This window comes from Staurois parvus, unplaced genomic scaffold (genome assembly GCF_062004578.1).
Source record: "Staurois parvus isolate SC_StPar_1 unplaced genomic scaffold, SC_StPar_1.0 ptg001014l, whole genome shotgun sequence".
Lineage (NCBI taxonomy): Eukaryota > Metazoa > Chordata > Amphibia > Anura > Ranidae > Staurois > Staurois parvus.
In genome coordinates, this window is record NW_028318810.1 from 1,778,342 (window position 1) to 1,913,019 (window position 134,678).

The 134,678-nt window shown below is 44.5% G+C and overlaps 1 protein-coding gene across 1 annotated transcript; it reads right to left on the minus strand.

The window, feature by feature from the left end:
* Positions 1-23,574: 23,574 nt before the first annotated feature.
* On the minus strand, positions 23,575-119,255 carry LOC149441197 (intercellular adhesion molecule 5-like). The gene is made up of 8 exons (XM_089657638.1): positions 119,111-119,255; positions 97,328-97,576; positions 85,791-86,105; positions 52,509-52,781; positions 48,218-48,490; positions 43,096-43,338; positions 32,884-33,150; positions 23,575-31,587 (listed from the first exon to the last, which is right to left on the minus strand). Exons 1-8 carry the CDS (start codon positions 119,166-119,168, stop codon positions 31,424-31,426), a joined length of 1,842 nt encoding a protein of 613 aa, XP_089513764.1. The 5' UTR covers positions 119,169-119,255; the 3' UTR covers positions 23,575-31,423.
* Between the last annotated feature and the right edge of the window lie 15,423 nt (positions 119,256-134,678).

Sequence of the window (134,678 nt, forward strand, 5' to 3'; positions counted from 1 at the left end):
TGACAATACTTAAATACGAACGATGGCGCATGCGCGATACGTCATGCGCCATCTTTCCTATGCTGGATGTCCGCGCGACGGGTGCCATTTTATTGTAGCCCAACCCGATAGCGCATGCGCAAACGCCCTGTCATCGGGTACACGGAGACAAACAGCAGAAACAAATGCTATGAGCACCAGGGATGATTCAATCCATAGTTTAACAATGTAGATCACCTGTGTGGAATCAAACCAAGGTAATATAACTGTGGGCAAAAACAAATATGGATCTTAATTAGCAGATCCAAAATCATGTTATATAGCCCATATTTATCATGACAACAATAATGTAAATATATAAATACCTTATATGAATAAATAATATATTCACATAAAAATAAAATTAAATTTAAAAAATTATAATTCATATAAAAACCTGGTGGTTATGCATACACAGATCAAGTAATATATAAATAAATATTGGCAAATATGTAAAATCTGCCAGACATAAATACACATACATATAAGCACATCATAAGTACCCATATGCATGAAAATTATATCTAAATACTATAAAACCAGTGATAAATACAAATAAATAAATCAACAATATATATAATCAATACAGATATAAAATATTACATACACCTATAGATCATTAGTGCATGCAGAATGTTAAAATAATAAAGTATTTAATATTAGAATCACCTAAATAACAAGAATATATCGTCACAATGACAAGAGGATAAAACCATATAAAGTTAAATAAAATACACACTAGGATCAATGGCAAAAAATTCATATATATATATAGAAAGATATCTGGATAGTCCTAATTAGCTGTTATCAATAAAACTATTGATATCCAGTTCTATATTAAGTCCCTTGGGGCGCATACAGTCCATCTGGAATATCCATTTCGTTTCCATTTGCGAGACTGCTCTTTTTTTATTTATGCCTCTCCAATGGGCTTGTACTATGTCAATACCTACAAACTGCAATGAAGATGGGTCCCTGTTGTGATGGGTCCTGTAGTGTAATGATAAAGAATGGTCTTTAAAGCCCTTCTTAATGTTGTTAACATGTTCACGAAGTCTATCTCTAAGTCTTCTGATGGTGCGCCCAATGTACTGTTTTTTGCACGGACATTGCAAAAGATACACGACATTTTTGCTATAACATGATTGGTATCCCAATCAAGGTTATAGGGATAATCAATTTAAAAAACCATTTAAAAAAACATTTCAACAACAGGATAATAGACCCTCTAACAATAATTATAATAGAGGATATGGCAATTATAACTCCTCGAGAAGGAATTATGGAGCCCCCTATAGACATGACGAGTTCATGACACCTACACCTAGAACACCTCAGCAGCCATTTAGGCAGCCATTATACGCCCCACCATATAGAAATGATACTTATTATCCTCCAACAACTGACCATCCCACATATCAAAATGAGAATTGGAATCCCACCCCGGTTCATTTTTTAGACCAGGGAACCTCACGCAAAAGAAACGTTCGAGCAGGGGAAAAAGGGGAGGCAAAAGGGTCAACAAACCCAAAAAAGAGGAAATTATAAAGGGCAAGGGGATTTTCAACCTTAGTGGGAAAGTACTAATTTCCCAAGAGTTGGACCTACTAGATAGAGGATTAAAATTTGCACCAAATAACAAATTGGATAAATTCCATACATATATTGACATACATAGATTTGTAAGATCAATATCTTTGAAAAAATATTTTCATTCGAATCCTATCGTCAGAAATATTACTAGCATAAATACTCATTCTAACTTAAGGAATGCATCCCTATTTAACCCTCCCCCACAAACTCATAGCTATATCAATGCCTTTAAAGAAACGGTACTTAAGGATTTAGCTGCTGTGAAGGTAAAGAACTATAAAGATCATCATGGGACTTCCAAAGCTATTAACTCCCTCCTTGACCAGAAAGACCCAGTTATAAGGCCTGCGGATAAAGGAGGAGGAGTTGTATTAATGAATAAAGAGAGCTATAATAAGGAAGTATGTAATATTCTTGGGGATGTAGATACATATTGCCGTCTACCAAAGAATCCTTTGATTACATATAAAAAATCTCTCAAAAATATTATTGTTAAAGGCTATTCGGATAATGTCATAAACAAGAGAGAGAAGGAGTTTTTATGTCCATCAGCTCCTAGGGTACCAGTCATGTACATTCTCCCTAAAATACATAAAAATTTAGAGAACCCTCCCGGTAGACCTATCATAAGCGGTATTGGATCTCTATGTTCTCGAGTAGGACAATACATAGATTATTTCCTACAACCGCTAGTACGGAAAACGCCATCTTATCTGAGAGACACTAAACAAGTGTTACAAGATATTCAAGGTCTCCGTGTTGATGATGATACATTTCTAGTTACAGCTGACGTGGCTTCTTTGTACACGAGCATTGACCACACAGAGGGTATGCAAGCAGTAGATTTTTATCTTAATGAATCTACTCTGTCTTTTTTACATAAAAAGTTCATCCTTACCCTTTTGGATTTCGCTATGACTAGAAACTATTTTTGGTATGACAGCAATTTCTATCTACAAACTAGGGGCGTGGCTATGGGAGCGAAATTCGCTCCAAGCCTGGCAAACTTGTTCATGGCTAGATGGGAGGAGGACATTATATATGCCAGAGATTGGCCAGAATTATACTTCTATAGGCGATATATTGATGATATACTGCTTATTTGGAAAGGGGATGAACAAACATTAGTTATTTTTTTCGGTACCCTTAATAACAACACCTTAAATATTAAATTAACTTTTGACTATAGTAAGACTAGTGTGAATTTCTTGGATTTGACATTAATAAACCAAGAAGGCACCATAATAACCTCTTCCTTTTTCAAAGGAACAGATCGTAACGGTTACATTCCAACTAGCAGTTGTCATCACCCGCTATGGCTTTCAAACATACCGAAAGGGCAATTCTTAAGGCTGAGAAGAAATTGTACCTCTGTTGATACCTTTTTGTCACAAGCATCTATACTAAAAAATAGATTCTTGGAAAAAGGATGCGACGAGATATGTCTTACCCGCACTATACATGAGATAGGAAATATGGATAGAGATTCTTTGCTTGCTAACAATACCTCACAAAAGTCACAAAAAATATGTCCGTTTGTTACTACTTTTTCTAGACAATACAAGACTATTTCTAGAATCATTAATCAGAATTGGAAAATTCTGAAGGCGGATCCAGTGTTAACCAAAATCCTCCCTGATAGACCTGAGATCACCTATAGAAGAGCACAATCTCTGAGAAATCTAAAAGCCCCGAATATTATCGACCCTCCTAGGAATACTTCCTTTTTGAATAACACTACTGGTTTTTTCCCATGCAACAGGTGTATTATATGCACCTGTAATGGCAAAAGGAAAAAGAGGGTCAATAATTTTATATCGACTAGTACTGGCAGGACATTTAAAATTAATAACTTTATATCATGTTATAGCAAAAATGTCGTGTATCTTTTGCAATGTCCGTGCAAAAAACAGTACATTGGGCGCACCATCAGAAGACTTAGAGATAGACTTCGTGAACATGTTAACAACATTAAGAAGGGCTTTAAAGACCATTCTTTATCATTACACTACAGGACCCATCACAACAGGGACCCATCTTCATGGCAGTTTGTAGGTATTGACATAGTACAAGCCCATTGGAGAGGCATAAATAAAAAAAGAGCAGTCTCGCAAATGGAAACGAAATGGATATTCCAGATGGACTGTATGCGCCCCAAGAGACTTATGACGTATGCGCCATCGTTCGTATTTAAGTATTGTCATTTGCGTCCACCACTGTAAGCTGCACCCCCATGAGTACGAGCCTTCGCTCGAAACGCGTCAGAGAAAGCTACAGCAGGTTGGACGCCTCACCGCCGGCGCCACGAGGGGCCCCGGCGGCCATCTTTGATTTGCATCTGGGTCAGTACAAGTTTTTTGTATATTGGATTTCCTGCTATCTTGTGCCTATATATAATAAAGATACCTAAGGATATCACACTATGTGGCCCTTTCTATTTATTTGAGTTCTGGTGGGAACCAGCCAGATCCACGGAATAGCTGCATCTATCCGGGTACCAGGCAATGAAGGATATGCTGACCAGATCTGACCAGACCAGGATGATGACACAGGAGGTCCAGTGATATTATACACAAATGCGCATAAAGATTGCGTATCTGGTGAGTGCGCAATCTTTACATTTTTTATCACCTGACGGTTCCTAATATTGGACGTCTGAGGATCATCCTGGATCTTAAGAGCACTCCTCCATTGGACTGTTTCACTTCCCTCACTTCATAGCCACCATTCAGTGGCTTTATTAACACACAGTCACTGTTTATCATTATTGTTTATCATCTGTGTTTGATTTATTACTATTTGCTAGGTTATATAGCGCTGCACCCCCCCTTTTTACATTACTTACTTTGTAACTGCAGGTCCTGTGGAGGAATTAATCTTGAAAGTTCAAAACAGAAACACTGAAGTCAGGTTAGAGTCCATTTCCAGTCCAAGTTAAAGTTCTAATGTAAACACCTGCACTGTTTTTAGAACAGACGGCTGTAAGTCTAACAAATTTCTTTTGTCAAAATGCAGGTGGAGATGAACGTCCGTAGAAACTGAACAGAGTTCAACTCTTGTGCTTATGTTTTAAAATGTGAGAAAGAATTGCTCCACACTGTCTCATCTACTGTACAGAGGTGAGTGAGGGTTCAAACGAAAGCTCATTTGCTGCTTTTTTTTAATTTAAAAGCTCAACTGTATTTATTAAAAAGTTTCCTAAAAAAACACTCAGGCTGTAATACTCACCTTCAATCAAGTGTTTAACCCTACAGTACCGCTTCTTTGTCCTCACTCTCACAGACTGAAAGATGGCTAAATGATGCGCACACAGCGACTTTTTTTGTCTGCAAGCTCGAAGACTGTGATCTTCATTTTTTAGTTTAGGATAGAGTAGGAAATGATCTGAATCCCCGATGGGGTTTGTACTGCTATCTGGTATGCCAATAGAGAGGTTTCCCCTCCTCCTGTCCCTGTGACAATGGTTTTACCAGACTGGAAGTGAGTAATAAATCTTCAACAGCAACAGAGATTGAATATTTCTTTAATTTCTTTTTTTTTTAGAAGAGTTGGGAAAGCTTAGAACAATTGTCAGGTTTGTTTTGCTGTCTGTGTCACTGTTACAGATATGCATAGGATACAGTAGTGATGTGGTGGTAGGTGGATAAAACCACTAAGAGCTGAAGAGGACCAGGGATCTGAAGAGTTGAATTCTGCTGTCAGGGTATACTTGGCAAACAGCAACTGACAATGAACACATTGGTAAGGAGTATGTAATGTACAAAGAATGTAATGTGCATACTTACATTAGATGTCAATAGGAAAGTGCTTACTTACGTCGGTAATCAACTAAAGAGTACCTTGTTATGTTGGTGGTCAGTGATGAAGTATCTCCTCATATTGTCAGTGGCACAGCATCTCAATTCTTTTGGATCATCCCACTGATTTGCTATAATCCTGGGGTTCCTTCCATGCACCCCAGGATGATCCCACAATTCCAGCTATAAGTCCATATATTAGCAGGACTACTTGAACCTACCACTCAATTCCTGTTGTATATACGGTGGAGTTCAGGAAAACCGCAGTGGGCTGATAGGTGGATGCAATCATCAAAAAACCATAAGTAACATATCTTTATCTTGCTAACTGCTGACTTAGTATATATGTCTCTTCTGGTTTCACTGTTGGATCTTCATAGGATTGTTTGCTGCAAATGATTTAAAGACTGCTTACCCTCTTGCAGTTATTGAACTGTAAATCATGTGTGCTAATGAGCAATAACAATATCTCCTGAGTCCCTCCCGTATAATCTTCAGATGCTCCGGATCTTGGAGGATTGTTATGAGATTTGAACATACGGTAATCTGGGGGTTTATACTGTAGGTCCAAACCATATCCTGGCATCAGGTGTTGGAACACTTATCCTAGCACCAGATCTAGGTTATCACTGTTGGACATGGTGATCTCCTGCAAAAACAACATGAGCAGGTTTATATTATTAGACATAAATTAAATGTATTTTTAGTATCACCTAGTGTAAGAGCCTATATTTAATTTAGTATCAGCCTCTTGTAAAACTCAGATTAGGAAAAGTAGGGCCAGAACAGGTCTGATGATATAGCCAATGCATTTCAGGATCTCACAACTCCTCTCTCATCAGGGCTTCCAGTTATATAATGGAGAACAAAAAGTATAAAAGGTTGCCAGTCTGTGTTCTTTCCAGGGGTGGACTGACCATTTGGAAACTCGGGCACTGCTCGGGGAGTAGGGGGCCCCATGAGATGCCCCTGGTACCTTTTTCATAGACTTTTTTGAGTTTGGGCAAGGACACAGGGGCCCCATGATCCCCTATTGCCCGGGGGCCCCATGAGTTGTCAGTCCGCCCCTGGTTCTCTCTAATCTTCATTTTATATTCTTGATGTCTAATATACAGTTGCAAGAAAAAGTATGTGAACCCCTTGGGATTACGTGGAGTTTTGCATGAATTGGGCATAGAATGTGCTCTGAACGTCATCTAAGTCACAACAATAGAAGAACACAGTCTGCTGAACATAATACTACACAAACATTAGATGTTGTCATGGTTTAATTGCACATAACATGTAAACATTCACAGTGCAGGGAGGAAAAAGTATGTGACGCCCTAGCTTAATGACTTCTCCCAGAGCTAATTGGAGCCAGGAGTGAGCCAACCTTGACTCCAATCAGTGTGATGATATTGGATGTGTTGCTGACAGCTGTCCTGCCCTTAAAAAACACACACCTGTTTTGGGTTTACTGGTTTCAAGAAGCACTGTCTGATGTGAACCATGCCTCGCAGAAAAGAGCTCTCAGAAGACCTACGATCAAGAATTGTTGACTTGCATGAAGCTGGAAAGGGTTGCAAAAGTATCTCCAAAAGCCTTGATGTTCATGTGTCCACGGTAAGACAGACTGTCTACAAATGGAGAAAGTTTAGCACTGTTGCTACTCTCCCTAGGTGTGGTCGTCCTGTAAAAATGACTGCAAGAGCACAGCGCAGAATGCTGCATGAGGTAAAGAAGAATCCCAGAGTGTCAGCTAAAGACCTACAGAAATCTCTGGCACATGCTAACATTTTTGTTGACACATCTACAATAAGGAAAACATTAAACAAGAATGGAGTACATGGGAGGACACCACGGAGGAAGCCATTGCTGTCCAAAAAGAATATTGCAGCACGTTTGAAGTTTGCAAAAGAGCACCTGGATGTTCCACAGCACTACTGGCAAAATATACTGTGGACAGATGAAACCAAGATTGAGTTGTTTGGGAAGAACACAACACTATGTGTGGAGAAAAAAGGCACAGCACACCAACATCAAAACCTCATCCCCACTGTAAAACATGGCGGAGGGAGCATCATGGTTTGGGGCTGCTTTGCTGCCTCAGGGTCTGGACGGATTGTTGTTATTGATGGGAAAATGAATTCCAGAGTTTATCAAGACATTTTGCAGGAAAACATATGGCCATCTGTCCGCCAACTGAAGCCCCGCAAAGGATGGGTGATGCAACAGGACAATGACCCAAAGTATACAAGTAATTCAACAAAACAATGGCTGCAACAGCACAGAATACGCCTTCTGGAGTGGCCCAGTCAGAGTCCTGACCTCAACCCGATTGAAATGCTGTGGCATGACCTTAAGAGAGCGATTCACACCAGACATCCCAAGAATATTGCTACACTGAAACAGTTTTGTGAAGAGGTGTGGTCCAAAATTACTCCAGATCATTGTGCAGGTCTGATCTGCAACTACAGGAAACGTTTGGTTGAGGTAATTGCTGCCAAAGGAGGGTCAACCAGTTATTAAGTCCAAAGGTTCACATACTTTTTCCTCCCTGCACTGTGAATGTTTACATGTTATGTGCAATTAAACCATGGCAACATCTAATGTTTGTGTAGTATTATGTTCAGCAGACTGTGTTCTTCTATTGTTGTGACTTAGATGACGTTCAGAGCACATTTTATGCCCAATTCATGCAAAACTCCACGTAATCCCAAGGGGTTCACATACTTTTTCTTGCAACTGTACTCAAATAAATAGCTGCCAGCAAACAACCCTTGGTGGAGGGGGAGTTGTGAGACCCTGGAATGCATTGGCTTTATCCTCAGACCTGTAAATAAAAAAAACAGTTTAACTTGATATACACCTGTGGTACCCTCATGCTTTTATATACCATTTTAGGTTGATGTTTCTGTCTTTAATATATATTCCTAATTAAATTTGTGTCCCTCGTTTCTGGTCCTGGTGTCACAGGGACAGGCAGTTAGAGCAAAACTCTGCAATGTGGTCACAGAAAGCAAATGAAAAAAGGTTGTGTATTCTTCCCCAGTCTGTAAAAATATTTTGATCGCAGTTGAGCTTGAATAACTCCTGAAATGTATCCCCTTTGATTAATGAAGTTCAGGCTCGGTATGTCATCGAGATGATTTAGGCCCAGAGCGAAAGTAAGAGAATGTTGCTTTTATCACAACCTTCTTTGCATGAATTGGGCAGTAAAAATGAAAAGTCAGAAGTTTTGTCTATATTTCTTTCTATGTGGGAGACCTGGGAAGTGAAGAAGAGTGTGTATTATATAATAAACACATCCCAATCAATTCATGTACAAAGATCACACTGACTTCAGGAAGCCATGCTGGATGAACTTTGTTAAGTCTATAAAACGCCCAAGATCCCTTGGGACACTAGCAGGTGACATCATCCGTGTTTCCCAAATTAACCATTGAGATCCTCCAAAAGCATTCCCAGTCTACTTAAATATAAAACCAAGATATTATGGGTAGCTCTGGCAGTCCTTGTGCCACATTAGACCAGTTCTGTACTCTAGTCCTGGAAAATGAAAACTAAAAAGTCCTAAAGAGTTTATCGGATTGCAGTAATTATCTAGAAAGAAGGAGAAAAGGTGAGAGTTGGAGATGGGGACAGATAGGAAAATAAATCCACTAGACTAGACTTATGGTCAGTGATTATATATAGAGATGAGTGAATCGAACCAGGCGAACCGGAATTCGAGTCGAATTTCAGGAAATATTCGATTCGCGGCGAAACCGAAATTTTGCCTACTTCGGGTGCGCGAATCGAACATTTCCCGATCAGCCGGCAAAAGTGTCCCTGCAGTGAGCTCCGCTATTTCTGACAGTTCTCTGACAGAAGGAACACATGTTTAGCGGTTGAAACATTGTATCTATTAGTTTACATTTAGGATACAGATGTTTCAACCACTGTACATGTGAAGAAGCTGTCAGAGAACTGTCAGAAATAGAGGAACTCTGCACATACACTTTTTGCCGGCTTGGAATTATTCTTCTTTTCATCCTACTTCTTCTTCTTCTTCTTCTTCTTCTTCTTCATCCTCATCCTCATCCTCTTCTTCTGAGGATGAGGATGAGGATGAAGAAGAAGAAGAAGCAGTAGGATGAAAATAAGAATAATTCCAAGCCGGCAAAAAGTGTATGTGCAGAGTTCCTCTATTCTGCAGATACACTTAGAGGAGCTCTGCACATACACTTTTTGCCTGTTTGGAATTAATCTTATTTTCATCCTACTTCTTCTTCTTCTTCTTTATCCTCATCCTCAGAAGAAGAAGAAGAGGATGAAGAAGAAGAAGAAGAAGAAGAAGAAGAAGTAGGATGAAAATAAGAATAATTGCAAGCCGGCAAAAAGTGTATGTGCAGAGTTCCTCTATTCTGCAGATACACTTAGAGGAGCTCTGCAGATACACTTAGAGGAGCTCTGCACATACACTTTTTGCCGGCTTGGAATTAATCTTATTTTCATCCTACTTCTTCTTCTTCTTCTTCTTCTTCATCCTCATCCTCATCCTCAGAAGAAGAAGAGGATGAGGATGAGGATGAAGAAGAAGAAGAAGAAGAAGAAGTAGGATGAAAATAAGAATAATTCCAAGCCGGCAAAAAGTGTATGTGCAGAGCTCCTCTAAGTGTATCTGCAGAGCTCCTCTAAGTGTATCTGCAGAATAGAGGAACTCTGCACATACACTTTTTGCCGGAAACCGCTGTATGGAGGGAATGTCCCAGAACTGTCATAAATAGTCTATTTCTGACAGTTCTGGGACATTCACTCCATACAGCTGTTTCAACCGCTGTATGGAGGGAATGTCATAGAACTGTCAGAAATAGACTATTAATGACAGTTCTGGGACTGTCCTTCCATACAGCGGTTGAAACATTGTATCTATTTGTTTCCATAAATGGATCCATTTATGGAAACAAATAGATACAATGTTTCAACCGCTGTATGGAAGGACAGTCCCAGAACTGTCATTAATAGTCTATTTCTGACAGTTCTATGACATTCCCTCCATACAGCGGTTGAAACAGCTGTATGGAGTGAATGTCCCAGAACTGTCAGAAATAGACTATTTATGACAGTTCTGGGACATTCACTCCATACAGCGGTTGAAACATTGTATCTATTTTTTTCCATAAATGACATTCTGCAGATACACTTAGAGGAGCGCTGCAGATACACTTTTTGCCGGCTTGGAATTATTCTTATTTTCATCCTACTTCTTCTTTTTCTTCTTATGAGGATGAGGATGAAGAAGAAGAAGTAGGATGAAAATAAGATTAATTCCAAGCCGGCAAAAAGTGTATCTGCAGCGCTCCTCTAAGTGTATTTGCAGAATGTCATTTATGGAAAAAAATAGATACAATGTTTCAACCGCTGTATGGAAGGACAGTCCCAGAACTGTCATAAATAGTCTATTTCTGACAGTTCTGGGACATTCACTCCATACAGCTGTTTCAACCGCTGTATGGAGTGAATGTCCCAGAACTGTCAGAAATAGACTATTTCTGACAGTTCTGGGACAATCACTCCATACAGCTGTTTCAACCGCTGTATGGAGGGAATGTCATGGAACTGTCAGAAATAGACTATTAATGACAGTTCTGGGACTGTCCTTCCATACAGCGGTTGAAACATTGTATCTATTTTTTTCCATAAATGACATTCTGCAAATACACTTAGAGGAGCGCTGCAGATACACTTTTTGCCGGCTTGGAATTAATCTTATTTTCATCCTACTTCTTCTTCTTCATCCTCATCCTCATCCTCATAAGAAGAAAAAGAAGAAGTAGGATGAAAATAAGAATAATTCCAAGCCGGCAAAAAGTGTATCTGCAGCGCTCCTCTAAGTGTATCTGCAGAATGTCATTTATGGGAAAAAATAGATACAATGTTTCAACCGCTGTATGGAGTGAATGTCCCAGAACTGTCATAAATAGTCTATTTCTGACAGTTCTGGGACATTCACTCCATACAGCTGTTTCAACCGCTGTATGGAGGGAATGTCATGGAACTGTCAGAAATAGACTATTAATGACAGTTCTGGGACTCTGACAGTTACATGACATTCCCTCCATACAGCGGTTGAAACAGCTGTATGGAGTGAATGTCCCAGAACTGTCAGAAATAGACTATTTCTGACAGTTCTGGGACAATCACTCCATACAGCTGTTTCAACCGCTGTATGGAGGGAATGTCATGGAACTGTCAGAAATAGACTATTAATGACAGTTCTGGGACTGTCCTTCCATACAGCGGTTGAAACATTGTATGTATTTGTTTCCATAAATGGATCCATTTATGGAAACAAATACATACAATGTTTCAACCGCTGTATGGAAGGACAGTCCCAGAACTGTCATAAATAGTCTATTTCTGACAGTTCTGGGACATTCACTCCATACAGCTGTTTCAACCGCTGTATGGAGGGAATGTCATAGAACTGTCAGAAATAGACTATTAATGACAGTTCTGGGACTGTCCTTCCATACAGCGGTTGAAACATTGTATGTATTTGTTTCCATAAATGGATCCATTTATGGAAACAAATACATACAATGTTTCAACCGCTGCATGGAAGGACAGTCCCAGAACTGTCATTAATAGTCTATTTCTGACAGTTCCATGACATTCCCTCCATACAGCGGTTGAAACAGCTGTATGGAGTGAATGTCCCAGAACTGTCAGAAATAGACAGAAACTGTCACAGAACTGTCCTTCTTCTCATCCTTCTCCTTCTTCTCATCCTTCTTCTCATCCTTCTTCTCATCCTTCTCCTTCTTCTCATCCTTCTCCTTCTTCTCATCCTTCTCCTTCTCCTTCTTCTCATCCTTCTCCTTCTCCTTCTTCTCATCCTTCTCCTTCTTCTCATCCTTCTCCTTCTCCTTCCTCTCATCCTTCTCCTTCTCCTTCTTCTCATCCTTCTCCTTCTCCTTCTCCTTCTCCTTCTTCTCATCCTTCTTCTCATCCTTCTCCTTCTTCTCATCCTTCTCCTTCTCCTTCTTCTCATCCTTCTCCTTCTCCTTCTTCTCATCCTTCTCCTTCTCCATCTTCTCATCCTTCTCCTTTTCCTTCTTCTCATCCTTCTCCTTCTGCTTCTCCTTCTCCTTCTCCGTCTTCTCATCCTTCTCCTTCTCATCCTTCTCCTTCTTCTCATCCTTCTCCTTCTTCTCATCCTTCTTCTCATCCTTCTCCTTCTTCTCATCCTTCTCCTTCTTCTCATCCTTCTCCTTCTCCTTCTTCTCATCCTTCTCCTTCTTCTCATCCTTCTTCTCATCCTTCTCCTTCTTCTCATCCTTCTCCTTCTCCTTCTTCTCATCCTTCTCCTTCTCCTTCTTCTCATCCTTCTCCTTCTTCTCATCCTTCTCCTTCTTCTCATCCTTCTCCTTCTCCTTCTTCTCATCCTTCTCCTTCTTCTCATCCTTCTTCTCATCCTTCTCCTTCTTCTCATCCTTCTCCTTCTTCTCATCCTTCTTCTCATCCTTCTCCTTCTTCTCATCCTTCTCCTTCTTCTCATCCTTCTCCTTCTCCTTCTTCTCATCCTTCTCCTTCTCATCCTTCTCTTTCTTCTCATCCTTCTCCTTCTTCTCATCCTTCTCCTTCTCCTTCTTCTCATCCTTCTCCTTCTCCTTCTTCTCATCCTTCTCCTTCTCCTTCTTCTCATCCTTCTCCTTCTCCTTCTTCTCATCCTTCTCCTTCTCCTTCTTCTCATCCTTCTCCTTCTTCTCATCCTTCTCCTTCTCCTTCTCTTTCCTCATCTCCAAGGGCATTTAAATTAAAGGTACAGTGTTCTGCACTAATTTAAAGGCTCTCTGAAGCCTAGAAACCCTTTTTATAAGTCATCTTCGTAGCGAAGAAATTCGCATCGAATCGAATTTCACACTGGAATTCGCCGAATCAGCCGAATCGAATTTTTGAAAAATTCGCTCATCTCTAATTATATATGTAACAATATGTAACAATAAGCAAGGATCTTTTGTGCCATGAACTTGTTCAATTAAAATGATTGATTTTTGATTGTAACAATTATATAAAATTGTTTCTGAAAGCATGTGATTTTTTTTTCATTGAACTGATTGTTATATCCAATAATCCTAATGTTATATTATTGACAAAATTACTGTACAAGATTTTTCAAGATCTGGAACTGACATCACCAACATTTACCTTTAAAATACAGTCAAGTGGGATAACTTCAGCCATTTATTTTGCTCTCTGAGCCAGCAAAGGGAAGAGTCATTCATCAAGCTTATGGTGGTCTATAAACTTGAGAATTCACAATAACCGAATTCACATGTTTTTGGCTACTGAGAAGGTATGAGGGATGAATTCAGTAAACATCCCCCAAACTAGATAATCTCAGTAAAAAAAAAGTGGTGATTAGCTGTCAAAATCTACACCTCAAGATGGCCAAAGTTGGGGAGGGCCTAGTAGTCTGAGCCCTTGTAGTGCTAACCCAATGGCACTTGATAAGCAAGTTCCTGCACCAGGGTGCCTACTGTAAATCATAAACACAAAATGTTGGGCTCGCTCCGCTTCCTTTACAGCTGGGGACTCATCACTAACTTGAAACCTTGCATAGGACCACATGGCTCAACCAGATCACATCCTCAGCTTTCGTTGGTGGTCAAACCGGTTCACCTGTATAATTACAGACACTTGAAGGGATGCTTTGCTTCCCAGACCAGTCTCTCTCACATATGTCTTTGAACAGCAACGGTTTCATCCATTTCTGTCTTACGCCCAGGGGGCCACAGAAAAAGATGCCGGACACCGGCCTTGATGTGTATAAGGTCCACAGTGGTGTGAGAACCCTCCACACCACGTAGGGTATCACACTTAGTATCATTATTCAGGAGGTATATACGGACAACAGTTTGCTCAGTGCTTTACAACATGAGGGCAGAGAAAACAGTTACAATATAATTCAATACAGGAGGACTCAGAGGGCCCTGCTCGTCAGAGCTTACAATCTAAAAGGGAGGGTCAAGTGACACAAAAGATAATAATTATGAGGGATGAGCTGATGGAGAAAGTAGAAATACAATTGTTAGCTGGAAGCAGAATAGGCTTCTCAGTGGAGAAGGGTTTTCAGAGATTGCCAATTATTATTATTATTATAATTATTATTATTATACAGGATTTATATAGCGCCAACAGTTTGCTCATTTTATAATTTAATGGGAGACAATACAGCAACAATACAGTTCAATACAAGAGGGTTAGGAGGGCCCTGCTCCTTGGAGCTTACAATCTAAGAGGGAGGGGCTAGTGGTACAAAAGGTAGTAACTGTGGGGGATGGACTGGTAGGAAGAGTAGAAGATTCCAGTATTAGCTGAGGGAAGGATAGGCTTCCCTGAAGAGATAGGTTTTCAGAGATCGCCTAAAAGTGAGCAGAGTAGGCGATAGTCCGATAAATTGTGGTAGAGAGTTCCAGAGGATGGGGGAAGCTCTGGAGAAGTCCTGGAGACAAGCATGGGAGGAGGAGACAAGGGAGCTAGAGAGCAGGAGGTAGTGCGAGGAGGGTAGAGTACGGTTTGGGTGATATTTGGAGACAAGATTGGTGATGTAATTTGGGGCAGAGTTATAAATGGCTTTATACGTTATTATTAATGTTTTGAATTTTATTTGTTGGGCAATGGGAAGCCAGTGGAGGGATTGGCAGAGAGGGGTGGCAGATATGGAACAGTTGGTAAGGTGGATGAGTCTGGCAGCAGCATTCATGATAGACTGAAGAGGGGATAGCCTGCGATGAGGTCGGCCAATGAGGAGGGAGTTACAATAGTCAAGGCGAGATATAAGAAGGGAGTGAATATGTTGCTTAGTGGTTTCTGAGGTTAGGAACGGGCGTATCTTGGAGATGTTGCAGAAGTGAAGTCTACAAGATTTGGACAGTGATTGGATTTGGGGCTGAAAGGACAGATGGGAGTCTAGGATTACACCTAGTACCCTGGCATGAGGGGAGGGACTGATGGTTGTATTATTTGTCTTGATGGAGAAGTCAGGGGAGGGGGCACGGGCTGGAGGGAATACTAAGAGTTCAGTTTTGGAAAGATTGAGTTTGAGGGAGTGGAGTGACATCCATGCTGATATGTCACTTCATAGGGTAGTAATGCGAGAGGAGACTGAAGAGGTGAGGTGAGGGGTAGAAAGATAGATTTGTGTGTCATCAGCATAGAGATGGTGCCTAAAAGTGAACAGAGTAGGAGATTGTCGGACAGATTGCAGTAAGGAGTTCCATGAGATGAGTGACACTCGGGATGAGTCCTTGAGGCGAGGAGGTGACAAGGGAGCTAGAGGAGGTCTTCGGAGGACCAAAAGATTGGTCATTTGAGACAAGGTTAGTGATGTAGCTGGGGCCAAGTTGTGCATGGTTTTATACGTTATTGTTACTATTTTGGTTTTAATTTGTTGGGTGAGCAGAAGCCAGTGGGGGTATTGACAGAAAGGGGCAGCAGACACTGAGCAGTTGGTAAGGTGGATGAGTCTGGCAGCAGTATTTATGATGGACTGAAGGGGGATAGCCAACGTAAAGGTATAAGAAAGAGTTAAGGAGTTGAAGTAGTCAAGGTAAGAGATGACCATGGAGTGGACTAGGAGCTTTGTGATGTCATTGGTTAAGAAACGGGCATATTTTAGAGATGTTGCGTAGGTTGAGGCGGCAAGCTTTGGACAGTGATTGGATGTGGGGCCAAAAGGAAAGCTCAGAGTCCAGGAATACACCTATCACACTGGCGTGTGGGGACGGGGCGACAGTTGTTCCGTTGATCTTGACAGGGAAGTCAGGCGAACAGGCACGTTGGGGAGGAAACTCATCCCACGTCACCCAATAATGGAATGTACAGCCAGGAAACTTGTTTTTATGGAAGCTTTACTAAAAGGCAATTGACGTTCACTTCACATTTTCCTGCAGTGAGGTGAGCAGCCATCAGTGGTCTGAGTCTGGGTCCTTGCCATAGGCTACTCTCACAGCACTCTCCTCTCCCATACTACATCAGGCCAAAAGCAGATGCCTGCATTAGTGTGGGGTTTTTCTTGGCTGTCCCCTATCCATCAGTACATTTTTAGGGATGCTACTACTTTTGTCTAAATGCATAAAAATTGGCTTTGCATATTCCTCAATGGCAGTTTGTTTTCTTTCTTTGTGAAATGATGTGTGAATAGTACTGTGGAATGGCTGTATCCTTTGTGTGAAATCGTTGGTGCTGAACGGTGTTCCCCTACTCTATCTAAAAGGCTATGTTTAGGTGTGCAGTAGACTTTGCCGACCCTCTGAAAAGTGATCTGCAGTGAATTGCTTTACAGAGGAATTTGATGGGCAACAAAGAAGAGATATGCCACCTGCTATCTGCCTGCATTGCACACTGTTGTAGGGCAGGTGCAGCACAGCCTTATTCACTTAAAGTGTTACTAAACCCCCAACAGTACAATCAGTCTGTAGATGCAGTAAAGCATGTTTGTTATACTCACTGTGGAATCTAAGGGGTTAATCCTCTGCATTGTGTAAAAAGGCCACTTGATCCTGTCTTCTCTGCCCCTCCTCTTGTTCAAATGTCCATGTCTTATCTCCTGAAAAGACAGACTGAACCCGTAGTCACATGCACATGCTCAGCTTAGTGGGTATTGCTAGAGAGGTTTTCTTTTTCTTGGGTGAGTACATGTGATCAGCACAGGGCTAATCAGCACTGTCCAGACAGAGGGTCAGGGGTTCTGCATCTTCCTAGAGCAGAAAGAAAACTCCTACAAGTTTTAACCTGTGCTCTGCTGGACACTGATAGAAGTCACAAGACTGCTGTAACTGCTGATGAGAAAAGGTATTTAGCAGTATATACTTGCTAAAATAATTTCATTTCCATATTGTGTGTACTGTGGGAGACCAGATATAGTGAATGCAGGGTCCGGGGAGACCAGATATAGAGGATGCAGGATCCGAGGAGACCGGATATACTGAATGCAGGATCCAGGGAGACCAGATATAGTGAATGCAGGGATGGGGGAGACCAGATATAGTGAATGCAGGGTCCGGGGAGACCAGATATAGAGGATGCAGGATCCAGGGAGACCAGATATAGTGAATGCAGAATCCGGGGAGACCAGATATAGCGAATGCAGGGTCCGGGGAGACCAGATATAGTAAATGCAGGGTCCAGGGAGAGCGGATATAGTGAATGAAGGGTCCAGGGAGACCAGATATAGTGAATGCAGGGTCCTGGGAGACCAGATATCGTGAATGCAGGGTCCGGGGAGACCGGATATAGTGAATGCAGAATCCGGGGAGACCAGATATAGCGAATGCAGGGTCCGGGGAGACCAGATATAGTAAATGCAGGGTCCAGGGAGAGCGGATATAGTGAATGAAGGGTCCAGGGAGACCAGATATAGTGAATGCAGGGTCCTGGGAGACCAGATATCGTGAATTCAGGGTCCGGGGAGACCAGATATAGTGAATGCAGGGTCCTGGGAGACCAGATATAGTGAATGCAGGGTCTGGGAAGACCAGATATAGTGAATGCAGGGTCCGGGGAGACCAGATATAGTGAATGCAGGGTCCGGGGTTTAGTAACACTTTAAAGGCTAAGTTTACGTTTAATAACATATTACATCCCTATCCAGGGTGTTTAACATGTAATAAGTTAATAAATGAGCATCCTCTTCTTACCGCCCCCAAAACCCTTCCCACTATCACAATTTGAATAAAAGTTGTTGAGCTCATAGTCCAGCTTTAAAATATAGAAGCCAAAGGGTCAGCATGAGAGCCAGGCAACTAGCATTTTAAAAAAAAATTAAAAAATAGTTTATCAAGAGCAGCTTCTGTGTTTTTCTCATGACAGATTTCTTATCATTGAAACTTCCACTATCTGGGGAGCTGCCTATCTGGTACAAGTTTGCAGGAGTTTCTGACTCCCTCAAGAGTTGGTTCTGGCCAGCTCAGTATATTGCTTTAAAAAAGTCCTGGATTGTTTCTTGGATACACAGAATATAACTGGATACTAACATTTATAGGTAAAGTTGATCCAGGGAATATCCGATTGTCTCTTGGGGGATCAGGAAGGACTTTTTCCCCTCCAGGAGCAAATTGGATTATGCTTTGCTGTTTTTCTTTTGCCTTCCTCTGGATCAACTGTGGGTATAGGATTATATTTTTTTTTTTATTGTTGAGCTAGATGGACTTTTGTCTTTTTTCAGCCTGACTAACAATGTAACCATGTTGACACCTGCTTGTACCATATCAGTCCCCCACTTCAGAGTCAACGCTAAAGTGCTGGCAAGTGTGCATGTTTATACTTCACTGAACTGAGTGAACGTAACAGGAGTGATAGTTTTGCTTCACACCCGTAGCATGTAAACACCTCTTCAATGCCTTTGCAGCTTAAGGGGGGAGGTTGGGGGATGCTAAAAACAAGGTTCAGCTGCATGTTTTTAACGACCCCCAACTGCAAGTCCAAATAAGTCCTAAGGGCCCTTTCACACTGATCAGTTTTGATGCACTTTTAGTATTTAAAAAGTGGAGCAAAAATGCATGAAAAATGCTTGTCTTTAAATCCTATGGAACACTGCACCCCAGTGCACGGCAGGTGCGGTACGTTTTCAAAAAGTCCCGCATGCTGCATGTTTGGTGCATTTTCAACAGCGCACCAAAAACACACTCCCGACTGAAATGAATGGAAATTGCATTAAAAATGCAACAAAACTCACCTGGCTGCAAGTCTTCCCAGATAATCAAAGCAATGGCTCCATCTGCTGGTAAATATGAATACTACATCCTGAAATTTTAATATTAATATAAGTGCAAAAAAATAATTGCTGGGTAAATGACTGTCCGCTGAGTATTTATAGGGCACATGTGCATTAAAAAAAAAAAAAGAACATTCTTAAGAAAAAACTTAATTCTTTGATAGCAAAACTGGTTATATAAAAACATATTATTTATTTACAGACATGTATTTTAGCTAACTTAAAGACAATAAAACAGTTGTTGAACGGGCATAAAACAAAAGACAAAAGTTGTATTTAAACCCTCCCATAGTTTTAGGGGTTTTTTTCTCCCCAGGATTTTTACAGTACCAATCAATACATATGCCAATTATAGTAAAATCCTCCTATGGTTACATAAGACAGTTAGGGGTTGATTTACTAAAACTGGAGAGTGATAAACCTGGTGCAGCTGTGCATGGCAGCCAATCAGCTTCTAACTTCAGCTTGTTCAGTTGAGCTTTGACAATAAAACCTGGAAACCAATTAGTTTCTATGCAGAGCTTCACCAGATTTTGCACTCGCCAGTTTTAGTAAAGCTAGGTTCACACATATGCAGTTAGCATTTGATCCATTTCTGCATTGCGTTTTGCTTTGCGTTTTGCACTTGTGCTTTTGATGCATTTTGGTTTTTTTTTCTTCTAATTTTTCTTGTTGCTAGGCAGATTTAAAACACAAAAGGGATAAAAAAAGCATCAAAAATGGGACAAAAAATGCATCAAAAACACACTAGATGCTTTTCTGCAGCATTTCCATTGAATCCTATAGAACCAAAAATGCAGTTTCAATGCATTCAAAAAAGTCCCTGACCCTTTCCAAAGAGCTCACAGGGTAAAAACGCAGAGATGTGAACATGTCCCATAGGAAATCATGTGAAATGTACCGTGTTTCTGCAAAATGCTGCAGAAACCGCTTAGATGGAACCTGGGGTAAATAATGTGTGATGGACAGCAGAAATATTCTTTTATTTTTGTGTTGTTTTGATAACAGGGCCAACAGTCAGCTTATCTGCTTTGTTTAGAATTTGCAGTTTCTGTGCCCCACAGGGGGTGGGAGTTATCCCAGTAGGGAGCGCAGACAGCATGGTTCCTGTGGCTGTGCAAAGCTAGACATATCAGCTCCGGGAGCTTGGGGCTTGGTCAATTGAAAGGGCCATATACCGTGTCCCTATGGGGGGAGAAGGCCTCTTAGTTTGGGAGAGCTTGAGTGAGGATGGACAGAGCTGCTCCTGCCTGAGCCCTAACTAGGAGATGCATTGAACTGTGGTTTGCTTTGTGCACTGCTGGGACTTGTGGTCCTATATTGTCTGTGTAGTCTTGAAGCTGCAGCCAAGACACACAGCCCTTTGAAGACCCGTAAGGAGTTGGTGCCTATCTGCCTAGACTTCCTCTGCAGAGGCCACTGCTGGCTGGTAAGTCCCTGGATCGCTACTCTGTGAACTGCCCTCTGCTGAGTGCCTGGACCTCCTGCCGGCCAGAGCTACCTTCTGCTGTATGCCCTGATTACCCTGCCTGCCAGAGCTTCCTTCTGCTGTGTGCCCTGAATGTTCCCTGCTCGTGTGACAGAGTGCTGTGAGAGGTCTGAGTTGCGGCCAGACCCTACAGCCAAGACTCTGCCTGCTGCTGAGTGCCCCTGCAAGCCTGCCCTCTGCTGAACTGCCCTTCTGCTGTGTGCCCGGATTACCCGTTGCCCGCCTGAACTGCCCTTCTGCTGTGTGCTGGACTTACCCATTGCCCGCCTGAACTGCCCCTCTGCTGTACCCGGATTAACTTTGCCTGCCAGCCTGCCCCTCTGCTGTACCCTGATCACAATTTGACCCCCTATGACAATTCCACCAGGCTGCTACTTAGCGTCTAACTCAAATATAAACAACTAGCTTCCCTAGGAGGGTGCTACATATAGAAACATATACACCCATGAACAATTAACCACTCCCCTAATTAGCAGACTGAAGGGAAAAAAGTGCTGTTTATAAAAGAGTTAGAAGAGGGAGGAAAAAAAAGGTGTTTTAAAAACTGATACCAAACTTATCAAATAAGGAAAGAAAAAAAAAACAAAAAAAACCACTTGCATCTACAAGCAGTCCCCAAGCAGTCAAAAGCACAACTCCTGGTTTATAACTTTCCACTTTAGTTCAAAATTCCACTTTTTTTTACAAATCCCACATGCAAGCCACCATCAAGTGTGAGCATAAGGGTTACGCAGCCTCATAGGACATTATAGTGAATACAGGGTCTTGGGTTTAGTAACAATTAAAAAAACAATACACATTGAATGCACTATGTAAAAGAACTACTGTTCTGTGTCAAATGCTGATTTATGGATTGTCATACCTCCTTAGACCCAAACTGTCTGGAGAGTATGGTTACTTGCTGACTTGGCACCATCCACAGGCAGCTTAACTTTTCAATTAAACTCAGAAGTTGAATCTGGTGCAATTTTACTTCTCCTAGCTGCAAAAGACAATCATTTTCCTAAGCCCTGTCTCTCTCAGAGGGAGAAACCGAGATCACATTAGTAAAAAAAAGTTGCAGTTGCCCAAAACTGCCACTACATGTAAACATTCTACAGAAAACTGATAACCTGCAATTGGGTGACAGTAAGGCTAAGTTTAGACCTGCATCTAAACAGTTTGAAAAGCAATTTGAATTTGGATCACTTTTCAGAAGGTTTTTACAGGGGGTGAGGAGGTGAAGCGACTCCTCAGCACCTGTTTTAACCCTGTAAATTCTGTACCAACACACTATGGTGTTTGCAGCACATCCCTATTTACATGAATGGGTCATGTTTGGTGGGCTTACTCTTTGCCAAATGTGGGTCACATGATAGGAGCTAAAGTTTTGCTTCGTACCCATGGCCTTTAAACACCCCTATCTGCTGCCTTTGCAGCTTAAGGGGGAGTGGTTGGGGGTACCAAAAATGTGGCTCAACTGGGAAACGCCCTCCCCCAAACTGCAATTCTAAACAAGCGATAAAGCTGAAGTGTGGAAGTAAACATGCCATCAGTGTGATGTAGTTCCCCATGTATGTCATTATCAGCACTTGCTGTATAGTTTAATCTAGGGGTCTCCAAACTTTCCAAACAAAGGGTCAGTTTATTGTCCTTCAGACTTTGTGGGGGCCAGATGGTGGCCAGTGGGAGTAGAAAATGCCCTGGCATCAATGGCAGCAAACAAAACCCTATCATTGGTATTAGTGGGAGGAATAGTGCCCCATCATTGGTATTATTGGGAGGAATAGTGCCCCATCATTGGTATCAGTGGGAAGAATAGTGCCCCATCATTGGTATCAGTGGGAGGAATAGTGCCCCATCATTGGTATCAGTGGGGGGAATAGTGCCCCATCATTGGTATCAGTGGGAGGAATAGTGCCCCATCATTGGTATCAGTGGGAGGAATAGTGCCCCATCATTGGTATTAGTGGGAGGAATAGTGCCCCATCATTGGTATTAGTGGGAGGAATAGTTCCCCATCATTGGAGTCAGTGGGAGGAATAGTGCCCCATCATTGGTATTAGTGGGAGGAATAGTGCCCAATCATTGGTTTCAGTGGAAGGAATAGTGCCCCATCATTGGTGTCAGTTGGAGGAATAGTGCCCAATCATTGGTGTCAGTAGAAGGAATAGTGCCCAATCATTGGTGTCAGTGGAAGGAATAGTGCCCAGACATTGGTATCAGTGGGAGGAATAGTGCCCAATCATTGGTATCAGTGGGAGGAATAGTGCCCAATCATTGGTGTCAGTGGAAGGAATAGTGCCCAGACATTGGTGTCAGTGGAAGGAATAGTGCCCAATCATTGGTATCATTGGGAGGAATAGTGCCCAATCATTGGTGTCAGTGGGAGGAATAGTGCCCCATCATTGGTATTAGTGGGAGGAATAGTGCCCAATCATTCGTGTCAGTGGGAGGAATAGTGCCCAATCATTGTTGTCAGTGGGAGGAACAGTGCCCAATCATTGGTGTCAGTGGGAGGAATAGTGCCACATCATTGGTGTCAGTGGGAGGAATAGTGCCCAATCATTGGTGTCAATGGGAAGTATAGTGAAATATAGTGCCCCATTGATGAGGTCAGTTATAGGAATAGTGCCCAACTGTTGATATTAGTGACAAGAATTATGGCCACATATTAGTGTCAATAGGAGGAAGTGTGTCCCAAGGGCTGGATAAAGGCAAGGAAAGAGCCACATCTGGCCCCGGAGCCACAGGTTGGAGACCACTGATTTATTCCTTCCATAGTACAAGCAATGTCTGGAAAGTCTTCCCATCTAACCTAAGCAATGGCTCCATCCTCTGGCAAATATGAATACTACATCCTGAAACTTTAATAGAAGTGCAAAAAAAAACCGTCTGGGAAAATGGCTGTCTGTTGGGTTTTTAAAGGGCAAATGTGCATTAATAAGAAACACTTTTAAGAAAAAAAAAATCTTTAATAGCAAAATCTGTTACATAAAACATATTACCAATTACAGTCATGCATTTCTGCTATATTAAAGGCTATAAAACAGTTGCTGAACAGACATAAATCAGAAAACAAAAGTTGTACCACAATCCTCCCATGGTTATACGTTTTTCTTTTTCTCCCAGGGATCGTACCAAGTAATACTCATGCCAGTTATCATAAAAGTCTCCCATGGTTAGGACAGTGCGATTTGATCATAGGTTCCTGTAAAGTGTCCAATAACATTGATATTTCTTATCAGCTTGGTAATCAGCTTTTGCTCTGACACCCCAAGACACACAAAAGCAGATGTTCAGTCAATCTGGAAAAAATTTAGTGGTCTATTTATGAAAAACATTGCTACACAAATACCTCGTGCATCCGCACAGCTGTCATGAATAATCGCTTTATTGTCTCTATTTGATTTAGTCTTGGCTCACACTACTGCGACCTGAAAGGGCGACTTTGCCAGGAGACTTGAGTACTACTTTGAAGCAACTCTGAAGTAACTTTCAGGGAATTCTGGGTAATCTTCCTGTAATGTTGGATCCAAATCACATCAATATAGAGGAGGATCCGACTTGGAGGCGACTTCCATTAAAGTCTATGGGCACAAGTTGGATAGAAGTCACCTTGAAGTAGGACAGGAACCTTCTCTAAAGTCGGAGTGACTTCAGTAGTGCTAATTAAGACGGCTCTCATTGACTAACATGGGATTTCACATGTCATGCGACTTGGGGGTCTCACAAGTCGGATCCCAAGTCGTGGCAGTGTGAACCGAGCCTTATTTCTATTATTGTCAGCTCCATCTAGTGACCATATTGGAGCTCTTCCAGGAAAATACAGTATCATATTATGATCATCAGATGGACTATCATAGGAAATAAACATATTAGACACAATATGGTGATTATTCATGATGCCCATGCAAATGATTTTGGCATAATGATCTAATGATTGACTTCTCTCAAACTGGACTGTTGGAAAAGTTTTGCTTGATCAGCATCAGCAGCCAACCGGCTCCAGCACCGATCCAGCGCATTCTAACAGCAAGGGAGTCCCTGCTGTCAGAATACAATAACACAGCAGGGAGGACTCCTCCATCCACCTTGTCTTAGTGCATGGAAGAATCTGTTTGATCCACCATGATCCATGTATGGCCAGTGTTAGGCTTTAAAAACAAAGGTCACAAAGAACATGCAAAAGTCCAGATCATACACAATGTGCTAATAGCATCTGATGTCACTATTGGTTGCTCCACCCTAAATGTTTTTGGCCACTAGGTTTTCATCAGGGGCTAACAATGTGATGTTCAATATATTATTTAAGAATATAATCAGCCCATGGACAGATGCCTGACCTCCAGTGACATCATCATCCTAAAAAAACAAAAACGCAAACATATCTAACCCTAGCTTAATATCATCAACCATAATAAATAACTATTCCTACACATGATTATAACAAATTCATATATTAAAAAAATACAAAGTAATAATAAAACAAATAACAGATACAATGGATTTTTAGCAACAAAAGAGTTCATGTCTACATAAATATTCTGACCACCAGGAACTAACTGTCAGGGCTTTGTCCACAGCAGAGGTACGCGGAGACCTGGCATTCTTGCCAGTATCTTGCATGGCCGCAGAAATGCACACAGGCGAACATCTATGTGCACTGGCACACGGATACAAGCCAGAACACGCATGCGCACAGTTATGCACGCATTAGCCCTGTTTGGTGCCAGACGGCCTTGATAAGGAAGCCCATCACTCTGTCAAATTGTTGGTTGGTCTCTGGCTCCCCAGTACCTTTGTGCTGTGTTCCCTTGCTATTGTGATCTGTTGTTACTGACTCGGCTTGTTCCTGGACCTGTCTTCCCTGCCTGTCTCCTGATCTGACCTTGGCTTGGCTTGGCTCACCTCCTCTCCTGTGTATGACCCCGGCTTGGCTAACAGATATTCTTACTTGCTCTCCTGTGTATGACCCTGGCTTGGCTAGAGGATATTCTCACTTGCTCTCCTGTGTATGACCCCGGCTTGGCTAATGAATATTCTCACTTGCTCTCCTGTGTATGATCCTGGCTTGGCTAGAGGATATTCTCACTTGCTCTCCTGTGTATGACCCCGGCTTGGCTAGCGGATCTTTTCACTTGCTCTCCTGTGTATGACCCAGGCTTGGCTAGTGGATATTCTCAATTGTTCTTCTGTGTATGACCCCGGCTTGGCTAGCGGATATTCTCACTTGCTTTCCTGTGTATGACTATGGCTTGGCTAGAGGATATTCTCAATTGCTCTTCTGTGTATGACCCTGGCTTGGCTAACGGATATTCTCACTTGCTCTCCAGTGTATGACCCAGGCTTGGCTAATGGCTATTCTCACTTGCTCTCCAGTGTATGACCCCGGCTTGGGTAAAGGATATTCTCACTTGCTCTCCTGTGTATGACCCCGGCTTGGGTAACGGATATTCTCACTTGCTCTCCTGTGTATGACCCCGGCTTGGTTAGAGGATATTCTCACTTGCTATCCTGTGTATGACCTGGGCTTGGCTAGAGGATATTCTCACTTGCTCTCCTGTGTATGACCCTGGCTTGGCTAGAGGATATTCTCACTTGCTCTCCTGTGTATGACCCCGGCTTGGCTAGAGGATATTCTCAATTGCTCTGCTGTGTATGACCTGGGCTTGGCTAGCGGATATTCTCACTTGCTATCCTGTGTATGACCCCGGCTTGGCTAACGGATATTCTCACTTGCTCTCCAGTGTATGACCCCGGCTTGGGTAACGGATGTTCTCACTTGCTCTCCTGTGTATGACCCTGGCTTGGGTAACGGATATTCTCACTTGCTATCCTGTGTATGACCCCGGCTTGGGTAACGGATGTTCTCACTTGCTCTCCTGTGTATGACCCTGGCTTGGGTAACGGATATTCTCACTTGCTATCCTGTGTATGACCCCGGCTTGGGTAACGGATGTTCTCACTTGCTCTCCTGTGTATGACCCTGGCTTGGGTAACGGATATTCTCACTTGCTATCCTGTGTATGACCCCGGCTTGGCTAGCGGATATTCTCACTTGCTCTCCTGTGTATGACCCCGGCTTGGCTAGAGGATATTCTCACTTGCTATCCTGTGTATGACCCCGGCTTGGCTAGCGGATATTCTCACTTGCTCTCCTGTGTATGACCCCGGCTTGGCTAGAGGATATTCTCACTTGCTCTCCTGTGTATGACCCTGGCTTGGCTAGCGGATATTCTCACTTGCTCTCCTGTGTATGACCCCGGCTTGGCTAGAGGATATTCTCACTTGCTCTCCTGTGTATGACCCCGGCTTGGCTAAAGGATATTCTCACTTGCTCTCCTGTGTATGACCCCGGCTTGGCTAGAGGATATTCTCACTTGCTCTCCTGTGTATAACCCCGGCTTGGCTAACGGATATTCTCACTTGCTCTCCTGTGTATGACCCCGGCTTGGCTAGCGGATATTTTCACTTGCTCTCCTGTGTATGACCCCGGCTTGGCTAGAGGATTTTCTCACTTGCTCTCCTGTGTATGACCCCGGCTTGGCTAACGGATATTCTCACTTGCTCTCCTGTGTATGACCCCGGCTTAGGTAACGGATGTTCTCACTTGCTCTCCTGTGTATGACCCCGGCTTGGCTAGAGGATATTCTCAATTGCTCTCCTGTGTATGAACCCGGCTTAGCTAATGGATATTCTCACTTGCTCTCCTGTGTATGACCCCGGCTTGGCTAACAGATATTCTCACTTGCTCTTGTGTATGACCCAGGCTTGGCTAGCGGATATTCTCACTTGCTCTCCTGTGTATGACCCCGGCTTGGGTAACGGATATTCTCACCTCCTCTCCAGTGTATGACCCCGGCTTAGCTAATGGATATTCTAACTTGCTTTTCTGTGTATGACCCCGGCTATCCATCTGACTATGTCTGCTCTAATCCCCACCTAGTATCTGACCCTGGCACCGAACCTACTACTCTGCTGTCCTCTGCTCCTCTGAAGGCCTGCTATCACTCACGGGCACAACCCGTCTGCAGACACTATTCCAGTGAATCAGCTGTGCTCCTGGGTGTACCTCTGACAAGCATCCTTGGTCAGATCATCTCTAAAAGCACTCCTGCAAGCTACCCATGTTACTTTGGGCCTGACTCCTTCTGTCCCATCTCCAGAGGAGTCTGGAACATAGCCGCAAGGGAATCCCTCTCTCCAGTGGCCTCCAGCACCAGGAACGTGATACTAACATTTCCAAATGATCTTTGCAGTGTCTCTAATTTAGTCTTATCTCATCCTCACCTGTTCCATCCCAGTTCATCAATCCCTATATTCCTCAGATCACTAGATATTTTTTATTTTTTGTTCAAACATTTTATTGTTTTACAGGGGATGAAAAACATAGGCATAGGACAATCAGTAATCATATGTACAGAACAAATAGTGAGTGAGAGCATGTATGATGTCCATATAAAGGTGGGGAGTAAAGCACAGAAACATAAAATGCAACATCTTAGATGGTTGAAGGAAAGCAAAACAGTATGTTGACATATAGGGGTTTATTTACTAAAGCTGGAGAGTGCAAAATCAGGCTCACTTCTGCATAGAAACCAATCAGCTTCTAACCTCAGCTTGTTCAATTAAGCTTTGACAATAAAACCTGGAAGCTGATTGGCTTCTATGCAGAAGTGAGCCTGATTTTGCACGCTCCAGCTTTAGTAAATGAACCACATAAGGTCAAATATAGTCAAAGCATACTGTAGATATGGGGGTGCTCTCCCAGAGATCATGTTAAGGTTTCAAGAAAAAAGAAGGGAAAAGCAAGTGTGGAAGGGTTGGGGGGGAGTAGAGTAGGGGGCAGTAGGAAAAGGAAGGGTTGGGGAGGGAGTAGAGGACTGAGAAAAGGATGTGTGGCTCCTAGGGCGGCGTAGGATGGTTCGAGACATATTATAATGAAGAACGGCTTAATGAAGGGTCAGGGCAATGAGGTTGGATATATCATGGAAGGACGAGGGAATCATCAAAATTTGGTGGGAGGAAACATTCCACCCATGGGTTCCAGATTGTCACAAACTTGGGGATAGTATCCAAGATGGTGGCTTCCACTTTGGCATGGATCATAGCCTGTGTAACCTTATTCTTAACAGCCGTTGTGCATAGGGATGGGGATTTCCATGATTTGGCTATGACCTGCTTGGCAGCCGTGGTGACACTATATTTTTTTTATTGTGTAATTTGGAAAAATGTAATAGGAGGTGAGTAATTTTTTAACCCTTTCCTAATATTCCAAATTCTTTAATCCTAACTTTCAGTGCCCACGTGGTTCTACCAACAGATTACAAGGGCACTGCAGGAAGTACACCATTTATGCAATTATGCAATAGAGATAAGGGATGGAACTATGCTTGATGCTATTTAGGGCCAAAAATAATAGTCCTGTCATAAATCCTATTTGTCTTACTGAATTCATAATTGAAAACAAATGTAAAAATCTAAAGTGAAAATGGGATCCTTTCGTCAAAACTGTGGTATTTAAGAGGCAGGAAAGCAAATAAATCTCTCCACTGGAGTTGCTGAGATGATTGTGTAGACCTACACACTAAAGATGAACAGTTGCTAATAGATAGTAGACACCATCTCCATAAAATCACTTTTGTATGAGAAACCAATTCAAACATATATGTCATAAAAAGTATTCTAGAAGGCTGACATAAGTCTGCAAAGATATCCTAATGACCGCTACCCTCCATCACCGCACAAACACCATAAATTATATTGTTACATCATCTTTAAGATTAATGTAGTTGCTTGGTGATGAGATTGCGCTCGATGCATTTCGTAGATACTTCTTCAGTAGTTGGAATATATGTATTTTTTTTAGAAAATATTAATAGACCATAATGTCTGCCATACTAAAATCATGTCCATTGTTTTCTTGACATCTGGGGACAATCTGCAGGATAAATGAAGGGACCACAAGGATACAGCACCGTATAAGGCTATTGGTTGATGGTATACCATAGGTAGCCAAAATTCTACCCAATCCTAGTGGATATTGTTTATCCCCATACAAAAAGATAGAGAGAAAGCGGTATATCATTTGTCCAGAAATCTATATAATCCTCCTGGGGGAGGAATATTGTCCAAGGTGATTCTAATACCAGCCACTGCTCCACAGCTGCAATTGCTGGCAAATCTTACTCTGTAGATCAGAAGCAGGTGCAGCTGCTGTTGTGTAAGTTGTGGATTTGGAAGTGTCTGAACATTGTTCAGAAGGTTCAGCAAGAAATCCAATTTAACAATAATATTGGTACATTGTATTTACTATATATTCAATTAAAGGGATGGCCTTTGATCTGCATAGAATTTCAGTTAATGCAGCCTTACAAGTAAATAAAAGATTTTAGCAGTCCTCCAAGTGGGGTGCATTTAGGCATGCGTTTTTTGCGACTATTTGAAAATAATCAAAATATGTACAAAATGAATTGTTTCAGCTCTCTGGATTTGTTAACATTTATTATATGTCCTAACAGGAAAAAGATGTCAGCATACAACTGAAAAATATAGGATACAGGATCCTTTAAACACAAGGTCCACACTCAGATTTTGGGAGCCCTCAAAAATGGGCTTATTCGAAATCTGACTTTGTAGATTAGAATGGGGACAGCAATGGTTACATTAAATCAGCACCATTAAAAGAATATCTACAAAAAGAACTGTTGATGCCTTCCACAATTTTTGAAGTCCATATGATGTCATAATAGGAAGAAGATGGTAGCTTACATTTGAAAGACACAGGATACAGGGCCCTCTAATCACAAGCTCCACACCCAGATCTTGGGAGCCTTCAAAGAGGGACAGCTTGTTCAAAATCTGACTCTGTACATTAGAATGGGTGCAGTAATGGGGTACATCAAACAGATGCTATTAAAAAACTGAACAAAAAGAATTGTTGAATAAATATAGAATTTTAAGGTCCATGATGTTCTAATGGGAAGAAAATGGTGGCATGCAAAAAGTTAGCAGTGGGTTGCGTTAAATCGGCACTATTAAAGAAAACTGTACAAAAAGAATTGTTGATGCCTTCCACAATTTCATATGATGTCCTAATAGGAAGAAGATGGTAGCTTTACATTAGAATGGGTTACATCAAACAGATACTATTAAAAAAAACTGTACATGTCCTAATAGGAAGAAGATGGTAGCTTATAATTGAAAGATACAGGATATAGGGACCTCTAAACACAAGCTTCACACCCAGATTTTAGGAGCCTTCAAAGAGGGACAGCTTGTTCAAAATCTGACTCTGTACATTAGAATGGGTGCAGCAATGGGTTACATCAAACAGATACTATTTAAAAACTGTACAAAACGAATTGTTGAAGCCATCCAGAATTTTTAGGGTCCATGATGTTCTAATGGGAAGAAAATGGCAGCATACAACTGAAAGGCATACGATACAGGACCCTCTAAACACAAGCTCCACACCCACATTTTGGGAGCCTTCAAAGAGGGACGTGTTCAAAATCTGATTCTGTACATTAGAATGGGTGCAGCAAAGGGTTACACCAAAGAGACACTATTAAAAATGTGTACAAAAAATTGTTGCAGCCAGAGTGTTCATAGATGGAAGTGCCATGAGTTTTTGACAAGGCCTTCTTCTTACATGACATTGAGTTTTTGACAAGACCCTCTTCTTACATGACACTTATTCCGGGTGGTATGTATAAGGGTCTGTGTTGGGCATCAGGGTTCAGTCTGGCTACGCATTCAGAAAGTCAAAGTAAATAAAGGACCCAAACACCTAGGCTGTTATATTTCTTTCATAAGAACATCCCTACCATTAGAATTTTGTTCCACAGAATAAGCCCCTGTTCTGTCTTTTTGATGTAGATAGTAGCAGATGACTCCTATTATGAAAACTACCAAAATCAGTACTCCAACACACACAAGAGCGGTCAAAAGTGTAGTGTTATCTGTAAAACAGGAAAAAAGAACAAATCAGTTTAATATTTCTTTACACAAAAGTATAACATGCACCTGAATTTCAGATGTAAAACATATTATATTTTACATTTTGAATTACTGAGTATATTGTTTTATATATTGCCATTTTTGAGCTAAATATTAAAGCTGAGGTCCAGGCAAAGAGCTAAGTACATGCATGAAATACATATTTACTAGATAATACATTTGCCAGGCCTGCTTGTGACACTCACATCTTTCCTAGTTAGTAGTGATGAGTCGAACATAATTGGTTTAGCAAACATTACTAGGTACCAAATCTGAACCCTACTGAAGTCAATGTAAGCTGAAAAAAAATTAAAATTTCTATGCCAATAGGCAATAGAATGTCAAACAATGACCTAGGGCAGTGGTTCTCAACCTGTGGGTCGCGACCCCTTTGGGGGTCGAACGACCCTTTCACAGGGGTCCCCTAAGACCATCAAAAAACACATATTTCCGATGTGTAAAGAGCAGCTACTGTGTTGAAAGCAGCTGCTGTGTTGAAAGCAGCTACTGTGTTGAAAGCAGCAGTATTGGAGGTAAAACGACACTCATGAATTATAATTACTGGGTAAATAATTTTATGGTTGGGGGTCACCACAACATGAGGAACTGTATTAAAGGGTCACGGCATTAGGAAGGTTGAGAACCACTGACCTAGGGGGTTGGGCACTGGCCTGGGGAACATGTACCAAAAAAAAGAAAAAATTGTGTTTGATGGTGAGTGGGGATTTTAGTAATGATCGAAGTGAAACACTAAAAATGCAAAACTCTGTTAAAAAACAACCTGGGGGATGCCCTGACCCTGCTGTGAAGTGGCACGCCTGTTCGATGAATACAATCTACTACAGCAACATTGACATTTACAAATAAAAAGATTATTTAATCCCCTCAATACCGGGCCAATTCTGACATTTCTCTCTACATTTTTTTTGCTAGAAAATTACATAGATCCCCTAAACATTATATATTTTTAAGCAGCAGCCCTAGGGAATAAAATGGTTGCGATTTTTTTATGTCACACGGAATCTGCACAGCGGTTTTTTAAAGGGAAATATTTTGGGGAAAAAATACACTTTATTGTATTTTAATGGACCCCCACCTACAGAAGTCTGACCAGACTAGGTTCATAGAGAAGCACTGGATCAGTAGCAATGTTTGCCAAGTATACAATGCAGTATGTTATTTTGCCATGAGGTGGCGCTGCTTGTAAACTCTGTAGGCTATACTTGATATACCTATTAATCCTTACCAGTGTCACTTACCACTTGTAACTTTGAAATCCTGTGGTGCAGATGAATGGCCATGTTTGTTCTTGACGTGGCAGGTGTACATTCCGTTATGGTAAGATGATGCTTCTCTAATGTTGATGGATCTATTGTCTTTGGAGAAGTCCACTTGGGCATGAGGTGGGATTTCCCAGCTGTATGTAGGAGGGGGCAGAGCATCTGAATGACAAGTTAAATTGACAGAACCTCCCGTACTAATTGCTGCTGTTGTTGAAATGCGTACTGTTGGTATTCCTGGTGGGTCTGAAACACAAAAGATGGTTCAAAAATATTTTAAACCACATTTCAAAATAAAATTTACGAAGATTTCTAGGAATACTTGGCATTTAAAGTGTACCTGTGCTCAAACTATGGACATAAACATATTTACATATATTCTTACATAACAAACATTAAAAGAACTTTAAAGCAAGTCCTCACTAATCTCTGTAGCTGTAGGCACTGTGAAGATATTCATCTCCAAATTTCACAATAGAGGTGCAAAGATTACAGCTCCTCTCTACCTATTTTCTCTGCCAGCAGAATTTAGGTAACCTGCTAACCTTCTAATGTAAAGACACAGCAGATCCTGCAAGTTGTTAGAGACTGAGTGAAACAAAACTTTACAATCTCTGCTGTGACCTTTGAGATCTAATTATTCTACAATACATGCAGCTACAAGAGTTAATGAGGGCTTGTTTTAAGACCCCATTCACACTTGAATGATTTGAAGTGCATTTTCTGAAGTGTTTCAATGCTCAATATCAAGTTACCATTGTATTCAGTGGTGCCTGTTTACACCTGTGCATCGTGTCATTAAAAACTCAAAGCTCACAAAAGTACATGAGCTCTTCTGGGGCAGAGTCACTTGTTTTTGGTCCCTGTAGACAGTGTCTGAAAATGTGTGTAATTTATTGCCCTCCTCCTCTTGGTAACTAGCTTTCCATTGGTTAAACAAGAAAGATCAAGTCTGAAAATGCCTAAAAATAAAATGTGTGTACAAGTGTACTTCAAAATGCTCAAGTGCAAATGGGGACTGAGGACCAGTTCTCACCAGATGCAATGCACTGCGTTTATTTTTTTCTGCATCAAAAACACATGGACAGTAGATTATATGGGATTCAATGGTTCACACCAGTGCAGTCAGTTCCAGTGCAGAAAAACAAAAAGTAGAACATGCTGCATATTTTCTGCATTGAATTGTACTGGAACACAGCTAAACAAATGAAAACACAGTGGACCGCACATAAACGCACAAAAAACGCACCAGAATGCACTTGTCCTTATGTAAGATGAACAAAAAAAAAGGGGGAAAAAACACACAAGAATGCATCAAAAATGCACTGGAATGCATCAAACATATGCATGCAGAAACGCATTCAGAACGCATTTGGACTGTGTTTCTATGGTGGCCCTAAAACTCTTTTATGGCGATTTCACACTGACTTGAATGGAAAATGGATGCACGTTTCCATGCACTTTAGTCGCGCTTTAACGCACGTTGACTTGCGTTGATCTGCGTTTTAGCGCACTTGTAAAATGCAAGTCAATGCATGGACACATAACATGGACACATAACATGGACACATAACATGGACACATAGCATGGACACATAACATGGACACACAACATGAACACACAGCATGGACACACAACATGGACACATAACATGGACACATAACATGGACACATAGCATGGACACATAGCATGGACACATAGCATGGACACATAACATGAACACATAGCATGGACACATAACATGGACACATAACATGGACACATAACATGGACACATAACATGGACACATAGCATGGACACATAACATGGACACACAGCATGGACACATAACATGGACACATAGCATGGACACATAGCATGGACACATAACATGAACACATAACATGGACACATAACATGGACACATAACACACAAGCAAGTAATTGGCATTGTTTCTTCTGATATAGGACCCATTCTGGTGGTTGCAATTGAAGATTCTGTTGTTACCTGTGTCTTCTGCTAACCAGTTGCCAACCAGCCACAGTACTTTTAGTGCAGCAGGGCGGCAACGCTGCGCAAAATCATGTATATATATACGTGATTTCGCATTTCCGGGTTGGGGGTGTGTGCAACCACCCTACCTGATCGTGGCTGCGGGTGTCAATCACCGGGTCCCGACCAGTGTTATCCACCAGAGCCCAGTGTTACCGGCAAACACAGATGAAGAGGAGGGCTGCATTGTTTACAATGCAACTCTCCTCCCTGTAAGTTTGGGCACACTGATTGGGATGGCTGAGCTCAGCCTTCCGGATCAGTGTGCTTACAGTTAAGCACAACCCCCCTTCCCCTAGTAAAACACTTCCATCACACAGTTAACCCTTTGATTGCCTCCACATGTTAACTACTTCCTCCCTAGTGCCATTAGTAGTGTCAGTGCTTTTTTTTTTGCACTGATCACTATATAGGTGTCACTAGGGATGTCAGTGACTCCAAGTCAGTTCCCCCCACCCATGGTCAGAATGCCTGCCGCAGTCCCGCCATAAATTGCTGATCGCCACCATTATTAGTCTAAAAAAAAATTCCAGTATATATACCGCCATTTGTAAACACTATAACTTAAACCAATTAATTTACCCGTATTGGGATTTTTTTTAGCAAAGACATGTTGCAGAATACATTTTGGGCTAAATTTATGACAAAATTTGATTTAAAATTTTTTTTACTGGACATGTTTTAGAGCAAAAAGTTCAAAATATTGTTTTTTTCTCAAAATTGTCAGTCCTTTTTTTATAGCGTAAAAAATAAAAAATGCACAGGCAATCAAATATCATAGAAAGAAAGCTCAATTCATGGGAAAAAAGGACGTAAATTTCATCTGGGTGCAGCGTTGCATGACCACGCAATTGTCAGTTAAAGTAACGCAGTGACGTAACACAAACCGCTTCTGTAATCGCTTCCTGACCGCCCTAAAGCAGAAATACTGCTACAGTGCGGCACAGTTGTGCTAAATCATATACAGTCATGGCCGAAATTGTTGGCACCCTTGATATTTCTCCAGGAAATCATGTATTTCTCACGAAACGTATTGCATTAACACATGTTTTGCTATACACATGTTTATTCCCTTTGTGTGTATTGGGACAAAACAAAAAAAGGGAGGAAAGAAAGCAAATTCGACATAATGTCACACAAACCTCCAAAAATGGGCTGGACAAAAGTATTGGCACCCTTTCACAACTGCGGATAAATAAGAATGTTACAAGCATGTGATGCTCCTGTAAACTCACCTGGGGCAAGTAACAGGTGTGGGCAATATAGAAATCACACCTGAAAGCAGATAAAAAGGAGAGACGTTCACTTAACCTTTGCATTGTGTGTCTGTCTGTGCCACACTAAGCATGGACAACAGAAAGAGGAGACGAGAACTGTCTGAGGACCTGAGAACCAAAATTGTGGCAAAATATCAACAATCTCAAGGTTACAAGTCCATCTCCAGAGAACTAGATTTGCCTTTGTCCACAGTGCGCAACATTATCAAGAAGTTTGCAACCCATGGCACTGTAGCTAATCTCCCTGGTCGTGGACGGATGAGGAAAATTGATGAAAGATTGCAACGCAGAATAGTCCGGATGGTGGATAAGCAGCCCCAAACATGTTCCAAAGACATTCAAGCTGTCCTGCAGGCTCAGGGAGCATCAGTGTCAGCGCGAACTATCCGTCGACATTTAAATGAAATGAAACGCTATGGCAGGAGACCCAGGAGGACCCCACTGCTGACACAGAGACATAAAAAAGCAAGACTACAGTTTGCCAAAATGTACTTGAGTAAGCCAAAAGCCTTCTGGGAAAACGTCTTGTGGACAGATGAGACCAAGATAGAGCTTTTCGGTAAAGCACATCATTCTACTGTTTACCGAAAACGGAATGAGGCCTACAAAGAACAAAACACAGTACCTACGGTAAAATATGGTGGAGGTTCAATGATGTTTTGGGGTTGTTTTGCTGCCTCTGGCACTGGGTGCCTTGACTGTGTGCAAGGCATCATGAAATCTGAGGATTACCAAAGGATTTTGGGTCGCACTGTAGGGCCCAGTGTCAGAAAGCTGGGTTTGCGTCCAAGATCCTGGGTCTTCCAGCAGGACAATGACCCCAAACATACGTCAAAAAGCACTCAGAAATGGATGGCAAAGAAGCGCTGGAGAGTTCTGAAGTGGCCAGCAATGAGCCCAGATCTAAATCCCATTGAACACCTGTGGAGAGATCTTAAAATTGCTGTTGGGAAAAGGTGTCCTTCCAATAAGAGAGACCTGGAGCTGTTTGCAAAGGAAGAGTGGTCCAAAATTCCGGGTGAGAGGTGTCAGAAGCTTATTGATGGTTATAGGAAGCGACTGATTTCAGTTATGTTTTCCAAAGGGTGTGCAACCAAATATTAAGTTAAGGGTGCCAATACTTTTGTCCAGCCCATTTTTGGGGTTTTGTGTGACATTATGTCATATTTGCTTTTCTGCCTCTGTTTTATATTTGTTCCAATACATACAAAGGGAATAAACATGTGTATAGCAAAACATGTGTTAATGCAATACCTTTTTTGTGTGAAATACTTGATTTTCAGGAAAAATATCAAGGGTGCCAACAATTTCGGCCATGACTGTATATATTTATATATATATATATACGTGATTCGCGCTCTCATGGTTTTCACGCCCCTCCCAGATAGCGTCAGATTGCCCGTCAGTACACCAGTCATCACATTTAACCCCAGCAAGCGCAGTGTTAGTAGGTCACTGTCACTTGATACATTGCACACAAAACTGCAGTGTTCACAGAATCAGCACCTGTACTTCCCCCATTCACTGCCCAACCCGGAATTCAGGTGGAAACAGTAAATTTAACTACTCCCCTTGATTTTTTGGAGCATTAATTGTGGATCAAAGCAATTTATATGCACAATTTATCGCCGCCAACCCAAATTGAAACTTTGCCAGACCATTCGCATGGAAACCCATTACGGTTTCCAAATGTACAACATGGGCATTACTAAAAAATTAATTGCAGTTGTATTGTCTACAGACCCGATTCATCATCATCATATGAGAGTATAATGTGTTTTATGCATTTAAATGACAATACACTCTGTCATCCTCGGGGTGACCCTGAATTTGATCGGCTCCACAAAATTCAGCCCCTCGCAAATCACCTTAACCAAAAATTTGCAGATGTCTATACTTCCCAGCAAAACATCTACGCTGATGAGTCCCTCATTAATTTTTCTGGCCGCCTTGCATTCAAACAATTTCTCCCCAGCAAGAGTGCCAGATATGGGGTCAAGAATTAGAAGACCAGTGAGTGGACAACAGGCTATACTTATAAGTTTCGGATTTACGAGGGAAAAGTCACGTGGAGCCCCCCGGATGCCCAGACTACATGGGGAGCAGTGGCAAGATACTTTGGAACTTGGTGTCATCCTTTTTCCATATGGGGTACCACTTATACGTGGACAATTTTTATTCAAGCGTGACACTATTTAGACATTTGTACAATTTTGGAACCGGTGCATGTGGCACCGTGTGGCCTAATGTGTGGCCACCATTAGAAGTGGGTGGATGCAGGGCGGTATATTCTAATGGTGGGCATACCACACACTTTTTCTGGCAGAGATTTCTTCTCTTTTTTTCATTCAGTCCACTGGCTGCATACAAAAAAAAAAAGAACATAGTATATATACCCAACAAGGACCAGCGACGTACTGGTACATCACTGGACTTTGAATGGTTATACCAGGATGACGCCTACAGCTGCAGGCATCATCCTGGTATTGTTTTTTTTAGCCAGCGATCGACTTTCATATAAAAGCAATCCTAGTGGCTAATTAGCTGCGGGATTGCTTTTACAAGCAGCGGGAGATGATGTCCCCCTCCCCCACTGCCTTCCACGGCCCTCTCGGGCAGTCTGGTGCCATTGGGGGAACCTGAGAATGCAGCCGGTGTTTCTGCCAGCTGACCATAGAGCTGATTGGAGACCGGAATGGTGCCAATCATCTCTATAGTCTAAGAATTCGGAAGCTACGAGCATTTCATCACTTCAGTTTCGTAGGATATAAACAGCGCCATTTGTAACCTGGGAAAGCATCTGATCGCACCGATCTTGGTGAGATTAGATAATGTAAGGGCAGAGGAAAGATGTAGAGTCTGATAGACCCCATATTTCTCAAAACAGAATATATGACAATGCCAATTGAAGTTATAGGGGATATTTGCATTCCCTGTGATAGCATTAAAAGTGATTAAAAAAAACATAAAAGGGGTCGTGTAAAAATAATTTAAAAAATCAAAATAACTTAAAAAAAAAAGCACCCTTGTCTCCCCTCATGCACACGCACCTGTATGCTCGAAAGCTGACCCTGTGCCGGTATGTAAACAGCAGTTGCACCATGCATGTGAGGTATTGCCGCGAACATCAGATCAAGGGCAGTAATTCTAGCTCTAGACCTCTGTAAATATAAAATCGTAGCTTCTAAAGACTTTTAAAGCATTGCCTATGGATATTAAAAATGTATGCAGTTTGTCGCCATTGCACAGGGCATTCGCAGTCATGTTTGGTATCCCTTTACTCAGCATACCATCATCTTTTATATGTTACCAAATAATTGGCCAATATATTGTGTTTTTGTTCATTAACAGTAAAAAAATTGTATTTTTTGCAAAAATCTCTGTTTGAAAAATTGCTGCGCGAGTACTATGTGGCATAAAAAATTGTAGCATCCACCATTTTATTCACTAGGGTGTCTGATGTAAAAAGATATATAATGTTTGGGGGTTCAAAGTAATTTCCTAGCAAAAGTACTGATTTTTTTTCATGTGAACAAAAAGTGTTAGAAAAGGCTTGATCTTCAGGTGGTTAGAAGAGTGAGTGATGTGTGGCATAAACCTCTAATGCCCTAAAAAATGCCCCCCATCCCCCAAAATTACCCCTTTTTGGAAAGTAGACACCCCAAACTATTTGCTTAGAGACATGTTGAGTGAATAGAAGTATTTATTTTTTTACCACAAGTTTTTGGAAAATGACAATAAATTTTATTTTTTTTTACACAAAATTGTCTCTTAAATTATTTATTGCTCACACATGCCATGGGTATATGTGGAATTACTCCCCAAAATACATTCTGATACTTCTCCTGAGTATGGGGGTACCACATGTGAGAGACATTTTGGCAGTCTAACCAAAATCCAATAAGCGTCTTCAGACTTTTAACGAGCTTTATTTCCTCATTACACTTCCTGACTACCTACAGTTTCGGAGGCCCTGAAATGCCAAGATAGCACCAAACCCCCCAAATGACCCCTTTTTGGAAAGTAGACACCCCAAGGAATTTGATAAGAAGCATGGTGAGTATTTTTCAGATCTTGTTTGTTGCCACAAGTTTTTGGAAAATGAAGAAAGAAAACAAAAACATATTTTTTCTTTTCTTTTTTATGTTTCAAAACCTTGTGAGAAAAAAATTAGATCTGCAAAATACTTCCCATGCCTCTTTTTAAATTCCTTGGAGTTTGGTGCTATTCTGGCAAACTGTGATAGGTAGTGAGGAAGTGAAACAAGGAAGTTACGCTCCTTCAAGTTTTCAAAGTGGTCATTGGATTTCAGGTTCCTGTATGTGGCTATACTCCCAAAAAGTCTCACAGATGTGGTACCCCCCTACTCAGTAGAAGTAGCAGAATGTATTTTGAGGTGTAATTCCACATATACCCATGGCTTCTGTGAGGAATATATCATTTAAGTGACAACTTTGTGTAAACAAAAAAAATTTTTTTTGTAATTTTTCAAAAACTTGTGGAAAAAAAATAAATCTTCCATGGACTCAATATGCCTCTCAGCAGATAGCTTATGGTGTTTGTACCATCCTGGAATTTTATCACCTCATGAAATGTGATGTTATAACTTTCACACAAAGCAATCAATATACACATATACATTTTGGCCTAAATTTATGACAAAATTTAAGTTTTTTGGATATTTTTTATGACAGAAATGAGAAAATATTTTTCTTTTTCAAAATTTCCGGTCTTTTTTTGTTTATAGCACAAAAATAAAGAGCGCACAGGTGATCAAATACCACCAAAAGAAAGCTATATTTGCGTGAAAAAAGGGACAGAAATTTCATTTATGTACTTTATTGCATAACCGCACAATTGTCAGTTAAACTAGTGCAGCTCTGTATAGCAAAAAATGGCGTAAATTGCAGTATCTATGCCATAGTTTGTAGATGCTATAACGTTCACACAAAGCAATCAATAAATACTTATTGGGATTTTTTTAACCAAAAACATGTAGCTGAATACATTTTGGCATACATTTATGACAAAATTTGAGTTTACTATATATTTTTTATAGCCGAAAAATATAGTTTTTTATCAAAATTTTTGGTCTTTTTTCATTTATAGCGCAAAAAATAAAAAGTGCACAGGTGATCAAATACCACCAAAAGAAAGCTCTAATTTTGTGAAAAAAAGGACATAAATTTAATTTATGTATAGCATTGCATGACCGCGCAATTGTCCGTTAAACTAGTGCAGCGCTGTGTTGCAAAAAATGGTGTAAATTGCAGTATGTATACCATAGTTTGTAGACACTAACTTTCACATGAAGCAATCAATATACACTTATGTAATATTGATGTAGCGCTGTATATCTACTAAGTAGATGTAAAAAATATTTTAGAACATGAATCAATATATATCAATATACTTAGAGTTATATTGGTGTTTAGATCAATCGGATCTATCAAGTGACATTTACAAGTGATTAATAGTGCAAACAAGGTTCAACATTGAACCTACGTCCAAGTGATCATTCAAAAATAAGTGAAACACAGTGATTCCCTATGAAGGGATATAGACTACCACATGTGGGTGATCAATATAAACCTATAACAATAGTGATGCTTGCCAACGTCCATAATGAGCCAGTATATTCATAAGTGGCAAAAAAACACACAATAAATAACTTTTCCAAGCATGCTCCTGTGTTGGTGCAAGTGGTGAGTGATAATCCTAACTGGCAGGCATGCCTGCTCACCTTCCCCCTGCGACCCACAGGGGCCAAAACGCTTTTTGGATCACCCAGAATCCTGCATGCACTCTCCAGATAAGATATGTTCCACAAGCCCCAATGGTCTTTCCTTCAGTTTCAGCTAGTCCTCCATGCACAGGTAGCAATGTATATGCCCTATATATATATACATGATGTTGGGATCATACAATGAAAAAACAAAGATCCTCCATAGTGCAACACTGTATATTTAATTAATGTAGGTAAAAAAACTCCAAGTTCTAACTCACATTTCAGCAGATATTGACATGCTTTACACACCACCTTACATAGGTGTACTGAATGCACACTGGTGTACCAAGATGGCGAAAAATAAAAATCGCACAGGTGATCAAATGCCACCAAAAGAAAGCTCTAATTGTGTGAAAAAAAGAATTTAAATTTCATTTATGTACAGCATTGCATGACCACGCAATTGTCAGTTAAACTAGTGCAGCGCTGTGTTGCAAAAAATGGCATAAATTCCATTATCTATACCATAGTTTGTAGACGCTATAACTTTCACACAAAGCAATCAATATACACTTATTGGGATTTTTTTCACCAAAAACATGTAGCAGAATACATTTTGTACTAAAGTTATGACGAAATTTGAGTTTTTTGGATATTTTTTATGACAGAAATGAGAAAATAATATTTTTTTCTAAATTTCTGGTCTTTTTTTGTTTATAGCACAAAAAATAAAAAGCGCACAGGTGATCAAATACCACCAAAAGAAAGCTCTATTTGTGTGAAAAAAAAGACAAATTTTGTTTGGGTACAGCATTGCATGATTGTGCAATTACCAGTTGCAGCGCTGAATAGCAAAAAAAGGCCTGGTCAGGAAGGGTGGTAAATCCTCAGGAGGGGCCGAGGGCAAGTGGTTAACAAATGAATTTCCCAATAATGTGCATTATCATACAGCCCATGAAGATTTGGCAGCCATTGCTAGCCTCGGGTGTCTTGGAGACTTCAATTGCTATCAGCAAAAAAAAAAATCAGTCAGTTGACTGCCAGTTTGATACTTTTGATTATATCATTATCTTCATAAGGCAACCTCAGGTATGGCCACAGCAACTTAAAGAATACAATCTTTCATTCATTGTTTGATAGTATATACATACATTGCACTGTAACTTTCACAGATTTTTTCATGGTTCCTATAAGATTTGATGCTTGGCATGTATAGGCTGCAGACATATTTCTTTTTGCATGGAAGGATGTCGAAGATTGAAGAGACATGTTGTTGAAGCTGCACTCTTCTTTAGGAGTTGGGTTCCCTTCAGACCTACAACCAAACATCCTTTCCTCTCCCTCTACCCATACAATCGAGTCCGGACAGGAACTGTCACTGAACTCTGGTGGATCTGTGACAAGGAAAAACAAAGAAGAGCCAGTATGGTTTAACACTCATATACTCTAGCAAGACACATGTTGGATTATGTAGAACTTACACTACATGGACACCTGACCATCACATCTATTGTGGTAAACATTCCATTCACCCCCTTATCAGGAAAGGATTTTGAGGTGCATCTGTAAAGAAACATATGCCCATTCAGCCAAAAGACTGTGAGAATAAGTACTGATTTCAGACAAGAAGACCTGTGTTCCAATACAACCTATAGATGGTTAAAACAGTTGAGGGTGGGGCTTCATGCAGGACATTCATATTCTTTTAAACTAAACCCATCAAACCATGTCGTTATGGAGCTGGACTTATACACAGGGGCACAGTCATGCTGGAACAGAAAACGTCCTTCCCCCAAATTATTGCCACAAGGTCGGAAGTGTACAACTGTTGAAAATGAGCTGTAGTGGTAATAGTACTATTTACTGGGAACACCCAAACCCAATGCTTTTGACCATGAAGTTAGTGTGATGGTCAGGTGTCCACACACACTTTTGCCCATGAAATTGATGTGATGGTCAGGTGTCCACACACTTTTGCCCATGAAATTGGTGTGATGGTCAGGTGTCCACAAACTTTTGCCCATGAAATTGGTGTGATGGTCAGGTGTCCACAAACTTTTGCCCATGAAATTGGTGTGATGGTCAGGTGTCCACAAACTTTTGGCTATGAAATTGGTGTGATGTTTAATCTATTAAAGTCCAGTTTATGTTGCATAAGTACATACAATATCATACTTTCATTCTATACAGAGCTATGTTTGACTGATTTATATTTTAGAAATGTTTGTGTGTGTGTGTATATATATATATACAGTATATATAGAGAGAGAGAGATGTCATTTTTTAATAACAGTTTTTCTGTTTCCCTGTATCTGCCACATATAATTTTTAGGTTCATAAGTTAAATGGATGGCAGTGAGAGGTCTGTAGCAGGATGCAAGGGGCTAAGCACTGGCAAGGACTGTCTGTAGGACTGGAGCAGACCCAGTGAGGTCTATTTACTAGCCAGGAGGCTTAAAACTGTGATACTGGACTTTTGTTGTTGGACTGTGTATCTTACCCCTGTGGGGGAATCCTTTTGTTTGTGGCATGCTGACCAGTAAACATGGGCAGAAAGTCCTTTAACCTTATGTGGTTTGGGATTGTCTCTCTGTGACATCTCCACTTGACATTGAACCCCAATATACAGTCAGGTCCATAAATATTGGGACATCGACACAATTCTAACATTTTTGGCTCTATACACCACCACAATGGATTTGAAATGAAACCAACAAGATGTGCTTTAACTGCAGACTATCAGCTTTAATTTGAGGGTATTTACATCCAAATCAGGTGAACGGTGTAGGAATTACAACAGTTTGCATATGTGCCTCCTACTTGTTAAGGGACCAAAAGTAATGGGACATTTGGCTTCTCAGCTGTCCCATGGCCAGGTGTGTGTTATTCCCTCATTAACCGCCCTACCCCCCACCACACCGAACATCCCGCACACTATACACTCCCCAACACTCCGATCCTTCAGCCTTACTACCACTGAGGAGGTCACTAAGGTCTTCTCAGAAGCCCGCCTCAACACCTTGACCTGTCCCCACACAACTTCTCTGGTCACCCCCCTCCTCCATCCTACGCTCCCTCACCCACATCTTCAATCTCTCCCTCTCTACTGGCGCATTCCCCTCCCCCCTAAAGTATGCGCACATCACTCCCATACTCAAAAAACCCTCCATGGACCCCACCGACCTGAACAACCTTAGACCCATCTCCCTGCTGCCATTTACTTCCAAGCTCCTTGAGCGCTTAGTCTACAATCGCCTAAGCGCCCACCTCACTGACAGCAACCTCCTTGATCCACTACAGTCTGGCTTCCGTCCCCTACAGTCCACCGAAATCGCCCTACTCAAAATCACTAATGACCTGCTAACCGCCAAAGCTAATGGCCACTACTCAGTTCTCTTACTTCTCGACCTCTCCGCGGCCTTCGACACAGTCGACCACCCCCTCCTCCTTAACAAACTACACTCCCTAAGCATCAGAGACTCCGCTCTCTGCTGGCTCTCCTCCTATCTTTCCCAACGCTCCTTCAGCATTACCTATAATACTACCACCTCCCCCTCTCTGTTGGGGTCCCCCAAGGCTCGGTCCTCGGCCCCCTTCTCTTCTCCATCTACACCTCCTCCCTCGGCAAACTGATACACTCCCACGGCTTCAACTATCACCTCTATGCTGATGACACAAAAATTTACCTCTCCACCCCTCACCCCTTCAGTCTCCGCTCGTATCACCCACCTACTGAACGACATATAAGACTGTATGTCGCTCCATCTCCTTAAATTAAACCTTTCCAAAACCGAGTTCCTGATTTTCCCCCCAGCCCGTGCCCCCCCCCCACCCTCTCCATCATGACCGACAATGCCACCCCACAAGCCAAAGTCCTAGGTGTCACTCTAGACTCAAACCTGTCCTTCCAACCCCATGTCCAATCATTGGCAAACTCATGCAGGCTCCACCTCCACAACATCTCCAAAATACGTTCGTTCCTAACCCCAGACACTACTAAACAACTCGTTCACTCCCTTATTATCTCACGTCTGGACTACTGCAACTCCCTTCTCACCGGCCTACCTCATCGCAGACTATCCCTGCTTCAGTCTATCCTGAACTCTGCGGCCAGACTCATCCACCTTACCAACCGCTCCACTTCTGCCACCCCCCTCTGTCATTCCCTCCACTGGCTCCCGATTGCCCAACACATTAAATTCAAACTACTAACACTGACATACAAAGCCATTCATAATGCTGCCCCAAACTACCTCACCGACCTGATACCCAAATACCACCCTACCCGTAATCTTCGCTCCTCACAAGACCTCCTACTTTCTAGCTCCCTGGTCTCCACCGCCCACGCCCGACTTTAGGACTTCTCCAGGACTTCCCGCATCATCTGGAACTCACTACCCTAATCCATCAGACTGTCACCTACCCTCCTCACCTTTAGGCGCACCCTGAAAACCCATCTCTTCAGGGAAACCTACCCTGCCCTCACCTAACAGCCTATCTCCTCCACTCCTCCTACCACTCCATCCCCCACAGCCACTTCCTCCTGTACCACTATCCCCTCCCTCCTAGATTGTAAGCTTGTAAGAGCAGGGCCCTTGATTCCCTCGTGTTTTGTTTTGTTACTGTATTGTCCCATGTTCTGTCCCCCACTATAATGTACAGCGCTGAGCAAACCTTTTAGCGCTATATAAATACTGTATAATAATAATAATAATTACAATGAGCAGATATAAGGTCCAGAGTTCATTTAAAGTGTGCTATTTGCATTTGGAATCTGTTGCTGTCAACTCTCAAGATGAGATCCAAACAGCTGTCACTATCAGTGAAGCAAGCCATCATTAGGCTGAAAAAACAAAACAAACCCATCAGAGAGATAGCAAAAACATTAGGCGTGGTCAAAACAACTGTTTGGAACATTCTTAAAAAGAAGGATGCACCGGTGAGCTCAGCAACACCAAAAGACCTGGAAGACCACGGAAAACAACTGTGGTGGATGACCGAAGAATTCTTTCCCTGGTGAAGAACTGACTGCTGACAAAAGCAGCAGGATGAATTCTGAAGTGTTTCGGGAATATTATCTGCTCATATTCAGCCAAATGCTTCACAACTCATTGGACGCCGCTTCACAGTGCAGATGGACAATGACCCAAAGCATACTGCAAAAGCAACCAAAGAATTTTTTAAGGGAAAGAAGTGGAATGTTATGCAATGGCCAAGTCAATCACCTGACCTGAATCCGATTGAGCATGCATTTCACTTGCTGAAGACAAAACTGAAGGGAAAATGCCCCAAGAACAAGCAGGAACTGAAGACAGTTGCAGTAGAGGCCTGGCAGAGCATCACCAGGGATGAAACCCAGTGTCTGGTGATGTCTATGCGTTCCAGACTTCAGGCTGTAATTGACTGCAAAGGATTTGCAACCAAGTATTAAAAAGTGAAAGTTTGATTTATGATTATTATTCTGTCCCATTACTTTTGGCCCCTTAACAAGTGGGAGGCACATATGCAAACTGTTGTAATTCCTACACCGTTCACCTGATTTGGATGTAAATACCCTCAAATTAAAGCTGACAGTCTGCAGTTAAAGCACATCTTGTTGGTTTCATTTCAAATCCATTGTGGTGGTGCATAGAGCCAAAAATGTTAGAATTGTGTCGATGTCCCAATATTTATGGACCTGACTGTATATATATATATATATCAGGGGCGGACTGACCATTTGGAAACTCGGGCACTGCCCGAGGGCCCGGGGTCAGTAGGGGGCTCCATGAGATTCCCCTGATACCTTTTTCATAGGCTTTTTTGAGTTTGGGCAAGGACACAGGGGCCCCATGATCCCCTATTGCCCGGGGGCCCCATGAGTTGTCAGTCCGCCCCTGAAATATATATATATATATATATATATATATACCCCTTTTTATCTTTTTTTATAAGTGATTACATAATCTCTGCTCTCAGCTGCATATGGGGCTTAAAGAGATTGGGGTGGAGAAATAGCAGTGTACTGATCTTCCAGGTGAATGGCTGTGCAGGAGGGGTCAGCACAAGTCTAGCCATTGGAGGATAGGCAGGCTGTTCTCTCAGCCCATCCAGAAAACTGACCACACTTGGATGGATGTGCTCTCATGCCTAGCATGGTCCGTATAGGGACTGGCAGGATCACCAGGCATTTCACACAAAGAAAGCATTACAAAAGGAAGGTATACAAATATAACAGACACATATCACAAATATGAAATGTTAGGGTAACTGTTTATGTCACAAGACACTTACAGTGCACAGTGAGGGTCTCTTCTTTTGTACGTAGCACCTTATTATTGTCCCGAATGAATATTTCACAGGTAACAGTAAGACTTGGTTTTCTTTTTGTTATGGTGATGTTTTCAGCCAGGTCCGGGAGTTCCTCCTTCTTCATTTCTGCTCCATCCACGCTTATGGACAGACCGAAGTTATCTCCATTACCCCGAACTAAACCACAGTCAGCGGTCACCGTGTCACCCAGCTTTACAACCTTTCTGGACACTGTGAGGTTCATCTCAGGAGGGTCTGTTTTATATAAAAAAAAATCATAATAAAGTCATTGAAGGTGCTGGTGAGGGCAGGACTGGGAACATGGGAGCTAAGATATTCATTTTGAAGAATTTAACATTTCAAGTCTTGTTTTTTTAATATCTTTGCAAATCCCACACATGATTACATACCATTACACAAAACCATATTGACATTTTGTTTTCTAAAAATCTAAAGGGAATATGAAATATTTTAACTGATATATGTAAAAAAAAGATCAGCTTGATGTAGATAATATTGTCAATGCATCATAATCTATTAAAGGTAAAATAAGGTCATTTATCAAGTTTTTATTAGTGTGTTCCTTGAAGGCTCCATTCACACTTGTGCAACTTGTCATGTGACTTTGGACCCATAAAGTTGCATGACAAGTTGCAGCCAGTTGTTTTCAGTGGTACCTGTTTGTATTCATGTGACTTTAATGCGACTGATGCAACTTGAGTGCTAGAGAGTGTAAAGTTGCATCAAAGTCGCACTCCAAAGTTGCACTGAAGCCACAGAAGTGTGAACGGAGCCTAAGGGTCCAGTGTTGCTTGGGCATGCGATATTTTTGGTGGCACACCAAAATGCACAACAACATGCTGCTGCACATTGCAATGCAATGGACCTCCATCCTAAGGTGTATTGGGATTCTGTTTAAAATGAATTAATGACATCATACCGCGCCATGAAAAAAATAAACCCTAGTAGGAGAAAATAATGGGGCTTTTAAGGTACCATACCATTATGGGTATAAAGATGCATAATGATAAACAATATTGGATAAAATAGAGCATATTTTATTATAACATTAAAATACAGATGCTAATGTAGGCACATACATAACGAGTCAAAAAAATATAAAGAAATAATAGTAGGCAAAGACTCTGGCTCAGGACGTGAAAACGTCGCGGGCAAGAGTCCTAAATCCCTATTGATGCCATCAAAAAAATTGACCATCAGCATCATCATCATTGTCCCAATAGGGGTGTGGTACCTGTAAAACCTTCACACAAAGACAAGTGTTTCAGAAGAGAGGAGTTTCTGCACATATTTTCTGAGAAAAAAAGCCCTGGGTAAAGCAGTGCTGCAGGTTGCAGAGCATGCTCTGTAGACACCACATAATGGTCACATGACCATCCTCATCCCTCATACCATAATAACAAAGCACATGTCTGCCTGTCCTCGGCTGAACCACGCACATAAGAGTGGCTACAGCAAGGCTCTATGGGACCCAGCAAGGCAGGTTTGCCACATTCATTTTGACTTTAAAGAAGCAACATAGCAGAAGCTCCCTGCTTTGAGGCTGTTTATGTCGGATTGAAACTGATAATGGAGGCGATAAACAGTTGCCCTGCCCTGACGTACTTTTTTATTGATCTATTGGTATTCATAAGCAACAGACTTTTTACAACAAAACAGGTAAGAGGACCCAGGAAAACGTGTGAAAAAAGCCAAGAGCTCCACCTGCTGACCAAAAAAAAGAATACATCATATTGTTGTGTAATATTTTTTAGTAACCTATACAATACATAAAACATGTTTGTGTTTTTAGTTTCAACACCTCACAAAATGACACCATGATTTGTGTAATTGGGGGGGGAGTAGACTAGACAGGTAGATTGCACTGCACTTTACTCTCTTTCTCCTTCTGTACCTGTACAGTTCTATAGGCACACATGAGGGGCTGGAAGGTAGGGTACCATGGTGGAGGTGGAGAATGATTGTAGATGACCTTTATCATAATGTAAAAAACGACCTTTGCAGTGCCCCCCTTGCACTGTAAGGGTTAAGTGATTGTTTTGTCTATTGTGATTGGACTAATCATTAATACTTACCTTTATCCTTTGTTGCCGCAGTAGCTTTTCTGCTTCTCCTGGTGTTGGCAGGCCTACACATACAATGTAGGACCGCTGGTCCTGTATTGTATACAATGACGCTCAAAAGCCTGTGACCAGAGGAGCTGCAAAGTGAAGCAGCTACGGGGGAGTGGTCTCACACATAGAGGAAAAGTCTACAAATCACCATAATAAGTCAAGCTTATTCCTCTAAACTAAACGAGGATTTAAAGTGGCATTAAACCCAAAAGCAAACATTTAGGATATTGCAGCTTACCAATTTTTTGATGTGGTGGCTGCATTAGTTTGTTTTTTAGACTTCCTTTCCATATTTTCACCTAGTGATCTGGCCATTAATTCTGTTGTGTTTCAACAGAACAAGCTGTCCTGTAGATGTAGCAGTTACAATGGTTGAGACAAGCCATTTACTACTGACAGGGGTGCCTACAATGGTCATCTTTCATTTATGTAAAATCTTTATCCCCAAAAAAAAACAGTTACTGTAACTGTTAAAAATGTGTGAACTGGCTTTAATTTGTTAGTGCATCTAACATTCTCTTCCTCCCAGACTGGCAATGCTGTTGTCCAAATGTACCCCCTGTGCTCCTTCATCCAGAGTGGAGGCACTCTAGTTCAGGAAGTGCCTGATCACCAGGTGAAAACAAAGAGAAAAAACCCTAAAAAAAGAAAACTAACGCTGCCACCACATATAAACATACAGTGCAGTGGTTACCCTTGGAACTGTTTCCTCATTGGTAAGCTGCAATATACTGTATTACATTACATCCTTAAAAAAAGGTATGCTTCCCTGCTCTGTGTAATGGTATTGCACAAGGTGGGCATTTACCTCCTTTTTGGATGCCCTCTGCTGGTGCTGTCCATCCTTCTTCCTCTGAGGGCCCCCTCAGCAAGCTGCTTACTATGGGGGTCCTGATCTGAGTTGAGTGCATCCATAGACACACACAGCGCTGGTAATCCCCGCCCCCACTCTCTACTCACAGGAGTTTGACTGATAGCAGAGCCTATAGCTCTTGGTGCTCTCAGTTTCAGCTGTGAGACCAGGAATAGAAGAGAGCTGGGCTGCAGCTGGGACAGCGCTGGACAGGAGACAGAAGCCAGGTAAGTGTTTAGAGACAGGGGGGAGAGAAAAGGTAGTGTGGCATTTTTTCACCTTAGTGCATACAATGCATTATGGCAAAAAACCATTTTGACTTTACATCCACTTTAATACCGCTTTATTGCTTGCAGTACTGTGGGGTGCAGTGTGGTGAGGGAGGGTCATTTCTTCCACTGCCCACAATCGGGCTTTAAAGAGTAACTCCACTTTTGCTGAAAAGAAAACACTCCCCTCTAGGTGATCTATGTACATTGCAGGGATCTTAACAAACTTTGTTGCAGATTCCTACCTGCTGGTATTCTGAAATAGCTGTTTGTTTGTCTGTGTCCATGTGAAGAGTGAATCTGCATGGGAATGATTTCATCATTATCAATCAGCTGCTGTGCCTGCAGGGCTCCAATGAGGAAAGTGGCAGGGTCTGCATCCCTTTAGATGTGATTTCCCTTTGAAAGTATCTCACCAAAAATTACATTTTTGCTGCAGGGGATGCTCATAATTGAATTTGTATCTTAGTGCAGACCAGGGGTGGACTGACCATTTGGAAACTCGGGCTCTGCCCGAGGGCCCGGGGTCAGTAGGGGGTCCCATGAGATGCCCTTGGTACCTTCTTCATAGGCTTTTTTGAGTTGGGCAAGGACACGGGGGCCCCATGATCCCCTATTGCCCGGGGGCCCCATGAGTTGTCAGTCCGCCCCTGGTGCAGACTTCTGGGAAATTCAGTAAGCCAATCACACAAGCAGGAAATGACATATTCAGCGGATGTTCGGTACACCATCTGTGTACAGAACACCTCCAGGTAGCCACATTGCATTGCATTTTACAGAAAATGACAGAAGGAAAAGTAAAGGTCATTTTTAATAACATTCAATTACAAAATGCAGTACGGTATTTTTTTTTTTTTTGCTCATTTTTCTCCCATGAAAGTGGAGTTACCTTTTAAGTAACTAAAAAAAAAAACGAAAAAGAGTGCTTTTTTTCTTTTTAAACAAAAATGGAAAAGGATGACACTGTGTATACTATAAAGATGGGGTGTGTACTATAGTGAGGAACGTGTACTTACCATAGATATATATTCTCATATTGCTGTGCTTGGACACAGTGAACACCTTAGATACACAGAGCAAAGTATGCTGAGCTGCAGGTAGGTCATTGGTATTCAGATCAAATGAAGCAAACACATTCCCAGTGGCACTGGTGTTGGGAAAACCATCAATGGACAACATTGTAATGAAATTTCCTGGAGGGAACGCTTTGTGGACGTCACAGCTGATATCAGTCACCGTCCCTTTTTCCACCCAATCGTCGGCTGTAATGTGGGGATCCTCAGGCAGAGCTGTCATCAGAAGTAACAGAGAAATAAACGACTGATTCTTGTAACATAAATGGGCTTATTCAATAATGTAATGGAAGCAAGGCTTTTTTCTCAGAGAAATAGTGCAAGAACTCCCCCCTTCTGAGTCACTTCTCCACCCCCTACCCACCTCCGAGCACCATTCCTTGGTTCCACCCCTACCCACCTTCGAGAATTGTCCCTTGGTTCCACCCCTACCCACCTCCGAGCACTGTCCCTTGTCTCCACCCCCTACCCATCTTTGAACACCGTCCCTTGGTTCCACCCCCTACCCAACTCCGAGCACCATCCCTTGTCTCCACCCCTACCCACCTTCGAGGACTGTCCCTTGGTTCCACCCCTACCCACCTTTGAACACCGTCCCTTGGTTCCACCCCCTACCCAACTCCGAGCACCGTCCCTTGGTTCCACCTCCTACCCACCTCCAAGCACCGTCCCTTGTCTCCACCCCCCTACCCATCATTGAGCAACGTGCCTTGGTTCCACCCCCTACCCACATCCGAGAACCGTCCCTTGTCTCCACCCCCCTACCCACCTCCGAGCACTGTTCCTTGGTTCCTCCCCCTACCCACCTCCCAATACCGCCTCTTTTAAAGAATACAGAGCCAAGTATCATTTTGTGGTGAAAAGTAATTTGTATAGAATTGGTTAATCATAACACAAAATGCAGTAAAATAGATCCCCTGCAGGCAGCAGCAATAGACCCTCCCTAGCATATTCCCCCAACAACAATAGTTTCCACCCCCCAGCAACAATAGACCCCCCAGGAGCAACATCAGATTTCCCAACAGCCAGCATCAACCGACTCCACCAGCCAGCAACAGTAGACCCCTAGCTCAACAGTAGATCCCTTCCAGCAACAATTGACCCCCAGCAACAATAGATATCCCCAGCAACAACAGACAGCTACACAAAATAGATGTCTTCCAGCAACAACAGACCCCAGCAGCCAGCACCAATAAACCACCTCCCCTCAACAGGAAATCCTTTCCAGAAACAATTGACCTCCTCAGCAACATAAGCCTCCCCAGCAATAATAGACTTCTGCAGCAACAATAGACGATCATACAAAAAATAGATCCCCTCCAGCAACAATAGACCCACAGCAGCCAGCAACAATAGACCTCCTCCCCTCAACAGTAAATCAACAGTTATATTACTCTAGTCACAGTGTTTTATTAAAAAAAAATCCTATAAAAATGTGATACAATTTTGAAAAAAGCTACATAAATACTGTGTATATATGTATATGTGTGTGTGTATATATACTGTGTGTATATATATATATATATATATATATATATATATACATTTTTGCATGGTCACCAGTCACCATCACACCAGTTATATGATGAGGCTGTACTGCATGGTGACAATATATGAAAAAAATTGGGAATTTTTTTTTTTTATTTCTTCATTTTCCAAAAAATTATGGACAAAATTAAAACTTCAAAAAACTCGCCATGCCTCTTACTAAATACTGCAGACTGTCTACTTTCCAAAAAGGGGTAATTTGGGGGATATCTGTACTGTCCTGACACTTTTGGACCTTAAGAAGTGAGATCAGTGCCGTCAATACATCAGGATTGATCGATTTTCAGATATTTACCTTAGTTTGTGGACTCTATAACTTGCCTACAGACTAAATAATTTACACTAATTTGGGTTAATTTCACCAAAGAAATATAGCAGAATACATCTCGGCCTACATTTATGAGAAAGAATAATTTATTTGCTAAATTTTATAACAGAAACGTAGAAAAACTTATTTATTCAAAATTTTGGGTTTTTTTTTGTTTGTTTAGCAAAAAATAAAAAACCCAGTGGCGATTAAATACCAACAAAAGAAAGCTCTATTTGTGTGAAAAAAAAATCAAAATTTAGTTTGGGTACAGTGTTGCATTACCGTGTAATTGTCATTCAAACTGTGAGAATGCCGAAAGCTGAAAATTGGCCTGGGCAGGAAGGGGGTAAAAGTGCCCGGTATGGAAGCGGTTAAGCTTGGAACAAGTGGAGAAATATAACATAAAAAAAGTCCTGTTATAAATTATAAACTGTAGATCAAAGTTTGGTGGATCTGTGATTAAACAAACTCAAGCTGCCTTTAGGTAGTATGAATGGGGCACCCCATTGGAGGTACAGACAGATATGTTCAGAGCCTCTAATGACTTTTCATACGCTATTTCTGTACTATGCGCCATAACAGAGGAGATTATCCTTTGTATGGATGGCATGCTTATTGCTTATTTCGGGTTCGGTTTAGTACGATTAAAATCTGGAAGGAGCCGGGTGGAAAATTACATAGTTACATTGTGTAGTTGGTATGGTTGAATATAGACATTGGTCCATTCAGTTCAACCTGAGTGTGTGTGTGTGTGTGTGTTTGTCTACTGTTTTCCATATCCCTATACATTGTGTTTGCTAAGAATGGCCCTTTTTTTGAAAATTTGCACCACATTTGCTTTTCGACAACCTGCTGGTACATTCCACTCAGTATGCTTACCTTAAAAATTAAGAACAATGGTCTGGCTATAACATGGCTAAATTCTTTGAGGACTCTTGGGTGTAATGCAGGCCATAGATGGGTCGAAAATCGGCCGATTTTTCGTCCGAAAATAAAATCGGCCGATTTTCGGATTGTTAGTGGGCTAATTGTTCGGCCGTTTTTCAGTATTTTGGCAGATTTTTTTTATCGGTAAAGTTGGAAAAAAATCGTCTGATTTTGCCGATCGGCCGATTTTCGCGGCAATTATGGGCAAATCGGCCAATCTTTTTACCGATAAAAAAATCTGCGCGTGAGCAGTGACCTGCAAGAGGAAGACAAAAAGAAGAAGAAAAAGAAGAAGAGAATGAAGAAGAAGCAGAAGAGGAAGAGGAAGAAGAAGAGGATGAAGAAGAAGAAGAGGAAGAAGAGGAAGAAGAAGTAGAAGAGGATGAAGAAGAAGAAGAGGATGAAGAAGAAGAAGAAGAGGATGAAGAAGAAGAAGAAGAAGAGGATGAAGAAGAGGATGAAGAAGAAGAGGAAGATGAAGAAGAGGAAGAAGAGGATGAAGAAGATGAAGAAGAGGATGAAGAAGAGGATGAAGAAGAAGAAGAGGAAGAAGAAGAAGAGGAAGAAGAAGAAGAGGATGAAGAAGAAGAAGAGGATGAAGAAGAAGAAGAGGATGAAGAAGAAGAGGATGAAGAAGATGAAGAAGAAGAAGAGGATGAAGAAGATGAGGAAGAAGAAGAAGTGGATGAATTCCAGTCCTGCAAAAAGTTTCCCTGCAGAGAGCTCCGCTATTTCTTTGACAGTTCCTTGACATTTACAGCGGTTGCAACAATGTATCTATTTGTTTCCGAATAAAAACATCTGTATCCTAAATGGATACAAATAGATACATTGTTGCAACCGCTATAAATGTCAAAGAACTGTCAAAGAAATAGCGGAGCTCTCTGCAGGGACACTTTTTGCCGGCTGTAGACGGGATGAAAATCGGCCGATTTTTTTTACCGTTAGTGGTAACATCGGCCACTTGAATGACCGATTTTCGTTTTTTTAAAGAAAAATCGGCCGGTTTTCTCCCCATCTATGGCCTGCATAAGCGGTTCTGATATTTTATTCAGATTAAGTTTTTCAACACATTTTAATACAGGTCTCTCTCAGCCACAGAAGTACATTCAATATAATGTTATTAACCTTACTGTCTTGTTTATTATACCCGTCCTTTTTCTCCATATAAACTGAGGAGAAGAATGTATTTAATATAGTTGACTTTTCCTTGCCACTAGTGACCAACTTCCCCTGATCATCTTTTATGGGGCCAATAAGTTCCAAATTCTTTTTACTATTAATACAGTTGAAAAAAACGTTTGGGTTTTTTCTTTAACTCCTTCAAAGTGTGTCTCTTGTAATCTATTTTAGCTGCCCTAATCACACTCTTACATTTTTTTATTGTATTCATTGTTGTTTTGGAATGCAGATGATGACCCTTCAGCCTTATATTTTTTGAAAGACAGTTTTTATTTAATTTATATGCCTTTTTGCATTAACATTTAGCAACCCAGGTTTAATTTTAGTTCTTTTATATTTGTTGCCCATTGGAATACACAGACAAATGCCATTGTTTATTATGTATTTAAAGCACTCCCACTTATCTCCAGTGTGCTTTGTTTCCAGAATTTGGTTCCATTTAGTATCATGTAGTATGGAGCGCAGCTTAGTAGAGTTGGCTCTTTTGAGGGGTTGATTTACTAAAACTGGGCAGTGCAAAATCTGGTGCAGCTCTGCTTAGAAACTAATCAGCTTACCGCCCCTTTTAGAGAATACAGAGCCAAGTATCATTTTGTGGTGAAAAGTAATTTGTATAGAATTGGTTAATGATAACAGAAAATGCAGTGAAATAGATCCCCTGCACCCAGCAGCAATAGACCCTCCCTAGCATATTCCCCTAACAACAATAGATTACACCCCCCAGCAACAATAGACCCCCCAGCAGCAACATCAGCTCTGCGTAGAAACTAATCAGCTTACATTTTTTTTTGTCAAAACTTAATTGAAGCTGAAGTTGATTCTGATTCTCTACCATGCATAGCTGCAACAGATTTATCACTCTAGAGTTTTAGTAAATCAACCCCTTAGTGTTCTTATTCTTCCCCCATGTCTCCCTTTTCTATAATTTACGGCAAACATAATTACTCTGCGATCACTGTTTTCTAAGCTATCCCTTGCTTCCACATCTTCAATCATCTCTGTGGCATTTTTAATTAGTAGGTCTAGCAGAACATTATTTCTAGTTGGGGCTTTCACCATTTGATTCATGAAATTGATCTGAATCACGTTCAAGAATTCATGAGCCTAAGTTGAGTGTGCATTTCAATCAATATCAGGATAACTGAAGCCCCACATGATTAAAACATTGCCCTGTTTTCCTGCCACCCACCATCTCTAATTGTGAAAGTAGATGTATCTCCTCCTCATCCGTAAGGTTAGGGGCCTATAGCATAACTCCACAATTACGTAACCATTTGGTTCATCCCTCTGAAGCTCCAGCCACAAGGACTTCACCTCATCACTAGCCCTGTTATCAACATCATTCTTCCTGATCATTATCAAATCACTCTTAAAATACAGGCACACCCCTCCCCCTTTCTGCCTACCCTGTTATTCCTATACAGAGCGTACCCCTGGACAGTTGCAAACAAATCATTTGAGCTGCAAAAACAGGTTTCTTGACAAAGTCAAAATCCTCCTCATGTATCAGGATTTCTAGTTCTTCCATTTTATTAACCAGACTTCTAGCATTTGTGTACATGCCTTTTAATTTTGTTCCAGTGCACATTATTTTATCCTTGCTTGCTCTTAGGTTACAGTAAGATTCATTGAGCCTATGAGTAATGGTCCTGGACAATAATTGTTCTATTATCTGGATTGAGGCCCTCTTACCCTGACGTTGCCCATATCCACACACTCTGACCCCTGTTCTCTGCATACCATACCTTTCATTGCTCCCCCCCACATCCTAGTTTAGAAGTTCCTCCAACTTCATGGCCATCTTCTTCCCAACAGAGCATCACCCTTCCCCATTTAGGTGCAGTCCATCACTGCTAAAGAGCTAGTAAAGTCAACCCACATCTCCATGAACCCAAAGCCCCTTTTCTTACACCAGTTCCTCAGCCTCTTGTTTACCTCTCTAAGCTCCTGCTGCCTTTCTGGTATGGCTCCAGTTACAGGTAGTATTTTTGAGAATACTAACTTGGAGGTCCTTTCCTTTAACATAGCAGCTAAGTCCTGAAATTATTTTTGAAGACACTCCTTCAGTCCCACCCTACAATCTGTCCATTCGATTGACTGAGCTCCCAATAAACAAAATTCTGTTCGGCAATCACAGTGTTTTTGACAGATTGCCCTATCTGTTCTTCTCTTAACTGAGTCCCCTACCACCATTATCTCTCTATCCTTGTCTGTAACCCCCATCCTTACTGGAGTGTGGGAAGGTGCAGCATGGTATGGCAAGCAATACACACACAGAGTCCAAGCTAGGATGAAGCAATATATTGTATAAAAGATCAGCACAGTACAAACAAGCCCAGCAGGAAGGCACGCCCATACTGTAACAGCAGTAAAATAGGGATCTGAAGACTTGAAGATGCCAAAACCATCTGAGGCGTAGCCAGTAAACACCCAAAAGGAAGGCTTCCTGGGAGGAGATAGCGTAGTCCCTACACTTTCCCTACTCCTCTAGTACCTCTACCTTCCACTAAGCACTGCCCCTGATAGACGGGGAATCTATCCCTACACTAACCACTTGCACAATGCACACCAATTTAGGGAGCCAGGGCTCTGCCCTCACCCAAGATGACCTCCAAAGTCACATGGGGCAGCAGCATCCAATTGGATAGCTGCCACCTACAGTGGAGACTACAGACTGCACTTGCCTACAGGAGCAGTAATTCCCCTGGCAACTTGGGGAGGCAGTCTGCTCCAGCACTGCCACTCCTGAGCTGATACCAACAACATCAAGCAACCAAGCATATTATTGGGATTTGTCCACTCAGGACGAGCCTCCCTAACATTCTTCCCTCTATCCCACCTTTTAACTGTAACCCAGCTACCTATCTCTGGCGCTTCCAACTCCATATCACCACCCTCCTCTATACTGCCCACAGCCAGCACCTGAGTGGTAGGGTCCGCACTCTTATCCAAGTTGCATATTCTTTGCAGTGTTGCCAGCTGATTGTTAAGATCCTGAATATGGGTTTCCAAACAAACAATTTGAACACACCTCGAAAGTATAAACGAAGCAAGCTGTGCACCACGTTGCATCACCATTCATGTAGAACATGTTACCCATGTCACCCAAAGCTTTTTTTTTTTTTTTAATTTATTTTTGATTATACATTTTATTCTATTCCATTCTGAGCACTATGTGTTCACCCTAAACTGTCTGAGACAGTAAAAGTAACTCCTTTGTACTCACAATGCCCACTTGGTACTCGGTGTTCCTCAATATTCACAGCACCCCTCAGTACTCACAGCACTCCTCAATACACACAGTGCCCTGAGTACTTCTGTGCTCCTCAGTACAGTACCCCAACTCTGTACTTGACCCCAGTACTCCGTTACTCTGTACTGTATCGGCCGAGCATTGGGGTTTATTTACTAAAACTGGAGAGTGCAAGATATGGTGCAACTCTGCACAGAAACCAATCAGCTTCCAGGTTTTATTGCCAAAGCCTAATTGAACAAGCTGAAGTTAGAAGTTGATTGGCTACCATGCACAGCTGCACTAGATTCACGAATGGACTTATTGCACAGGTGGCAACTAGAGATGAGCGAATCGAAGTAGGCGAAGTGGAATTCGAGTCGAATATTGGAAAATTTTCCGAAAAATAGCCTACTTCGGACGCGCGAATCGAAATTTTTCCTAAAATGGCGGCGGACATGTGCGGCGACGGAGCGGGGATGTCTGGGAAGGCGCGCAGACAAGGCGCGCTGACCCATAATGCATTCCTTAATGACATGTGATCGCATCAGCCAATCAGCAGCCAGGCAGCCAGCACTGTGTAATGGTCGAGCTATAAATAGCGGCCATTTTAGAATTCTTCATTTGCCTCCAGTCATTCAAGAGAGGCAGACCGCTCTGTATTAGGGACAGAGTTAGGGCCACAGAAACGTTACTTGGGGACAGAGAAACGTTACTTAGGGACAGAGAAGCATTACTCAGGGACACAGAATTGTTATGAGGGCCAAAGAAACGCTAGTTAGGGCCACAGAATTGTTACTCAGGGACAGACAGAATTGTTACTGAGTGCCAGAGAATTGTTACTTAAGGCCACAGAAACGTTAGTTAGGGCCACAGAATTGTTACTCAGGGACAGACACAGAATTGTTACTTAGGGCCAAAGAAACGCTAGTTAGGGCCACAGAATTGTTACTCAGGGACAGACAGAATTGTTACTGAGTGCCAGAGAATTGTTACTTAGGGCCACAGAAACGTTAGTTAGGGCCACAGAATTGTTACTCAGGGACAGACACAGAATTGTTACTGAGGGCCACAGAACTGTTACTGAGGGCCACAGAAACGTTAGTTAGGGCCAGAGAATTGTTACTCAGGGACAGACACAGAATTGTTACTGAGGGCCACAGAACTGTTACTTAGGGCCACAGAAACGTTAGTTAGGGCCACAGAATTGTTACTCAGGGACAGACACAGAATTGTTACTGAGGGCCACAGAATTGTTACTTAGGGCCACAGAATTGTTACTCAGGGACAGACAGAATTGTTACTGAGTGCCAGAGAATTGTTACTTAGGGCCACAGAAACGTTAGTTAGGGCCACAGAATTGTTACTCAGGGACAGACAGAATTGTTACTGAGTGCCAGAGAATTGTTACTTAGGGCCACAGAAACGTTAGTTAGGGCCACAGAATTGTTACTCAGGGACAGACACAGAATTGTTACTGAGGGCCACAGAATTGTTACTTAGGGCCACAGAAACGTTACTCAGGGACACAGAATTGTTACTGAGGGCCACAGAACTGTTACTTAGGGCCACAGAAACGTTAGTTAGGGCCACAGAATTGTTACTCAGGGACAGACACAGAATTGTTACTGAGGGCCACAGAATTGTTACTTAGGGCCACAGAAACGTTACTCAGGGACACAGAATTGTTACTGAGGGCCACAGAACCGTTACTTAGGGCCACAGAATTGTTACTCAGGGAGATACACAGAATTGTTACTCAGGGACACAGAATTGTTACTGAGGGCCACAGAACCGTTACTTAGGGCCACAGAAACGTTACTCAGGGACACAGAATTGTTACTGAGGGCCACATAACCGTTACTTAGGGCCACATAATTGTTACTCAGGGACAGACACAGAATTGTTACTGAGGGACACAGAATTGTTACTGAGGGCCACAACCGTTACTTAGGGCCACAGAATTGTTACTCAGGGACACAGAATTGTTACTGAGGGCCACAGAACCGTTACTTAGGGCCACAGAATTGTTACTCAGGGACACAGAATTGTTACTGAGGGCCACAGAACCGTTACTTAGGGCCACAGAATTGTTACTCAGGGACAGACACAGAATTGTTACTGAGGGACACAGAATTGTTACTGAGGGCCACAGAAACCTTAATCAGGGACACAGAATTGTTACTGAGGGCCACAGAACCGTTACTTAGGGCCACATAAAAGTTAATCAGGGACACAGAATTGTTACTGAGGGCCACAGAACCGTTACTTAGGGCCACAGAATTGTTACTCAGGGACAGACACAGAATTGTTACTGAGGGACACAGAATTGTTACTGAGGGCCACAGAACCGTTACTTAGGGCCACAGAAACGTTAATCAGGGACACAGAATTGTTACTGAGGGCCACAGAACCGTTACTTAGGGCCACATAAACGTTAATCAGGGACACAGAATTGTTACTGAGGGCCACAGAACCGTTACTTAGGGCCACAGAATTGTTACTCACGGACAGACACAGAATTGTTTCTTGAGGGACACAGAATTGTTACTGAGGGCCACAGAACCGTTACTTAGGGCCACAGAAACGTTAATCAGGGACACAGAATTGTTACTGAGGGCCACAGAACCGTTACTTAGGGCCACGTAAACGTTAATCAGGGACAGACACAGAATTGTTACTGAGGGACACAGAATTGTTACTGAGGGACACAGAATTGTTACTGAGGGCCACAGAACCGTTACTTAGGGCCACAGAATTGTTACTTAGGGACACAGAATTGTTACTGAGGGCCACAGAACCGTTACGTAGGGCCACAGAATTGTTACTTAGGGACACAGAATTGTTACTGAGGGCCACAGAACCGTTACTTAGGGCCACAGATTTGTTACTTAGGGACACAGAATTGTTACTGAGGGCCACAGAACTGTTACTTAGGGCCACAGAATTGTTACTCGGACAGACACAGAATTGTAACTCAGGGACACAGAATTGTTACTGAGGGCCACAGAACCGTTACTTAGGGCCACAGAATTGTTACTCAGGGACACAGAATTGTTACTGAGGGCCACAGAACTGTTACTTAGGGCCACAGAATTGTTACTCAGGGACACTGAATTGTTACTGAGGGCCACAGAACTGTTACTTAGGGCCACAGAATTGTTACTCGGACAGACACAGAATTGTTACTCAGGGACACAGAATTGTTACTGAGGGCCACAGAACCGTTACTTAGGGCCACAGAATTGTTACTCAGGGACACAGAATTGTTACTGAGGGCCACAGAACTGTTACTTAGGGCCACAGAATTGTTACTCAGGGACACAGAATTGTTACTGAGGACCACAGAACTGTTACTTAGGGCCACAGAAAAGTTACTCAGGGACACAGAATTGTTACTAAGGGCCACAGAACTGTTACTTAGGGCCACAGAATTGTTACTCGGACAGACACAGAATTGTTACTCAGGGACACAGAATTGTTACTGAGGGCCACAGAACCGTTACTTAGGGCCACATAAACGTTAATCAGGGACACAGAATTGTTACTGAGGGCCACAGAACCGTTACTTAGGGCCACATAATTGTTACTCAGGGACAGACACAGAATTGTTACTGAGGGACACAGAATTGTTACTGAGGGCCACAGAACCGTTACTTAGGGCCACAGAATTGTTACTCAGGGACAGACACAGAATTGTTACTCAGGGACACAGAATTGTTACTCAGGGACACAGAATCGTTGAATTAAAGAGTATGTCAGACAACATGCAGAGGAGTGGTAGAGGAGGCAATGTTTTAGGAGCGAGCAGACGTGGCAGCAGAGGAAGGGGTCGAGGCAGCACTATTCGCAGCCAGAGGCCAGTGCTCCCGGTGTCATCCAGCGGTCGTGTCTCCACCGACAACCCTGCCGTCGTCGATTGGTTGGCTCGGTCGTCTTCCTCTTCCCAGGTCACCTCTGACACCTACAGCCAACGGTCGGTGGGTACGTCAGACACAACCGTTAGTTGGCATGGCCCGGGAGCAAGCCCACTGAAATCACGTGTCCTCTACCTGCCCCTGTCCTTTGGTGTTCCCTCACCAAGCGAAGTATCGCATGCTGTGGGCTCAGCCCCACTGTACAGTGAGGAAGAGCTAACAGAGGGCGGTCAGGAACGGGGGGAGACATCCGCCTTTTCAGCAGCCAGGCGAAGAAGTAGTGGCGAGGAGAGTGGCTCGGTAGCCGGTCTAGAGACAGGTCTGTCTCCTGACCCAGACGCAGCCGAGGGGGCTAGTAGTGAGGCGGAGACCCTACTTGATGATGAGGAGGTTGATTGCACTTGGCAGGCTCGTCGTCATCAGGCAATTTCTTCCGCATCATCAGGAGAAGAGGGTGGCAGCTTGGCAGCGAGCGAAACAGTCGGTGGGTTGCCCAGGAGACAGCAGCAGGGTCGCAGCAGTGTCAGTGGAGCCAAACGGCCACGGAGTAGAGCACCAGCTCCACTGCAGCCTACCACCACGGCCAGTAGTGGTGCCGGTGTGCACGGAGGAAGCAGCAGTCAGCCAGTAAGGAGTATCGGGGGCAAAGTTTCCTACTCGGTGGTGTGGCAATTTTTTGTCAAGCCGCCCGAGGAAGTAAACGTAGCCGTATGTCGACTATGTGGCCAGAAAGTCAAGCGTGGCCAGGGGGCCCATGTTGGGACTACAGCGTTGCGGCAGCATATGCAGCGTCGCCATTTGGTGGCCTGGGAAAACCGTGATAAAGATACGGTGGTTCTGCCCGCCCCAGCCCCCGCTCCATCACCCGCTCCGTTACTTGCTCCGTCACCTGACGTCAATCGCCCTCCATCAGCCAGTCAAGGCTCCAACACCTCTGCTGAGGGGAGTTGTCGCTCGTTGGCATCTTCCGCTCGTTCAGATGCTCCTTCTCCTGCTACTCCTCTTCACGGATTCCGTCAGCAGTCTTTCTTGGAATCCGTTTCCAAGAGACAACAGTTTGCGAGCCGAATCCGAAAAATAGCCTACTTCGGACGCGCGAATCGAAATTTTTCCTAAAATGGCGGCGGACATGTGCGGCGACGGAGCGGGGATGTCTGGGAAGGCGCGCAGACAAGGCGCGCTGACCCATAATGCATTCCTTAATGACATGTGATCGCATCAGCCAATCAGCAGCCAGGCAGCCAGCACTGTGTAATGGTCGAGCTATAAATAGCGGCCATTTTAGAATTCTTCATTTGCCTCCAGTCATTCAAGAGAGGCAGACCGCTCTGTATTAGGGACAGAGTTAGGGCCACAGAAACGTTACTTGGGGACAGAGAAACGTTACTTAGGGACAGAGAAGCATTACTCAGGGACACAGAATTGTTATGAGGGCCAAAGAAACGCTAGTTAGGGCCACAGAATTGTTACTCAGGGACAGACAGAATTGTTACTGAGTGCCAGAGAATTGTTACTTAAGGCCACAGAAACGTTAGTTAGGGCCACAGAATTGTTACTCAGGGACAGACACAGAATTGTTACTTAGGGCCAAAGAAACGCTAGTTAGGGCCACAGAATTGTTACTCAGGGACAGACAGAATTGTTACTGAGTGCCAGAGAATTGTTACTTAGGGCCACAGAAACGTTAGTTAGGGCCACAGAATTGTTACTCAGGGACAGACACAGAATTGTTACTGAGGGCCACAGAACTGTTACTGAGGGCCACAGAAACGTTAGTTAGGGCCAGAGAATTGTTACTCAGGGACAGACACAGAATTGTTACTGAGGGCCACAGAACTGTTACTTAGGGCCACAGAAACGTTAGTTAGGGCCACAGAATTGTTACTCAGGGACAGACACAGAATTGTTACTGAGGGCCACAGAATTGTTACTTAGGGCCACAGAATTGTTACTCAGGGACAGACAGAATTGTTACTGAGTGCCAGAGAATTGTTACTTAGGGCCACAGAAACGTTAGTTAGGGCCACAGAATTGTTACTCAGGGACAGACAGAATTGTTACTGAGTGCCAGAGAATTGTTACTTAGGGCCACAGAAACGTTAGTTAGGGCCACAGAATTGTTACTCAGGGACAGACACAGAATTGTTACTGAGGGCCACAGAATTGTTACTTAGGGCCACAGAAACGTTACTCAGGGACACAGAATTGTTACTGAGGGCCACAGAACTGTTACTTAGGGCCACAGAAACGTTAGTTAGGGCCACAGAATTGTTACTCAGGGACAGACACAGAATTGTTACTGAGGGCCACAGAATTGTTACTTAGGGCAACAGAAACGTTACTCAGGGACACAGAATTGTTACTGAGGGCCACAGAACCGTTACTTAGGGCCACAGAATTGTTACTCAGGGAGATACACAGAATTGTTACTCAGGGACACAGAATTGTTACTGAGGGCCACAGAACCGTTACTTAGGGCCACAGAAACGTTACTCAGGGACACAGAATTGTTACTGAGGGCCACATAACCGTTACTTAGGGCCACATAATTGTTACTCAGGGACAGACACAGAATTGTTACTGAGGGACACAGAATTGTTACTGAGGGCCACAACCGTTACTTAGGGCCACAGAATTGTTACTCAGGGACACAGAATTGTTACTGAGGGCCACAGAACCGTTACTTAGGGCCACAGAATTGTTACTCAGGGACACAGAATTGTTACTGAGGGCCACAGAACCGTTACTTAGGGCCACAGAATTGTTACTCAGGGACAGACACAGAATTGTTACTGAGGGACACAGAATTGTTACTGAGGGCCACAGAACCGTTACTCAGGGACACAGAATTGTTACTGAGGGCCACAGAACCGTTACTTAGGGCCACATAAAAGTTAATCAGGGACACAGAATTGTTACTGAGGGCCACAGAACCGTTACTTAGGGCCACAGAATTGTTACTCAGGGACAGACACAGAATTGTTACTGAGGGACACAGAATTGTTACTGAGGGCCACAGAACCGTTACTTAGGGCCACAGAAACGTTAATCAGGGACACAGAATTGTTACTGAGGGCCACAGAACCGTTACTTAGGGCCACATAAACGTTAATCAGGGACACAGAATTGTTACTGAGGGCCACAGAACCGTTACTTAGGGCCACAGAATTGTTACTCACGGACAGACACAGAATTGTTTCTTGAGGGACACAGAATTGTTACTGAGGGCCACAGAACCGTTACTTAGGGCCACAGAAACGTTAATCAGGGACACAGAATTGTTACTGAGGGCCACAGAACCGTTACTTAGGGCCACGTAAACGTTAATCAGGGACAGACACAGAATTGTTACTGAGGGACACAGAATTGTTACTGAGGGACACAGAATTGTTACTGAGGGCCACAGAACCGTTACTTAGGGCCACAGAATTGTTACTTAGGGACACAGAATTGTTACTGAGGGCCACAGAACCGTTACTTAGGGCCACAGAATTGTTACTTAGGGACACAGAATTGTTACTGAGGGCCACAGAACCGTTACTTAGGGCCACAGATTTGTTACTTAGGGACACAGAATTGTTACTGAGGGCCACAGAACTGTTACTTAGGGCCACAGAATTGTTACTCGGACAGACACAGAATTGTAACTCAGGGACACAGAATTGTTACTGAGGGCCACAGAACCGTTACTTAGGGCCACAGAATTGTTACTCAGGGACACAGAATTGTTACTGAGGGCCACAGAACTGTTACTTAGGGCCACAGAATTGTTACTCAGGGACACTGAATTGTTACTGAGGGCCACAGAACTGTTACTTAGGGCCACAGAATTGTTACTCGGACAGACACAGAATTGTTACTCAGGGACACAGAATTGTTACTGAGGGCCACAGAACCGTTACTTAGGGCCACAGAATTGTTACTCAGGGACACAGAATTGTTACTGAGGGCCACAGAACTGTTACTTAGGGCCACAGAATTGTTACTCAGGGACACAGAATTGTTACTGAGGACCACAGAACTGTTACTTAGGGCCACAGAAAAGTTACTCAGGGACACAGAATTGTTACTGAGGGCCACAGAACTGTTACTTAGGGCCACAGAATTGTTACTCGGACAGACACAGAATTGTTACTCAGGGACACAGAATTGTTACTGAGGGCCACAGAACCGTTACTTAGGGCCACATAAACGTTAATCAGGGACACAGAATTGTTACTGAGGGCCACAGAACCGTTACTTAGGGCCACATAATTGTTACTCAGGGACAGACACAGAATTGTTACTGAGGGACACAGAATTGTTACTGAGGGCCACAGAACCGTTACTTAGGGCCACAGAATTGTTACTCAGGGACAGACACAGAATTGTTACTCAGGGACACAGAATTGTTACTCAGGGACACAGAATCGTTGAATTAAAGAGTATGTCAGACAACATGCAGAGGAGTGGCAGAGGAGGCAATGTTTTAGGAGCGAGCAGACGTGGCAGCAGAGGAAGGGGTCGAGGCAGCACTATTCGCAGCCAGAGGCCAGTGCTCCCGGTGTCATCCAGCGGTCGTGTCTCCACCGACAACCCTGCCGTCGTCGATTGGTTGGCTCGGTCGTCTTCCTCTTCCCAGGTCACCTCTGACACCTACAGCCAACGGTCGGTGGGTACGTCAGACACAACCGTTAGTTGGCATGGCCCGGGAGCAAGCCCACTGAAATCACGTGTCCTCTACCTGCCCCTGTCCTTTGGTGTTCCCTCACCAAGCGAAGTATCGCATGCTGTGGGCTCAGCCCCACTGTACAGTGAGGAAGAGCTAACAGAGGGCGGTCAGGAACGGGGGGAGACATCCGCCTTTTCAGCAGCCAGGCGAAGAAGTAGTGGCGAGGAGAGTGGCTCGGTAGCCGGTCTAGAGACAGGTCTGTCTCCTGACCCAGACGCAGCCGAGGGGGCTAGTAGTGAGGCGGAGACCCTACTTGATGATGAGGAGGTTGATCGCACTTGGCAGGCTCGTCGTCATCAGGCAATTTCTTCCGCATCATCAGGAGAAGAGGGTGGCAGTTTGGCAGCGAGCGAAACAGTCGGTGGGTTGCCCAGGAGACAGCAGCAGGGTCGCAGCAGTGTCAGTGGAGCCAAACGGCCACGGAGTAGAGCACCAGCTCCACTGCAGCCTACCACCACGGCCAGTAGTGGTGCCGGTGTGCACGGAGGAAGCAGCAGTCAGCCAGTAAGGAGTATCGGGGGCAAAGTTTCCTACTCGGTGGTGTGGCAATTTTTTGTCAAGCCGCCCGAGGAAGTAAACGTAGCCGTATGTCGACTATGTGGCCAGAAAGTCAAGCGTGGCCAGGGGGCCCATGTTGGGACTACAGCGTTGCGGCAGCATATGCAGCGTCGCCATTTGGTGGCCTGGGAAAACCGTGATAAAGATACGGTGGTTCTGCCCGCCCCAGCCCCCGCTCCATCACCCGCTCCGTTACTTGCTCCGTCACCTGACGTCAATCGCCCTCCATCAGCCAGTCAAGGCTCCAACACCTCTGCTGAGGGGAGTTGTCGCTCGTTGGCATCTTCCGCTCGTTCAGATGCTCCTTCTCCTGCTACTCCTCTTCACGGATTCCGTCAGCAGTCTTTCTTGGAATCCGTTTCCAAGAGACAACAGTTTGCGAGCACGCACCCGACGGTGCAAAAGCTGAACGTCCTCCTGTCCAAGTTGCTGGTGCTGCAGTCCCTCCCTTTCCAAGTGGTGGACTCAGCACCTTTCCGAGAAATGATGGCTTGTGCCGCGCCGCGGTGGAGAGTGCCAAGCCGTCATTTCTTCGCCAAAAAGGCAGTGCCAGCCCTGCATTCACATGTAGAAGAGATGGTGGGCCAGTCTTTGAGCATGTCGGTCTCTGCCAAAGTGCACGGCAGCGCCGACGTGTGGAGCTGTAACTACGGTCAGGGACAGTACATGTCATTTACGGCCCACTGGGTGAACGTGGTGCCGTCACAGCCGCACCAGCAACTTGGACAGGTCACGCCGCTTTTGCCTCCACGTTTGCACGTCCTTGGTCCGGCAAAGATGTCCGCCTCTACCACCTCTTCTTCCGCCGTGTCCTCAGCCGCCACCCCCGTGCCAAGTCCCATTACCCGACCGGCATATCACATGTGCAGGGCGCAACGGTGTCACGCTGTGCTGCACCTGGTATGCCTTGGCGAACGTAGTCACACAGGGGAGGAACTTCTCAGTGTAATGAACAGAGAAATCGACAGATGGCTGTCTCCGCGCAAACTCAAAATCGGAACCATGTTGACCGACAACGGACAGAACATGGTGTCTGCTCTGCGTCAAGGAAGGTTGTGCCATGCGCCATGCATGGCTCACGTGTTCAATCTGGTTGTCAAGCGGTTCCTAAAATCCACCATCCCACTGCAAGACATCCTTAAAATGTCACGTAAACTTTGCATGCATTTCAGCCATTCCTACACCGCAAAGCACACCCTCCTTGAGCTGCAGCGGCAGAACGGAATTGCACAGCATCGCCTGATCTGCGACGTTGCAACAAGGTGGAATTCAACCCTACACATGTTAGACCGCCTTTACGAACAGCGAAAGGCCATCACCGATTTCCTGATGTTACAAGCGGATAAAGGTACTCCCCTGTGTAACTTTGATGTCAGCCATTGGCAGCTCATGCGTGACACCTGCCGCTTGCTCAGGCCCTTTGAGGAGGCCACGCTATTCGTGAGTCGGCAGGACTATGGGATGAACGACGTCATTCCTCTGTTGCACGTCCTGGAACAAATGCTGTTAACAATGGCTGGTCAGGGTGCGGTAGACGTGGCGCTCAGATCTCAACGCCACATGACCCCTGTGGGGGCAGGACAGGAAGAAGAGGAGGAGGTAGAGGAGGACATTTGTGCTCAGGAATTATTGAGTGAAATGGGTGGTTTTTCCACTCAGCGGACAGGAGTGGAGGAGCAGGAGCATCTGGTAGAGGAGGAGGAGGAGGAGACAGAGGACCCAGACGCACCGTGGCAGTATGCTGTGGAGATGGAGGCAGGGAGTCCCTCGCATTCCTTGGCAGAAATGGCCCATAGCATGCTTGGTTGCTTGCGTAGCGACAGCCGAATAATAACCATCTGACAGAGGGATGACTTTTGGCTGTCCACCTTGTTGGACCCTCGCTACCGTTCAAAAATGGTGGCCTTTTTCACACCTGCTGAGAGGGAGGCCAAAATAACGTACTATAAAAACCACCTATGTAGTCAGTTGGTCTCTGCCTTTGTGCGCCAACGTCCATCCTCAGACACTGTGGGCCCTGTGCGCTCGCGTTCCGCTGCCATGGCAGCAGGGGAGGGGTGGGGTGGTAGGAGCAGTGGCAGCTCCACCAGCAGCGGCTGCCTCAGTCTGCAGTCGATGATGAGTAGCTTTCTTCACCAGCGCAGTGAGGAAACTACTAACCAGCCGCAGCAGCAGCAGCAGCAGCATCAGGTGGACCTGGAGCAGGACCTCAAACAACAGGCTTGGGCCTACTTGGACAGCACCCTGCCAACCGAGGTAGACAATCCCCTTGACTACTGGGCAACGAAACTTGACCTTTGGCCCCAACTAGCTGAATTTGCCCTTGAAAGGCTGTCATGCCCGGCCAGTAGCGTGGCATCGGAGCGCGTGTTTAGTGCGGCAGGAGGTATTGTAACTCCGCGGAGGACACGACTGTCCACCCAAAGTGTGGAGAGACTCACGTTTGTGAAAATGAATCAGACGTGGATTAGTCTGGATTTCAAACCACCAGTTCCTGACACAACTGACTAAATCCGCCATGAATCATGCCTCAAACATGTGCCACTTTCAGGTCTCCTCACACACTGCTGGTGTGTTCCATTTTATGTCATAGGGTGCTGGCAGATTACGGGCCTCCCATAGCTGCTGCCAGGCCCCTAATCTGCCATGGGCCCCTATACCGCCTCCTCATGCTGCTGCCAGGTCCACAGTCTCTTATGCCATGTGCCACTTTCAGGTCTCCTCACACTGCTGGTGTGTTCAATTTTTTGACATAGGGTGCTGGCAGATTACGGGCCTCCCATAGCTGCTGCCAGGCCCCTAATCTGCCATGGGCCCCTATATACCGCCTCCTCATGCTGCTGCCAGGTCCAGAGTCTCTCATGGGTCCCTGTACGGCCTCCCATTGCTGCTGTCTCCATCGCCACACTCTGCCATGTGCCACTTTCAGGTCTCCTCACACACTGCTGGTGTGTTGAATTTTTTGACATAGGGTGCTGGCAGATTACGGGCCTCCTATAGCTGCTGCCAGGCCCCTAATCTGCCATGGGCCCCTATATACCGCCTCCTCATGCTGCTGCCAAGTCCAGAGTCTGTCATGGGTCCCTGTACGGCCTCCCATTGCTGCTGTCTCCATCGCCACACTCTGCCATGTGCCACTTTCAGGTCTCCTCACACTGCTGGTGTGTTGAATTTTTTGACATAGGGTGCTGGCAGATTACGGGCCTCCTATAGCTGCTGCCAGGCCCCTAATCTGCCATAGGCCCCTATATACCGCCTCCTCATGCTGCTGCCAAGTCCAGAGTCTGTCATGGGTCCCTGTACGGCCTCCCATTGCTGCTGTCTCCATCGCCACACTCTGCCATGTGCCACTTTCAGGTCTCCTCACACACTGCTGGTGTGTTGAATTTTTTGACATAGGGTGCTGGCAGATTACGGGCTTCCTATAGCTGCTGCCAGGCCCCTAATCTGCCATAGGCCTCTATATACCGCCTCCTCATGCTGCTGCCAAGTCCAGAGTCTGTCATGGGTCCCAGTACGGCCTCCCATTGCTGCTGTCTCCATCGCCACACTCTGCCATGTGCCACTTTCAGGTCTCCTCACACTGCTGGTGTGTTGAATTTTTTGACATAGGGTGCTGGCAGATTACGGGCCTCCTATAGCTGCTGCCAGGCCCCTAATCTGCCATAGGCCTCTATATACCGCCTCCTCATGCTGCTGCCAAGTCCAGAGTCTGTCATGGGTCCCTGTACGGCCTCCCATTGCTGCTGTCTCCATCGCCACACTCTGCCATGTGCCACTTTCAGGTCTCCTCACACTGCTGGTGTGTTGAATTTTTTGACATAGGGTGCTGGCAGATTACGGGCCTCCTATAGCTGCTGCCAGGCCCCTAATCTGCCATAGGCCCCTATATACCGCCTCCTCATGCTGCTGCCAGGTCCAGAGTCTCTCATGGGTCCCTGTACGGCCTCCCATTGCTGCTGTCTCCATCGCCACACTCTGCCATGTGCCACTTTCAGGTCTCCTCACACACTGCTGGTGTGTTCAATTTTTTGACATAGGGTGCTGGCAGATTACGGGCCTCCCATAGCTGCTGCCAGGCCCCTAATCTGCCATGGACCCCTATATACCGCCTCCTCATGCTGCTGCCAAGTCCAGAGTCTGTCATGGGTCCCTGTACGGCCTCCCATTGCTGATGTCTCCATCGCCACACTCTGCCATGTGCCACTTTCAGGTCTCCTCACACACTGCTGGTGTGTTGAATTTTTTGACATAGGGTGCTGGCAGATTACAGGCCTCCTATAGCTGCTGCCAGGTCCCTAATCTGCCATGGGCCCCTATATACCGCCTCCTCATGCTGCTGCCAAGTCCAGAGTCTGTCATGGGTCCCTGTACGGCCTCCCATTGCTGCTGTCTCCATCGCCACACTCTGCCATGTGCCACTTTCAGGTCTCGTCACACTGCTGGTGTGTTGAATTTTTTGACATAGGGTGCTGGCAGATTACGGGCCTCCTATAGCTGCTGCCAGGCCCCTAATCTGCCATAGGCCCCTATATACCGCCTCCTCATGCTGCTGCCAAGTCCAGAGTCTGTCATGGGTCCCTGTACGGCCTCCCATTGCTGCTGTCTCCATCACCACACTCTGCCATGTGCCACTTTCAGGTCTCCTCACACTGCTGGTGTGTTTAATTTTTTGACATAGGGTGCTGGCAGATTACGGGCCTCCTATAGCTGCTGCCAGGCCCCTAATCTGCCATAGGCCCCTATATACCGCCTCCTCATGCTGCTGCCAAGTCCAGAGTCTCTCATGGGTCCCTGTACGGCCTCCCATTGCTGCTGTCTCCATCGCCACACTCTGCCATGTGCCACTTTCAGGTCTCCTCACACTGCTGGTGTGTTGAATTTTTTGACATAGGGTGCTGGCAGATTACGGGCCTCCTATAGCTGCTGCCAGGCCCCTAATCTGCCATAGGCCCCTATATACCGCCTCCTCATGCTGCTGCCAGGTCCAGAGTCTCTCATGGGTCCCTGTACGGCCTCCCATTGCTGCTGTCTCCATCGCCACACTCTGCCATGTGCCACTTTCAGGTCTCCTCACACACTGCTGGTGTGTTCAATTTTTTGACATAGGGTGCTGGCAGATTACGGGCCTCCCATAGCTGCTGCCAGGCCCCTAATCTGCCATGGGCCCCTATATACCGCCTCCTCATGCTGCTGCCAAGTCCAGAGTCTGTCATGGGTCCCTGTACGGCCTCCCATTGCTGATGTCTCCATCGCCACACTCTGCCATGTGCCACTTTCAGGTCTCCTCACACACTGCTGGTGTGTTGAATTTTTTGACATAGGGTGCTGGCAGATTACAGGCCTCCTATAGCTGCTGCCAGGCCCCTAATCTGCCATGGGCCCCTATATACTGCCTCCTCATGCTGCTGCCAAGTCCAGAGTCTGTCATGGGTCCCTGTACGGCCTCCCATTGCTGCTGTCTCCATCGCCACACTCTGCCATGTGCCACTTTCAGGTCTCCTCACACTGCTGGTGTGTTGAATTTTTTGACATAGGGTGCTGGCAGATTACGGGCCTCCTATAGCTGCTGCCAGGCCCCTAATCTGCCATAGGCCCCTATATACCGCCTCCTCATGCTGCTGCCAAGTCCAGAGTCTGTCATGGGTCCCTGTACGGCCTCCCATTGCTGCTGTCTCCATCACCACACTCTGCCATGTGCCACTTTCAGGTCTCCTCACACTGCTGGTGTGTTGAATTTTTTGACATAGGGTGCTGGCAGATTACGGGCCTCCTATAGCTGCTGCCAGGCCCCTAATCTGCCATAGGCCCCTATATACCGCCTCCTCATGCTGCTGCCAAGTCCAGAGTCTGTCATGGGTCCCTGTACGGCCTCCCATTGCTGCTGTCTCCATCGCCACACTCTGCCATGTGCCACTTTCAGGTCTCCTCACACACTGCTGGTGTGTTCAATTTTTTGACATAGGGTGCTGGCAGATTACGGGCCTCCCATAGCTGCTGCCAGGCCCCTAATCTGCCATAGGCCCCTATATACCGCCTCCTCATGCTGCTGCCAAGTCCAGAGTCTGTCATGGGTCCCTGTACGGCCTCCCATTGCTGCTGTCTCCATCGCCACACTCTGCCATGTGCCACTTTCAGGTCTCCTCACACTGCTGGTGTGTTGAATTTTTTGACATAGGGTGCTGGCAGATTACGGGCCTCCTATAGCTGCTGCCAGGCCCCTAATCTGCCATAGGCCCCTATATACCGCCTCCTCATGCTGCTGCCAGGTCCAGAGTCTCTCATGGGTCCCTGTACGGCCTCCCATTGCTGCTGTCTCCATCGCCACACTCTGCCATGTGCCACTTTCAGGTCTCCTCACACACTGCTGGTGTGTTCAATTTTTTGACATAGGGTGCTGGCAGATTACGGGCCTCCCATAGCTGCTGCCAGGCCCCTAATCTGCCATGGGCCCCTATATACCGCCTCCTCATGCTGCTGCCAAGTCCAGAGTCTGTCATGGGTCCCTGTACGGCCTCCCATTGCTGCTGTCTCCATCGCCACACTCTGCCATGTGCCACTTTCAGGTCTCCTCACACTGCTGGTGTGTTGAATTTTTTGACATAGGGTGCTGGCAGATTACAGGCCTCCTATAGCTGCTGCCAGGCCCCTAATCTGCCATAGGCCCCTATATACCGCCTCCTCATGCTGCTGCCAGGTCCAGAGTCTCTCATGGGTCCCTGTACGGCCTCCCATTGCTGCTGTCTCCATCGCCACACTCTGCCATGTGCCACTTTCAGGTCTCCTCACACACTGCTGGTGTGTTCAATTTTTTGACATAGGGTGCTGGCAGATTACAGGCCTCCTATAGCTGCTGCCAGGTCCCTAATCTGCCATGGGCCCCTATATACCGCCTCCTCATGCTGCTGCCAAGTCCAGAGTCTGTCATGGGTCCCTGTACGGCCTCCCATTGCTGCTGTCTCCATCGCCACACTCTGCCATGTGCCACTTTCAGGTCTCGTCACACTGCTGGTGTGTTGAATTTTTTGACATAGGGTGCTGGCAGATTACGGGCCTCCTATAGCTGCTGCCAGGCCCCTAATCTGCCATAGGCCCCTATATACCGCCTCCTCATGCTGCTGCCAAGTCCAGAGTCTGTCATGGGTCCCTGTACGGCCTCCCATTGCTGCTGTCTACATCACCACACTCTGCCATGTGCCACTTTCAGGTCTCCTCACACTGCTGGTGTGTTTAATTTTTTGACATAGGGTGCTGGCAGATTACGGGCCTCCTATAGCTGCTGCCAGGCCCCTAATCTGCCATAGGCCCCTATATACCGCCTCCTCATGCTGCTGCCAAGTCCAGAGTCTCTCATGGGTCCCTGTACGGCCTCCCATTGCTGCTGTCTCCATCGCCACACTCTGCCATGTGCCACTTTCAGGTCTCCTCACACTGCTGGTGTGTTGAATTTTTTGACATAGGGTGCTGGCAGATTACGGGCCTCCTATAGCTGCTGCCAGGCCCCTAATCTGCCATAGGCCCCTATATACCGCCTCCTCATGCTGCTGCCAGGTCCAGAGTCTCTCATGGGTCCCTGTACGGCCTCCCATTGCTGCTGTCTCCATCGCCACACTCTGCCATGTGCCACTTTCAGGTCTCCTCACACACTGCTGGTGTGTTCAATTTTTTGACATAGGGTGCTGGCAGATTACGGGCCTCCCATAGCTGCTGCCAGGCCCCTAATCTGCCATGGGCCCCTATATACCGCCTCCTCATGCTGCTGCCAAGTCCAGAGTCTGTCATGGGTCCCTGTACGGCCTCCCATTGCTGATGTCTCCATCGCCACACTCTGCCATGTGCCACTTTCAGGTCTCCTCACACACTGCTGGTGTGTTGAATTTTTTGACATAGGGTGCTGGCAGATTACAGGCCTCCTATAGCTGCTGCCAGGCCCCTAATCTGCCATGGGCCCCTATATACTGCCTCCTCATGCTGCTGCCAAGTCCAGAGTCTGTCATGGGTCCCTGTACGGCCTCCCATTGCTGCTGTCTCCATCGCCACACTCTGCCATGTGCCACTTTCAGGTCTCCTCACACTGCTGGTGTGTTGAATTTTTTGACATAGGGTGCTGGCAGATTACGGGCCTCCTATAGCTGCTGCCAGGCCCCTAATCTGCCATAGGCCCCTATATACCGCCTCCTCATGCTGCTGCCAAGTCCAGAGTCTGTCATGGGTCCCTGTACGGCCTCCCATTGCTGCTGTCTCCATCACCACACTCTGCCATGTGCCACTTTCAGGTCTCCTCACACTGCTGGTGTGTTTAATTTTTTGACATAGGGTGCTGGCAGATTACGGGCCTCCTATAGCTGCTGCCAGGCCCCTAATCTGCCATAGGCCCCTATATACCGCCTCCTCATGCTGCTGCCAAGTCCAGAGTCTGTCATGGGTCCCTGTACGGCCTCCCATTGCTGCTGTCTCCATCGCCACACTCTGCCATGTGCCACTTTCAGGTCTCCTCACACACTGCTGGTGTGTTCAATTTTTTGACATAGGGTGCTGGCAGATTACGGGCCTCCCATAGCTGCTGCCAGGCCCCTAATCTGCCATAGGCCCCTATATACCGCCTCCTCATGCTGCTGCCAAGTCCAGAGTCTGTCATGGGTCCCTGTACGGCCTCCCATTGCTGCTGTCTCCATCGCCACACTCTGCCATGTGCCACTTTCAGGTCTCCTCACACTGCTGGTGTGTTGAATTTTTTGACATAGGGTGCTGGCAGATTACGGGCCTCCTATAGCTGCTGCCAGGCCCCTAATCTGCCATAGGCCCCTATATACCGCCTCCTCATGCTGCTGCCAGGTCCAGAGTCTCTCATGGGTCCCTGTACGGCCTCCCATTGCTGCTGTCTCCATCGCCACACTCTGCCATGTGCCACTTTCAGGTCTCCTCACACACTGCTGGTGTGTTCAATTTTTTGACATAGGGTGCTGGCAGATTACGGGCCTCCCATAGCTGCTGCCAGGCCCCTAATCTGCCATGGGCCCCTATATACCGCCTCCTCATGCTGCTGCCAAGTCCAGAGTCTGTCATGGGTCCCTGTACGGCCTCCCATTGCTGCTGTCTCCATCGCCACACTCTGCCATGTGCCACTTTCAGGTCTCCTCACACTGCTGGTGTGTTGAATTTTTTGACATAGGGTGCTGGCAGATTACAGGCCTCCTATAGCTGCTGCCAGGCCCCTAATCTGCCATAGGCCCCTATATACCGCCTCCTCATGCTGCTGCCAGGTCCAGAGTCTCTCATGGGTCCCTGTACGGCCTCCCATTGCTGCTGTCTCCATCGCCACACTCTGCCATGTGCCACTTTCAGGTCTCCTCACACACTGCTGGTGTGTTCAATTTTTTGACATAGGGTGCTGGCAGATTACGGGCCTCCCATAGCTGCTGCCAGGCCCCTAATCTGCCATGGGCCCCTATATACCGCCTCCTCATGCTGCTGCCAAGTCCAGAGTCTGTCATGGGTCCCTGTACGGCCTCCCATTGCTGCTGTCTCCATCGCCACACTCTGCCATGTGCCACTTTCAGGTCTCCTCACACACTGCTGGTGTGTTCAATTTTTTGACATAGGGTGCTGGCAGATTACGGGCCTACCATAGCTGCTGCCAGGCCCCTAATCTGCCATAGGCCTCTATATACCGCCTCCTCATGCTGCTGCCAAGTCCAGAGTCTGTCATGGGTCCCTGTACGGCCTCCCATTGCTGCTGTCTCCATCGCCACACTCTGCCATGTGCCACTTTCAGGTCTCCTCACACTGCTGGTGTGTTGAATTTTTTGACATAGGGTGCTGGCAGATTACGGGCCTCCTATAGCTGCTGCCAGGCCCCTAATCTGCCATAGGCCCCTATATACCGCCTCCTCATGCTGCTGCCAGGTCCAGAGTCTCTCATGGGTCCCTGTACGGCCTCCCATTGCTGCTGTCTCCATCGCCACACTCTGCCATGTGCCACTTTCAGGTCTCCTCACACACTGCTGGTGTGTTCAATTTTTTGACATAGGGTGCTGGCAGATTACGGGCCTCCCATAGCTGCTGCCAGGCCCCTAATCTGCCATGGGCCCCTATATACCGCCTCCTCATGCTGCTGCCAAGTCCAGAGTCTGTCATGGGTCCCTGTACGGCCTCCCATTGCTGCTGTCTCCATCGCCACACTCTGCCATGTGCCACTTTCAGGTCTCCTCACACTGCTGGTGTGTTGAATTTTTTGACATAGGGTGCTGGCAGATTACAGGCCTCCTATAGCTGCTGCCAGGCCCCTAATCTGCCATAGGCCCCTATATACCGCCTCCTCATGCTGCTGCCAGGTCCAGAGTCTCTCATGGGTCCCTGTACGGCCTCCCATTGCTGCTGTCTCCATCGCCACACTCTGCCATGTGCCACTTTCAGGTCTCCTCACACACTGCTGGTGTGTTCAATTTTTTGACATAGGGTGCTGGCAGATTACCGGCCTCCCATAGCTGCTGCCAGGCCCCTAATCTGCCATGGGCCCCTATATACCGCCTCCTCATGCTGCTGCCAAGTCCAGAGTCTGTCATGGGTCCCTGTACGGCCTCCCATTGCTGCTGTCTCCATCGCCACACTCTGCCATGTGCCACTTTCAGGTCTCCTCACACTGCTGGTGTGTTGAATTTTTTGACATAGGGTGCTGGCAGATTACGGGCCTCCTATAGCTGCTGCCAGGCCCCTAATCTGCCATGGGCCCCTATATACCGCCTCCTCATGCTGCTGCCAGGTCCAGAGTCTCTCATGGGTCCCTGTACGGCCTCCCATTGCTGCTGTCTCCATCGCCACACTCTGCCATGTGCCACTTTCAGGTCTCCTCACACTGCTGGTGTGTTGAATTTTTTGACATAGGGTGCTGGCAGATTACGGGCCTCCTATAGCTGCTGCCAGGCCCCTAATCTGCCATAGGCCCCTATATACCGCCTCCTCATGCTGCTGCCAAGTCCAGAGTCTGTCATGGGTCCCTGTACGGCCTCCCATTGCTGCTGTCTCCATCGCCACACTCTGCCATGTGCCACTTTCAGGTCTCCTCACACACTGCTGGTGTGTTCAATTTTTTGACATAGGGTGCTGGCAGATTACGGGCCTCCCATAGCTGCTGCCAGGCCCCTAATCTGCCATGGGCCCCTATATACCGCCTCCTCATGCTGCTGCCAAGTCCAGAGTCTGTCATGGGTCCCTGTACGGCCTCCCATTGCTGCTGTCTCCATCGCCACACTCTGCCATGTGCCACTTTCAGGTCTCCTCACACTGCTGGTGTGTTGAATTTTTTGACATAGGGTGCTGGCAGATTACGGGCCTCCTATAGCTGCTGCCAGGCCCCTAATCTGCCATAGGCCCCTATATACCGCCTCCTCATGCTGCTGCCAGGTCCAGAGTCTCTCATGGGTCCCTGTACGGCCTCCCATTGCTGCTGTCTCCATCGCCACACTCTGCCATGTGCCACTTTCAGGTCTCCTCACACACTGCTGGTGTGTTCAATTTTTTGACATAGGGTGCTGGCAGATTACGGGCCTCCCATAGCTGCTGCCGGGCCCCTAATCTGCCATGGGCCCCTATATACCGCCTCCTCATGCTGCTGCCAAGTCCAGAGTCTGTCATGGGTCCCTGTACGGCCTCCCATTGCTGCTGTCTCCATCGCCACACTCTGCCATGTGCCACTTTCAGGTCTCCTCACACACTGCTGGTGTGTTGAATTTTTTGACATAGGGTGCTGGCAGATTACGGGCCTCCTATAGCTGCTGCCAGGCCCCTAATCTGCCATGGGCCCCTATATACCGCCTCCTCATGCTGCTGCCAAGTCCAGAGTCTGTCATGGGTCTTTGTATGGCCTCCCATTGCTGCTGTCTCCATCGCCACACTCTGCCATGTGCCACTTTCAGGTCTCCTCACACTGCTGGTGTGTTGAATTTTTTGACATAGGGTGCTGGCAGATTACGGGCCTCCTATAGCTGCTGCCAGGCCCCTAATCTGCCATAGGCCCCTATATACCGCCTCCTCATGCTGCTGCCAAGTCCAGAGTCTGTCATGGGTCCCTGTACGGCCTCCCATTGCTGCTGTCTCCATCGCCACACTCTGCCATGTGCCACTTTCAGGTCTCCTCACACACTGCTGGTGTGTTGAATTTTTTGACATAGGGTGCTGGCAGATTACGGGCCTCCTATAGCTGCTGCCAGGCCCCTAATCTGCCATAGGCCTCTATATACCGCCTCCTCATGCTGCTGCCAAGTCCAGAGTCTGTCATGGGTCCCTGTACGGCCTCCCATTGCTGCTGTCTCCATCGCCACACTCTGCCATGTGCCACTTTCAGGTCTCCTCACACTGCTGGTGTGTTGAATTTTTTGACATAGGGTGCTGGCAGATTACGGGCCTCCTATAGCTGCTGCCAGGCCCCTAATCTGCCATGGGCCCCTATATACCGCCTCCTCATGCTGCTGCCAAGTCCAGAGTCTGTCATGGGTCCCTGTACGGCCTCCCATTGCTGCTGTCTCCATCGCCACACTCTGCCATGTGCCACTTTCAGGTCTCCTCACACACTGCTGGTGTGTTGAATTTTTTGACATAGGGTGCTGGCAGATTACGGGCCTCCTATAGCTGCTGCCAGGCCCCTAATCTGCCATGGGCCCCTATATACCGCCTCCTCATGCTGCTGCCAAGTCCAGAGTCTGTCATGGGTCTTTGTATGGCCTCCCATTGCTGCTGTCTCCATCGCCACACTCTGCCATGTGCCACTTTCAGGTCTCCTCACACTGCTGGTGTGTTGAATTTTTTGACATAGGGTGCTGGCAGATTACGGGCCTCCTATAGCTGCTGCCAGGCCCCTAATCTGCCATAGGCCCCTATATACCGCCTCCTCATGCTGCTGCCAAGTCCAGAGTCTGTCATGGGTCCCTGTACGGCCTCCCATTGCTGCTGTCTCCATCGCCACACTCTGCCATGTGCCACTTTCAGGTCTCCTCACACTGCTGGTGTGTTGAATTTTTTGACATAGGGTGCTGGCAGATTACGGGCCTCCTATAGCTGCTGCCAGGCCCCTAATCTGCCATGGGCCCCTATATACCGCCTCCTCATGCTGCTGCCAAGTCCAGAGTCTGTCATGGGTCCCTGTACGGCCTCCCATTGCTGCTGTCTCCATCGCCACACTCTGCCATGTGCCACTTTCAGGTCTCCTCACACACTGTTGGTGTGTTGAATTTTTTGACATAGGGTGCTGGCAGATTACGGGCCTCCTATAGCTGCTGCCAGGCCCCTAATCTGCCATAGGTCCCTATATACCGCCTCCTCATGCTGCTGCCAGGTCCAGAGTCTCTCATGGGTCCCTGTACGGCCTCCCATTGCTGCTGTCTCCATCGCCACACTCTGCCATGTGCCACTTTCAGGTCTCCTCACACTGCTGGTGTGTTCCATTTTTTGTCATAGGGTGCTGGCAGATTACGGGCCTCCCATAGCTGCTGCCAGGCCCCTAATCTGCCATGGGCCCCTATACCGACTCCTCATGCTGTGACGTTGCAACAAGGTGGAATTCAACCCTACATATGTTAGACCGCCTTTACGAACAGCAAAAGGCCATCACAGATTTCCTGATGTTAAAAGCGGATAAAGGTACTCCCTGTGTAACTTAGATGTCAGCCATTGGCAGCTCATGCGTGACACCTGCGCTTGCTCAGGCCCTTTGAGGAGGCCACGCTATTCGTGAGTCGGCAGGACTATGGGATGAACGACGTCATTCCTCTGTTGCACGTCCTGGAACAAATGCTGTTAACAATGGCTGGTCAGGGTGCGGTAGACGTGGCGCACAGATCTCAACGCCACATGACCCCTGTGGGGGCAGGACAGGAAGAAGAGGAGGAGGTAGAGGAGGACATTGGTGCTCAGGAATTATTGAGTGAAATGGGTGGTTTTTCCACTCAGCGGACAAGAGTGGAGGAGCAGGAGCATCTGGTAGAGGAGGAGGAAGAGGAGACAGAGGACCCAGACGCACCGTGGCAGTATGCTGTGGAGATGGAGGCAGGGAGTCCCTCGCATTCCTTGGCAGAAATGGCCCATAGCATGCTTGGTTGCTTGCGTAGCGACAGCCGAATAATAACCATCAGACAGAGGGATGACTTTTGGCTGTCCACCTTGTTGGACCCTCGCTACCGTTCAAAAATGGTGGCCTTTTTCACACCTGCTGAGAGGGAGGCCAAAATAATGTACTATAAAAACCACCTATGTAGTCAGCTGGTCTCTGCCTGTCTGCGCCAACGTCCATCCTCAGACACTGTGGGCCCTGTGCGCTCGCGTTCCGCTGCCATGGCAGCAGGGGAGGGGTGGGGTGGTAGGAGCAGTGGCAGCTCCACCAGCAGCGGCTGCCTCAGTCTGCAGTCGATGATGAGTAGCTTTCTTCACCAGCGCAGTGAGGAAACTACTAACCAGTCGCAGCAGCAGCAGCAGCATCAGGTGGACCTGGAGCAGGACCTCAAACAACAGGCTTAGGCCTACTTGGACAGCACCCTGCCAACCGAGGTAGACAATCCCCTTGACTACTGGGCAACGAAACTTGACCTTTGGCCCCAACTAGCTGAATTTGCCCTTGAAAGGCTGTCATGCCCGGCCAGTAGCGTGGCATTGGAGCGCGTGTTTAGTGCGGCAGGAGGTATTGCAACTCCGCGGAGGACACGACTGTCCACCCAAAGTGTGGAGAGACTCACGTTTGTGAAAATGAATCAGGCGTGGATTAGTCTGGATTTCAAACCACCAGTTCCTGACACAACTGACTAAATCCGCCATGAATCATGCCCCAAACATGTGCCACTTTCAGGTCTCCTCACACTGCTGGTGTGTTCCATTTTTTGTCATAGGGTGCTGGCAGATTACGGGCCTCCCATAGCTGCTGCCAGGCCCCTAATCTGCCATGGGCCCCTATACCGCCTCCTCATGCTGCTGCCAAGTCCAGAGTCTCTCATGGGTCCCTGTACGGCCTCCCATTGCTGCTGTCTCCATCGCCACACTCTGCCATGTGCCACTTTCAGGTCTCCTCACACTGCTGGTGTGTTCCATTTTTTGTCATAGGGTGCTGGCAGATTACGGGCCTCCCATAGCTGCTGCCAGGCCCCTAATCTGCCATGGGCCCCTATACCGCCTCCTCATGCTGCTGCCAGGTCCAGAGTCTCTCATGGGTCCCTGTACGGCCTCCCATTGCTGCTGTCTCCATCGCCACACTCTGCCATGTGCCACTTTCAGGTCTCCTCACACTGCTGGTGGGTTCCATTTTTTGTCATAGGGTGCTGGCAGATTACGGGCCTCCCATAGCTGCTGCCAGGCCCCTAATCTGCCATGGGCCCCCGTACCGACTCCTCATGCTGCTGCCAGGCCCGTAATCTGTCATGGGCCCCTGTTGTCGCTTGTTGGCATATTCCGCTCGTTCAGAGGCTCCTTCTCCTGCTACTCCTCTTCACGGATTCTGTCAGCAGTCTTTCTTGGAATCCGTTTCCAAGAGACAACAGTTTGCGAGCACGCACCCGACGGTGCAGAAGCTGAACGTCCTCCTGTCCAAGTTGCTGCTGCCAGGCTCGTAATCTGTCATGCGCCCCTGTACCGCCTCCTCATGCTGCTGCCAGGTCCAGAGTGTGTCATTGGCCCCCGTACCGACTCCTCATGCTGCTGCCAGGCCCGTAATCTGTCATGGGCCCCTGTACCGCCTCCCCATGCTGCTGCCAGGTCCAGAGTGTGTCATGGGTCCCTGTACGGCCTCCCATTGCTGCTGCCAGGCCCGTAATCTGCCATGGGCCCCCGTACCGACTCCTCATGCTGCTGCCAGGCCCGTAATCTGTCATGGGCCCCTGTACCTCCTCCTCATGCTGCTGCCAGGTCCAGAGTGTGTCATGGGTCCCTGTACGGCCTCCCATTGCTGCTGTCTCTATCGCCACACTCTGCCATGTGCCACTTTCAGGTCTCCTCACACTGCTGGTGGTTTCCATTTTTGTCATAGGGTGCTGTATGGCCTCCCATTGCTGCTGCCTCCACCGCCACACTGTGGCTCCACACTCTGGTTTTGGCCCCGTGACTGCCCAAATGAGTGAAGTGTGCGGTGATTCTAAGATCGACGGCACTCATCTGCATGTCATACTGACTGACAGTATTATTTCTCTTCCCCAGCAGACTCCAAGGGCATTTAAATTAAAGGTACAGTGTTCTGCACTAATATTAAGTCTCTCTGAAGCCTAGAAACACCCTTTTTTAAGTTAAATTCACAGCGAATATATTCGACTCGAATCAAAATTTTTCCACGAATTCGCCGAATCAGTCGAATCGAATTTTTGAATACTTCGCTCATCTCTAGTGGCAACCTATCACAGTACCACACTTGAATTCACTGAGCTCCTGAGAGCGACCCATTCTTTCACAAATGTTTGTAGAAGCAGTCTGCATGCCTAGGTGCTTGATTTTAAACACCTGTGGCCATGGAGGTGATTGGAACACCTGAATCACATGATTTGAAGGGCTGGCCCAATACGATTGGCAATATAGTGTACACAAAAGTTGGAAGATAATGTCAAAAAGGTATATTAGTATGGAAAGTGGGGATGTGAATGGTTTAACATCAGCCCTCAAAAATACTCTAAAACCTGTTCACTTTACCTATATCCATTGCAGCATGTATTGTTCTCTTAAAATGCAGGTTCTCCTTAAAATGTATGAGGATTTTTTTTTTTATTGGACTTTAATAACATTTTCATGACTGAATAAGCAGCCATTTATAAGCAGAGCAGAGAGATTTCAGAGAAGCATTATAGAGTGTGTGCAGGAAATAGAAGATCTGACTCACCATATGTCCTGACGGTGACATTAGATGACCACACAGTGGTATTGGTGATTTCTTTAAGATTTAATGTGACCTGGCAGGCAAAGTCCTGCAGATTATCACGACGATTTGCAATGAAGTGAAAATTTTCCGTCAAATTTTGTGGGCCTCTTCTAGTGTCATTTTCATATGTTCTGTTGAGAAATAATTTTCCTCCTCTGGTCACTGATAAAATGACATATTGGACAGGAGCCACACCATACACTGAACATGTGACTTCATATTCTTTGTCCTCCTCCAGTTCCTCCTTCAGGTCTATGTCCAATTGAGATGGTAGAACTGTAATTACACAAAATTTAAGTCATTCCACCGTGCTCATCTAAAGAGATATTATTACTTAACCACTTCCAGTCCGGACACTTTTATCCCCTTCCTGTCCAGGCCAATTTTCAGCTTTCAGCGCTATCGCACTTTGAATGACAACTGAGCGGTCATGCAACACTGTACCCATATGAATTTTTTAGCATTTTTTTTAGACAGATAAAGCTTTATTTTGGTGGTATTTATTCACCACTAGGAGTTTTATTTTTTTTTTGCTATATAAATGAAAAAGTCCAAAAATTTAGAAAAAAGTGTTTTTCTTATAAAATATTGCAAATAAATAATATTATAAATATATTCAGTTATCTTTTTAGTAACAGAAAAAAAATAACCCAAATTAGTTTATAAAATTTTTTTTTTTTAATTTTTATTTTTTTATATTGTTATTTTTTTTTTTTACATACTGTCACCCTAGCAGTACAGTGTCACCATGGTGACACTGTACTACTTGTGGGGGGTGATGAAAATTATTTTTTTAACACTGATTGCTTTTACACCCATAAAGGCTGTAAAAGCAATAATGTTTCCTTCTCTCTGGCTGCATTCTTGCAGCCATTGAGAAATACTGTGTGAGTTGTGATTGGTTACAGCTTGTCACATGTTACAAGGCTGTTGTGAATAGCCTTGTACCATGTGACCTCTGTGATCATTCACAGATTTCACATGTAGTAAGCAATTATGTCAGAAGTGACATCTTGCTTACTACTCTGCATGTGATCACTGATTGGCCAATCAGTGATCACATGATCGGGTCCTTACACAGAGGTCCTGTACAACGATCGGTGTTCCACTGTGTCCGGAGGAACACACACAAGCAGGGGGTGGGGAGGCCGTTTATAAACGGCCACCCGACTCTGCACTGCCACCGTCTGGTCATTTATATACAACGGCCGGATGGGAGGTGGCTAAAGTAGAATGTCAACTGATAATTCAAAGTGGTTATAAAGCCTAAACATTTTTTACCATTTAAAAAAATGTTTTGGTGGCAATATGCCCCCTCACCTCCACCATTATACTTACCTGATTCCTCACTTGATCCAGTGCCGTGCCTGTCTGTAGAGGCTCTTTCCACTCACTTCCTAGTCTCATGTGCTTTTCTGTGGCAACTGAAGCTATTAAGCTATTGACTCCCGCTGCTGTCAGTCATATGCTGTGATGAGGTGGGGTCGAGACAAGCCGTGCTGTCTGTGTCTATGGATGCAGGTAGCATGGCTCAGGATGGAGCACGTGCAAGTGCCCCAAAAGCAAGCAGTTTGATATAGGGACACTCACAGAAGAGGAAGGGCCAAGAACGTAGGCCGGGGAACCAAGAAGAGGAGGTTCAGGTAACATCTTTGTTTTATTTTATTTAGTAAGACTTTACAACCACTTTAAGTATATATCCGGCTTTTTTTGGTAGAAAAGGGTGAGGTGAGAACCTCTGCAATGGTTTTTATTGCTACCTGGCTCTGTTTGGTACATTTTCTTCCCACTTTCTTTCCAGGTGACTAAAACTGGCAATACAGACCTGCAAGATAAACAACAAAAATCTGATAGATCCTCCATCTACACTATACAGATGGATGAATCTGTAGAGCCAGTTAGGCGTGGTTCACACTAGTGCGGGCTTTGCGCAGACATGGAAGTCCATTCATTTGAATGGGCTGCTGCATTCACATTTCATGCAAAGAAAAGGTGCATGCACCTTTTCCAAAACGCATCAGCAGACAGGGTGCATGGACTTTTTCGACTATGCAGATTCAGTACGGTTCCCACATCCTTGATAGCACTATGGGATGAGATGCATGCGGGGTTCCATTTACAATGTATGGCACCGCCGTACGTCTTGCAAGAGAAATGTGATGTGGCTGCGGGTAGTTGTGGCTGCAGGGATTGCACCGATTGTGAACTGGGCATTATTGCGTACTAAGAGATGGCATTCATAGCTGTGCAGCCATCTGTTTTCCGTCCCACTCCTTTGATTTATCAATTGAAGGATGTCATGTGGAAGGGTGCCAACAAGGCCAGCCATAGGGCGAATATTAGCTCGTTCCTTTGGAATCGGCCAAACTGTTCATTTGGTATGGCCACCTTAACAAGGACACAACAGCAATTAGATTTTTTTTTATACACTGAGCGGTGTTGTCTGTGTCCCCAATTTTCTTAATTTTCAGTCACAGTGATTGCATTGTCACCAGGAAATACAGTATGGATAAAATGATTCATGTTACCATGACAAGGTTACAAAACCAATTCCCCTTCAATGATATAGAGAAGGAAAAGAAATAAGGCCCAAAGGATAGGGAAACAGTAAAAGGAAGAGGAGCAAAGAAACTGAAAAAAAAAAAAAACCCCACACATAGACTACATCCTGACAGGTGGTCTGCTATCGCTAAATGGGCTTCCCCTCTGTTCTTAGACCTTGGATAACCCCTAATGGCTCTGGTTGGCTTTAGAACTGGAGCCACCAGGTATCAGTTAGATCTGTGGTCCAGGACTATCCTCAGTAACTGAAGCAACCAGCTTCTGAACCTCCAGTACTGTTATGGAGCATTCAATAAGAGTGCTTCCATATCAACACAATAATTGAGGTACATTTATCAAAACTGAGCAGACAGAATCTGGAGAAGCTATGCATGGCAACCAATCAGTTTCTATCTTTAGCTTGTTCGGATAAAATGGTTGTAAACCCTTACATATACCCAGTAAAGGGACTATCCTCAGGTGATATACAGGTGATAAAACAATTCTACATAAGTTGTATCTGTTTATCTGCCGTATTCTCTTCTCTACATACGTTCAAAGTGCTGAATTTATAAGCTTTAATGAGGGTTTAAAAAAAAAAGGGTGGAGAGCTGATGTTACACTCTGCAGAGCTCAGTGAGGAGAGCTGATTGGAGGGGAGAGACACCCCCCTTTACACAGCTCACAGGAACAGAACTGAGGCTGTCAATCTGCTGGAGGTCCCTCCCCTGTCACCTTTTTTTTCTCTTGGTGTCATGAAAACTTGTCAGAAGTGATTCATGCTGATAGCAGAGGAATGTGCTCTTATGTGAGACAAGTACACACTATAGAGGGATATGCTTTGTTTTTATTTCATGTCTGATGTGTACAACCACTTTAAGCTTTGAAATGAACAATAGGAGCTGATTGTTGCCATGCAGAAACGGTTTCACATTCTGTCTGCTCCAGTTTTGGATCAGGCAGGTAAGGCAGAACTGATCCATCTCTGCTCTGTATACCCTTGTAGCAACAGGTCACTGCATTAGGTGGGGTGGATCAGGTCTTACATATCTATAAGTATGGTTGTGTATTCAGTTACTTACACATTAGGGACCCAACCCACAGCTTTGGCCCTGAAAACTGCTTCCCCAACCCCTCTATAATGGGGATGGCATCTGGATTTCTCCCATGGGTCATAAATTAGGCAAACTAAGCATCATGGAGGGGGGGCATGCCCGGCCGGCTCCATGGATGGCAGCTCACTGCTAGAGCTCCGCCACTGCTCCAACGCAACCTGAGGGCCACAAATAAACACAGCAGCTAGGCATACTTACCCGACCGCTCCGGCATCATGCCCGCCCCCGGAAGGCACCTAGATGCCGGCAGAAGCTCACAGACTTCTATCCGGCCCGGACCTCAAGCAGCCAAGATGGCACCGGCTGCATGCAAAGCAGTCCCTGAGAGTAACAGTCTGCATACACTCCGGACCCCAGGCTTTTGACACACTATGAAGGAGATCAAGGTGAGTCCTCTCCCCCTCTATCCCCATCTACCTGCAGCCCTGTAAAATCAAGGCCCAGAATAGATGACACTACTCTGACAGAAATGCATCTTCCCTCTTCATCTCCTATGCCTGCTTCTCTAATACAGTCTTCCACGGAATCCTTTCCTGCCTCTGACCAACCAGTATCTGAGCTTACTATGAAGAATAAACTTCTTTCCTTACGACAAACTCTGCATATTGATTTAGCATCTGTGATTTCTCTGATTTCTAACACTGCATGAGCACGACCAACGCTTGCATCATATTGAAACCAAAATGAGCAAAATGTTTTCAGCCCATAATAACATGGTAGATGCTCACGCAGATCACGACATCGAGCTACAACAACTAAAGCACAAAATAGCGGACTTAGAAGATCGTTCCAGGAGAAACAGCATTAAGTTTTGCAGCATCTCTGAATCGGTTACCACCGATTCAATAGTACCTTATCTACAGCAATTAATGAAACACCTTCTTCCATCACTCACAGATCTAGAATTAGCCATTGATCGAGCCCATAGAATTCCTAAACCACCCTTCTTATCTGCATCAGTGCCTAGAGATGTACTGGCACTCATATACTTCTACCATGTGAAGGAAAAACTTATGACCGCAGCCAGAAACACATCTGCACTCCCTGCATCACATGCTAATATCAAATTGTGTGCTGACCTATCTAAAGTGACGTTGCTCAACAGAAAGAAGTTGATCTTCATTACTAAAGCGCTATGTAACAATGGCATTGGCCATCAATGTGGATTCTCCACCAAACTCACAATCAAGCGACAAGGAAAACCCTTCATAATCAGAAGTCTGGAAGCAGGCCTTGAGCTTCTTAAAGACTGGAATATCCTACCTGCAGATGACCAAACCCACAATCCAAACCAACCTCAACAAATGGAAGTGGAATGGACCTGATGGAGACCCCATCAACAATACTAACATGATCCTGCATAATATCCTACCAATTCTGCCTGTTAGCTGGAAACCTCGGCTTAACCTACGAAACTCTGAGATCTTAAGTCACCTGCCAGCATGACATTCCCTTAGTGTCATGCTTGATCAACTGCCCCTACCTAACAGTAGCTGTTTATGCTACCCATTTCTCTTGTATTTTCCACAATAATTTTTTATATTTTTTCTGTTTTCGTGTTTCCTGTTTTCTATTGCCAGTCTCCAATACTCCAATGTTCTCTACAATACTTCCGGCAATTTTTTTCACACCAAGCATCCCTGCAAGACCATACCAGTCTTTTTTAGGTCTTCCATCCCTCTCTTCAAGAACAAGTGAATACTGCTGCCAGTACCAAGACGCATCTACTTTACCATTCAGTACCTCTGACTCTAACTACAGCAGACCATCCAATCCGGTATCCACCCATCATTGTACCCACTCATGCTGATTAAAATAGCATCACTCAATGTTCAAGGTCTCAACTCCCCATTTAAAAGATCATTACTCATCAAAGAAACTCGATCACTACAAGCAGATATCCTCTTCATCCAAGAAACGCACCCAAAACACCTCATTTCACCATGAAGCAATTTCCTACAATGTTCCTCGATTCGAACCCCAAAAAGAAAAATGGAGTCCTCACTGCCATAAGAGACACGGTGACCTTCCAACTTACCTCTGAACATGCGCACCCTCAAGGCCGCTTCCACATGCTCATATGTAATATTAATAACACTCGGTATACCTTAGTTAATATATACTATTATGTAATATATACGCCACCCCAAGCTACCTAACTGACCTGATACCCAAATACCATCCAACCCGTGCCCTTCGCTCCTCACAGGACCTCCTACTCTCTAGCTCCCTGGTCTCCTCCTCCCACGTCCGATTGCAGGACTTCTCCAGGACTTCCCCCATCCTCTGGAACTCCCTATCCCAATCCATCAGACTGTCACCTACCCTCCTCACCTTCAGGGGCACCGTGAAAACCCACCTCTTCCATCCCCCACAGCCATTTCCTCCTGTACCACTTTCCCCTCCCTCCTAGATTGTAAGCTCGAAAGAGCAGGGCCCTCGAACCCCTCGTGTATTGTATTGTTACTGTCTTGTCTCATGTTCTGTCCCCCTTGCTATTGTACAGCGCTGAGCAAACCCTCTGGCGCTATATAAATACTGTATAATAATAATAATAATAATAATATATGGTCCAAACACCAACCAAATCCAATTTTGTAAGAAACTTTACGCATCACTCGCATCCCATATAAAGGGTCATTGGAGCTGACTTCAACATTGTTGGAAACGTCCAACTTGACTCATCTTCTAGCAAACATCGGTCTCATTGCTCCTTGAACCACTTCTTACACACCAACGACCTTTATGACACTTGGAGATGTCAACATGGATTGGAACTGGACTACTCCTATTACTCTCTTTCCCAATTATCTTACTCTAGAATAGACGTGTTCCTTACAGATAAATGGACTCTGCAATATGACACATCCTTGAAAATCGGTACAATAATGTGGTCTGTCCACGCTCCAAGAAGCATTACCATTGACAATCCACATCAGTCCCCCGTTCCTCTCCTCTGGAGACTGAACTCAACCCTTCTGACTGACCCCAACCACCGGAAAACCATCTTGGAAGCCCACTCGCTTTTCTTTGAAACAAATGATACACCTGATATCTCTATAAATACATTATGGGCTACTTATAAACCATATTCAAGAGGGGTGTTCATAAAACTGAGCTCCCAGAAAAATAGCCAGAGGAGGCGCCAAATTGAGGAGGTATTAGCCTCTATTAAACTAAAAGAAGAACAAAATAAATGCTCCCTAACTGCCGCCAACTCAGCCTGCCTGAACGCAGATAGGAACAAACTCCGTTCTTTGCTCCTATATAAATACGACCTTAATTTAAAAAAATTTTAAGCCAGATATTACTCTTTAGGAAACAAAGCTGTTTCTTTACTGGCTAGATAGGTTAACCACTTCCCGTCTGGCCCATGTATATAAACGGGCAGACGGTGGCAGTGCAGGGGTGGGTTGCCGTTCATAAACGGCTCCCGCCATTTTGGACTGTGCACGAACACCGATCGCTGTACGGGACCTCTGTGTGAGGTCCTGATCATGTGATCACTGATTGGCCAATCAGTGAACACATGAATAGGAGTAAGCAAGATGTCACTTCTGACATCATTGCTTACTACGTGTGAAATCTGTGAACGATCACAGAGATCACATGGTACAAGGCTATTCACAACAGCATTGTACCTTGTGACAAGCTGTAACCAATCACAGCTCACACAATATTTCTCAATGGTTGCAAGAATGCAGCCAGAGAGAAGGAGAAATGATTGCTTTTACAGCCTTTTAAAAAATAAATCTTCATCACTCCCCCACAAGTAGTACAGTGTCACTATGGTGACACTGTACTGGTAGGGTGACAGTATGTTAAGAAATAAAACATAAATAATATAAACAAAAATAATAATGTAAAAAAAGTTTTTGAAAAATTATAATTTTTGGTTATAAACTAATTTGGGTTATTTTTTACTAAAAAGATAAATGTAATATTAAAAGATACATTTTTTTGCAAAATTTTATAATAAAAACACTATTTTCAAAATTTTTGGACTTTTTCATTTATATAGCAAAAAAAAAAAAATCCCAGTGGTGAATAAATACCACCAAAATAAAGTTTTATCTGTCTCAGAAAAATGCTAAAAAATTCATATGGGTACAGTGTTGCATGACAGTGCAATTGTCATTCAAAGTGTGACAGCACTGAAAGCTGAAAATTGGCCTGGACAGGAAGGGGGTGAAAGTGTCCGGACTTGAAGTGGTTAAACAACAATGCCTTAAATCTAAAATAAACTCGGTCCATCATCCAATGTCCAACTCTTCTGAGACAAACCCTCTAGATATAGCAAACGCCTTCGCTGACTTCTATCAATCCCTATACAGTATAACCGTAAAGATTATAAAGGAACTACCCAACCGTCTCCCACCTCCATACATCATTTCTTACAATCGGTCAATCTCTCCACTCTTTCTCCATCCCAAATTCAAACCTTATCAGAACCAATATCACCTACGGAAGTTGAATAAGCTATTAAAACCCTTCCATTAAATAAATCTCCTGGAGGTGACAGTTACATAAATGAATATAAACAATTTGCCTCTAATTTGTCTCCCCATCTAATTAAACTCTTCCAACGGTGCTGCATCCTCTGGCTCTATCTACAGAGATGCTACAATCTATTATAACAATACCTAAACCAGGTAAAGATCCCCAGTTTGTGCAAATTACAGACCCATATCTCTTATAAACACAGATGTGAAACTATATGCAAAAATACTATCTGGGGCCTGGCGGCCCGTTATAAATCCTACGTGATCTGGGTGGATCAAAGACGAGAAAAGCAGGAGTAGTCTCGTATATATATATATATATATATATATATATATATATATATACAATATCTCACAGAAGTGAGTACACCCCTCACATTTTTGTAAATATTTGATTCTATATGTTCATGTGACAACACTGAAGAAATTACACTTTGCTACAATGTGACGTAGTCAGTGTACAGCTTGTATAACATGTAAACATGTAAATTTGCTGTCCACTCAAAATAACTCAACACACCGCCATTAATGTCTAACAACAAAAGTGAGTACACCCCTAAGTGACAATGTCCAAATTGGGCCCAATTAGCCATTTTCCCTCCCCGATGTCCTGTGACTCGTTAGTGTTACAAGGTCTCAGGTGTGAATGGGGAGCAGGAGTATTAAATTTGGTGTTATCGCTGTCACTCTCTCCTACTGTTCACTGGAAGTTCAACATGGCACCTCATGGCAAAGAACTCTCGGAGGATCTGAAAAAAAGAATTGTTATTCTACATAAAGATGGCCTAGGCTATAAGAAGATTGCCAAGACCCTGAAACTGAGCTGCAGCACAGTGGCCAAGACCATGCAGCGGTTTAACAGGCCAGGTTCCACTCAAAACAGGCCTCGCCATGGTCAGCCAAAGAGGTTGAGTGCACGTGCTCAGCGTCATATCCAGAGGTTGTCTTTGGGAAATAGATGTATGAGTGCTGCCAGCATTGCTGCAGAGATTGAAGGGGTGGGGGGTCAGCCTGTCAGTGCTCAGACCATACACCGCACACTGCACCAAATTGGTCTGCATGGCTGTCGTCCCAGAAGGAAGCCTCTTCTAAAGATGATGCACAAGAAAGCCTGCAAACAGTTTGCTGAAGACAAGCAGACTAAGGACATGGATTATTGGAACCACGTCCTGTGGTCTGATGACAACAAGATCAACTGATTTGGTTCAGGTGGTGTCAAGCGTCATCACAGTACCACACTTGAATTCACTGAGCTCCTGAGAGCGACCCATTCTTTCATAAATGTTTGTAGAAGCAGTCTGCATGCCTAGGTGCTTTATTTTATACACCTGAGGCCATGGAGGTGATTGGAACACCTGAATCCAATGATTTGAAGGGGTGGCCCAACACATTTGGCAATATAGTGTATATATATATATATATATATACAGTTGCAAGAAAAAGTATGTGAACCCCTTGGGATTACGTGGAGTTTTGCATGAATTGGGCATAAAATGTGCTCTGAACGTCATCTAAGTCACAACAATAGAAGAACACAGTCTGCTGAACATAATACTACACAAACATTAGATGTTGCCATGGTTTAATTGCACATAACATGTAAAGATTCACAGTGCAGGGAGGAAAAAGTATGTGAACCCCTAGCTTAATGACTTCTCCCAGAGCTATTTAGAGCCAGGAGTGAGCCAACCTTGACTCCAATCAGTGTGATGATATTGGATGTGTTGCTGACAGCTGTCCTGCCCTTAAAAAACACACACCTGCTTTGGGTTTACTGGTTTCAAGAAGTACTGTCTGATGTGAGCCATGCCTCGCAGAAAAGAGCTCTCAGAAGACCTACGATCAATAATTGTTGACTTGCATGAAGCTGGAAAGGGTTACAAAAGTATCTCCAAAAGCCTTGATGTTCATGTGTCCACAGTAAGACAGACTGTCTACAAATGGAGAAAGTTTAGCACTGTTGCTACTCTCCCTAGGTGTGGTCGTCCTGTAAAAATGACTGCAAGAGCACAGCGCAGAATGCTGCATGAGGTAAAGAAGAATCCCAGAGTGTCAGCTAAAGACCTACAGAAATCTCTGGCACATGCTAACATTTTTGTTGACACATCTACAATAAGGAAAACATTAAACAAGAATGGAGTACATGGGAGGACACCACGTAGGAAGCCATTGCTGTCCAAAAGGAATATTATAGCACGTTTGAAGTTTGCAAAAGAGCACCTGGATGTTCCACAGCACTACTGGCAAAATACACTGTGGACAGATGAAACCGAGATTGAGTTGTTTGGGAAGAACACACAACACTATGTGTGGAGGAAAAAAGGCACAGCACACCAACATCAAACCCTCATCCCCACTGTGAAACATGGCGGAGGGAGCATCATGGTTTGGGGCTGCTTTGCTGCCTCAGGGCCTGGACGGATTGTTGTCATTAATGGGAAAATGAATTCCAGAGTTTATCAAGACATTTTGCAGGAAAACGTACGACCATCTGTCTGCCAACTGAAGCTCCGTAGAGGATGGGTGATGCAACAGGACAATGACCCAAAGCATACAAGTAATTCAACAAAACAGTGGCTGCAACAGCACAGAATACGCCTTCTGGAGTGGCCCAGTCAGAGTCCTGACCTCAACCTGATTGAAATGCTGTGGCGTGACCTTAAGAGAGCGATTCACACCAGACATCCCAAGAATATTGCTACACTGAAACAGTTTTGTGAAGAGGAGTGGTCCAAAATTACTCCAGATCGTTGTGCAGGTCTGATCTGCAACTACAGGAAACGTTTGGTTGAGGTTATTGCTGCCAAAGGAGGGTCAAACTGTTATTAAGTCCAAAGGTTCACATACTTTTTCCTCCCTGCACTGTGAATGTTTACATATTATGTGCAATTAAACCATGGCAACATCTAATGTTTGTGTAGTATTATGTTCAGCAGACTGTGTTCTTCTATTGTTGTGACTTAGATGACGTTCAGAGCACATTTTATGCCCAATTCATGCAAAACTCCACGTAATCCCAAGGGGTTCACATACTTTTTCTTGCAACTGTATATATATATTTCTGGCTTTATGACTCTATGAACATGTGATAGACCTGACTCTGACCCTTCAAGAAAGAATCAATTTTGGATGTTATGACAATCTGACAATACTGTGGGATTTAAAATGATTTTCAAAAAGAAATTAAGGGAATCCAATTTTCTTTTTTAACAATGTTTACATGTGAAAGAATAAAACAAATTTTTTCCATATTAGATTTTGGCATACACATTGGAGCTTCTTTCCTATATTTGCACTGAAGAAGCATGCTGATTACACGACATCTATAAGTAGAACATACTATAAGGTATCACTCTGGCCAGGTGTCGGTCGTCATCAGTTGCCAGGCATGTTATAGGTGAGTCTTCCCACTCACTGACTCTGACTTCAACCCATGAGAAGTTGGCCATCTTGTCGGGAGATACTCTTACTTTGGTCAGTCTGGTTTCCCAAGAAAGATTTGTACAATCGCTGGTGCAATTCAATATAACTGTTTGTCCAAATAATACAAAATCCACATCCTGTTCAATGTGCACTTCACAGGAGTTCCCTGAAAAAGAAGGAAACATGGAAAAGGATGAAAAGAAACAGAACAATGTATTATTATCCTACAATGTTATCATAACCTGACCACCCAGCTCTTTACTTCTCATCCTCAATGATCACACTTCCTTCCCACCTACATCTACCCCCCACTGCCTTTCGTGTAATCACTGCAGGGTCTGACTGGTTCACTAATCAATAACTGCTTGCCCCCCGCCCTATAGCAGAAATACCGCTACAGGGCATCAGGGCTGCGCAAAATCACGTGTATATATGTGCTTTTGCATTACCCACACCGCAATTGGCGATTCAGCTGTCAATCACCAGGTCCCGGCCGGTGATTCCCCGCTAGCACCCGGCGATCACCAAGGAACACTGACGGGGAAGAAGTCTGTATGTAAACAATACAGATCTGTCGCCTGTCAGCTCCAGAACACTGCTTTGTATGACTCTGCATAGCAGAGCCATACAAAGCAGCGTGCTTACACTATAAAACACACCCAGCACACAGTAAAACAGCCACAGTTAACCCTTTGATCGCCCCTGATGTTAACCCCTTCCTGCCCAGTGTCATTAGTACAGTGTCAGTGCTTTTTATTAGCACTGATCACTGTATTGGTGTCACTGAGGATGTCAGTGGCAGATAGTCAGTTCCCCCCCAGTATCAAAATGTCTGCCACAGGCCTGCTATAAGTTGCTGATCGCCGCCATTGCTAGTAAAAATTTAAAAAAAATCCCAGTATATATACCGCCATTTGTAAATGCTATAACTTTCACATAAACCAATTAATTTACACTTATTGGGATTTTTTTTTTAGCAAAGACATGTCGCAGAGTACATTTTGGCCTAAATTTATGACAAAATTTAATTTTTCAAACTTTTTTTACTGGCTATGTTTAATAGCAAAAAGTAAAAAATATTTTTTTTCTCAAAATTGTCGATCTTTTTTTGTTTATAGCGCAAAAAATAAAAACCGCACAGGTGATCAAATACCACCAAAAGAAAGCTCAATTTGTGGGGAGAAAAGGAAATAAATTAAATTTGGGTGCAGCGTTGCATGACCGCACAATTGTCAGTTAAATAAACGCAGCACCATATCGCAAAAAATGGCCTGGTCAGGAAGGTCCCCCCACCTTCCTGACCAGGCCATCCTCTGGAGGGCAAATGGTTAAAGTGGTTCTAAGAGGTGATAGTGTTTTATCTTCATGCAATCTATGTATGAAGTTAAAAAAACATTCAGTGTGCAGCCCCAGCACCCCTTTATACTTACCTGAGCCCGATACCACACGAGAGCAGTGGCTCTCCCAGGTCTCTCTCTCTCCTCATTGGCTGAAAGACAGCAGCAGGAGTCATTAGCTCCCACTGCTGTCAATATAGCCAATGAGGAGGGAGCAGGGGCGGGGCTGAACTGTGCTCTCTGTGTCTTGTGGACACTGGAGCATGGCTTAGGAGCGAGCATGCACGAGTGCCCCCATAGCATGCAGCGTACTCTGGGTGCATTTGGCAGGGGGAAGGAGCCCAGAGCACTGGAGGGGGACCTGAGAAGAGGAGGGTCAGGGCTGCTCTGTGCAAAACCACAGAACATGTAAGTATGACATGTTTGTTATTTTTAAAAAATAAAAATGATGCCTTTGCAAACACCGAAGTGTATGAAATCCCTAAATCTACAATATGTTTCAGTAGATCTGGCCTCTTGCCTCTGTGTATATAGTTTTCTTAATCAAATAAACCTGTTGGCCTGCTAATAGGAGGTACAGCAGTTAATAGAAGGAGCATGCATAGCCGTCTGACAACGCAGGACCTTGGTGTTCTTTGCCTGCAAAAGGAGGCTCTGTAAGGCTGGCCATACACTATACAATTTTCTGTCCAATTTCTGCCCAATTTCCTTTAGATTTACCTTCAACTTTGTAATGCAAGGGCCTGTCTAATTGGATACAATTGAAAGTGTTGTTAGGTTTGACCTCCTATTATATTGTATACATTATACATTATTCCTTAGAAAATTGCTTTAGATTTACCAAAAACCATATAATATGAGGTCAAACCTAACAACACTTTCAATTGTATCCAATTAGGCAGGCCCTTGCACTACATAGTTGAAGGTAAATCTAAAGGAAATTGGGCAGAAATTGAACAGAAAATTGTATAGTGTATGGACAGCCTTATGCAGGCCATAGATGGGGAGAAAAACTGCAGATTTTTCTTTTAAAAAACGAAAAATCGGTTGTTCAAGTGGCCGACGTTACCATCAATGGTAAAAAAAATCGGCCGATTTTCTACCCGTCTAGAGCCGGCAAAAAGTGTCCCTGCAGAGAGCTCTGCTATTTCTTTGACAGTTCTTTGACAGTTCCTTGACATTTATAGAAGTTGCAACAATGTATCTATTTGTTTCCATTTAGGATACAGATGTTTTTATTCGGAAACAAATAGATACAATGTTTCAACCGCTGTAAATGTCAAGGAACTGTCAGAGAAATGTCAGAAATAGCGGAGCTCTCTGCAGAGACACTTTTTGCTGGACTGGAATTCTTCTTATTTTCATCCTTCTTCTTCTTCTTCTTCTTCTTCTTCATCCTCATCCTCTTCTTCTTCTTCATCCTCATCCTCTTCTTCTTCTTCTTCATCCTCATCCTCTTCTTCTTCTTCATCCTCATCCTCTTCTTCATCCTCATCCTCTTCTTCTTCTTCTTCTTTATCCTCATCCTCTTCTTCATCCTCATCCTCTTCTTCTTCATCATCCTCATCCTCTTCTTCTTCATCCTCATCCTCTTCTTCTTCATCATCCTCATCCTCTTCTTCTTCTGCATCCTCATCCTATTCTTCTTCATCATCATCCTCATCCTCTTCTTCTTCTTCTTCATCCTCATCCTCTTCTTCATCTTCTTCTTCTTCATCATCCTCATCCTCTTCTTCTTCCTCATCCTCATCCTCTTCTTCTTCCTCATCCTCATCCTCTTCTTCTTCATCATCCTCATCCTCTTCTTCATCATCATCCTCATCCTCTTCTTCTTCTTCATCCTCATCCTCTTCTTCTTCTTCATCCTCATCCTCTTCTTCTTCATCCTCTTCTTCTTCCTCTTCTTCTTCTTCATCGTCTTCTTCTTTTTCTTCTTTTTGTCTTCCTCTTGCAGGTCACTGCTCATGCGCAGATTTTTTATCGGTAAAAAATCGGCCGATTTGCCCACTAATTGCCGCGAAAATCGGCCGATCGGCAAAATCGGCCGATTTTTTTCCAACTTTACCGGGGAAAAAAAACGGCCAAAATACCGAAAAACGGCCGACCAAATCGCCCACTAACGATCCGAAAATCGGCCGATTTTATTTTCGGCCGAAAAATCGGCCGATTTTCGACCCATCTATGGCCTGCATTAGTCTAGGTTCACACTGGTGCGGTGCGGTGTGGGATACCACATGATTCACACAGGAATCACACCTTGGTACGGTATTACTCAAATCACATCACATTCACAGCAAAATGGTGCTGGACCGTTTTTTAACCACACCTGATTCGCATCGCATGAGTGTTCTCACCCATGGGATCCAATTTCTGGCAATCACACAGAGTTTTGCAATCTGTTTCGGGGTGTCAATACCTTACCACTGACACCACTCCAGACTGCATGGACGCCGTGCGATTACAATTTGGTACAGGAAACGCACAGGATTCGCATTAGTGTGAATCAGGTCTAAGTCATTTTAGTACTTTCAGAAGCACAGACTCCAAACAAGTATGCAGATCAGGGTATAGGCAGGTGCAGTCTACTTTCTCCACTGTAGGTGGCACACAACCACAGCAGCATTGCAGAGGGAGATGAGGTCAAGAGGAACATGGTTTCTCTATAGTTTCTTGGGTCATAGGGGAAACTATCTGATTGGATGCTGCCATCCCATGTGACTCCGACTGCCATCTTGGGTCAGGCAGAGTCTATTTAAGACTCTGGCTGACAGGCTTGATGTGCATTTCACGTGTGGGTAATGTAGGGACAGGTCGCCTGTCTATCAGGGACAGTATTAGCGGTAGGGAGAGGTTCCAGATGAGAAGGTACACACTAACCTTCCTGGAAGCCTCCCCATTTGGGCACAGACCGGCCAGGCCACATTCCATCCCTCGAGACAGACGCAACATTCTCTGCCCAGTCGGCGCCCAGTCAGGTTGCCTTCCTGGTTTGTTGTACTAATTTGAACTACAATTACAATTCAGTTCTGTTACAGCTGAAATGTAAACAAGAAAAACCCCCATTAATTATTAGTTGTTAGGGAGCAGGGGTACCGTGTCCTTAACAACCAATGACACATGCAGCTGTCAGTAGGGTTCCCCTGTTGATATCTGAAGGGTAAACAAAAGAAACGTCTCGGCAATTGGAGCTGTCAAAAAAAGCAACACTGAGCCCTGGTTCACACTGATGCGGTGCGGAATTTGCAGCGTTTTCTCTGTGAATTCCGCACCGCATCAGAATCGCACCTCGTTCATGCGAACCGCTGCGGGTGTGTATGTTGAGTTAACAACACCCCAAAAGCAGTCCGAAAAACTGGTGCGATGTGCAGAATCGGATCGCATAGGTGTGAATATCCATGTCATCCGATTCTAGTGCGGACAAAAAAAAGGGTCCTGCACCTTTTTGGTGCGTGTGCGGTTGGAATAGAGCCATTCAAAATGTACGGCTCCGATCGCACCGCACACAAATCGCATGTGATTTGCACAGGAATGCGGTACAGTTCCTTTGCGAATCACATGCGATATACCATACTGCATATATGTGAACTCTGGCTCGGTGCTGTTTCACATATTTATACGGATTGGATGCGGTTTGAACCGCATTCAATCTGCATGACATGTGAAATAACATTGCTTCCTATGGTGCTTGTTCACATATGTCTGGTGCACTGGCGGTGCGGATTCAGTGCAATTTTAAAAAGAGTCATGTCCGATTTCTGAACAGCGTGGTCCAGTTCTGTTGCAGATTATAGGCTACTGACTTCTAGGGGAACCATTTCTAAACCACACGTGTGAACAGGATAAAATCCTGACCTGAGCCTGTCCTGAACCTGATGTAAATCTGACCTGAACCACTGAACATCTACTGTATCAATTAGCTTTGAAACCTGAGCTTCAGTCCGCACCGCACATGTGTGAAAGATAAAAAAGAACATTGTTTCATTTTGTATCTTTCTGTTTATTCATCTACAGATCAAAGGTCAATTAAAAGCAACCTGTCAAGTAAGACAAAATTAGATTTTTTTTTTAATTAAACGTTCATCTGTTTAACCCCTTATTAACCCTTAATTTACTCTAATCAGCCCTAATTAACTCCCTATTCTCCTTCTCCATTTAATTATTACTTTCTTGCTAATTCTTTTTTTGTTAATTTCTATTTTATAAACTAATAATATTTAAAACTTTTTTTTGCTGTTTTTGTTTGCTTTTTTTTGTTAATAGTTTTACACCTTTAACATATATTTGCAGATTTCACATTGAAAAAAAAGCGCAAAATTGAAAAAAATAAATGTATTTAATTTGTAAATAACTTTTCAATGCTTTGTACCAGAATCATAATTTTAGTGTAATTTTAAATAGGACAAAGTAAAGAATAAAAATCTTTTAATGTGCAGTAACACTATTTATTTTTACGCTAACACTGCTCAAAAAAAATAGTGCATTTTTTTTAGTTGTGCTTCATTTAATTGTCTAGGGATTGAGAAAAAATATAATTATTATCATTGACAATATTCATGAAAAAGAAAGCATTGTTTGTCCTTAAAAAAACAATATATGTATTGAGTTGTTATCTTAATCTTCAAGATCTGAATTAGTGGCTGATAAGCTTTTTGGCCAGAAGCACCAGCAGCAGAAGGATCCCTTTCCAGGTCCAGAAAGTGTCACTTCTCCAGGACCCTGTGTGTGACTGTATACAATACTGTACATTCCGTATTCCACACCGCCTTATTCTGTACACTGTGCTGTACATTCCATATTCTACACCCCCTTATTCTGTACACTGTGCTGTACATTCCGTATTCCACACCGCCTTATTCTGTACACTGTGCTGTACATTCTGTATTCCAGAACGCCGTATTCTGTACACTGTGCTGTACATTCCGTACTCCACACCGCCTTATTCTGTACACTGTGCTGTACATTCCATATTCCACACCGCCTTATTCTGTACACTGTGCTGTACATTCCGTATTCCACACCGCCTTATTCTGTACACTGTGCTGTACATTCTGTATTCCAGAACGCCGTATTCTGTACACTGTGCTGTACATTCCGTACTCCACACCGCCTTATTCTGTACACTGTGCTGTACATTCCATATTCTACACCCCCTTATTCTGTACACTGTGCTGTACATTCCGTATTCCACACCGCCTTATTCTGTACACTGTGCTGTACATTCTGTATTCCAGAACGCCGTATTCTGTACACTGTGCTGTACATTCCGTACTCCACACCGCCTTATTCTGTACACTGTGCTGTACATTCCATATTCCACACCGCCTTATTCTGTACACTGTGCTGTACATTCCGTATTCCACACCGCCTTATTCTGTACACTGTGCTGTACATTCTGTATTCCAGAACGCCGTATTCTGTACACTGTGCTGTACATTCCGTACTCCACACCGCCTTATTCTGTACACTGTGCTGTACATTCCATATTCTACACCCCCTTATTCTGTACACTGTGCTGTACATTCCGTATTCCACACCGCCTTATTCTGTACACTGTGCTGTACATTCCGTATTCCACACCGCCTTATTCTGTACACTGTGCTGTACATTCTGTATTCCAGAACGCCGTATTCTGTACACTGTGCTGTACATTCCGTACTCCACACCGCCTTATTCTGTACACTGTGCTGTACATTCCATATTCTACACCCCCTTATTCTGTACACTGTGCTGTACATTCCGTATTCCACACCGCCTTATTCTGTACACTGTGCTGTACATTCTGTATTCCAGAAAGCCGTATTCTGTACACTGTGCTGTACATTTCGTACTCCACACCCCCTTATTCTGTACACTGTGCTGTACATTCCATATTCCACACCGCCTTATTCTGTACACTATGCTGTACATTCCGTATTCCACACCGCCTTATTCTGTATACTGTGCTGTACATTCCGTATTCCACACCGCCTTATTCTATACACTGTGCTGTACATTCTGTATTCCACAACGCCCTATTCTGTACACTGTGCTGTACATTCCGTATTCCACACTGCCTTATTCTGTACACTGTGCTGTACATTCCGTATTCCACACCGCCTTATTCTGTACACTGTGCTGTACATTCCATATTCCACACCGCCTTATTCTGTACACTGTGCTGTACATTCCATATTCCACACCGCCTTATTCTGTACATTGTGCTGTACATTCTGTATTCCACAACGCCGTATTCTGTACACTGTGCTGTACATTCCGTATTCCACACCGCCTTATTCTGTACACTGTGCTGTACATTCTGTATTCCAGAATGCCGTATTCTGTACACTGTGCTGTACATTCCGTATTCCACACCACCTTATTCTGTACACTGTGCTGTACATTCCGTATTCCACACCGCCTTATTCTGTACACTGTGCTGTACATTCCATATTTCACACCGCCTCAGTCTGTATATTCCATGTTCCACTCCGCCTTATTCTGTACACTGTGCTGTACATTCTGTTTTCCACACCGCCTTATTCTGTACACTGTGCTGTACATTCCATATTTTACACCGCCTCAGTCTGTATATTCCATGTTCCACTCCGCCTTCTTCTGTACACTGTGCTGTACATTCCGTATTCCACACCGCCTTATTCTGGACACTGTGCTGTACATTCCATATTCCACACCGCCTTATTCTGTACACTGTGCTGTATATTCCGTATTCCACACCGCCTTCTTCTGTACACTGTGCTGTACATTCCATATTTCACACCGCCTCAGTCTGTACATTCCATATTCCACACCGCCTTCTTCTGTACACTGTGCTGTACATTCCGTATTCCACACCTCCTTATTCCCTAGGGTTGGTGTCACCCCTCCAGTGAGGAATGAGCGGTGCCAGTGTAGTGGTATAACGAGTATCCCGACACGTGAAGATAAGTATCCCCTGAAGCAACTGCGCATGTGCCGGTTTCAGGCCAAAAAACCTATATGGGGTTAACTGATCTTGCAACCCATAGTGATCCGCGGGATCAGCTTCAGCGGTTTGCAGCCTGTAAGGGGTTAACTGTGGCAGCTCTGTGCTAAAGTCAGAGATCGGTGATCGTCTTCTTTGGCCTGAAACCGGCACATGCGCAGTTGCTTCACTGGATACATATCTTTGCGGGTCCGGGATACTCATTTTACCGCTACACCGGGGGCAGCTGTCACTGTGCTGGGAATCCGGGATCACCCCAATAACTGGCCAGGACCTTCACAGAGCCCAGAAGCTCTGCTGGCATCCTGCTCCTGCACCCCCTGTGATGCCCGACACCCCCCGCACCCCCCTAGGGACACCACTGGCATGGGGGAGGTGTTTTGTAGTTCACAGAGATAACTGGACACAATGCTAACTGACCACAATCAGCAGAGGGAGAGAACACAGGAAATGATCAGCTTACTGAATTTTGTACAAGACCAAGAGGTGTTTTTGTTTTGACAACAGGTATAATTTATTTATTTTAGGCACTTTATAATTTATTTTTCAGGCACTGTCAATTTACACAGCGCTTTATATATATATTGTACATTCACATCAGTCCCTAACCCTCAAGGGGCGTACAATCTAAGGTCCCTAACTTACATTCATACATACACAGGACAATATAGACAGGAGCCAATTAACCTACCAGCATGTCTTTGGAGTGTGGGAGGAAACCGGAGTTACCAGAGGAAACCCACACAGACACAGAGAACATGCAAACTCCAGGCAGGTGGTGCCGTGGTTGGGATTTGAACCAACGACCTTAGTAGTACCAGGCAGAAGTGCTAACTATTTAGCCACTGTGCTGCCCATATAATTCCATACCTTTAATTGTATATTTACTGTATTTTTCGCCGTATAAGACGCACCTGACCATAAGACGCACCTAGGTTTTAGAGGCAGAAAACAGGAAAAAAAATTCTGAACTAATGGACTGCAGACACAGTACAGGAGATGACCAGAGACTGCGGACAGTACAGGGATGACCAGAGACTGCGGACAGCACAGGGATGACCAGAGACTGCGGACAGCACAGGGATGACCAGAGACTGCGGACAGTACAGGAGATGACCAGAGACTGCGGACAGCACAGGGATGACCAGAGACTGCGGACAGCACAGGGATGACCAGAGACTGCGGACAGCACAGGGATGACCAGAGACTGCGGACAGCACAGGGATGACCAGAGACTGCGGACAGCACAGGGATGACCAGAGACTGCGGACAGTACAGGTGACTGCTGACCTTTGGGGAAGTGGGGAGCGGTTACCTGAATTTGACAGGTACCCGCTCTTACTTCCGCAGAATTTTTGTTTGATCTTACCTGTTCCTCGATCCAGCCACGCGCTGTCTTCCCGGCTTCTGTAATGGCGCTCGGCATGACAGCCGGGTGCCCAGTGCGCATGAGCGAGAAGCACTTGCGCTTTGTGATTGGTCCGGCGGCTTCTGGGATCTGTCATGTGTCCCAGGTACCGCCTTACCATCCACAAAAAGCACCGCTTCTTACGCATGCGCACTTGGCACCCGGCTGTCATGCCCAGTGCCCACACTACGGAAGCCGGGAAGACAGCGCGCCGCTGGATAGAGGAACAGGTAAGGTCCCGCTGCAGAGCTGAGCGGCCGGCCCAGTATTCTGACAGGGCCGCGGTGAAAATACCGGACCGGCTGCTCCATATTCGCTCCATAAGACGCACTGACATTTCCCCCCCAGTTTTGGGGAAGAAAAAGTGCGTCTTATACGGCGAAAAATACGATAACTAATTAAAAAGCAGAAAACAAAACAAGTTATTTTCAAGATTTACATTCTAATTTGAGCTGAATATGGTTATGTAGGAGTAAATATAAAATGAAAAAGAAACAATTTTTATTATTCCATTTTTTTTTCTCATTTGTGAGGTTCTAAACTTTGTGTGCAGATCAAAGACACTTTATTATTCTGCACATATAAAACTTAGTCTGAATACACTGAAACAACACTGTGGGGTGGATATACTAAAGGCAAATAGAATGTGCACTTTGCAAGCGCAGTTGCACTCATTTTCCCCAGAGGTTAGTAAATGTGGAAACGCTCTGCTGATTTTTATCATCCAATCATGTGCAAGCAAAAATGTTTGTGTTTTTTAAAATTGTTCTTGCACTTGATTGGATATACTTTACAAAGTCCACTTTACCACATTAACATTTACTAAGGGCCAACTCCCACTGACGCGCGCTAAAATGTATGGAAAATGGATTTAAATTTCCATCCATTTTAGTCGTACACTGACATCCGTTGACATACATTTTGAAATCCGTTCACATACATTTTGATGTCCGTCGACATGCATTTTAGTGTGCATTAAGCATACAGCATTTTCACAGGATATCCTGTACATTGCGTTGACATCCACTTACATCCATTGCGTTGCACTAAAATGCATATATGTTGCATCTTAGTGCACCTCAGGCTAGCACAACATTATGGTGTGAATAGGACACGTTGGAAATGATTGTTTTTCATATGTCTTTCCGTTGACAGCTGCACTAAAATGCAGGTCATTGCACTGGTGTGAATTGGCCCTAAGGAAAATGAGTGCAACTACACTTGGAGTTTGCACAGTCTATTTGCCTTTAGTAAATCAACCCCAATGGGTCTAGGTTGCTCCCTCTCATCCCCCAGGAGAACATGGGAGTTCCTCAGCTCCAACCCCAACCCCAACCACCATGTCCATGTACAGGTACCCTTTCTCTTCATTGGTAGAAAACTCCACTCAAATTAGAGAGATAGTTCTTGATAACTTCCACTGGGGAATGAGGGCAGAAAAGCAACTCAGCAAAAACGTGAACTATCAATTTTGGCTGAAGCTGAATTCCAGGGATGATATTATTTGCATACTTATATTGGACCAGCTTGACACACTGGATGTATGCATATTTCATTTCTGAGGGACCACTGTGGAAGTTGATAATCACTGTAGTAGTCGGTGCTACTAGAGTGACCGCCGCAATCTTCTGGGGTCCTGAGCTGATTGGCTTCCCCAATGCACACTGATCAAGCGGGTCACTCTCTCACAACCATCACCATTCAAATAATCTTTTTCACTGAATATAAGGTGTTCTCTGATTGGACGAGGTATAAAGAAGGGTGGGTGATGTCACAATTGCACCCCAACACACGCTGGGGTGCATTGGCAGCCAACTTAAAATGAATAGGCTGCCTTAACCCAATGCATGTTGATGTATCTTATCCTACTGGAACAGTATGCACCCAGGATAACCACTGAACAAAAAATTTGAGCCATGTTTAATTAGTGGTTGAAAGTCTATCTACAGTGAATCAGTCAATGGCTATCCATAAGGTAACTGTTTTTACTGCCAATAATGCTCACATAACAGGTATTGACTCTCCTGGTCCAGCAACATATAAACAGTATACCTATACAGATCAATAGAAGAAAGGCCTTTCTTGAGTCCATTCAAGTTTTGACAAATTCTTAAAGGCCGTCTTTTGGCAAAGAAACCACTCCTTCTTACTATCCTCTGGCTGAATGCTAGAATGCAAAAAAAAAACAAAAATGTTCTAAATATCCTTTCTACTTACCCAAACCCACAGTCATATGGCTTTAGGGTCCTGATCCTTCAACCCCCTTCTGTTTTCTTCTGGCAGGGTCCACCTTTAGGTGTCTACATCATTACCCTGCGTGATGTGGACACTTCCTATTGGCTGTCCAGTGATGGGGTGCTTTATCCAGAAGAGGAGTGACATTGTTGTGAGAGCACGTTAGGGGTTTGGATGGTGATGGATAACCTACACATCTGGATCAGCGGTCCCTGCAGTAGGAAGCAGTGGTGGAGAGGGACCTGGACATTAAACTTACAGTAGGTAAGCCAAGAAATCCCTTACAAGATGGCTTAGAGGGACGGAACTATAAGGACATTTCAGAATTTTGGGGGCTTTACACCTTTTACCAGAGTTTAGAAGTGGTAGCATTTAGAAGCTTTAGAAGTGTCTCATTCAGGAGAAGAGAGTTTTGGCAGATGCGGCAAAAATACGTGTAAATGTGTCTAAACGTGCGTTGACATTAGGTGTGTTTTGGGCTTGAGTGTTAATTCATTTCAATGGCCAAAATAATTATTCTGGTCAATGAAGTGAATTAACATCCAAGAACTTGATGCGACTTACCATGGGATGCACTTTTATAAGCAAAAGGGTTTTTCTGCTGCCAGGAGAACGGTGTCTACAGCGTTGGTTAAGAGCATCCAGTGTGCATGAGGCCTTATGTGTAAACCCTGAAAGTGATGTGGGCTCTTTTACCACTTGCTCTGGTCTCCTTTTTGCTGGTGTGTGTTTTGAAGGACAGGGTTGTCACTATATAACAAGAAGTCCATGACAAGGTCCATCAGAGATGGATCATCAGGTATTATTTTTATATAGAAAATGACTTTTGAACTCACATTAGCAGGTTAAAGCTTGGAGTAGATTTTAGTGATTGATTGTATATCTACCTTAACCACTTGCGCTCCTGAGGATTTACCCCCCTTAATGACCAGGCCTCTTTTTGCTACTCGGCGCTGCACTAATTCAACTGATAATTGCGCGGTCATGCAATGCTGCACCCAAACGAAGTTTACGTCCTTTTTTTCACACAAATAGAGCTTTCTTTTGGTGGTATTTGATCACCTGTGCGCTTTTTATTTTTTACGCTATAAACAAAAAAAGACCAACAATTTTGAAGAAAAATGATATTTTTTTAATTTCAGCTATAAAAAATATATAGTAAACTCAAAGTTAGTAATAAATTTAGGCCAAAATGTATTCTGCTACATGTTTTTGGTAAAAAAAATCCCAATAAGTGTATATTGATTGCTTTGTGTGAACTTTATAGCGTCTACAAACTATGGTATAAATACTGCAATTTACGCAATTTTTTTGCTATACAGCGCTGCGCTAGTTTAACGGACAATTGCGCGGTCATGCAATATGGTACATAAATGAAATTTATGTCCTTTTTTTCACACAAATAGAGCTTTCTTTTGGTGGTATTTGATCGCCTGTGCGTTTTTTTTTGCACTATAAAAAAAAGGCTGACAAGTTTGAGAAAAAAAAAACAATATTTTGGACTTTTTGCTTTAAAACATGTCCAGTAAAAAAAATTTAAAAATCAAATTTCGTCATAAATTTCGGCCAAAATCTATTCTGCGACATGTCTTTGCTAAAAAAAACTCCAATACGTGTAAATTAATTGGTTTACGTGAAAATTATAGCATTTACAAATGGCGGGAAAGATACTGGGATTTTTAATTTTTTTTATACTAATAATGGCGGCGATCAGCGACTTATGGTGGGACTGCGGCGGACATTCTGACACTGGGGGGGAACTGACTTGGGGTCACTGACATCCCCAGTGACACCGATACAGTGATCAGTGCAAAAAAAAAACACTGACACTGTACTAATGGCACTGGGGAGGAAGGGGTTAACTTTTTTATTTACTGAAAGGGTTAACTGTGTGAGGGGAGTGTTTTACTAGGGGGCGGGGGTGTGTACTGCGGGGGGGGGGGGACACGCTGATTGGGAGAGAGAAACTCTTTTCTCCAGCTCAGCATGTCAGGAGCTGACAGGGAACTGACAGAAAGCAGAGCTACTGCAGCCCTGCTCTCTGTCAGTGATTGCCGCTAATCGGCGGGACACAGCCGGTAACGACCTGCTGTGACCCAGCGACTGACATCCGCGGCCGTGATCGGCGGGACAGGTAGGGCGGTGGCGTTCCTCACGCGTGCCCCCTACCTGTTTTGGAAACACACGTTTTAACGTGGTTTTGCTTAGCCGTGCCGCCCTGCCAACGTGTTTCTACAGTGGCTGGGCAGCATATGGTTAAAGCGGAGTTCCACTCAAAAGCAGAAGCTCCGCTTATTTGCCTCCTCTCCCCCTCCACTGCAATATTTGGCACCTTTTGGGTTGGGGGGGCGGGAACCTGGTTTTGACAGGTACACGCTTCCACTTCCGGCTCAGTTTGCCGTGGCAACTTGACCTGGATGTTCGGCCCCCCCTTCTTGCTCCCTCAGTCTCCTGGGAATTTTCACAGGTCCTAGGAGACTGCTGGACCAATCAGAAGGTGCAGCACAACTCATGTATGCACAGTGGGCACCAGTCTATGAAGCCACAAGCTGCCCGATGCCCACAGTAGAGATGCCGGCACCATGGAGGACAGAAGGAGAGAAGGGACGGCACGGGTGAGTACATCGCTGGAGCCCAGGACAGGTAAGTGTGTGTTTATTAAAAGTCAGTAGCTACAGTTTTTGTAGCTGCTGACTTTTAATAAACACGAAAACGGCTGGAACTCCGCTTTAACATGACTCTAAACATGTGAGGGGACACCGAAAAAGATGGAGTCATTTGCCTGGAGACATCTCACTGAAGGCAATGCTCAGCAGTTAAAGCTGGAGCCACTGTTTGGGGTGTGTGAGGGATGGTCACATCCTGTATGTGGTTAATTTGATGACGCCATCGATTTCCTTCCCACTCCATCTATTCCTGAGCCCATTAACAACTACTCTACAGTAAGCCTATGAAGGCTCCAATTGCAGAAATTAAACTCGCTGCACTTTCCAGTGACAGAAATCTGCAGAGAATTGACGGATGTTTGCGGATAGCTGTGGCCTCTGAGACTGTACAATGCAATGACAGGCTGAGAGTAGCCACTGATATTTATGACTGTTTATGGGCTCAGCAGCCGTTACTATTCACACACATCTGTCAATTCCAACCACAGGAATTGCCCATGCGAATGGAGCCAAAGGCAGGTGCAATTGACAGATAACTCTGCTTCTGCTGCACTGAAATCCCAAGCTGTACTGTCAGCTCTTCCTGTTATTTTGTTATCTTCTGGTGAACTACAAAACCCCTCCCCCTTAAGTTATATCCTATCTCAAGAAATTAGACAAAATCTGTCCAAAAAAAAATGGCAACCATCCCAACCTATACTAGCCTTTACAGCAAAGTGCCCATGGAAGGGCAACACACATCACAATATCCTAAGATTGAAGTAGTACTGCTTGGACCTTGAAGAAGGGGACACACCCCAAAAGCTTACAAAAAAAAATTTAAGGACACTACTCATTTTTTTCTGTTGCAAGTGCAGTAATACGGCTACAATCACCTGAAACCATATCAATAGTGGTATGTTTTTAAATCATCAGAAAAATATCTCAGGATAATAGGTACCAAGTAGGTTGATTTAGAGATTTAACCTCTTCATGCTGGCTGCACACAAATGTGCAGCCTCCCGGCGTCTGGGCCTAGACGCCGAGCGGTCACACATTTGCGTTCTATTAAAAAAGAACGCGGTCCCAGCACACGTCTAGTACTCACGGAAAGGTCCCGATCTCCTCTTTCGATCAGGACCATTCCCAATCATGTGACCGCCGTGAGGCACCGTCACGGCGGTCACATGACCCTAAACCCCGTCCCACCTCCCGGCTTCTGGAATCCTTAAAGGGCCGGGAGGCGCTGGTGTGAAGGGGTTAAACTGAGTAAGTGGAGAGTGGTAATCATGTAGACTGACCATAGGTGTTTAGTAAAGAGGTTTAGAAAGAGATCGGTAAAAATAGATTGACGGGTAAATATGGGGATAGCGGGGCTGGGAAGGTGAGGGGGCTTAGAAAAAGGACAGCTAAACTGTTTATGTTGTGATAAATTGTGTACTGTTTTAACCACTTCCCGTCCGGCCGCTGTATATAAACGGCCGGATGGTGGCAGTGCAGGGGCGGGTTGCTGTTCATAAACGGCACCCACCATTTTGGATGGTGCGCACTCCCTGGGAGCACGCGGCACCGCAATGCGGTGCCCGCTGTGTCCGGAGGACACAGTGGAACACCGATCGCAGAACGGGAGCTCTGTGTGAGGTCCCGATCATGTGATCATGATTGTCCAATCAGTGATCACATGAATAGGTGTAAGCAAGATGTCACTTCTGACATCATTGCTTACTACTTGTGAAATCTGTGATTGATCAAAGAGATCACATTGTACAAGACTATTCACAACAGCCTTGTACCATGTGACCAGCTGTGACCAATCACAGCTCTCACAGTATTTCTCAATGGCTGCAAGAATGCAGCCAGAGAGAAGGAGAAATGATTGCTTTTACATCCTTTATGGGTGTAAAAGCAATCAGTGTAAAAAAAAAAAAAAAAAGTCTTTATCACCCCCCACAAGTAGTACAGTGTCACTATGGTGACACTGTACTGCTAGGGTGACAGTATGTTAAAAAAAAACATAAACATTAATATAAAAAAATAAAATAAAAATGTAAAAAAAAATTTAAAAAAAATTATAATTTTGGGTTATAAACTAATTTGGGTTATTGTTTTTACTAAAAAGATAACTGAATACATTTTGGCCAAGATTTATGAAGAAAGATTATTTATTTATTTGCAACATTTTATAAGAAAAACACTTTTTCCAACATTTTTGGACTTTTTCATTTATATACTGTAGCAAAAAAAATAAAAATCCCAGTAGTGAATAAATACCACCAAAATAAAGTTTTATCTGTCTCAAAAAAACTGCTAAAAATTCATATGGGTACAGTGTTGCATGACCGCACAATTCTCATTCAAGGTGTGACAGCACTGAAAGCTGAAAATTGGCCTAGAAAGGAAGGAGGTAAAAGTGTCCGGACATGAAGTGGTTAATTTGTGCTGAAATAAAATTTAATAAAAGATTTTAATATTAAATATTAAACTATTTTCTAATATTAAAAAAAGAAGCTGATTGTTTGCCATGCCATGCAAAGCTGCACCAGATTTTGCACTCTCCAGTTTTAGTCATTCAAACCCAAAGAACTAATGCACTACAATGCTAAAGTAGTCAATGGGTCATTCAGCCCATATTTTAATCTTTTGTAATAAAGCATATATATATTTTATAAATAAAAAAAAAAATAAACAAAAAAACCCCCAATATCCTAAGAAACCATCCTACCAGGTCTTTGATATAGAGAGGGAGCACTCTACACAATACTAAAATTCCAAATAAATAAAAAAGCATTTTGCAAGGGTAACATACATCGCAAACAAACAAAAGATTCCCCAGTTCACTTACCAGCCAGCCTGCAAAATAACTGAATTGCCCTGTCTAACAGTTTACATTAGACTGGCTGGTAAGTGTGCTGGGAAGTCTTTTGTTTGTTTGCAATTAGACAAAATCTAGCCTTGTAGTGAGGCCCTCCGCACTGCAAGGGTTCACTGCTCCTTTAGTCTAGGGGTGCGGGAATACCATATTTCTTTTTCCAGCAATGTTCCTCCAGCCTGCAGGCACCTCTAAGCAGATTCCTCCTTCAATACAAACAATTCAGGATTAACAGCCCTGCATCATATGTGATGATGCTGGAGGACCACCAAAGGGAAAGGAGGGGAAAGTTGCAGCTGACTGCAGAGAAGGTAAGTCATATGTCAGTGGCAGCAAAAGGGTTAAATCCTTGCACAGTTACTGAAAATGAGAAAAAGGTGTATATATGAAGATGGAGGGAAACTCCTTTGATCTACACATCAGGGGCGGACTGACAACTCACGGGGCCCCCGGGCAATAGGAGATCATGGGGCCCCTGTGTCCTTGCACAAACTCAAAAAGCCTATGAAAAAGGTACCAGGGGCATCTCATGGAGCCCCCTACTGACCCTGGGCCCTCGGGCAGTGCCCGAGTTTCCAAATGATCAGTCTGCCCCTGCTACATATAAAATATAAACAAAACACAATATGACAAAAAAGTTGTAACAATGTGTTTCTGAATGAAGCCTAGCAAAAACTGTTTGCAGAATTCATTCACACAGCAGCCACTGCTGGTTGTCCTTCAAACAAATAATATTTGGATGTAAAGTCCTTTGGCTGATGAGGAACCACACTAGGTTTTGGGATGTTAGGGGAGAAGGACAAGGTACAGTAGATCTGAAATTAAAGAAATTAAAGTGAGGCACTCTTGAAAGTGCAGATTCATGGTTCAGGGGCTCAAAAGATATTCCCAACAAAAGTCACTGTCAGTTACCTTTTGGCAGTTGTAATGATCCTGTTTGATAGGTTTGTAGGGTAGTATTCTTTTTCACCCCTTTATTAGTGGAACATCTCATAAGTCATACAATGCCAATGTTTTGGAGCCTCACAAGCTCCCTTCTTTAAGGTGAGTAAAGAAGATGGATTCACATTAATTCAAAACTGTCATATCTTTACTTTAAGGATGCATTCACACCTGCAATTGCCCCCCACCTCCGATTAGATGCAATAGCTGTGGGAGGTAGCCCCTTTGAAAGCAATGGGAGACTGCTGGCTCCTGCAACTCATTGGGGCCACTTGCATGTAATCTCTCATGCAGCGATTACTCGGAAGTGAACAGTCCTGGACTCAGGCAATCTGGGCATGCATGAAGAGCTCCGCAGGAATCCCCCAAATCATCATCATCAATGTAAACAATGAAAAGACAAAAACATAAGCATACTGAAACTTCCACCCATCTCCCACAATGTAAAACTTGATGTCCGCACCACTCATTACAAGATCTAGATGGAACCAAGTGGGAAGCAGGTTGTGTGTCTATATTCAAACATTCAGAAAGTCAAGGTTTCTGAAACGAACGCCGATGCTATACCACAACAACGTTCTCAAAGATATGAATATTTGGCATATTTTCTGCATGTTATTTACCTGTAAAAACCTCCCTTTTATAGACATTCAGAAGCCCCGAGACTGCTACTGGCTGCCACCATCTTGGATGTCAGCAGGCCCAACAGACTCATTTAAGTGGCACTTTATAGTACTGCCGTTCACTCCCAGCATGGTGGCTACATTTATATAGGGAGGTGAAAAAAAAGAGCTGGCCCAGCACAGACAGGAATTAGACACTCCCAGTAGAGGAGAGGACTATAACATGCAAAAAGGGAGAGTGCTGTAATAGGGAATTGACTTTAATGGAGCAGTCAACTTTTCTAAGTTCAAAAACACATTTCAATTAAATAAAAATAATTTGTGGAAAGGAAAGCCTTAACCTCCCTGGCGGTATTCCCGAGTGTAGCTCGGGGTAACATTTCAGTACCAAGAGCAGTAACCCCGAGCTACACTCGGGCTTACCATGCGGCGTTGCTCAGGGGGTCCCTGCAGCACTTACCTTGTCCTTCGCTCCCGCGATGTGTCCCCTGCAGCGTCCCAGGCCATTTCCTCCGGCCGATGCCGGAATCCGGCTTCCGTGTTCCGGTCCCTGTGACGTCGGGACGTACGGGCGCCGGAACCGGCAGCAAATTTGAAATTTTTCAAAAATTTCATTTTTTGAAAAATTATTATTATATAGTAAAACATTGCTGTTTCAATGCATTTCACATACATTTTGTCCCTACTGCTTTGTCCTGTGCCCTGCCTGCATTTTGACTGTTCTTTCTGCCTGGAAACTTAGAAAACTCCATGGCGTCCAAAAAACGTCCCTTTATGTCAAAAGCGGTTTTAGACCGGCTAGAGAACAGCGATAGTAAATCAGAACCACTTGCAGAATTGAGTGATAATGATTCGTGGGGGAAATTCGTCATCAGACACTGAAAATGATTTTGCGACTTTGCTCAGCGATGTGTGAATTTGCCTCTGTATTTCAAATTTCAGTGTTTTTGGTTTGATTATATTATTGAATTAAATTTAATATTATTATATTATTTTTTATGATTATTAATTAAATTATAATTTATCATTTTGTGTTTTAAGTTTTATCATATCCGGAATGTTTACTAGACTCTTGTTCGGACAGATTTCAGTGAGCTATTCCTAAAAATTACAGCCTACAATAAAAAACTACATATTTCCATGCAAAAAAATGGTACCGGTTTCAGCACCAAAAATCGGAAATAATCATACCGCCAGGGAGGTTAAAATAGCTTATTTTTGTGATTTTTACCTGCATTTTTTTAAAGTTGATGATAGGGTCTTTTTAAACAGAAGACTAGTGGGGCCCCACCACACCACCCTCCCACTGCCCCAGACTGCTACCAAAACCCTACCAAACACCTAGTTCTCCTGGATATGCCCCATGTGATCCTGCCATCTGCCTCTGACAATGCGTTCTAAGAGTGGTCAGTTAAGAAGCCTTAAGCTTTGTGCTGTGTGTGGAGGGGGGCTTAGTAGTCATGTCTAGTTAGTTATATAATGAAAGATAATACATGCATAGAATAATTGTAGGATTGCGGTGGCATGGTAGTGTGGTGAAGGTCAGACTGTCAGACCATGCACTTTATAAAACCCTTGTTTTGGTTTGAATAAATTTATGCCGGTACAGGATCACTTTCAAACTAATACTAATGAAGTAATAAACGTTGTATTTATTTCCTAATTTGTTTTATAAAGTCTGTGCAGGCTTGTAATATATTCAAATACTTGATGCCACGAGGCTTGGTCTGTAGCTTGAGTCATTACATTGTTCCTACAGTGCCCATGTGGCAGAAAAATGATGGCCTGAGCACAGTCTATAAACCTGTACAAACATAATGAGGAAGAATACCTAATGAAAGCTATTTACAAATTTGATCCTTATCCTACTCTAATCTAGACCTTCATCTTAGCCTCCCCCCAAAAAGGGTATTTACAGTGTAGCCCCCACATGTGTTTCAGCAAGGAAAGGTCTTCAGGAACTCTTAGGAACTTTTAAGAATGTTGGAAAGTATGCCGAGCAGAGTAATGTGAGGACTGGATGTACATTTAATATCTATATCAACTGTATACATAGTGGAAGACAAAGTTAATCCCCCAGTAGGTCATTTTGTTTAGTATTCTTTTGTAACAATTACTGATGTGCCAGGCAGCATGCTAAAGCTGCAGATATGCCCATAGATTTCTTTAGTTCAGCCAGTGGTCTGAATGAAAGAAATCTAATAGACTCCTCCATCCACACTACACAAGGTGGATGGATGAATCTCCTATTGTTGCCATTGTATGCCAACAGTCGGTACCACCTAAACACCAAATAGAATGCATAAGCTGACAATTTTCTGCCTGGCTCCTTCGATTTGCCAAAAGGGCCCCTCACTGATTACATTTTGTCCAGTTCATTAGGAACCAGATGAAATTCGCTTAGTGTGTGGCCAGCTTGGTCCGGCAACTCTGGGCATCTGAAGTCATCTATTAAAAGGACCTTATCTAATCTGTTGTCCACGTGTAAGTATGCAACTTCTTTTCCAGATGCTTTACTTCCCTCTCACAGCCGACCTACATTTTAACCGAAATTATGAACCTGCTGTATGACTGCACTTGGAAATTAGACTGTAAGCTCCACCATTGCAAAGCCCAATGACATATTAATATCCAGCTATCCAAATAAACTCTAACATACATACAAACATTTAGAACAAACCTGTATGAATGAGGACAGCCACATGGATGACAGCCAGAAGGACCCAATAGATTCCCATGGTGAGGTTGGATGCAGAGAATAAGCTCCAAGCTGTAATGTTGAAGACCTTGATGATGCAACAAGGCAGTTGCTTTCTCTCTTTTGCTTTCTCTCTTTGATCCCCCGTAGCTCAGACTGCTGTATCTTGTGGTATGTAAAGTGGAATTTCTGAACCTCACTTTGTTTCCTGTAACGTTGGACCTCCCCTTCACAGATTTTGCTTAACGGAAGTTTATTTATAATCATATCTGAATAACTTGCTTTTGTCTGCTCACATTCTAATTGTTTAATTATTTGGACACAGACCAGAGCTTTCCTGTTGGTGCCTCGGTAGCTCAGTAAAAATACATAAATTTATATATATAATATTCACACAAAAAGAAACATATAAGGTGGGTATGCAACATCCAGGTAACGCACATCAGAGGAGGGCAACCAATCTCCAGATATTCAGTCATCAGGGGCACCTTAGGGGATTTGCCCCTAAGTAGTGACTACACTCCGCACGGCTCACATGGACGGCCGGCGGCCATCTTGGTATTTTCAGATGTAAATCTATTTACCTGTCTTTCATGTCCAATACTTTATAAAAACTACTTCACTATTGGAGACTTCCCTCTTGGGCTTGTTTTTCCTGCGAGCCCCCCGTCTCTTAACCTCCCTAGCGGTCTGATTATGTCCATATTTCTGTGCTCAAAGCGGTACTTTTTTTGCATGGAAATATGTATTTTTTTTATTGTAGGCTTGTCATTTTTAGGAATAACTCACTGAAATCTGTCCGAACAAGAGTCTAGTAAACATCCCGGGTATGATAAAACTTGAAACACGAAATTACAATTTAATAAATAATCATAAAGAATAATAATATAATATTAATACATTTAATTCAATAATATAATCAAACCGAAAACACTGAAATGTGAAATATAGCGCCAAGTTCGCACATCACTGAGCAAAGTTGCAAAATCGTTTTCAGTGTCTGATGACGAATTTCCCCCACGAATCATTATCACTCAATTCTGCAAGTGGTTCTGATTTACTATCGCTGTTCTCTAGCTGGTCTAAAACCGCTTTTGACCTAAAGGGACGCTTTTTGGACGTCATGGACGTTTCTCAGTTTTCAGGCAGAAAGAACAGTCAAAATGCAGGCAGGGCACAGGACAAAGCACTCGGGACAAAATGTATGTGAAATGGTTTGATACAGGAATGTTTTACTATGTGATTTTAGTGATTTTAGTGAATGTCACTTTTTGTCATTTTCAAATTTCCTGCCGTTCCGTCCCCCGTACGTCCCGACACTCACAGGGAACGGAACCCGGAAGACAGATGCCGGCATCCGCCGGAGGACATTACAGGGGACACTGCAGGAGGGACATCGCGGGAGCGCAGGACAAGGTAAGTGGAGAAGAGATCCCTGAGCAGCGCCACATGATAAGCCCGAGTGTAGCTCGGGGTTACCGCTTTTTGTACTGAAACTTTACCCCGAGCTACACTCGGGAATACCACCAGGGGGGTTAAGGTGATTTCTGCTGACCTGCATATAATAACGTGTATAATCCCCCTGGTGGCTGATGACTGAATATCTGGAGATTGGTGACCCTCCTCTGATGTGCATTACGTGGATGTTGGTGGCCTGATGACCCTTTGCACTGCAGTGTTCCAGATCCAGATGACCAGGAGTTGGTCTTAATATACTCCAATGCGCAAGAGATTGCGCTATCTGGTTAGTGTAATCCACATCCATTCTCACAGCCACAGGAGTCACGGATTTTTCACCATGCATTACTACCATTGGATAGATTGACTTTGTCACTCATGTCACTATATGCACCTTTGACGTTTTATACATGAGATAGATATTGTTTTCAGCGCTGTTCACACTTGGTTTGTTTTTACTGTCATTATTTTTCTATATTTTAATTGATGCTTTTAGCGCTGCATATATTTATGTTTACATATTTTATGAAGAGGTCCCAGAGGTTCACCTTTTATGCAAGCAGCTTTTCAATATATTTTCATTCACCCAGCACTCGTTTATTTTATTTTTGAATATAAGGTGGGTAAAGTTGGCCATACACTGTTCAAATATCAGCCAATTTCTACTGAATCATCCAAAATTCAGGCTGCGGGTTGCCCTGCTGGTGCCTCCCAGTTCAAGTTTTCAATAGACTTTTGTCAAAGAAGCTGGTTGGAAAGTTATAGGCTGAACAATGGCTGCACCCATCCTGATGTGGCCACTGTTTATGGATTCAGCAGTCATGGGTCCTGTCAGCCGCTGAATACAATAGCCGCCAGGGGAGTTTCCTTCATCCGAGCTGTTTAGTATATATGGAGGAATCAATTCGCTTAAGAAAGCCGTTTCAGAAAAAATGCTACCTGTGGACATAAAAACAATATGTTGCGCTCCTTCTTTGATTATTAAATCAATACATATTTCCAATAAATATATAAAAAAATCAATATTAATAAACTTGTGAAAAACAGAAAATCATGTGAAATCAAAATGTCATCCTGTGCTCATCATACAAAAAAATATAAAAATTAATCAGTCTTCAATGAAAAATATATATGACTTTTCCCAGTGATTCAAATCAAATCAATAATTCCAGGTGACTTCCTTAATGAGTATAAGATGTGCGCTCACCTCCAGATTAGCCTGTAACAGGCTAATAACGCTTTTTGCCCACTTAATGGGACTGATGTTTGTTGCACCATATGAAGAGTGGTGAGTCCCTCTCAGGCTGATTCCCGTCTCCTACTCCTGCTGGGATCTTACTCTTATACTGCTTACCTCCTGCTTTCCTTTCCTTGGCAGGTGCCCTCAGTGGAAAGAAAATTGCTAAAAATAGTGCTTTATCTTTTTAAAAAACAGTGCTCTATTTAAGTACCAGTTGCACTCAAATATAAATAGTGTAAAAACCGCTTTTATATCACCAACAATACATCAACAGCATGCCAAACACTGCCTGCCTTGTGTAGACCTGTCATCCTCAAATGGCCAGTGACATCGTAGCCCCTCCCCTACGCGTTACGCCGCTGGTCACGCGGCTTGATCAGGGGGTTGTGATTTGGATTCACTTCTCCATTCAGTCTTTATATACTGGCTGTCCTCTATTTTATTGTAGTTAACATGTGCGCAGCCATCTTTTTGGGGCCGTGATTCTAATACATTCTAATCTTCTCTGCCGATGTTTACTTAACCTCCTCGGCGGTATGATTATTTCCGATTTTTTGTGCTGAAAGCGGTGCCATTTTTTTTGCATGGATATATGTAGTTTTTTATTGTAGGCTGTAATTTTTAGGAATAACTCACTGAAATCTGTACGAACAAGAGTCTAGTAAACATCCCGGGTATGATAAAATTTGAAACACGAAATCATAAATTATAATTTAATAAATAATCATAAAAAATAATAATATAATAATAAATTTAATTCAGTAATATAATCAAACCAAAAAAACTGAAATTTGAAATACAGAGGCAAATTCGCACATCGCTGAGCCAAGTCGCAAAATCGTTTTCAGTGTCTGATGACGTATTTCTCCACGAATCATTATCACTCAATTCTGCAAGTGGTTCTGATTTACTATCGCTGTTCTCTAGCCGGTCTAAAACCACTTTTGACGTAAAGGGACGCTTTTTGGACGCCATGGACTTTTCTAAGTTTCCAGGCAGAAAGAACAGTCAAAATGCAGGCAGGGCACAGGAGAAAGCAGTAGGGACAAAATGTATGTGAAATGCATTGAAACAGCAATGTTTTACTATGTAATAATTAGAGATGAGCGAATTATTCAAAAATTCGATTCGGCTGATTCGCCGAATTCGCGGAATAAATTCGATTCGAGGCGAATATATTCGCTGCGAATTTAACTTATAAAAAGGGTGTTTCTAGGCTTCAGAGAGCCTTTATATTAGTGCAGAACACTGTACCTTTAATTTAAATGCCCTTGGAGTCTGCTGGGGAAGAGAACTAATACTGTCAGTCAGTATGACATGCAGATGAGTGCCGTCGATCTTAGAATCACCGCACACTTCACTCATTTGGGCAGCCACGGGGCCAAAACCAGAGTGTGGAGCCACAGTGTGGCGGTGGAGGCAGCAGCAATGGGAGGCCATACAGCACCCTATGACAAAATGGAACCCACCAGCAGTGTGAGGAGACCTGAAAGTGGCACATGGCAGAGTGTGGCGATGGAGACAGCAGCAATGGGAGGCCGTACAGGGACCATGACACACTCTGGACCTGGCAGCAGCATGAGGAGGCGGTACGGCCTCCCATTGCTGCTGACTTCATAGTCGTCGACTATCAAGAGTCCAATGGCAGAGTGGCGGAGCAGAAGCAGCATCAATTGAAGGCCATACACAGGCCTAGGTTTAAAAGTTCCTCACAGTTAATTCCAATAACGAACTCTACTCCTCCGTGCAATCTACTTACGAGACCCTGGGCAGGTCTGGGTCCAATTTGTGGTAGAGACTGGTTTTGTTCAGCCATGCTTGAGCGAGTAATAACAGGTCTGTGCTGCCCTTTGGTGTCTGGCTTAATGCGCACAACACTGAACGTCCCAGCGTTTGTCAACGATTTGCCGTTAAATGATGCAAACCCGCTGAACCACGTTCATGAGGAGCCGGTACAGGGGGCCATGAATCAGTATGGACCTGGCAGCAGCGTGAGCAGACGACAGAGGCACATGGCGCAGGGTGGCGGTGTAGGCAGCATTATTCTGAAGCCATACACAGGCCTCGGTTAAAAAGCGGAAGCCGTCAGCAGCGTGAGCAGACGACAGAGACACATGGCGCAGGGTGGCGGTGGATGCAGCAGTATTCGGAAGCCAAACACAGGCCTCGGTTAAAAAGCGGAAGCCGTCAGCAGCGTGAGCAGACGACAGAGGCACATGGCGCAGGGTGGCGGTGGAGGCAGCAGCAATGGAAGGCCATACAGCACCCTATCACAAAATGGAACCCACCAACAGTGTAAGGAGACCTGAAAGTGGCACATGGCAGAGTCTGGCGATGAAGTCAGCAGCAATGGGAGGCCGTACAGGGACCCATGACACACTCTGGACCTGGCAGCAGCAAGAGGAGGCGGTACAGGGGCCCATGGCAGAGTGGCGAAGCGTAAGCAGCTTAAATTGAAGGCCATACAGAGGCCTATGTTAAAAATAATAACATGTTTGGGGCATGATTCATGGCGGATTTAGTCAGTTGTGTCAGGAACTGGTGGTTTGAAATCCAGACTAATCCACGCCTGATTCATTTTCACAAACGTGAGTCTCTCCACACTTTGGGTGGACAGTCGTGTCCTCCGCGGAGTTACAATACCTCCTGCCGCACTAAACACGCGCTCCGATGCCACGCTACTGGCCGGGCATGACAGCCTTTCAAGGGCAAATTCAGCTAGTTGGGGCCAAAGGTCAAGTTTCGTTGCCCAGTAGTCAAGGGGATTGTCTACCTCGGTTGGCAGGGTGCTGTCCAAGTAGGCCCAAGCCTGTTGTTTGAGCTCCTGCTCCAGGTCCACCTGATGCTGCTGCTGCTGCGGCTGGTTAGTAGTTTCCTCACTGCGCTGGTGAAGAAAGCTACTCATCATCGACTGCAGACTGAGGCAGCCGCTGCTGGTGGAGCTGCCACTGCTCCTACCACCCCACCCCTCCCCTGCTGCCATGGCAGCGGAACGCGAGCGCACAGGGCCCACAGTGTCTGAGGATGGACGTTGGCGCAGAAAGGCAGAGACCAACTGACTACATAGGTGGTTTTTATAGTACTTTATTTTGGCCTCCCTCTCAGCAGGTGTGAAAAAGGCCACCATTTTTGAACGGTAGCGAGGGTCCAACAAGGTGGACAGCCAAAAGTCATCCCTCTGTCTGATGGTTATTATTCGGCTGTCGCTACGCAAGCAACCGAGCATGCTATGGGCCATTTGTGCCAAGGAATGCGAGGGACTCCCTGCCTCCATCTCCACAGCATACTGCCACGGTGCATCTGGGTCCTCTGTCTCCTCCTCCTCCTCCTCTACCAGATGCTCCTGCTCCTCCACTCCTGTCCGCTGAGTGGAAAAACCACCCATTTCACTCAATAATTCCTGAGCACCAATGTCCTCCTCTACCTCCTCCTCTTCTTCCTGTCCTGCCCCCACAGGGGTCATGTGGCATTGAGATCTGTGCGCCACGTCTACCGCACCCTGACCAGCCATTGTTAACAGCATTTGTTCCAGGACGTGCAACAGAGGAATGACGTCGTTCATCCCATAGTCCTGCCGACTCACGAATAGCGTGGCCTCCTCAAAGGGCCTGAGCAAGCGGCAGGTGTCACGCATGAGCTGCCAATGGCTGACATCTAAGTTACACAGGGGAGTACCTTTATCCGCTTGTAACATCAGGAAATCGGTGATGGCCTTTTGCTGTTCGTAAAGGCGGTCTAACATATGTAGGGTTGAATTCCACCTTGTTGCATGTCGCAGATCAGGCGATGCTGTGGAATTCCGTTCTGCCGCTGCAGCTCAAGGAGGGTGTGCTTTGCGGTGTAGGAATGGCTGAAATGCATGCAAAGTTTACGTGACATTTTAAGGATGTCTTGCAGTGGGATGGTGGATTTTAGGAACCGCTTGACAACCAGATTGAACACGTGAGCCATGCATGGCGCATGGCACAACCTTCCTTGACGCAGAGCAGACACCATGTTCTTTCCGTTGTCGGTCAACATGGTTCCGATTTTCAGTTTGCGCGGAGACAGCCATCTGTCGATTTCTCTGTTCATTACACTCAGAAGTTGCTCCCCTGTGTGACTACGTTCGCCAAGGCATACCAGGTGCAGCACAGCGTGACACCGTTGCGCCCTGCACATGTGATATGCCGGTCGGGTAATGGGACTTGGCACGGGGGTGGCGGCTGAGGACACGGCGGAAGAAGAGGTGGTAGAGGCGGACATCTTTGCTGGACCAAGGACATGCAAACGTGGAGGCAAAAGCGGCGTGACCTGTCCAAGTTGCTGGTGCGGCTGTGCCGGCACCACGTTCACCCAGTGGGCCGTAAATGACATGTACTGTCCCTGACCGTAGTTACAGCTCCACACGTCGGCGCTGCCGTGCACTTTGGCAGAGACCGACATGCTCAAAGACTGGCCCACCATCTCTTCTACATGTGAATGCAGGGCTGGCACTGCCTTTTTGGCGAAGAAATGCCGGCTTGGCACTCTCCACCGCGGCTCGGCACAAGCCATCATTTCTCGGAAAGGTGCTGAGTCCACCACTTGGAAAGGGAGGGACTGCAGCACCAGCAACTTGGACAGGAGGACGTTCAGCTTTTGCACCGTCGGGTGCGTGCTCGCAAACTGTTGTCTCTTGGAAACGGATTCCAAGAAAGACTGCTGACGGAATCCGTGAAGAGGAGTAGCAGGAGAAGGAGCATCTGAACGAGCGGAAGATGCCAACGAGCGACAACTCCCCTCAGCAGAGGTGTTGGAGCCTTGACTGGCTGATAGAGGGCGATTGACGTCGGGTGACGGAGCAAGTAACGGAGCGGGTGATGGAGCGGGGGCTGGGGCAGGCAGAACCGCCGTATCTTTATCACGGTTTTCCCAGGCCACCGAATGGCGACGCTGCATATGCTGACGCAACGCTGTAGTCCCAACATGGGCCCCCTGGCCACGCTTGACTTTCTGGCCACATAGTCGACATACGGCTACGTTTACTTCCTCGGGCGGCTTGACGAAAAATTGCCACACCGCCGAGTAGGAAACTTTGCCCCCGCTACTCCTCACTGGCTGACTGCTACTTCCTCCGTGCACACCGGCACCACTACTGGCCGTGGTGGTAGGCTGCAGTGGAGCTGGTGCTCTACTCTGTGGCCGTTTGCCTCCACTGACACTGCTGCGACCCTGCTGCCTCCTGGGCAACCCACCGACTGTTTTGCTCGCTGGCAAGCTGGCACCCTCTTCTCCTGATGATGCGGAAGGAATAGCCTGATGACGACGAGGCTGCCAAGTGCAATCAGCCTCATCATCATCAATTAGGGTCTCCGCGTCACTACTAGCCCCCTCGGCTGCGTGTGGGTCAGGAGACAGACCTGTCTCTAGACCGGCTACCGAGCCACTCTCCTCGCCAGTACTTCTTCGCCTGGCTGCTGAAGAGGCGGATGTCTCCCCCCGTTCCTGACCGCACTCTGTTAGCTCTTCCTCACTGTACAGTGGGGCTGAGCCCACAGCATGCGATACTTCGCTTGGTGAGGGAACACCAAAGGACAGGGGCAGGTAGAGGACACGTGATTTCAGTGGGCTTGCTCCCGGGCCATGCCAACTAACGGTTGTGTCTGACGTACCCACCGACCGTTGGCTGTAGGTGTCAGAGGTGACCTGGGAAGAGGAAGACGACCGAGTCAACCAATCGATGACGGCAGGGTTGTCGGTGGAGACACGACCGCTGGATGACACCGGGAGCACTGGCCTCTGGCTGCGACTAGTGCTGCCTCGACCCCTTCCTCTGCTGCCACGTCTGCTCGCTCCTGAAACATTGCCTCCTCTGCCACTACTCTGCGTGTTGTCTGACATACTCTTTAATTCAATAGTGGTTGTGAAGCAGAAAGTAACGATTCTGTGTCCCTGAGTAACAATTCTGTGTCCCCGAGTAACGATTCTGTGTCCCCGAGTAACGATTCTGTGTCCCCGAGTAACGATTCTGCGTCCCTGAGTAACGATTCTGCGTCCCTGAGTAACGATTCTGTGTCCCTCAGTAACGATTCTGTGTCCCTGAGTAACAATTCTGTGTCCCTGAGTAACAATTCTGTGTCCCTGAGTAACGATTCTGTGTCCCTGAGTAACAATTCTGTGTCCCTGAGTAACGATTATGTGTCCCTGAGTAACAATTCTGTGTCCCTGAGTAACGATTCTGTGTCCCTGAGTAACAATTCTGTGTCCCTGAGTAACAATTCTGTGTCTGTCCCCGAGTAACAATTCTGTGTCCCTGAGTAACAATTCTGTGTCCCTGAGTAACGATTCTGTGTCCCTGAGTAACGATTCTGTGTCGCTCAGTAACGATTCTGTGTCCCTGAGTAACGATTCTGTGTCCCTGAGTAACGATTCTGTGTCCCTGAGTAACAATTCTGTGTCCCTGAGTAACAATTCTGTGTCTGTCCCTGAGTAACGATTCTGTGTCCCTGAGTAACAATTCTGTGTCCCTGAGTAACGATTCTGTGTCCCTGAGTAACGATTCTGTGTCCCTGAGTAACAATTCTGTGTCCCTGAGTAACAATTCTGTGTCCCTCAGTAACGATTCTGTGTCCCTCAGTAACAATTCTGTGTCCCTGAGTAACAATTCTGTGTCCCTGAGTAACGATTCTGTGTCCCTGAGTAACGATTCTGTGTCCCTCAGTAACAATTCTGTGTCCCTGAGTAACGATTCTGTGTCCCTGAGTAACAATTCTGTGTCCCTGAGTAACGATTCTGTGTCCCTGAGTAACAATTCTGTGTCCCTGAGTAACAATTCTGTGTCTGTCCCTGAGTAACGATTCTGTGTCCCTGAGTAACAATTCTGTGTCCCTGAGTAACAATTCTGTGTCCCTGAGTAACGATTCTGTGTCCCTGAGTAACGATTCTGTGTCCCTGAGTAACGATTCTGTGGCCCTAAAGTCTCTGTGGCCCTAACTCTGTCCCTAATACAGACAGGTCTGTCTCTCTTGAATGACCGGAGGCTAATGGAGAATTCTAAGATGGCCGCGATTTATAGCTCCACCATTACACAGTGCTGGCTGGCTGGCTGCTGATTGGCTAATGTGATCACATGTCATGAATAAATGCATTATGGGTCAGGGCGCCTTGTCTGCGCGCCTTCCCAGAGATCCCCGTTCCGTCGCCACACATGTCGCCGCCATTTTTGGGAAAATTCGATTCGTGCATCCGAAGTTTGCTAATTTTCGGATTCGGCGCGAATCGAATTTTTCCTAATCTTCGAAACGAATTCCACTTCGCCATGTTCGATTCGCTCATCTCTAGTAATTAGAGATGAGCGAATTATTCAAAAATTCGATTCGGCTGATTCGCCGAATTTGCGGAATAAATTCGATTCGATGCAAATTTATTCGCTGCGAATTTAACTTATTAAAAGGGTGTTTCTAGGCTTCATAGAGCCTTTATATTAGTGCAGAACACTGTACCTTTAATTTAAATGCCCTTGGAGTCTGCTGGGGAAGAGAAATAATACTGTCAGTCAGTATGACATGCAGATGAGTGCTGTCGATCTTAGAATCACCGCACACTTCACTCATTTGGGCAGTCACGGGGCACGACGAAGAAGATGAAGAAGAAGATGAAGAAGAACATGAAGAAGAAGAAGAAGATGAAGAAGAAGAAGAAGATGAAGAAGAAGAAGAAGAAGATGAAGAAGAAGAAGAAGAAGATGAAGAAGATGAAGAAGAAGATGAAGAAGAAGAAGAAGAAGATGAAGAAGATGATGAAGAAGAAGATGATGAAGAAGAAGATGATGAAGAAGAAGATGAAGAAGAAGAAGATGAGGAAGAAGAAGAAGAGGATGAGGATGAAGAGGAAGAAGAAGAAGAAGATGAGGATGAAGAAGAAGAAGAAGATGAGGATGAAGAAGAAGAAGAAGGAGAAGATGAGGATGAAGAAGAAGAAGAAGGAGAAGAAGAAGATGAAGAAGAAGAAGATGAAGAAGAAGAAGAAGAAGAAGAAGATGAAGAAGAAGATGAAGAAGAAGAAGAAGAAGAAGAGGATGAGGAAGAAGAAGAAGAGGATGAGGATGAGGAAGAAGAAGAAGAAGAAGATGAGGATGAAGAAGAAGAAGAAGATGATGATGAAGAAGATGATGAAGAAGAAGATGATGAAGAAGAAGAGGAAGATGAAGAAGAAGAAGAAGAAGAAGATGAAGAAGAAGAAGATGAAGAAGAAGAAGAAGATGAAGAAGAAGAAGAAGAAGAAGAAGATGAGGATGAGGAAGAAGAAGAAGAGGATGAGGATGAAGAAGAAGAAGATGAGGATGAAGAAGAAGAAGAAGAAGATGAGGATGAAGAAGAAGAAGAAGATGAGGATGAAGAAGAAGAAGAAGAAGAAGAAGAGAATGAGGATGAAGAAGAGGATGAGGATGAAGGAGAAGAAGAAGAAGAGGAAGAGGATGAGGATGAAGAAGAAGAGGATGAAGAAGAAGAAGAGGATGAGGATGAGGATGAAGAAGAAGAAGAAGAAGAAGAAGAAGAAGTAGGATGAAAATAAGAAGAATTCCAGTACAGCAAAAAGTGTATCTGCAGAGAGCTCCGCTATTTCTGAAGAAGAAGATGAAGAAGAAGAAGAAGAAGATGAGGAAGAAGAAGAAGAGGATGAGGATGAAGAGGAAGAAGAAGAAGATGAGGATGAAGAAGAAGAAGATGAGGATGAAGAAGAAGAAGAAGATGAGGATGAAGAAGAAGAAGGAGAAGAAGAAGATGAAGAAGAAGAAGATGAAGAAGAAGAAGATGAAGAAGAAGAAGATGAAGAAGAAGAAGAGGATGAGGAAGAAGAAGAAGAGGATGAGGATGAGGAAGAAGAAGAAGAAGAAGAAGATGAGGATGAAGAAGAAGAAGAAGAAGAAGAAGAAGAAGAAGAAGATGATGAAGAAGATGATGATGAAGAAGATGATGAAGAAGAAGATGATGAAGAAGAAGATGATGAAGAAGAAGATGAAGAAGAAGAAGATGAAGAAGAAGATGAAGAAGAAGAAGAAGAAGAAGAAGAAGAAGAAGAAGAAGATGAGGATGAGGAAGAAGAAGAAGAGGATGAGGATGATGATGAAGAAGAAGAAGAAGATGAGGATGAAGAAGAAGAAGAAGAAGATGAGGATGAAGAAGAAGAAGAAGATGAGGATGAAGAAGAAGAAGAAGATGAGGATGAAGAAGAAGAAGAAGAAGAAGAGAATGAGGATGAAGAAGAGGATGAGGATGAAGAAGAAGAAGAAGAAGAAGAGGAAGAGGATGAGGATGAAGAAGAAGAAGAGGATGAGGATGAAGAAGAAGAAGATGATGAGGATGAGGATGAAGAAGAAGAAGAAGAAGAAGTAGGATGAAAATAAGAAGAATTCCAGTACAGCAAAAAGTGTATCTGCAGAGAGCTCCGCTATTTCTGACCGTTCCTTCACATTTACAGCGGTTGAAACATTGTATCTATTTGTTTCTGAATAAAAACATCTGTATCCTAAATGGAAACAAATAGTTACAATGTTTCAACCGCTGTAAATGTGAAGGAACTGTCAGAGAACTGTCAGAAATAGCGGAGCTCTCTGCAGGGACACTTTTTGCCGGCTGTAGAAGGGATGAAAATCGGCCGATCGGGAAAAATTCGATTCGTGCATCCGAAGTTTGCTAATTTTCGGATTCGGTGCGAATCGAATTTTTCCTAATATTCGAAACGAATTCTACTTCGCCAAGTTCGATTCGCTCATCTCTACTAGTAATAATCATTTTTAAAAAAATGAAATTTTTTAAAAATTTCAAATTTGCCGCCGGTTCCAGCACCTGTACGTCCCGACGTCACAGGGACCACAACACGGAAGCCAGATGCCGGCATCGGCCGGAGGAGATGGCCGGGGACGCTGCAGGGGACACATCACGGGAGCGAAGGACAAGGTAAGTGCTGCAGGGACCCCCTGAGCAACGCCGCATGGTAAGCCCGAGTGTAGCTCGGGGTTACCGCTTTTGGTACTCAAATTTTACCCCGAGCTACACTCGGGAATACCGCCAGGGGGGTTAAGGAAATACAATGTTGCTTTCCAACTATACGCTACATGTCACTCCCATTCTTGGACAGACGGTGAACACATTACAATGTAACAAATGTCCTGTGAACATGAGATAACTTTCTTGTTCTCTGTCCTTCTTCAGCTAGATAAAGTTACTATTTTTCTGTTTGTAGTTACTTCGTCAGCCCCTCTTGCCTCCTAAGACTAGACATTGTCTCTTATGTCTTTTAAGGGACCAATGGGGTTCTTGGGAGCTAAACTCAACTTTTCAAGGAAAGATACAGACGCAATGTGCACTGCTGTATGTTGCAATAATGTTCATGAGTAGTAGTGTGGATGGGCATTCATACAACATGCACTCCACCATTCCACCATTCCTGCCCGATGTAGTGATCACATAGTTACAGCATTTAAAGCGGAGCACCACCCAAAAGGGGAAGTTCTGCTTTAAGGACTGCTCTCCCGCTCCCCATTAAGGATTGGCACCTTTGGGGAGCAGGTACCCGAATTTGACAGGTACCCGCTCCCACTTCCAGTCCGATCGCCTAGGGGATCAAAAGCAGAAGGTATCCTCCCTCCTTCCCTCCCTGTAGTCTTTTGCGACACGTGGCAGGTTCCAAAAGACTACAGGACCATTCATGAAGCGCAGCACTACTCGCGCATGCGTAGTGGGTACCTGGCTATGAAGCCGCAAGCTATCACAGCCGGGTGCCCACACTAAAGATGCCGGCCTCCTGGAATACAGGACAGCCGGTAAAACAAGCTGCGGGACACACACCATGGGACAGAGGGACAGGTAAGTGGCTGTTTTTTAAAAGTTAGCAGCTACAGCTTTTGTAGCTGCTGACTTTTATTTTTTGATAGGTCGAGTGGAACTCCACTTTAAGCTCCATGCATACTAGCGTTTTTCTTAAGCTAAAAAAATGCTGGTAATAGTGTTTTTTAGTAGCATTTTAGTAGCTTTAGGAGTGTCAGCATTTTATTTGCAATTTTACGGTACATAAAAAAAGAGAAAAGCTAGAAAAAAGCTTTTAGGAGCGTTTAGCATTTTTTTTCTGCTGGAAAAATACTCCAAAAACTCTGCAAAAACAATTTTTTTTCTGCTCCTAGAAGCTGAAACTCAAAAAATGCTAACAGCTTAAAGTAGTGTGCATGGACACAAAGGAGAACACTATTTAGCTTCTACGAGCAGAAAAAAATGCTAGTGTGCATGGAGCCTTGATACATGTGCAGTTACTCCATGTTTCCCATTTGCAAAAGCTGATGATTCTGCAGCCTAGTCTTATAAATGTGACAAAAATATTGTATAATCCATTATTACATGGGAGAATGATAGAGAAACTGCCGAGGACTAGAGCATTCCTTACCAATCACTTCACATGATGTACGTAGAGGAGTCTATTTATTCCAGTAAAATCTGATTGGCTACTGTGGGCAACAACATGTCTTTGTTATCAGGAATACATTCACAAGGGCAAAACAATTTTACTGATCTTAGTAGGCATGTTTTTTCCAGAACAAAAAGGTTCCTGTGCGATGATCTTAAAAATTGCCAATTTAAAATGTGTAAAATCGTCCTGTTTTTTTCCAAATAACCACACCTGGCATATGTAAATATTTAAAAGAGAAGTACGAGGTTGTTTTTAAATCATACTTACCCCGGTGGATGCAGCATCGATCTGATGCCCTGCAGGCTCTAAGGGGGAGAACTGAGTGATCAGACACTGCTGATCACTCAGTTCTCCCTGCCGCTCTGAGCAGAGAGCAGTGACTGTCAGTCATCGCTGTCTGCTCTGCCCCTCTAGGGCTCACTGGAGTGCTGGGCTGTGGAGGGGGAGGGAGCGGCTGGCTCAGGATCTCAGCGGCTCACTGCGAGGCTGAACCAGGTGCCGGTCCAGACATCTGGGTGGATCCTGACTTTAAAGTCAGGATCATTCCCCAGCCTGGACCGGCTGAGTGACGTCAGCCGACAGCGGACTGTAGCCTGCTGTCGGCTTGAAGCGGGTCATAGGAGTGCAGAACAAACTTTACTCCTGTGATCCACAGGAGAAGTACAGTCAAACATGCTTTGGCTGTACTTCTCCTTTAATCTTGCCCATTGGAAGCCATTAGAGTCTTATTTTTCTTTCTTAACACTGCATTAGGAAAACATTAACTGGAATGTGGTTGTAGTGAGAAAAGAGAACATTTTACTTTGAAGTGTTACTAAACCCACAACAGTAAAATCAGTCTGTATATGCAGTAAAGCATGCTTGTCATACTCGCTGTGGAACCTAAGGGGTTAATCCTCTGCATTGTGTACAAATGCTGTTTGATCCAGATGTCTCTGATCCTCCTGTTCTTCCAGTGTCCCCCTCTTATCTCCTGATAGGGCATATTGTATGGAGACACTCTGCACATGCTCAGTTTGGTGTGTATTGCTAGAGAGGTTTTTTTTTTTTTCTTGGGAGAGTGCATGTGATCAGTACAGGGCCAAACAGCACTGTCCAGACAGAGGTTAGGGGTTCTGCATCCTCCTGGAGCAGAAAGAAAACTTCTCCTACAAGCTTTAACCAATACTCTGCTGATAGAAGTCACAAGACTGCTATATACTGATAATGAGAAAAGGTATTTAGCAGTTTATATTTACCAAAATAATTGCATTTCCATGTTCTGTGTACTGTGGGAGACCAGATATAGTGAATGCAGGGTCCTGGGAGACCAGATATAGTGAATTCAGGGTCCGGGGAGACCAGATATAGTGAATGCAGGGTCCGGGGAGACCGGATATAGTGAATGCAGGGTCCGGGGAGACCAGATATAGTGAATGCAGGGTCCGG

Coding starts and splice junctions, on each gene's coding strand:
- LOC149441197 (XM_089657638.1), bottom strand. CDS start 119,168: ATGGGAATCTATTGGGTCCTTCTGGCTGTCATCCATGTGGCTGTCCTC. Junction 52,782..85,790: donor TGTCACCGTCAGGACATATG/GTGAGTCAGATC, acceptor TTCTGATGACAG/CTCTGCCTGAGGATCCCCAC. Junction 31,588..32,883: donor GGATTTCAAAGTTACAAGTG/GTAAGTGACACT, acceptor CCTGTTTTACAG/ATAACACTACACTTTTGACC.